The 134,531-nt window shown below is 41.8% G+C and overlaps 5 protein-coding genes and 1 non-coding gene across 9 annotated transcripts; 3 read left to right on the top strand and 3 right to left on the bottom strand.

Moving 5' to 3' along the window:
• The first annotated feature begins 6,669 nt into the window (after positions 1-6,669).
• TRNAT-UGU (transfer RNA threonine (anticodon UGU)) lies at positions 6,670-6,742 on the top strand. Its single transcript has one exon. It is a non-coding gene; the product is annotated as a tRNA-Thr (tRNA).
• Positions 6,743-13,039: 6,297 nt separating this feature from the next.
• HHIPL2 (HHIP like 2) lies at positions 13,040-24,699 on the bottom strand. The gene is given in 6 exon segments (XM_069850892.1): positions 13,040-13,086; positions 13,089-13,225; positions 13,227-13,270; positions 13,272-13,507; positions 13,510-13,660; positions 24,535-24,699. Coding segments are annotated over 6 exon segments (780 nt in total).
• Positions 24,700-25,072: 373 nt separating this feature from the next.
• TAF1A (TATA-box binding protein associated factor, RNA polymerase I subunit A) lies at positions 25,073-38,880 on the bottom strand. Its single transcript, XM_069852749.1, has 10 exons — positions 38,661-38,880; positions 36,250-36,419; positions 34,876-34,989; positions 33,432-33,630; positions 32,489-32,619; positions 30,480-30,638; positions 29,296-29,362; positions 27,905-28,025; positions 26,393-26,553; positions 25,073-25,408 (listed from the first exon to the last, which is right to left on the bottom strand). Exons 1-10 carry the CDS (start codon positions 38,767-38,769, stop codon positions 25,266-25,268), a joined length of 1,374 nt encoding a protein of 457 aa, XP_069708850.1. The 5' UTR covers positions 38,770-38,880; the 3' UTR covers positions 25,073-25,265.
• A 6,455-nt stretch (positions 38,881-45,335) lies between these two features.
• MIA3 (MIA SH3 domain ER export factor 3) lies at positions 45,336-70,655 on the top strand. Of its 2 annotated transcripts, XM_069852672.1 has the most exons (29): positions 45,336-45,488; positions 46,303-46,436; positions 49,319-49,405; positions 50,406-53,346; positions 54,260-54,541; positions 56,224-56,273; positions 58,389-58,520; positions 59,704-59,725; positions 61,814-61,902; positions 62,046-62,123; positions 62,204-62,314; positions 63,150-63,221; positions 63,437-63,541; positions 64,280-64,402; positions 64,515-64,638; positions 65,506-65,561; positions 65,644-65,734; positions 65,842-65,980; positions 66,862-66,963; positions 67,061-67,121; positions 67,242-67,277; positions 67,369-67,436; positions 67,721-67,818; positions 67,925-68,056; positions 68,282-68,350; positions 68,470-68,546; positions 68,687-68,758; positions 69,400-69,550; positions 69,936-70,655. In XM_069852672.1, exons 1-29 carry the CDS (start codon positions 45,347-45,349, stop codon positions 70,268-70,270), a joined length of 5,979 nt encoding a protein of 1,992 aa, XP_069708773.1. In that variant the 5' UTR covers positions 45,336-45,346; the 3' UTR covers positions 70,271-70,655. The 2 variants fall into 2 exon arrangements, with proteins under 2 accessions (XP_069708773.1, XP_069708774.1); XM_069852673.1 differs by lacking the exon at positions 68,687-68,758.
• A 443-nt stretch (positions 70,656-71,098) lies between these two features.
• On the bottom strand, positions 71,099-102,376 carry AIDA (axin interactor, dorsalization associated). Of its 3 annotated transcripts, XM_069852674.1 has the most exons (11): positions 102,170-102,376; positions 98,785-98,854; positions 91,213-91,266; positions 89,007-89,061; positions 83,753-83,816; positions 83,193-83,299; positions 81,565-81,576; positions 78,603-78,725; positions 75,827-75,949; positions 75,217-75,334; positions 71,099-74,177 (listed from the first exon to the last, which is right to left on the bottom strand). In XM_069852674.1, the coding sequence occupies exons 1-11, from the start codon at positions 102,277-102,279 to the stop codon at positions 74,081-74,083; spliced, it is 933 nt and encodes a 310-aa protein (XP_069708775.1). In that variant the 5' UTR covers positions 102,280-102,376; the 3' UTR covers positions 71,099-74,080. The 3 variants fall into 3 exon arrangements, with proteins under 3 accessions (XP_069708775.1, XP_069708776.1, XP_069708777.1); XM_069852675.1 differs by lacking the exon at positions 81,565-81,576 and having other exon boundaries at positions 102,170-102,372; XM_069852676.1 differs by lacking the exons at positions 81,565-81,576; positions 83,193-83,299; positions 83,753-83,816 and having other exon boundaries at positions 102,170-102,373.
• A 2,647-nt stretch (positions 102,377-105,023) lies between these two features.
• Positions 105,024-119,781, top strand: BROX (BRO1 domain and CAAX motif containing). Its single transcript, XM_069852751.1, has 12 exons — positions 105,024-105,156; positions 106,287-106,393; positions 107,913-108,009; positions 109,345-109,440; positions 110,089-110,161; positions 110,514-110,619; positions 111,142-111,231; positions 112,034-112,119; positions 113,526-113,607; positions 114,490-114,640; positions 116,029-116,188; positions 116,684-119,781. Exons 1-12 carry the CDS (start codon positions 105,056-105,058, stop codon positions 116,768-116,770), a joined length of 1,236 nt encoding a protein of 411 aa, XP_069708852.1. The 5' UTR covers positions 105,024-105,055; the 3' UTR covers positions 116,771-119,781.
• The last annotated feature ends 14,750 nt before the right edge of the window (positions 119,782-134,531 follow it).

Below are 134,531 nucleotides of genomic sequence, written 5' to 3' on the forward strand. Positions count from 1 at the left end.
AGTCCATATCAGAGTAACGATGGGGACTCTGGATGCCCTGGTTCTTCTGACTCACACTCATTCCTGAATTGTGCATTTTCCAATTTTAAAAGCTTGCTTGAAAAATGTGATCAGTATAGTTTTAGCTCGGTTTTCCTTGGAAAAAAAGTTCAAGTCACTACATTGGTTGCCAGCTTCACTCCCAAGTAACTTTCAAATCTGCTAACTGGTTTCAGCCAAATTTGGGAGGGTTAAGGGGCTCAAAGGTAGTCCAGCATTCCTGCACTTTTTGGAAAACAACAATTGATCAGAAGCCTTCAGAATTTCTCCCTCTCCAGAGAGGGAGAACATAACTGCTATATGCTCTTCTTGGCAGGACAAACATGCTTACATGTGTGTATACATACATAGACATAAACATACATGTTTAATAACAATCCAACAACATAAGCACAGCCATGGGTCTGCTGTTTCCTGCCTTGTGGACTTCTACAGGGGACATGCAAGGACAAGAAGCTGGGTGACGGCAGCACACAGCTATCAATGTGCTGTCCTGTTTGGGCAGTTGGCATGGCTGACATGTGGATCAGGGCTGAGGGGCTTCGTGCGGCCCTGCTTTGTCTGCAGCGAGCTCTGGGTAGGTTCAACACAGTTCAGGAGGCAAAAAGCACAGACAGCCAGAGAACAGCACTTGCAGCTTCACTGGTCAGATCACAGTGAGACGTGTTAGAGTACTTTCTTCACCCACCTACCGGAGGACATCTTGCTGGTGGCTCCAGGAGAGGAAGCCTTTGTGCTCTCACAGGGAGGTGAAGCACTGGGTGCTTTCTCTCTGTCCCTCCCTGGCTGGGCTCCAGGAGTGCCTCTAAATTCAAGGCAAAGGCCAGGCAAGGTCAAGTCCTCTTCTGCACTTTGAAGAACACTTTGTCCTTTAGTTAAGACACAGGCCTCCTAAATATTTTCAACAAGGAGACGATTTTTTGATAGTAACAGACAGACACAACTATCTTTTAATCCAGGACAGGAAAGGAGAATTATTCTAGATGTTTCCCAGACTACATAATTGTCATAAAACATCTCTCGCTTGCAGCCAGTTCATCTTGGAGCAGGCAATATCTTGATTTTTCACAGATCCTAAGGATCACCAGGTACCTTATTGTCATAATCAGAAATACTTTATTGTTGTAGCTTCAAATCTCACCTGGATCAGAGAAATAACTCTGAAGCAAACAAGATTAAGCTACTCCCTCCTTGTTTCAGGAAGATCAAACAATAAGGTATTCGAAGAAAAGATCCCTTCCGCTTGGATCCCTCACATTAAGAAACATATAGAAGATGCATGTTAGCTTCAAGAAATAAAGAGTAACTGGAGAGCACAAGGCAGAGACTGAATTGTTAACTCCAGACTTGAAAATGGTGATGGCTTCTCTACTGGAAAGTACTGATGCCCAAATATAAGCAATGAGTACCGCAACACCCATTACATGAGCAGGCCTATGAGCAAGTAGAGGTGCATGGAATATGGTTGGCTTTACATATCCCTTGTGTGTTCTGTCACTTTTCTGCAGAAAAAGAGAGAACCGAATTTTCATAAATACCTCAGTCCCTGCCTTCTCTTCAGAGCCACACAAAATGCTGTTAAAAAAGCAAGAAATATTTTTGCATGTGATAATGGATGTTTGTCCAAAACAAGAGCACTGAGACCACCAAAGTAATTTTCAAAGGTCACTGTATCTGTTGCATGTTTGAACTTCTCACCCAAGGAAAGCAGAGTGTTGGAGAAGGGAAGGGTGCTCACCAGTATCTCATGAGAGGATGAAGTAGGGCTGCAAGCAGTGCATAATCCCAAACCTAGAAACAGATTTCACAACACCTTATCCAGCCTCTTAAAAATAGTAAATGCTAGTGGAAAAATCACAGCAGTTTAATTTTTGCTGAGTTTTTACCTAGTTCTAGCTTGTGGCTTGTAGCCAATGTTTCAAGGGCAAATAGATCATTCCCATGTAATTTAAAGAATAATGTTTTTAGAAGGATTGGGTCAAAACTGCTGAACAACAGTACATTTCCTCCATGATCCCCTGATTTTAATAACATCTGTAGTTCAGAAAAGTACCTTGCATTTGTACAAGACAAAGTGATCCCTCAGCACTTACCAATCAAAATTAATACATTGAATTCAGACACTTCTAGGTTACTACAGAGTTCCTTTAAGAAACAAACCCGACAGTATTGAATCTGTCAAACAATTAAAACCCATAGAACATCTCATTCCATAAAAAGACTGGAGATGTGCTTCAAGTCCTTTCCCACAGAGGCTTATAAGGAAAGGCAAGCATGATAGACTTGCTGATCTGTACTTCTGCTGTGATAATTCCAGGTGCTCTAAGCTACCCCAGGACAGAAAATCAGATGTGAAGGGGACAAAGGTAGGCAAGCCACCACACCACCACATTTGCAGAGAAAACTGTCACTGCTACTTATTTCATACTGCTGCAGCCCAAAGCTAGTAGCTGTTTTGTGCAACAAAAGACTGAATCCTGCATAACACCAGTAAAACTGAATTTGGCAGGGAACTGGATGGCAAGCAGGGCAAAGGGGTTCAGAAAAGAGACTACTGTAGTATAAGAGAATTTCTAGGGATAATTCATGAACAGTCATTCCTTTGGTTTGCTTCTCCTGTTAACATTTGAACACAAGACACGGCAATAAGATCATACGGAATATGCATGAGAGTTCACTGCTCTTATCGAGACAAATGTAAATTTACAGCAACATGGTTGGCATCTGCGGACTGATACCATCTTTACATATAGTTAACATATATTTGTTCAGTGGAGCCATTAAGGACAGTCAGGGAGCTACTCAGGAACAACTAAGCCAGTTTTTAATAACAGCCTCGGTCCAGGCTGAGCGCAAGACTACGTCTATTCTTAAACTAGCCACCCTGTTTTTCAGCTTGATGTCTATCCTTGGTGGAGAGAAGATCTAGGATGTGTCTTTGAAATCCTGTTCCTTCTTAACAGCATTCTTTAGGAAGGGGGAAGCCTGTCTGATTGCTGCCACCGTGCTTTTACTAAACAGCTGCTAGTAGCCCTCCACTTTTATCAGCATTAATTCACTGAGCCAGATGACAAAAATAAATTCTTGGGAAAACCCTGATTTGGCAAGGGGAACATGCAACATGTTTAGTCTTACTGTAAATCAGCAGAAATTTTACAGAGCATATATAAACATGGATCTTTACTTGTTTGGCACCTCTTTAAGGGTAAAATGTCCTAAAATCTTTTTTTAAAACTTATGTGGTAAAAATTTACTCAACATTTAAAATATGCTAAACTTTTTCTTTATCTCTTCATGCAGTACTTAGGTTCCATCTAGTGGCTTTCAACAGCAATAAATGGAAGACTACATAGGTATTTTATTGCCTGAATACTTAGTCTTCAGAATCTGAAAGTCTAGTTGCAGAAATAATCATAGGGTCCTCTTTAAACACATAATTTATTTTGCTGTCTCCCTAAAAATTCTCTTGGACCCCTTATGGGAATTTCCGGCTACTGTTATTCTAATTTAAACATTGAAAGCAAAAAGGTATTAAATTAACCTAAAGCTTACTCCTTGTGCAAACAAGACTGAGAGGATGGGCTGGCAAAGAGCATTAGCAGCTTGCAGACAGGAGCTATGTAGTGCTGCTGCGCTTGTTAAATAAAGCAGCTGCTGTTTCCCTCCCCAGATAGGTCTCACCAGCAGCGTATCTGCTCACTGGCCAAACTTATTCAGTACAAGTGTGTTACATCCAGTCACATCTGTCTCACTTAATTTGTGATATTTTCCGCATGGACTCCCTTCACAGTCAACTGAGAAACAAGCACTTCTAGGTCATGATTCAGATGACTTATTTTAGAGGTTTACCCTCAGGTGAGATGAATTGTGTCCTAGAAGTGTCTCATTTCCTCATTTCCATTACAAAGAAAAGCTAGAGGGTTTGCAGATACCATGGTACCTCCACCCCACGATTTGATTCCCACCTAAGGCGCCTGACTAAGACTCTGTCTTCTACACAGCAGTTGAAGTATAGCCCACCTTGCAGTGACCTCTAAGCAGGCAGCAAAAAGAATTTGGAAGCAGGGAAACCACAGCAGTTATAGACCTTGCACCCAGCTTAAAAAAACAATAGTGACAAGTAGCCATACTACCACAGAAATGTTGATTTCAACACTGTTCGTTTCTCAGAATACATCTCACCCTGTTGCTCAGCTCTGTTAGACTGATGAAGGTAGATTTATCTTAGAGCAGGAAAAGTGTAAAAGAGTTCTGCCTCCACCTACATTAAGGTTATAACAAGCTATGCTTATAATTCAGTTCCCTGAGGCATTAGCAGAACACACATCACAGACATTTTAGCCCTCTTCGGAAGAGCTTTATCAACTCTGAAGAGTCACTATCTTCAAAGGGAAGGGGAAAAAAGCAACCTTCAAAGAAATGTGAAATGTTACAAATTTCTCAGCTGCCACATTAGAGGTCAAAAGCAGATATTTAAAAATCATTTTAGTGTATTACATAAACAACAAAACAGGGCTCACCAGAACTGATCTAGTTTATCCACAGAGATCATGTGCATTTAAAGAGAAGATGAAATAAAAGAAAATAAAAAAGAAGTTGACCTAGTTCATGATTTGTGGAGTGTGGGATGGATGAAAGGTCTTTGACACCTTGATGCAGCTTTTTCTGTCTATACTCATTTCAAGGCACTTTACTCTTGGTCCCACACCATTTGAGACTTGCACCCAGCAAATCGTGTCTGCTGGTCTAGACTGTGACTCCAGTGGGCAGCAGAACTACTCTGATTTATTACTCCAGAGAGGTGTCCCTCAGTTTCTTCTCCACAGCTTACCTTTTCACCTTCACCTAAACTTCCATCAAGGAAGGCTACACGTGCAGACTGGACTTTTTTATGAAAAGGAGAGAATCTTCAACAATTTCAAACTTCCTTGCTCTGTGAAAATGACAAGAGAAACTAAAGCTACACAATGCCTGTCTTGCTGTTGGGTTCATAGAATCATAGAATGGTTTGGCTTGGAAGAAACCCTAAAGTTCCAACCTCCCTGCCATGGGCAGGGACACCTCCCACTGGATCAGGTTCCTCAAACTTCATCCAGCCTGGCCTTGAATACCTCCGGGGATGGGGCATCCAGACTTCTCCGGGCAACCTGTGCCAGTGCCTCACCACTCTCACAGGAAAACATTTCTTCCTAATACCTCATTTAAATCTCCCCTTTCAGCTTCAAACCGTTCCTCTTCTACACTTCCTGATAAAGAGCCCCTTCCCAGCTTTCCTGTGAGCCCCCTTCAATTACTGGAAGGCTGCTGTAAGGTTTACCTGGAGCCTTGTGTTCTCTAGGGTGAATAACCCCAACTCTTTCAGCCTGTCCTTATATGGGAGGTGCTCCAGCCCCCTGATCATCTTTGTGGGCCCCTCTGGACTCACTCCAACACATTTATGTCCTTCTTGTGCTGAGGACTCCAGAAATGAATGCAGTACTCCAGATGAGTCTCACAAGAGCAGAGTAGAAGGGCAGAATCACTTCCTCTGTCCTGCTGGTCATGTTTCTGATGCACCCTGGAATAGGGTTGGCTTTCTGGGCTGCAAGCTGCACCCAGCTCATGTCAAGCTTCTCATTCACCAGTACCCCAAGGCCTTCTCTTCAGGTCTACTCTCCATCCATTCTCTGCTCAACCTGTATTTGTGCTTGGGATTGCCTTTACCCCGGAGGATCATATCCTAATCAACCTAGACCTGTGGGTTATTTCCAAGATAATTGAACCCATTATTGTGCAACAGATACTTCACAAAACCTGAGAAGCTTTACACCACCAAGTTGATTATCATCTCTCCATTTAACCTGATGTTCCCACACACACACACTTCGCACAAAACCACATAGTACAGCCTGGCTTGGCAAAACCTTGAACCAGCTCCTTCCGTGGGGAGCAACCACTCCCCTCCCCACAGCACAGAGGCCCCTGCCAGGCAGCCCAGGGCCACGAGAGCTGGGTTGTTCTCAGGGCTGAGACCTGAGGCAGTTGGCAGGTGTCTCTGTCCGCCGCCTCATGCTCCTACAGCAAGAGGGGTGCCAGGCCCCGTGGCCAAGGTAATACAAGAAGTAGTTACTATTACAAAAAAAAAAAAAAGTGGAATATTTTTGATTTAAGCTAAAGTGGAGTTGTCTAAGTAACTGTTTGGGGGTTTTTTGAAAGAATGTCCCTCTGAGATCATGTTTTCTTTCAGTGTTTTTCCAGAGACTATTCACTCTTTGGAGATGATGACTTCTTGTATGCGGTGTGATCTGTGCTGGGCAGCTGTCTCTGCTTCTGCGATCACCTCTGTTTGCAGCCCTTCCCCATCTCAAAGGCAAGGGCAGGCAGAGCTGCAGCCAAAGCTCCGAATCAGCAAAAGCGTTGACTGTTGTGCAATTCATAATAACATTAAAATGAGTCCTTGTGCATGTGAGTGGGAAATCTATCCTGTCCCAGGCTGTCTCGCTGCACACGTTGCCCAGCCCTGATAAAGGACGCTGGCTTTCTGAAACTCCACAAACAGTCTAAACGAGTTCCTCTGCCGACATTTTCAGTACCGGGGAGGCGGCCTGACTAGTAGGTCAGGAGCCCGTAGGAGGAAGGCGAGCTATAGGTGGCTCTATAGCTCAGTGGTTAGAGCACTGGTCTTGTAAACCAGGGGTCGCGAGTTCGATCCTCGCTGGGGCCTAATTTTTTTTTTTTTTTTTTAAGCTTCTTTCTTCATAATCTGTGTCTTGGTTTTTATTTTGATTTGGGTTCTGTTCCTTTTTTTGTATTCCCTTTTCCTTCCCGCTCCCAGCTGGGAGTTCCACTTCCCAGGGTCATTCTCCGCCACTGCCGGAGCAGCACCCAGAGTGTGGCGGTAGGAGATAAGCTCTCCAGAAGGGCAGAACCCAACCTATATTCAGTTAGAACCCAAGTGACAGTTCACTCCAGTTCTCGGCTGTAACTAGCGTTTTTAAGAGGTTGATTGGTTTCTGTTGCTTTGGGGTTGTTTGGTTTAAAGATTTACTAGGTGTCCCCACCCTTACTGAATCCTTTGCAACTTGCAGGTGATCCATATCTTGAAGAAAATATCACTTAAAAAAAAAATTCTTCTAATTTCATTGTCTGAAAGATAACCACTCTAAAAATATACTTTAACTGAAACGCAATGAAAAGGACAAAAACAAAAAAAGAGAAAGTTCAGGTCACTGACATGTCTATTCCTTGTTTATGGATTAAAGATGTAAATCTAGAAAGCCGGAGGCACTTGGACTTATTAGAAACACATTCACAGCCAAGTTTTGCCAGTAAAAGTCCAGAGACCCTGATAACTACTTCTGTCAGAAGAGGCTGTCACAGCAGGATCTGCAAAGCAAGTTAGTATTAGGAGGCTAGTGCTGTTGAGGTTTAGTAGAACACGAACTGCTAACACTGATATCAATGGAGCCGCACCTTGGAGTAGTGGCATAACAAGTCAACCGATCCTCTTTTATTTGGTCTCTATCAAAAACATTTGTTTAACCATCGTCTAAGTGAAGTGCTTTTTCTGAGACATCACTGAGCTTCAAAAGCTGCTTCTTCATCTACTCTTCTTCCCCTCCTCCAGTTTTTCCTTAGCTACTGTTCTTTTTCTTGTAAGAAGCTTCTTGATTCTGATTAGGTGGGAGCTCTTCTTTTTTAGCAAAGGTGATTTTGGAAATGCATGCAATCTTCTCTTTCACCTCTGGCTTGTGATGTTTAGCCTCAGCTTTGATTTTCTGTCTGTTTTTCCCAGATGGAGCTGGTTTCACTGTTTATGTTTTCAGCTTTCTTAGAAGAAAACGTTGGGATGGTTGCAGTGGGAGTAGAAGATCTTTTTGGAGTCTTATCTGTTGAAGGTTCATTAAGAAGCTCCAGGACAGTCTGAGGAAAACTATTAACATGGTCCAGCATCCCTGCTTTAAGGCAAAAGGCTACTTCAGAGACATGACTGATACAAACCCTTGTTAGGGCTACAGTTAAGAAAAATACCTGACATTCTGAAAGAATAAATTCTTGCTATGTAAAAAACAGAGCCTTGGGTTTCTTGGAAATAAAATTTGTTTAATTTTTGACATGATGAATATTTAAGGAAAATAAGTACAGGCAGAATATGATTAAACCTTGCACACTTCTGTGGCAGACTTAGCAGTATGAATTTTTCATGTTACAATATCTCAAAATCCCAGACAAGATAATCTCCACTTGATAAACACTGTTTCTACCCAGTAATAAGATGTAACCCCTGCCCTAGTTGCATGGGACATAGGACAGAAAAAGGGCAGGAGAAAGGAAGATTGATTCCCCTAGATTTACAGAGGGGATTATTTGACTCAAGGAACCTGTCACAGAGGGATTAAGAAATTAATTAAGAAAAGGCATGGCAGAAGCACACATTAAATGTGATAACCTAACTTCAAGATTGCTCCTACTCCATGCTTTAGTTTTTAAGACCTAAAGAGTTCAATCACGTGCCTGAATACTATTTATGTTTTGCTTCTCATTAAAATTAAAGCCTAAGAACTTACTTGCATATGGAACAAATGGTGTCCATTTGCTCTTCACTTTCACTGGAACAGGCCTGTATTTACGCTTCCCTAGCAGAGCTGGCCTTGAAAAACACAAAGCCATATGCAGATATCTGAGTGATTGTTAAGGGTTGGGGTTTTGTTATTCCAGAGGCACACATCAATCGCCCATTGTCATTTGCCTCTGCTGGAGGATGTATGAAATCACTTTAGGCACCAGGAGTGCAACATAGACGCAATTCAAGAGCCTAGCTCAGGGCTGCAAGTCATAAAATTCCTGTCTGAATAGCAATAACAGCTGGAAGGCCGCAGCTTTCCTTCTCCCACCCTTCTAGTCAACTTTCTGCCGTCAGATAGTCAGGACTGTCTCTATGCAACATCAAGAGCTTGTTTGTTTCTGTGTGGGATGCTGTCCTGCCTGCATGAAGTTGTAACCCACCACTGAACTCAAGGGTGTTGATTAACTATGCTCGGCTACTCGTCCTGCTGCTGAAGGCACAGCACAAGGCTGTTTCTAGAATTCTGGTGGATACATTGGTTGAACTTCAGACTACCAGTTACTTTGGGCTGTCCTCACCAATACTGGCTTGTGCAGCCCACCTTGAAGTAAAGTCTCATTCATGCACTTTAGGCTTGTCATGGTACAATATAAGGATCTCTATACACGCAGAAGAACATTCCCACACAACCCCACTCAAGTTAGTATCACTTTCAAAGGGCACCGCTTCAGACACAGCATGATGCTGCAGCAAGAGAGGTGAGAAAGGAAAGGGTCAGGCAAGGAGGCAGGAAACAAGAACTGCAAAGAAAATGTATCCACGTTCCTCTCCTGCCATTCCCTGGCAATTTCCCCTGTACAAAATCACCTAAAAAAAGCACATTATCCCTGAGGCAAAGCTGTCACATGTTAAATGACAGGAAAGGGGGTACAAAGAAGAGCAACACGCCTGTGTTTTCTGCTCCCCACCAAGGGAACTGCTATAGGAGAAATAACAGGTTCTTCCAAATTGGCATGCTTGAGAGCATAGATCAAAGTAAAGCATAGCCTAAGGCATCACATCTTCTCATGATTAGCATTCTCCTTCAGATATGGGCGGCAGCCAAGTTCTTTCTCTATACCATTTCAATTGAAAAAAAGAAAGGTTACTAGAGCAGAGACGCTAGCATTCTTGTGGGTTTGTTGTTGGTGTTTTTTTAGAGGGATTGCTGATTTTTTTCCCCCTCTCTCCAACTTTTAAAGTATTTTCAAACACCTCTTCCCTCTGCTCCTGACTGAGGGGATTTGGTGCCAATCCAGGCAGAGGCACTTCAGCCTCTTTGCTCTCTCCGAGACCACTGGTGGAAAGGCAAGCAGTGTGGGCACTGCTGCCATCCATTCTCCTGGGAGGTTCTGAGGTAACGTTGCCACCCTTAGGCAAATAGCAGTGGTCCTACCAGCATTTTGGATCAGGTGTTTGTGTGGTTTGCTGCCCCTGCCAATGTGCTTGCTGAAGTTTGGGCAGAAAGCAGGGAGTGTCCGGGCTGGACAGACTGGCCTGCACCTATCAGAGGTGTCAGAAGAGCCAGTTATCCCAGCCACCACTCACGGGGGGACAGAAGGAGAAGAATCCTATGAACAGCATTAAATTGCAAAGGAGATTGGAAAAATCTCCTCTCGTTACACCATCAGAAGACTATAACCCAGGGTCTAGAGGTGTTGGGACTCCCTGTCCCAGCACCCAGCAAACTCAGCCTCCAGAGGACTAGTCAGTGCTTTGCACACCCTGGACAAGCTTGCAAAGTGCTTAAGCAAACACACAAGGGCAAAGGTGAGCAGAGCAGCATTCAGGCTAAGGTAAACAAGGAGAACCAAAAACCACAAGAATAAATTCCAATGAACTACGGGAATAAATGTCTGGTCTTGCTCCAGATGAGGTGGATATGAATCTCCAAAAGCACAAGGAAGAGTTGGCTTCTTTCCAGAAAGCCCTTCTCAGCAGTGAAACCACCACACTCCTGGCAGGGACTTGCTGCCCCCTACGGAGTCATCATAAGGTCATTTTTGCACAGCACTTCTCAGACTGGCAGCCTCCTGGAAAGGCTCCCGTAGGCTACCCGTGAAACAGAAAGCTTCATTTCTCCCTTTCCAGCAGGAGAGAAGAGAGGATTTATCATCCTGTTATTCTCATGGCACATTAAGGAGTGACATAGGAACTGTAGGACTATTTTTCATAAAATAGACGATGCTTTAACTCCTGATGTTTGTATTAGCACATTTTTTTTTTTCAGTTCAAAATGTTGCAGGTTGTTCAGACACAGTTAATACTGTTCAAAGGCTTCCTGGCAGACAATAAGCTGTTAAAGGCAGATTTCTCAACTATTTACAGCAAGTAAAAGACTCAAGTTCCTATTCTCATCACCTTGGTACAAAGCTTGAGTTAACCATCTAGCTTTGGATTTAACTTTCCAAGAAAGAATATCTTGGTTTCTTCATTTTCTTGATGTCTGAGATCTCAGCAACAGCACAGATACATTAGTGCTGTATCCACTTTGCAGGGTGATTTGAAACTCTTTTAACACTTTTTAGGAAGATCCAAAAGCTTGGCAGAGGAAAAAATTACATAAACATGCTTATTATTGTAAAAACAGACATGCAGGCATAACTGCTTAATGGGGAAAAAATATTTTGCCTGAGAAAAGTCAGGTTCAGGCTTCAATTATTATTTGAATACTGCATGAAACATCAGGTTTCACTCTTCTTTGTTAAGAAAACTCATCTGTTGACTGCAATTTATTTCTTTATATGCAAGTGCATCACAGCTATTTGACATTATGAATTTAAAGGCTATAGACTGTCATCTTTGAAAAACCACTGTGCTATACTTCAGATAAGCAACCAAGGAGACATTATTTCCATCTTTATTGTCCCAGACCTTTTAGGTATCTGAACTTCGTCTGTTTCTGGGTGCACACATACAATACATGAAGAATAAATTCACTAGAATTTACTAAATTTGCACGAGATGTAAAAACAAGGACTGGATGTAAAGGTCAGTGAGATTGTGTATTAGCAGTACTTAATCTTTTTACTGTGATACCTGAAGAATGTATGGTGATTTTAGAAGAATTTGGCATGGGAAAACACCTTTAATTACTAATCTTGTGGGATCAACAAACTTGCAGAGCGATCCATGTGGTGCATATACACTGGGATAAGTAGCAGGTATGAAATACAAGTCACCTAAGTGAAAGTGAAAAGAGAAAACCTGTCTCAGATTCAAAGGCCCATGCTGAATCTCAGTTCCCCATATCCCTCTTTCCTGGGTCTTTTCTAATTCACATGGTCAGAAAAGAAAACCCCTTCAGCCACTCCCTCAGTTGTGTCTTAATTCAAGAAGTGGGCTTTGGTCTCACCCTGGTCTGTACAGGTGGACTTCCAAGAACACCAAGTGATCTTTTGGTTGCAGCAGCACTCCGTGGAGAACCAGCAGCCCTCAATCAAGCACAATGCCTGAGCAGGTCCTTCATTACCTAATGTCAGTGGCCCTCCAAAAGGTTCCTTTCCTTTGTATAAATATTTTTTTTTCATTTGTTTGTACCAAAGAAACTGTGAGAAGCTGCAAACAGAGGAAAAGACCACATAAGTATTTAGCCATCTTGAGGTTCTACCAAAAAAAAAATCCAACAAAAGCTAAATTGGCTGATCCATGGAAGACAGAACCTTCTTATTCCTGTATAGCTGCTGAAGAGAGCAACTACTAGTCATGCCATCCCCTCAGCACCTACCAGAACGTTAGCCAGGCAAATTATAGTAGCTTGCAAAAGAGGCAAAACTGTTCTTGTCTTTCAAATTACATGATGACATCATCTTGATTTCTTAAAGAACAAGCAGTAGAAGATACATTTCATAATCACTTACTCTGTGTGTTGCTAGAACAGTTAAGAAACTGTACATATTCCACAACAAAGCCTGCATCTCCCCCGCATCTTTGATAGAATATGCTAGCCAGATGGTTTAGGATTATTTCATTACAAGCATAAGTCCACTATTAACAAATTCTTCTCCACAACTCAGAATTAACTTCTTTTTTAGCAGAAGGGTGGGGGAGGGCCACATGTGTCGGATCAAATGAATGAATAGTACTGTAGTGAAGCTTCCCTTTTCTCCTACAGGATAGAACACTTCAAGGCAGATACTAATTCCACAACAGGCATAATGCTGTTACTGCCCTTTAGAATGCATGAGCACAAGACAGAGTGATGACAACCTGGAAGCCCTCTTGGGCCCTCTTTTTTGTTTTGTTTCTAGTTTGCTGTGTGACTTTGAATCAACCTGTCTCTGGTAGCTTCATAGCAGGACAGTCACACACCTGGACCAGGGTGACTGGGAACGTACAGGTTCTGCAAGGGGGAAGGACTGTAACATAGAAAAAAAAATTCTCATTGTGGCATGCAATAGCATTCAACATGAGCTTTTACCTTTCCAGGAGCGGATCAGCTTTGTTGACATCAGATGCTAAAACCTGATCTTTTCTCCTTGGTTCTTATCCATGTGTGAGTAGTAGACATAAAACTCCCCATTGTACTTGTACTTAGGATGTAAAGCCATGCCCACAAAGCCTCTCTTATCTCCTGTCCACAGCGTAGCCAGCACCATACTCAGTATCTAGAAAGGGGTCCTTCACCCGGCTGCCATCAGGTAAATTAGACTCAGACAATGCCCACTGGCTCAGCTAAAACCATGCAATGGGGATGGGCATTCACATGCACCGTGAGCCCCAGGTTCCTCAGGCCATTAGCAATCTCAGTCAGACAAAGCTGGAGGCAGCCTTTGCAGTCCTTCACCGTTGAGCCCAGGCTGTGGCTGAAGGATGCGTTCATCACAATGGGGAAGTTATAGTTCTCATCGTGTAGGTGAAGAAGGTTGCAAAAGCATGTCTTATCTCACAGTGCTCTTGGATGTGCTTATCACTCCTGAGCAGTCTGATGGCAAAGCAGCGGTTGAAGTGAAACTTAAAGCAGTAGTCAAAACAAAGTCCTGCAAGGTTTCTTGGAGGTATCTGAGGGTTTTCTGCATCATAGAGATGACAACATTCCTAGAAAGTAAAAAAAACTAAATATGCAGCTGTGTACACACACCCAGGAGGAGCCAAGACACTTTCATGGAAGCAAACCAGTTAATGAAAATGAAAAATTAGTAAGGCAGAAAACAATGAGTCATCTTTGAAGTGAAGTAGTAGCAAGTCACTCAGATCGTTGTTAAAGGGGATCTAGGGGTCAGTAGTTGTTTCCTTTAGCAAAGCAATCACCTGCACATATATTATTGCCAGTAGAAATGTGTCTATGGAGGCCATGGATTCTCCATTACTAGAGGGTTTTAAGGAAGGGAGAGGCAATTTCTTCTTACTTTTTCTTTTAGAAATCCCCCTTAGCTTCCCTTGTTTAGCTAATTTTTGATTTGGTGCTGTACAACTTCAATCATGTGGTTGCATGCATAATACCACAACCATGAAATCACTAGAGCAGACCGTAGTTGAGATTTAAACCTGTTTCAAATAAGTAAATATAATAAGTATATATATATAGTAATAAGTATATATATAAAATAAGTAAATATATATATATTTATATAGTAAATATAATATATAAGTAAATATAATCTTATGCAACTCATTTAGGTATCATTGACTCAATATGTCATATTCAGGAAAAAATAAATACTGCAGGCAATTATTTGAAGTGTTACACATCTAAAAATTAGGTCCCTTCAAATATTGTTATGTTTTCAGCTGTGCAAAATATAGGTTAAATTCTGAAAATCAGGCATTGCATTTGAATTTGCAAATAAAGTCAAATTCCTCATCTCACAAAAATTCTGGGCCAGAACTTCCATAAAATATTTCCATTAAAATCCCACCTAATCAGCACAAAATTGAAGAAGTTAAAATCTGCAGAAAGAGTTTATTGTTTTTCATGCCAGTAGCCTGAAAAAGTCTATCCAGAGTTTTTATTGGGCACACAGGTAGGAAGATGAATCATAGAATCATAGAATAACCAGGCTGGAAGAGACCCGCCAGATCATTGAGTCCAACCATTCCTATCAAACACTAAACCATGACCCTTAGCACCTCGTCCACCCATGCCTTAAACACCTCCAGGGAAGATGAATCAACCACCTCCCTGGGTAGCCTGCTCCAGTGCCCAATGACCCTTTCTGTGAAGAATTTTTTTCCTAATGTCCGGCCTACATCTCCCCTGGCGGAGCTTGAGGCCATTCCCTCTTGTCCTGTGAGCACACAGACAATCAAAGTTTGAAGAACTACTACATTAGTCTTTTTCTACCTCATTAAACGTCTGCTTCATTAAAAAAATAAACATTATATAAATCTGGGGTAGATATAGCACTGACATGGAGGGGGTGTTGGTGTAAGTGGCAGCCTTTCCAGAATATTTAATGTGAAGGCTACAGACTCTCATTCCAAACTCAGCATGGCAAGCTGTTTCCTTTGCTCACAGAAAAGCCTGGGGGCTTTTGGCCATACTAAGAATGGACATGACTTCCAAGTAGCAAAGCCCTTTCAAATCTGGGATGATGAAGTAAGTTTCTCATTTTTCATTGCTGACATTTGATCATAATGGAAACAAGTTGGCTTCTGTTGCTTTCATATCACATCTGTATGAAACCTCTCCTCTTCCCAGACCAGAAGTCCCCAGACACCTAAGGGTAGCCAAGTGCCCCACACCTGTCCTTGCAGCCTCAGCCCAGGCCCACATGGCAGAACCACACCATTTTCCCTGTGTTTAACATCTTCCCAGAACAAAGAACACCATTAGGCCCTGAGTGCCATCCCCAAAAGCCAAAGCTTCAGACAAGTTCCTTGCTGTTCTCACCTTCTGAAGCTGAAGGAGAGCAGCTTTGGTTCCAGCATTCAGTAGCACCTGGCTGGCATGTTTCTCCCCTGATGCTCACTAAGTCTATTAACCATCACTCACTTCCTCCACTTTCACCAGTGTACATTCGCACACCCCTGAATATGCTGAGTTTCTAGTTATATCACAGTTTTCACAAAATCTTGTGCTGATCTCAAGTGATCAGGAGAAGTGACAGACTAATAGGGAGTCACCAAGGAAAAGGGGAGGAGAGCAGATAGAGCCTAACTTGTGTTGCCTCAATGAAGTTCCTTCATTCCCACTAACATGCAGCTGCCTCAACACTGTGCATTTGACCGAAAGATGTGCCAGGAGAGGTTTAGGTTGGATATTAGGAAAAGGTTTGCGGAGGATTAAGGGACAACACACGACCAATATGATCAAGTGAAGCCATTCTAATCAGAGTTCACAACACATTTATACCTCTCAGCTAAAGCAAGCCATTGTGTTGCAACCTGTTTCATCAATTCTCCTTTAGCAACAAATAATCATCGTTTACATACATTATTATGCTTTCCCATGAGAAAGGGCTATGTGAGCACTCTGGTCTACAAAGTAACAAGTCAAGGACTATGGAGGAAAGCTTCCCATGAGAAATGAGAGGAGTACAAGACAGAGCAACTTTCTAATGATACAGAGAGAAACCTTAAAGACAGTGTGTCCTCTACAGTAACTGATTCTTTTGCAAGGCTAGCTTTATTCAGGTGCAAAAGCTGGGTTGTGCACGTCCAAATATCCGTGCCCATTTTGATCTAAAAACTCCTCAACAAAGGTTCTTCACACAGAGGGTGTGAATCTCCCAGGAGAGTGGAATCTCCCAGGATTAGGTGGCCTTGCAGTTACTGTTGGTTGTCTGCTTTCCTTTCATTCAAGCATGCATGAAACAAAACAATTAATCCCACTGCTTTACAGGGCAGAAGAAAGAGAAGCTGTTAATGCTGTTTCATCATGGGTCCTCTGCAAAAAGTGTGTGAATTTGACAATCGAGTAAGGCCTCAGATTAAAACTGACTTTAAAAGTATGTTGCTTACCCTGCACTAGCTCCTATCCCATTCTAATATCACACCTTTCAATCAGCTTGACCAAGGCTTAGTTGTCCTTTTTGGTTTTTTTAAGCTTCTTCCATAGCAGTTTTCTGAAGAGAGAAACATCTTCTCAGCCAGCAGCCAAATAGTTGTTCTAGAACATTAGCCAGGTTTGCACCCAGGAATTTTTATAGCCATGCAACTTGAACACTTCCTTTAGAACATTACAGTGAGATTTCAAAGTTTCATATCCAGATTTTAAGCTAAATCCTTGAACAGCTCAGCTGAGGGTCAGACTCTAAACCTACAAATGCTTGGGACAAACATAGCTAACAAAATTAGACCCAAATCTTGCCAGATGCAAAATGGAGCAACTCTACCAGCAGAGCCAGATTCTTCAGATGCCTCTTCTAGTTGTTACAATGCATCACTACTACTCTGATCTCCCCCAAAGACATAAAATAATGCTGTTTGCACTAAATTAGAGTGGCTACTAATAATTCAGGTTTATCAACAAGAACCTACACCTCTTTCTCACAATTTATTTTGTTCAAAAGACAAGACAATAACATTTTGGCTACCATTGCTTCTAAGTCTAACCTTTACATTCCAAGTTCCATACAAATAATATCAATAAAAGCATTCGTTGCCAGCAGCAGTTTATCTGGAGTCCTGCTGTACACAGCAGAAATAAGCACTTGGCACAAATACATCCTGATCACACATACACATCTGTCTTTTTGTATCTGATGTGGCACTAAGTACAGGTCAATATTTCACAGGTAGTGACTACAAACTATGAGGATGCTGCGGAGGTGGTAGAATGGAGGTGTCATCATCTTCCATCCCTTCTACATATGACCATCAGTCACAATTTGGTCCGACAAAGTGACATCACTAAAGCAAAACCACTTGGTAGATGCTTACTCCTTCACTAACTATTTCAAAAGCCAAATAATATTTGCCAAAGAACCCTATACTGTTCCCACAGTTGTCACCAACTTGAACAGGAAGAGCAACACAACACAATCACAATCTCCTCCTTGAAGATTTAACAGTAATCTTAATCTAGAAAGATGTGAAAAGAGTTTTAACTTATTACTTTGAAAGTATATAGGGTGGGTTTGATTTTTTTGCTACAACATACACTTAGAACAAATGCAAAATTAAATTATCATAGAATCATAGCATCATAGAATAACCAGGTTGGAAGAGACCCGCCAGATCATTGAGTCCAACCATTCCTATCAAACACTAAACCATGACCCTTAGCACCTCGTCCACCCCTGCCTTAAACACCTCCAGGGAAGGTCACTCAACCACCTCCCTGGGCAGCCACTGCCAGTGCCCAATGACCCTTTCTGTGAAGAATTTTTTCCTAATGTCCAGACTAAACCTCCCCTGGCGGAGCTTGAGGCCATTCCCTCTTGTCCTGTCCTCTGTCACTTGGGAGAAGAGGGCAGCACCCTCCTCTCTACAACCTCCTTTCAGGTAGTTGTAGAGAGCAATGAGGTCTCCCCTCAGCCTCCTCTTCTCCAGGCTAAACAACCCCAGCTCTCTCAGCCGCTTCTCATAAGACCTGCTCTCCAGCCCCTTCACCAGCTTTGTTGCTCTTCTCTGGACTCGTTCTAGAGCCTCAACATCCTTCTTGTGGTGAGGGGCCCAGAAATGAACACAGTACTCGAGGAGTGGTCTCACCAGTGCTGAGTACAGAGGGAGAATAACCTCCCTGGACCTGCTGGTCACGCCGTTTCTGATACAAGCCAAGATGCCATTGGCCTTCTTGGCCACCTGCGCACACTGCTGGCTTATGTTCAGTCGGCTATCAACCAATACCCCCAGGTCCCTCTCCTCCAGGCAGCTTTCTAGACAGACTTCTCCTAGTCTGTAGCACTGCATAGGGTTGTTTTGCCCCAAGTGCAGGACCCGGCATTTGGCCTTGTTAAACCTCATGCCATTGGACTCAGCCCAGCGGTCCAGCCTGTTCAGACCCCTTTGCAGAGCCTCCCGACCCTCCAGCAGATCAACACTTCCACCCAGCTTAGTGTCGTCTGCAAACTTGCTAAGGGTGCACTCAATGCCTTCATCTAGGTCATTGATAAAGACATTGAACAGGGCTGGACCCAGCACTGAGCCCTGGGGAACCCCACTTGTCACTGGCCTCCAGCTGGATTTCACACCATTTCCCACCACTCTCTGGGCCCGGCCATCCAACCAGTTTTCCACCCAGGAGAGTGTGCGCCCGTCCAGGTCAGAGGCTGACAGTTTCTCAAGCAGAATGCTGTGAGAAACTGTGTCAAAGGCTTTACTGAAGTCCAGGAAGACCACATCCACAGCCTTTCCCTCATCCAGCAGCCGAGTCACTTTGTCATAGAAGGCGATCAGGTTAGTAATTTTGCCCTACAGAACTAACAAAGAGGCAGTACGCACATTTTATAGTCTTTTTTTCTACATGACACATGTAAAAAAAAACTTTGTAATGTCAAGGTTACTGGTTCTGCTAGGACCTGTAACATATACAGTTGGTATAACAGTACCAGCCGTAAAATAATAAACAACCCTGATGCCACTGTTTTCAGCCTTGATGCTGAAAGGTTGTACTCACCCCAAGAAGGTACCAGAATCCTGCCACCATCAAAAAAAGGGTGGAAACATTTTGGTACACAGTTAGTATTTTAGGCCTAATGAGATGTTATCTAGAAGAGTTTTATATGTTCATAGGAAGATTAACTGTGTATTTTGGCTGCTTTGTGTTTTGGCATGCAGTAAGTCCTGCTTCGTGTGGCTAACAGGTGTTGAAATAGCAGGTTGGTTCTGCCCTCTAATTACAAGAAGCAGGAAAGCTCAGAAAGAACACCAACTTTGGTCTTTTCTCACCGCACAATGCCTGTTTGTGTGAGCCAGGTGGACTGTGCGCAGACAGCACTGACAAAGGTGCAGTAGTGACTGAAGCCTCAGGACTTCGCAGCAGCTGTGTGAAAACACTGCTTATCACATTTTATTCTCCTTTAACAACTACATCATTTGGAGCATTCTCTGCAGGAACATAATCAAAACACATTCTTCATGGTGTCCAGGGATCCAGACACTTTGCCTATTAATTTCCATACCATTTGATCCTGTAGAATTTGTAATCCAGCACCTACTATCTGCGAACAGAAAAAATGATGATCTGTAAGTCTCACCTTCATTATGAGAAAATTAGCAGAGCAGCAGGATTCCCATCATTACCAGAGTTGTGTAATGCTTTCATAAATCATTATTGCTTGTAAATGTCACTATATATTTCCCGATACCACAAAGTGATGCATCTTACACAAAGCACTTTGCAAAGTGTGTGCTGACAATTAGGAACCATTACGCCACCAGCCAACTTTTCCCTGATCCAATACGTCTTCTCACAGGAACACAGCTAGCTGTAAGAGGCTATCAGAACCACAATTAACTCCCAAGTCAGCCCAAAGCATAGGATACAGATGCTGTTTTTCTGCCCTACCTGGACCAATTGAAAAGTGGGCTGGAAAGATGGCCCATAATCCAGACAGTGAGGATGCCCCAGCAGACTGCCTGTCAGGCACAACAAGGAGAGGCAAAGACAGGCATGTGGGCAAGAAAAGGAAAATCCAGAGCTGGTGCTGCTCTGTCAAGTCAAGGCCAAACATTCTTTTCTTTCAGTGTTGGTTCCTTGAGGTCAGATGTACAGAAATCCTGGACTGCTTCATAGTATGGTTCATTCATCTTCTCTGCTTTATTAATTGCCAAACACAGAGCTCATCATTCACTGAGGTTTGCTTACATTCTCTCTCCCTTTTTCATTCTGAATTTTACTACTTGGCAGGAAAGAAACCCTCCGAGCTGTCTCTTTGGTATTTCACATGTCACGTAGCTGAACCCTTCCCTCTGGACACTTCTTATGCCCCTAGAAGAACTTGTAAGCCTAATTTCCTATATCTGACTCTAAGTTGGCTGAGAAATCCTTCACCAAGAAATACAAAACCCAAAAATATCAAATACAATACCTACGTAGGGGACCTGATAATCCCTCCCCATTTACAAAAACAGAAGACATGGATCTTTTTGAGCGAGATCAGAGGAGGGCAACAAATATGATCCACGGGCTGGAGCACATCCCATACAAGGACAAGCTGAGAGAGTTGCAATGTTCAGCTTTGAGAAGAGGAGGCTCCAGGGAGACCTTATAAGCAGACTTCCAGTACTTCAAGGGGACCTACAGGAAAGCTGGGGAGGGACTCAGGGAGTGCAGTGATAGGACAAGAGGTAATGGTTTTAAGTCAAAAGACGGGAGATTTAGATTACATATTCACAGACCCTAGGAGATTATGGCCAACGCACAGGCACCCTGTGTGCTATTTATAGCTGCTTCCTACTTACCGTTTTCCCTCCATGGGACACAGGAGGACAGTGGGGAAAGGGAATCTCATAGACAGGGACTCCTCCACTCATCCAAAATTCTTTCATCTCTCCCCACACACCACTATTTACTGCTGGGGTCTATCTGCATGTGGCTCAGGAGGAACTCAAAGCTCCCAGTTCTAGATTCTCTATACATTAACGAGTGTAATATGACAGCTGAGAATATACTGTAATCATAAATTGCCTCAGAGTCTTTATTGAGAAATGATCATTTTTAAAAGCTTCTAGGTTTTTAACCATCATCTGTTTCATGGTGACTGACTTGTGGCACCTTGACTGTCCACCAGCTTGCTAATCCTACCATCTCTGCTTAGGCTTCATGAACTAGAAACACACCAACCACAAGATTCAGCACTGACATGAGGCAAAGCATTTTTAAATACAAGCATTTAAATCTGCTGAAGTACCAGCTTACTTCAGTTATTGCTCTCATACATTAGAGACAATCACTGAAACTGAGGCATTACTTTGGCATTCCCTGGCAACTAACATATTTTGAAATCACAATAATCAGAAAGGATGAGTAAGGTTATATGTGTACTCTTGATTTCTAACTACAGCCTATAAATTCCCTATGCTTTTAATTCCTTTAGCATTACTGAGCTCTTTGGGATAACTAACATTATCCACAAGTTCAACCCACTCCTGTTGAGAGAACATAATAAGCGCTTCTCTCCCTTTCCTGGATACATGCCACTTGCAGACCATAACTCAGAATACTTACCTGTGTGGGACCTACGCTTCCCAGTTACTGGATACTTTGGACTGGGAAGCAAGAACATTCCTTGCCACATCTGATGAGGGCAGAAAAGCTTTACTTGCACTTGGCAAGGAGAGAACTCTACTTTCATTACCCAAGGACTCCTTGCAGCAGACAGTGGTTTTTATTTGGCAAACAGACCACCTCCAGCCATTCTTTAAATGCAAGAAGACAACACTGAGTGGAACTCGCCATTTACCATCACAGATAAGAACACCGGTTCCAGAAAGCCCTGCAGAACTGTAATTCAAACCAGTACAAGGCTCATCAATCCTCTGATTCTGCAGGGACTACTCCAATAGTAACACGTGCATCTGTCCACTACTGACAATATGCTCATATCACTCTGAAAGATAAAGCAAGTCCTGCCCACATTTCCAGTAGAAGTCATCTGCCCAGAACACAGACAACATGGTAGGGGAAAAGGGGTCAAAACACATGGATCAACACACTTTTAAAAAGCAGCTGATGCTTCATTATCTGGCTTTTCTTGACCTGAAGTAAAGACATTGTTAGGACAGGAAAGTGCAAGCAGGAGCATTGAAAACATGAATGGAACAACAGGGAAAGCAGAGGCTAGAGATGAAGTAAATTGCTCTTTTCTGTAATCATTATGTTAGGTTTTAATATTAGCAATACCAGAAGAAGAAGCAGAACAACAGAAGGACAACAGGCACTGGGTCTGTGGACCAGAAGATGTGGATTCCTTGAAGTTCCTTGCCTGTGCATAAAGGCAATCAGCTACTTGTTTCACAGAAGAAAGTAAACTCACAGAAGTTTTGCACACAAGATGAAGACAAGAAAATCAAACTTAGACCACAGAATTCAGAGCCAAAGCAGAATACTCCACTCCACTAAGAGTCACCATATTCAAAGTACAACACACAAGCTTGAAAACACAGTACGCTCTGAGTAACTTCCACAGGAAATTCTACTCAGGACTTGTGATGTGCAGGCTTGTCTCAGCTGTAAGAACTATGGTGCCAGAAAACAGCGAGTTTCATGCAGGACATGAAAGAACAGTGTTCAAGGTATATGTGAAAATTGGGACTGTGCTGCTCTCCCACTTGCTCACTGCACCATGGTAGTTCTAGCACCAGAAAACAAGCCCTAGCAGCAACCCTGCTTCCGAAGGTCATAGGAGAAAGCTGTAAAGACAATGGATTAAGAGATTTTTTTTCAAAGATATTGAACTCCGTTTTGTCTTCTCATTCCCCTAACGGCATCCTTCTTGCCTCCACCCTAATCTCTGCTGCTTTTTTCCCCACATTTCTTCCTAATAAAGAGATGGCTTCTCAGCTTCTACAAGCCATACACATCTCCTACAGGCAGATAAGGGAACAGAAGGAAAATACTGTTCTGTGTTAGGTTATATGATAAAAGCACCTCTGCACCCCCCAAAAGAACATAGGCAACAGAAGGGGGAAAGCCCAAATGATACCCATGCTGGGATGCACCCAGACCCATCACAGGAGAGTCACCACCCCACCATAGGCCCATTTTTGCAAGTCCAGAGGAGCAGAAGGGCACAATGGCAAGCAGAAAACCAAACGAAGGGCTCCAGGGAAGGGACACACTGTCCAGTTGCCTCCCAGGGCTGTCCCAGGACAGCCCCACTGTCTAGGTGTGAACCCCCTGAAGAGGAGTCATTGGGAGCAACAATCTGAATCCCCTTTCAGACTAAGGCAGGTTGCCTCCCAGGGTTGTGGGACACGCTACAGGAGGCATGCAGTGGAAGAATGTTGAAGCTTCACAATCTAAATGAAAGCAGTCAAAACCCAGTTGAAGACCTCCAGCAAAAAACCTAGATTATTACAGAATGATGCAGCCACTTTCTTAGCAAGTCAGAACCAAACTAACACACAGGTCTAGAATGACAGATAATTGCCTTTTTTTGATAGAACACATAGTTATGGAAAGTAGCTCACTTTATTTTTAAGATACATTGTATTAAGTCATTTATCACAAGACCTATATTAACCCAGAAAACAACTCAGCTTTTAAAAGCACAGCTGTACTTATCTGCTAAGCTATTAAATACCTCTTTCCTTAATTCCCAGAGGTAGTTCAAGCAGTTCATCCACCAGAGTTCTATAGACCTGTCATTACAACAGAAGTAGTATTTGAAAACCATTTTGTTATTGCTTTCAAGCAAACTCAAATGCTTGCTCGTGACAACACATTAACATTTGCTCTCTGAACACAACGGTGCATATTTCAGCTTATAGGCAAGACTGCAAAAAGATCCTAGACACTGGTCTCCACAAGGCAGAAAGGTTTTCCGTAGTTCTATGCCTCTGGTCTTTCAAAACACTATAAGACTAGCTTTCCCCTGTAGCCTTGCTGCTACAGTAATCTTTCAATCTCTCCTACCAATGATGTGAAAACAACTCCTGAACTGAACAAAAAAAACATTTAGGTATGACATGGGATAATGTCTTTGAATATGCTGATGTGCATCATCCACTTGAACAGGATGCAGTAGAACTTGACAACCTGTAATTCTTCTCAATATACAATGCAAAAAAAAGGTGACACATGAAACGTGCCATAAGATATGGGTACATTCATCTCAGATGTTTGGACACCGAATTAAGACTCAAGCAAGGTCAAGCGCCACTGTTTGGTTATGAGGGAGGGAGGGAGGGGAAAGAAAGAGAAGAAGGTAGGGAGGGAGGGATAAAGATATCCTGCATGGCGCTGCAGCATCCCACCAGTCCAATGTGCAGTCTGGTGAGAGAACATTCTCAAAGTCCTCACCTTTGCTTCACCCCTTTATATCCTCAGGGTCACGCCTTGCTGATAGGCTCATTTCACTAACTCCACCCATTATTTTCCTGTCAAAAACATGCACCTGTTCGGGCACATCCAGCTCCTGGCAGTTGTTTTGTCCAGTAGCTGCACCCCTCATCAGGGTGAACCCTGCAAGCCAGTCCTGTTTAGTGCTGCAGTCCACGTGCAGTTGTCTGGGTGATGAGATCTTCATGTTAGGTGTGATGTTGAGACAGACCAGTTCTTTCTCTGGTAAACTACACCCATGCCTCTTCTTTTTCCATGTATTTCAGGAAACAGTAAGTTATAAGCAGCAAGCTTTGTAACGTTTACAGTCTGAGGATGCATTTTCTCAATACATCTTGGACTGTTCCTAGGTTAAGACACTCCACCTATTATGAATGCCACTGCTAAGTCTTGAATGGATTTTGAACTGCATTCCAGCAGGCATTTAAATTGCCATTTGCATGTCTAAATGTGAAGATGAACCCTAAAATACTATCAATACAGAAATTCCACACCATAATTCTAAACATTTCTCAAGATGTATTTTAAATCAGTCTGTATTGCACACAATATCAAAGAAATTCTTCAACCTGATAGGTTTGTTTATTTTGTTAAAAAGCACATACAAACTAAAGCATTTTTGCAGAAATATATTAAAAATGTGTAATACTGAGTCAATAGTGTCTGCCTAGAAGTTTTAGAATAGTACCAATACAGAAATCAGTTTCATGGAGAGGAAAAAAATGCAGCAAGAACTTAAAGGATGCCTTCTAATCAAGATTGTACAGAGGAATCTGAAAGAGCAGATATTCTCAGGTGGACAGGACTGTGTTTATTCACAAATTTCTTCAGTATCCGAAACCTTTTCACCTTAGCTTTGCAGCCTTCGTGTGATACGTATCTAAAGTACTTGCAATCTAAACAAAAAAAAAAAATAAAAAGCATTGTAAATTGTATCATGATACAAGCAAATACAAAATGCTTTCACTGTTTAGACAACATGCAAACATCTAGAAGTTTTCACTGATGAATATTAATAAAATAATAAAAGACATGCACATTAGAAATAACTGCAGCATCAAATAATCTTTCCTCATTCGACCCAGAGAGCATCCTACATGTATTATAAGTGAATGCTGTGACTTGCAAAATACTTTCTCTTTTTTATTTTTCTTTTACAAATAGATTAAAAAGTAAAATTTCAAGAGTGTAAAGCAGCATTGGTTTAATATATTAACTTATTGTGTTGGATAAGGAAAATAGAGGCTCATATTGATACCAATAAGCACAGAAACTTCATTAAAGAAAATTAGAGCTGGAAGTCCAATCTGATGTATGAGCCACAGACTCCATGCTATACTCTCATTAATTTAGCAGCTGTTTCTTGGCCTGATATTCCACTTGATTTTGGCAGCATTTCAAATAATGCTACTAAACAGTTCATGATATTCCCCTTCTTAGCAAACTGTTGATGGTTTTCACTCAATATTCCCCCATCTCCTCTTTCCTGCATTACAACACCCCACAGTCCTTAAGGATCAGTTGCTCTACAGATTTGCTAAGGCAAGCAAACTCTCCTCAGTCCTTCCAGGACCATGTTGCACACTTTCAGAATTGTGGTTTGAAAGTTAAACAAGATAAATTGTATTGCGACTGCTCAACAAGGCTAGAAGAAAAAGAATTCTACACCAGAATAAGTTATGCAAAATATGCATCACTGTCAAATATCAAACCAATTAAAGCATTTTTCTCATGTTCAGCTTCAAAGATAACAAATCTTTCCTAGAAGAAAAACTGCATTTCTTCCAGGGTGTAGATCAGCTGCATCCCATCTCATTAGAGTTAGAACTAGACATTATTTCAGTTCTACGTAGTGAAAAGGAAAGAATATTTAGTATTACCCTTTCCCAGTATGATTCCAGACACCAGAGCTTTTTCATATGAAAGGTTTTCATTTCCCTGCCAATTCTTTTTTGCCAAGTAAAAGCTAAAATGGAAGGGTGTCCACCAGTCCTTTCTGGAGTTCCACTCTTGCTTGATCCAGTCAAGGTGCTTCTCAGAGCTGGAAAATGTAAAACAAGTTACAGAAAAGCTTAAATTGGGATGAAAAGATCATTAGGTGACACTGGATTTTATAACCAACTTGCTACAAGTCTCACATACAGCTAGCATAGACACACTGACCTTACACTGCAGACTGGAACATTGATCTAAACAGAAATAACCTCTCATTTTTTTCATCCCTGGCAACACCGGTGAGGCAGGAGGCAAACTCCAACAGTGTTATTAGACTTGGCAAGAACAGTTTATAGTGTGAAACAAAGCAAGCCTTTGACTTCTGTGCCAATCTGTCAACAGCAGTAAGAAAGTTTCTTCGTTTGTCAACCAATTAGTAGTACGAAAGGATTTCTTTGGTTTTAGAAAGACTTTTTTACTCTACACATACTCAAAGACTAACTTATCCCAATAACTGTTATGCAATAAAGACCTTAAAGCAAGCATTTCAGAAATATAAACCACCTGCATCAGGGAAGCAATATTCCCATAAAATTACAAAGATGCCCAGTATATTTCAAGATACTCTGAAGTTGTCTCTTAAAACGCAAAAATGCAGGCAAAGTTAGAGTATCATTAACAGTTTTACTAATTCTATACAACAACACTCCTGGCTTTAATCCACTTGCTTCTGGACCTTAACAGCAGATACTGTGTAGGTGGAGGTGGTACTAAAACAGCAAACCAGGTCAAATTAAGTACTGAATTAATTTACTGTTAATATATAGGACTTAAAAAACACAACACTCAAGTAAAATGAAGTCCAGCCATTAGAAGCCTTCTGGGCACACATAGCCTGAGATGGCTCCTTCTGGAACCAAAGACCACGTCTGTCAGTGTTGGCAAGACATGAATCCCCAGGCACATTGGCTCAGCTGTTAAGAATACACCGTCTGCATTCTGCAACAGCTACCACCATCACGCCAGTCACACCCCTAAGACAGACCAGCAATTCTCAAACCAGCTTCAAATCATGTACATGTATTAACAGAGCAGAGGACCCAACAACCTGCTTTTCCTGTCCCCTGCTCCCAAAAAAGGTGGAGATTAGTGATGCATAGAAAATGCTACCTAAACATCTGAATATTTCTTTCCATATAAGCATGTAACCTGATAGAAAAAAAAAAAGAAAATAATGACTTTTTTCAGGGGATGATAGTACTGGAAATTTGGAATTATCCTCAGTGATTATTTCGTCTTTCCTCCCAACAAAAGCACACTGCAGCCAAGCACTGCCACAGAACTCAGGGTGGGCCAGAGGACAGTTCCACTCCCCAGCACATAAGACAAAGGCTAGAGTATCACTTGGTCAAGTGCTCAAAGGTGGAGAATTGACACATTGTATCGGAGATACTTACATTACAATTCGTTTCACTTGTCTTGCCAAACAGCTCCATGCTTTTACGTTTTCCTTCCAGCCAGCATAATCCAAGACTGCAAAAATAACTTCTAGTCCCAGACGACGGTTTTTTCTTTTCTCTGGAAAAAGATCAGGTTTATTAATGAATTACTAATGAGTTCAGCCTGATCTAAGTAAGCAATAAGTGAAATACAGTTCTCCATCCTGTCTCCCCAAGTGCTGCTAATTTCCCTATTACTCAGAGTTCCCCCACTGCCTTCTGCCTCTTCCAAGAGATGAAGTTAAGGAATACTTCCAGGCTTTAGAGAACAACTCATACCAGAGACACTCTGTCCCTACTCCTACCCTGCTCAGATACTGCTGGCTCAAGAGGCACACATAGCACTACTCACTTAGCCCACATTGCCTTGCTTACAATAGTTGCTTTTTTCAAAGCTCACTAATCATTCCTTCCAACACTGTTCAACATGTTCTTCCCATGGGAAGGGAATACAGCGCCTCTCAAACTCTTCAAAATCTGAGGTGCTATTAAAAAAAAAAAAAAAGAAACTCACAAAATAAAATCTGGAACCAATATGAGTAAAACAGACATTTCACATCAGCAGTTCTGTATCAGCAATGTTCTTAAACCACCACTTAACCTATCACAGCTGCTTACATTTATTGCTATAAATTTCTTCAAAAATCAGATTGCCCTCATTAGCTATGAGAAGTTAGCAAATGTGTCATGCATGAATAGAAAAATGGAGGTTTCAGCCAGGAGGTCGTTTTTTCCCCTCCCAAAGAGGAAAAGCAGAAGAGAGAACAATCTTGATTCAAGGACATTTCACCAATCTGCTGACCTGCTGGAACATACCAGGTCACAAGCAGACTGGCAACTGGGAATACAATTGTTCAGCATAGAAAAAATAGTCTCCGAACTGTAAGAGTTTTCTACTAGCTTGAAGATAAAACTCCCTTGAAGAGGAGGAAGATTTTATTCTTTGCTCAATAAGAAGGAACTAAAACATAGACTCATCTCAAATCCTCGAGAAGAATAAACAGATAAATTGGAGGCCCCAAAATGGGAATAGAGACCCTGGAACTCAGTGTAGGGTACCTCTGAAAAAAATCAAGTTTTTTTGAGATCCTGGTTGTGCCTTACAACAGTTTGCTTTGATCAGCCTTTAAAACGAGAAAGGCAACTGTTTAAAAAAGTTTGTAAACGCCTGCTCACACATCCAGCTTAAAGGTTCCTGTGATTGCAAAGTCAAAGTTTGGGTTGTATTTTTTTGTTTTTTTTTTCTTAACAAAACTAATTCCATAAGCAAAAAGAAGGCTGCAGAATAATTTCAGAACATTATTCCAGATTAGCATAAAGGAAAAGAGCAAAAATATTTAAAGACTTACTTGATTTTTGAAGCATGATATTAAAATCTATCATCAGTTCATGAGAAGGAACAAGATCATGCAATATCTGAAAAAAAAAAAAGACCAAAACAAAATGACAAAATCCAGACACCTTTTAAGGTGAAGTCTTCTGAAGACTTCTACCTGATCAAGAGAAGCACACGCTTCAGGGTATGAGGTGTTTTTGTTAAGAAAATTAAGCAGTGTGGTACCTTAGTGGCTTTATATAAAAAACAAATACATAGATCTTTTTTGTACATCTGTAACACTACTCTGATTCAAAGGATTAAGTACCTTGATGGCTGCTGAAAAACACTTTATGAGACAAATACAACATTCTCGAGGAACAGCCCAAATCCATATCCACTGAACCATTTTCAGAAAGCAACAACATTTCCTTCCTAAGCCAGTTCTAGCTCCCCTCTCTAAAGTTCTGTGCATTAAACCACAGATTCTGCACCTATCCAATCAGCTCTTTGATTTGTATCTTGTTAAGAGACTACTGTATAAAATCACTGCTAAAAAACACTGAGAAGGTAGAATTTTTTACATGTATGCTACAGTTTAAAAGTCTAAGCTTTATGAAATGGTTTTAAAACATCTGCCTTAACAAAAGCATATTGCTGCTATCAAGAGGCAAAACATCATTTGCAAAAAGCTACCAAGACCAACAAGCAAAGGCAAGGAAAGCAGGAATTTAAAAGCAAATACACAAAAGCTTAAAACAGCATGGCCAGGTCTGAAAACAGCTACTTTATTTTATATGCATGGCTTGTTGAAAACAAGCAGAAAATCTAATTGCGAGACAGGATCAATATGTGAAAGAGCAAACATTTAAACATTTCTTCAATAAAGATCAAACTGTAACAGAAACCAATGCACGTTATGTACAAGACTGCTGATACAGACTTCTGTAACCAAGTAAACATATTCTCTGAGCTTATTTCCGACTTGAAATTATGACGTATCAGTTAAACGCAAAACAAAGACTCAAATTCAAAGACATTAAAGGATCTTGCTTGCTCCACCCATTAGCATCCTTCTCATTAACTCTCCTCTAACCTTCTGCTTCCCAGCAATAATATAATAGGGTAAATAACATAACAGGAGTTCAACTGAACCAAACTATTACACCACTGTGTGAAACAAATGACTACAGGCTGCATTTACTATATAATACATACCTTGAGTGCAGATATGAGTGATTTTTTTGATTCACTGTGTCTCTTCAGGAACTGATACAGATAAACATGAGCGTTGGGGTTAGCAGGAAACTTTGAGTTGTAGGCATATTCACTTAATACTTGGCGGGCTTCTTCATCATCTCCATAGAACTCCAACAACTAAGAAAAGTTAAATCCATCACTAGATTGTCACAAAGAATCATATAAACATTTAAGAATCAAACACTTAAAACTAATTTTGAGCTGCCACAGAACAATCTAATAGCACAATCTTGTATCTAAGAATGCAGCATATTAGATAAGATCAACACTTGCATATTTTCATTTTTCTGGCTGCTGTTACCACAGATAGACAAAAACTCACATGCAGAAGACACTACAGGAGAATATTCCTTTAACACTTATTTAATTGTCAAAGAACTACCAGCACTTGCTCACTGGGAAGCACTGAAGTAGCTTGCCTCGTCTTTAAAAAGAACTCAATGAGAGAAACTGACAGCTGTCAGTACCAAGTAAAATTCCATAAGATGTACTTAGAGAAGTCAAAGTTCGCTTATCAACTTTTACAAAAAAAGTAAATCATTCCAAAGAGATTAAAACTAATTTTATTTCTTAAGAACAAATTCTAAGCAGCTATTTATAAAAAGAAAAAAAACCAAAACAAATAACAAAAAAAAACAGAATACAGAGGAATTGCACATTTGTTGTCTTTAACATTTAGGGTACCTAAAAAAACCATCGTCCTGCCAAGAAGAGATAGCTTGCTTTCAGGAATTTGAACAAAGCAGCTGTGTACCTATTTCAGTACTAGCACCATAAAAACAAAATATGCAAGTTGTTTGTCTATTTCTTTTTCCTGGTAACATACAGATTAAGTCCTTTTTGTACTCTGTGCAGGCTCTGCAGTTCTACTAGGAGTAAACTGTGCTCTAAATCAAAGCCAGTGAGACACATGTACAGATACGGTTGCTTTAGAAAACTTTCTTGTCACCCACACACACATAACAAAGCTGCAGACAGGCATATTAATGTCTGCTGTTTAATATCTTCATCTTCATCAATGATATAGACAGTGAGATTGAGTGCATCCTCAGCAAGTTTGCAGAGGACACCAAGCTGAGTAGTGCAGTTGCCACACTGGAAGGCCAAGATGTCATCCAGAGGGATGTGGACAAGATGGAGAAGTGGGCATGTGAACCTCATGAGGTTCAACAAGGCCAATTTCAAGGTCCTACACCCAGGTTGGGGCAATCCCCGATTTCAATACAGGATGGGGGATGATGTGATTGAGAGCAGCCCTGCAGAAAAGGACTTGGGGGTGCTAGTTGATGAGAAGCTTGACACGAGCTGGCAATATGCGCTCACAGCCCAGGCGGCCAACTGTATCCTGGGCTGCATCAAAAGAAGTGCAGCCAGCAAGTCGAGGGACGTGATTCTGCCCTTCTATTCCTCTCTTGTGAGATCTCATCTGGAGTATTATGTTCAGTTCTGGAATGCTCAGCTTAAGGATACGGAGCTGTTGGAACAGGTCCAAAGGAGGGTTACAAGGACGATCAGATGGCTGGAACACTTCCCATAGGAGAACAGCCTGGAGAAGAGAAGGCTCTGAGAAGATCTTATAGCAACCTTCCAGTACGTGAGGGGGTGAGAGGAAAGCTGGGGAGGGACTTTTTACAAAGGCATGTAGTGATAGGGATAGAGGCAAGGGGTATAAACTGGAGATTTAGACTAGACACAAGGAGGAATTTCTTCAAGATGAAAGCGATGAGGCACTGGAACAGGCTGTCCAGGGAAGTTGTGGATGCCCCATCCCTGGAGGTGTTCAAGGCCAGATTGGATGAGTCCTTGGGCAGCCGGATCTGGTGGGACGTGTCCCTGCCCATGGCAGGGGGATTGGAACTAGATGATCTTTAAGGTCCCTTTCAAAGCAAACTATTCTATGATTCCATGATTCTATGAAATTAGACAGGGAAACACAAAAGGAAGGTATCTGTAAAACATGCCCTTACATCCACATAGCATTTCACAAAAATATCCCAGACTCCAGGTGTTTTAATGATCTCCTTCAAGTTCACTGCTGCCTTCCGAAAGTAACTGTGCATTTCCTGTTCTACAGACAAGTCTTCAAGTCCATCCTGACCTACCAAAACACACAAAAAAAGCCACAAAGTTAGCTCTGCTAATCAAAAGGGATCTTGAAGAAGTGGTGCACCTAAGAGATCATCACATTGTGCTATGCAAGGACTCCAGTCAGAGAGTTTTTAAGAGAAGAGTCATTGCTTTCCTCAGTATTGAAACAAGTAATCTCCACTGCTCTTCATTCAAATTAGTCATCACCCAATTTCAACTCATGGTGCACAACAGGTAGTGTTCCAAGACAAGACACTACCAGATAAGGTCCATAAACCAAACTCAATACTTAGCTTTCTCATAAACAAGTAGAGATCCAATGTAACTGACAATACACAGCCGGCAGGTACGCGCACTTTTAGATACCATACACAAGCAACAACTTACAGATCTTTAAAGAAACTGTTTAATTTAAAGACAAATTTGGGGGGCTCTTTGTAGCACTCAAAAGTCTAGCAGCAGTCAAGTGCTTCTGGATGCATTAAGCCACTGCAATAAGCAGATACATTCCTTTGACCTGTTTTAGGTGAAACTGGCCGAATACTAGAAATGTGATTCAGTGAGGAGAAAAAAGTTTCAGAATAACATTCCAGGACACTTCAGAAAAATGCAGGTCAGTGTGCTATTTTGGCACCAGCATCACTGCTGATGCAGAATTATGTACTATCCACACCATCAAATGTTTAAGTCTAGCATTTCCCTTTGGTGCCTTGATATGCAAACAAAGGCAGAAGAGCAGATCACACATAAAAGATGTCAAAGCAAAGCACGGTGTCTACACAAACAAGCAAGCTGAAGCATACACAGTCCATTAGGACTCACCACGCTCTAACAGGATGTTCTTCTGCTTAGACCATCTATAATAGTCCAACAGTCCCTTGTAAGCCTGAATCAGTTTAATTTCCTTATCCTGAAGGGCTCTTTGTTCTCCAAACCTCCAGCTTTCTGCCAGGGACAGGTTTTGGTAAGCTTCATGTATTAGTCCATTACAAAGGAGATGAAAGGAATGTTCTAAACAAACCTGCAATTCAAACAGACAAATAGCTGTGATCAGTGTTTCATATCATAGAAGTTAAGAACCTCAGCAGTATAGGAAAGTTCTACACAGACATGCAGGGAAACAAGAGTCATTACCGACATGCATATGAAATATTGCAGACACAATGAGTATTTTAACTAGAAGAGCATCTTACACATTCTTTTATCCATACAGTATCTTTACAGGAAATATTTGAGAAAAATGCAGGAACAGGAGAATACAAGTGTCACTGGGGGCAGGGAGATGAACCGAGAACCTAGGTAATTTTTTCTGTCAGAAGATGCTGGAGATACATTAGTAATCAAAAACATATCTGATATACAAAGGAAGGGGAAGGGCTAAAGCTCCTGCAATCTGTCAAGCAGAAAGTCACCCACCAGGTGGTAGAAACTCAGTGGTACTTATCAAGACAGCACAAAGCAGTTGTCTTAAAAACCTGCTTGTCATTAACAAGTGCTGTATCTATTAAAGAAGGACCAAAAAATGTCTTGAGGAAATCCCACTAGGCTACATTTGCTGATTTTTCATTTGGCTACCTAAATGCTGAACACCTGAAAGAGGAGTGCCCTACCACGCTGATTAGACACCGGATAAAAGTATAAGCCTTCAGTACACTCTAGTAAACTCTTGCATGGAACTTCTGTTGAAAGCCTCGAACAAATACAGCAGAATGAGACAGAAGCATCATCACAAACAACTGAGAAACAGACAAGGAAACAAAAACAATACAGGTTTGAATGCAACACCACAGGATAAAAAAAACTACAGCTGGGTGACAAAGATCCACAGCAGGTGAACTACTGTTTCATAAGTATAGATTAGCTACATGAAAAGTGAGCTGATAACAGCAAAATTTAAGTAGAACTGTTTAGTCACAAGCACAGTGGCCAAACTAAGGACTGGAAACACAACTTCACAGGTTTTAACGTGTAATTAGACACTGCTGGGGTTTGCATGGAAGATGTTAACTGTTTCAAATTAGAAGATGAACTAAAGGATCTAGGCACTCCTAAGAACTGACAACACACATCTACGACAAAATATATAAACCAATACGACATGGTTAGGGGTAGAATAACCCTTATGTTATCACGCAATTGGTAACCTGGATGTACCATCTTTTGTGACACTATTGTCAATAACACACTTCAAGAGAAGGGATTCAGAAACTAACACTGTTCAAGTGAACATGTGGAAAAATATCAAGACTGCACTAAGTACACTCACCTTCAAATACCTTTTCACTCCTAAAGTTTTCATCTGTTCTATGAAAGAGTTGAATTCTTTCATGCTGCTGTGGGAATGATGGCACAGGATTTCAGTTCCTACCCTCCAAATTATCTGTTAATGGAGAGAAAGAAATAAAAAAAATAACTTTAGTACGAGAAATGGAAACAGTCACCATATATGCAGTCTTATCGAACTTGTAGTTACTGTAACATACAAAAAAACCATACATTTGAATTGCAAATAGAAAATGAATACTAAGTCTAATCTACTGCTATAGTCACCTAGACGTTGATCTAATAACAGTTTTACAACCATTCAGTGGGTGCTTCACAATCGCTCATTACAAACACAATACTCCAGTAAAGCTTACAAAAACTGCATTTGCCAGAAAGTTCCCCCTCCTCTTACCAAAAGCAAGATGTTTCAAAGTTACTGAAAACTGATGCTCTCTTTGATATGCTTCCACTGAGGTGCAAGGTATACATAATTCTTTGAACTTTGCAGTAGAAGTTATTTTCAGTTAGATGTAGCTTCCTATCTACACACACTTGTTTTCAACGTCTGCCTAGAGAACATAGTCAACTATTACAGTAGGATAGGAAACATTCAAGTAGTTTACTTCATTTATTGAACAACTCCAATCCCTTTCCTCCTGCTCCTATCTCAGTACCTGCTCAGAGTTTTAGTAGAAGCTGATGAAGACCTCAATAAGACACTAGTTTTCAAACAGACTCTGATGGCATGCCAGTGGCAAACACATCTACTGCTTTTGCGTTTTAAAAGACTACATTAAGAAGGATTTTCATAGATATGCTCCTGATGAAATTAACTTATACCAAGCCAAGCTGTCATCAGTTATCTCTAGGGCCTTTGTAAAAATAACAACAAAAGCCCACAAAACCAGCCTGCAAGCCCAGAGAACTTTTCAGGAGGACTGACAACTTTACCAGGAAAAACAACAGGCAGCACTGCAGATTCTCAGCACCCCTGAAAGTGAGAAATCAGCAGAATTCAAGCTCCAGACAGACTTCCAGTGAGGAACTGGACATCATGCTGCCTTGAGCACTACCAATGATGAGCTCTGGTGTACTTTCTGCAGCCTGCCATCCAAGAGTTCCTACATCAGTACATGAAGAGTTGCTTATTTGCTTTTAAAAGCATCGTTGTTTTGTTTTCTGTTTTTCTTTTTTTTTTTAAAGAAGCTAGTTTGGTTTATGAAAGTTGCCGAACTTTTCAGGTCTTAACCTCTGATACTTCTTTTTAAATTTAAAAAAAAATGAAAACAACAAATGAGCCTATGATTAGTTAATTAAGACAAACGTTGATCCTGATGCATTACAGATGCTTCTTGCAAGTATTTTTTAAACTTACCTCTGATGGACCCATGTATTCTCTAGAAAAGTCTTTCTCTAGTGCTTCAGCATAGAAGGTCAGAAACTCCGCAGCCCTTTTCCATTGCTTTTGTAGCATGGCATCCTGAATGAAATTTAAACACATTTCCTTGCTCTTCCCGAAGTTTAATTTGTGTTCATGGGAAGATACTAAACAAAGAAACAAATCAAAAGAATAAATCAAGCCCACAACTGTTACAGACCTGCTTCAGATAACAGTGTGCCTACCATTTCAGCATCTCTTTTACATAGTCTTTCTCAGACACCGCAGAAAGGGATGTTAGGCTATGTGGTTTTGAAGTTAAACACACCTACTACTCTGCAGGGAAGCAAGATAATGGAAAAATCTGGAAATACAATATGCAATGGCATTTTCCACAAGTACCACACAGCTGGACACACCTGAAACAATGAAGACCCAATAATACGCACTATGTCCCTACTATAATTATAAGACCATGGTGCTTTGATAACTTCACAGTATGTTTTCTTATATTTTGGGAACCACTCTCTTTCCTTACTAATCATCACCTAAGTTTGTGACCCTACTGTACAGATTTGCATGCTCGCGTACAAACATGCTATTCCAAGCGCGTCAAAGGCTGAGCAATTCCTACTAAAAACAATGATCATAGAATGTCCTGAGTTGGAAGAGACCCACAAGGATCCAATGCCTGTTCCTGCACAGGACAACCCCAACTTTCACACTATGCATCTAAGGACATTATCCGAATACTTCTCAAATAATGTCAGGCTTAGTGATGTGACTACTTCTCTGGGGAGCCTTTTCCAGTGCTCCACCATCCTCTGGGTGAGGAGCCTTTTCCTAATGTCCAACCTAAACCTCCCCTGGCACATATTCCTGCCGCTCCTTTGGGTCTTAACATTGGTTGCCAGAGAGAAAAGAAATCAGTGTTGGCTATTCTCTTTGGAGTACAACACTGGAAAGAGGTCACTTACCCTTTTTAAATGCATACTGGTTCAACTCCTGTTACAGCACAAAACCAAAACCTCACTTCCACATCCAATTAAAGTTCATGGTTGTATGACATCATCTATTGCTCCCTTACAACACTGTTCAAGCCACAAGAATCTTCTGTGAAGGACATACACAGAGCTCAGAGAACCACCTCCTACATGGATGCTGTAGGCAAAGGAGTAACTCAAAGCACTGGCTTGAAGCAGTTATATTACAGTACATTAGGCAAAATTACCTTTAACTAACCTACCTACAGGTCCAGTCTGCACACCTATTCCTAACCTCACAGTTCCAAGTACTAAGAAACTAAACCCCACAGGGAACAAACACTACAAGACTAAATACAGCAGTGCTGCCAAGGGTGCTGGGAACCCTGTCCACTCCTTGGCAGGAGGTCAACAGCGAAGCACCCAGGGAGGGGGCACAGCAGGGCAGAGGATGGCACTCCTCCCGATACCAAAAATGCCAGCAAAGAAACTAAGATTCATTTCGGAGTTTTAGAAAGCAAGCACCCTTTATCAGGGCTAGGCAACACAAGGGAGTGATTTCCATCCACTGTGTGCAGTGAGACAAGAACTGGAACAGGATGTATATTGCACCTACATGCATGTGCATAATTTTTCCCAGAAATCTTACACACATTCTATTACTTTCCAAGGGCTCATTTTAATGTTATTATGAACTTCACAACAGTCAAAGCTTTTGCTAATCTGGAGCTTTGAAGCCAACTCTGCCTGACCTTGACTTTGAGATGGGGAAAGGCTGCAAACAGAAGTGATCACAAGAGCAGAGACAGCTGCTCAGCACAGATCACACTGCACACAAGGCATTATCATCTCCAAAGAATGAACAGTATCTGGAAAATCACTGCTTGAAAGAAAACATGCTATCAGAGGGACATTCTGCCTGACCTTAAAAAAAAACAAAACCAAAACACAATTACTTAGATAAAACTTAACTCTACTTTCACTTAAAACAAAAATATTCCACTTTCTGTAGTAGTAACTCCTTCTTGTATCAGAGCACCTCTGCTATGAGGACAGGCTGAGAGTTGGGGCTCCAAGGAGACCTTAGAGCGACCTTCCAGTACCTGAAGGGGCAACAGGAAAGCTAGGGAGGGACTTATCTTACAAGGGCATGGAGCAATAGGACATGGGGGCACGGCTTTAAATTGGAAGGGGGAAGACTTATACTGGACATTAGGAAGAAATCCTTCACGATGAGGGTGGTGAGGCGCTGGCACAGGTTGCCCAGGGAAGTTGTGGCAGCCCCATCCCTAGAGGTGTTCCAGGACAGATTGGATAGGGGTTTGAGCAGCCTGGTCCGGTGGGAGCTGTCCCTGCCCACGGCAGGGGGTTGGAACTGGATGGGCTTTAAGCTCCCCACCCCGCCGCTCTAGGACGCGCCCTTACCCGGCTGGCAGGGCAGACGCAGGGGCAGCAGCGGGGCGCTCCCCGCCGCCTCCACGGGGCTCTTCGTCCCTGCTGCTCCCTCCTCCTTCCCCTCTTCGAGGCCGTCCATGGCCAGACAGCGGTCGACCCGTCCCACCCGCTCTAAGGACGCCACGCCACCACTCCCAACTTCAGCAGCCGAACGACCGCCATGTTAGGGCCGCCGCCGCCATGTTGGGGGGGGCACCCTACTCCGGGCCAGCCAATGGCAGAGCTCCCGCCGCGTGCGCTACGGCCGCACGTGGCGCCCCTGCCGCCATGATGGGAGGGCGCGCTCACGGTCACGTGGGCGGGGATGCTGTAAGGTCTCAAAGGCTAGGTCAGGGAGAGCTGGAGCTAAAGCTCCAAATTAGCGAGAGCTTTGACTGTTGTGGAGTTCATAATAACATTAAAATGAGTCCTTGGAAAGAAATAGAATATGCATAACGTTTTGGGGAAAAAATATAGATCTGCATGTGAACAGGGAATATATTTCTGCTATCAACAGAGTATTATGAAACTTTGCAACAGTCAAAACTGCTAATTACGAGATGACTCCAGCTCTCTGCCTGACCTTGGCTTTAAGACAGGAGACTCCAAACGGAGTTGGTTAGAGAAGAGACATCTGTTCTACCCTAGTGTCCACCAGAAATACAATTTCCTCTTCCCCCAGCTTGGTTTCAACTAGAGTTTCTGCAGAAAATTCCTCTGTTCTCCTTTAATCCTGTTCTACAGAGACCAGGCTGCTCAAGACCCCATCCAACCCGGACTCGAACACTTCCAGGTAGGGGGCATCCACAACTTCCCTGGGCAGCCTGTTCCAGTACCTCACTACCTTCGTTTCATCCTAATGTGTAGTCTAAATCTTCCCCCTTCCAACTTAAAGCCATTCCCCCTCATCACTACATGCCCTTGTAAAAAGTCCCTCCCCAGCTTTCTTATAGGCATAAATCAAAAGAAGAGTACTTTGTGACTAGAAAGCCAGAACTGTTGGCTGGAGATCAACCTTGGAGAGGGGACATGTTGCAGAACATCACCTTAACCAGGCAGAGTTGGACAAAAAAGATACTTTGAAGCAATTCCTGAGGCCCACCAGAGAGGCTCTAGTGAGTATGCCATTATTAAGAATAGTTCTGAGAAATAGTTTGAATACGTAAAGCCTTTCTGATAAATAAGGTGTACATAATGACAAGATAAAAAGCTCTAGTACTAGTGTCTGGGTGTGCGTGTATCAGTCAGAGCTAATTTCCCCGTGCACCCAGTGCTGATTACAGAATGTTTACTTTCTAAAACTCAATAAAAGCATCTTAGATAATTTTGTTTCGACCAACATTTGTGGTTACAGCAGGGTGTAGGGATGGTGTGAGCTCTGGAGTTGTCACAGCACTGGCAGAGGAGCTGTCTCCTGAGCCCATGCGGCTGCCAGAGGCGAGGTTCGCAGGCTCATCTGCCTGCAGCAGTAGTGAAATGAGAAATGCTTGTGCAGGGTGAAGCAGGGGGGATCAGGAGGAGCACTGGACGCCAGTTGGGTTTTGTCAGTATGGCGGCACAGAGCCTCTTAATCTTACAGGTAGCAAAACCAGAGTATTGCTACAACTGTGACTAATGCAATGATTACTCTGAATGTGATAGCCAGATCCTGTTGCCACTTCCCATTAGCTGTATTGCTACTTTTCTGTTAGATTGCAGTTTAGAACATCCTGTTCTACAAGAAAAAAAAGGGTTCCAACTTGAAATCTTGCTCATTGTAGAGCAGTAATATTGCTTGTGCTCCTGCAGAGCACCTAGATTCTCAGAAATCTGTCTCAACCACAAATTTGTGCTTGAACTTGTTTCCTTAATTCATTTTTGGCAACCTACTTTGCCATGGAGTGTTTTGGTACATGTAAAGACCAATTTTCCAAGTAAGAATTTACAGACTTTTTCTGAAGAGCTCTGCCGTGTGAGAGTGAGTAAATAATAAACTGGCTCAGATTAAAGGTTGATGTAATCCAGTATCCTCGTTCAACTGTGATCAATAATAAGCATCAAGGGAACAGCACAAGGCAGAATGCTTGTTTTGTAGCATCTAAACTTTTAACCTCAGTATCATATCTTAATATGATACTTAATAAATCCGTGTAGGCACAACAGAAGTCACTTTTTTTTGTTAGATCTCATGTTCTTCCAGTTGCTGTGACCAGCATTTCAGTTCAGAACTGTTCTATATTGTTAACTGATGTTTAACTGACTTGATAAATTGCTATATAGCGCTTCTTTAACAGTGTCGACTTCTTTGTCCTTTATAACGTGTACCTTGTATGAGTGCCTCAGTCATTGGCTTTCCCCAAGTGTGTTGTCACTTCCAACAATATTTCTGATATTTTATTAGGTCAGGAGTCTAATTTCACTACCCAGTTTACCCCACTTTATTTCTTAAAGTTCACATGTCTGCTTAGAAACACATTTGCATTTGGTTTGTTATTTTGATCTTCCTGTGCCATTCATGAGTTGATTCTTATATAAACTTAGCCACCTGATCTTGTTACTGCGTATTAGTTACTTTTAGTACAGGAGAGGTGGGAGAATGGCTTTGTAGCCGTAGACACATACAAAATGTTAGATTCCTCATGTACAGTGGGACTACTGTCATGGCTGAATACATCTGTTTTTTCCAAAACTGGAATTGAAGACTGATGGAAATTTTGTCTGAAATATCTAAATTCAACTAAGTGGAATATTTCTCTTTTTATTCACGCATTGAGGGAAGCTGGGTATGTTGATAAGTTGATACATTATTACTATGACATACTTGAAACTGTAGAGCGTGCTGGACAGCTGCAGTGGCAAACTTATGTATATGTATCAACTGTGAGTTACTTGTTATTGCATAATAAAGGCAATAACTTACACAAGAAGTACATGATCTTGTTTGTTTTCACATCTCCCTGTCTTGCCCTTATATTTGTGACCAGAGATGCAATTACCTTTTATCTTGGTCTTCATTAAAAGATAAGCTTCATAACCTCATACTGATGAGAAATTACTAGATGTCTCAGTCTTCACAAGCAATTGGACCTAAAGATCTGGCTGGGCATTAAGCCACAAAAAATGTTAATGTCAAGGGAAAAATTACTCATCTTTCATTCATACAGACATCATAAAATGTGACTTGAATATGTTCACTTCCATATTACAAATTGTGATAAAATTCACCACTGAATATTATGAGTTAGGCTTTTTAGAACTTTTTATTAGCCATTATCAGCAATGGCAAACAAGTATCACCTCATTTTATAGGAAGAGAAACATGAAAATGTCGACAGAAGTCTGGGGAGGCTGTCATCAATGCTGCATGCTACAGCCACAAGATTGCACTGGGCCTGGAGAATAAATGTGGGGACTGGATGAATGAATCACTTCATTCCTGTAGTGTGTGGATGTTTCTTTGATTTCAGGATGGACTTGGCTGTAAGAAATGGCAGGATGTCCAAGGTACATTTGGCAAAGCAGGTACCAAAGTCGTCAATGGCAACACTGAGGAAGCTACCTGTTTCTACTTCGATGCTTTTTCATAATGTAATTAAAATATCAGACTTCTCTAGATGACATCTGAAAATTAAATGCTTACATATCTTTTGGACACTACGTAGCTGTAACTAAGCTTGGATATTAGGCCCTGTACGATGGGGCTGTGGCAATGACAATATGTGGAGCAAAGATCAATAATCATGAGGATACAATTTTAACACGAGTTGTGCCTCTAATGTAATTAGCAGTGGTGATGATTGCTTACTGTTGTGATAGGAGCTGGCAATATGTGAAGCACTAGGACCAACTGCTTCTACTATATATGCAGAACAAACCCCAAACAGCTGAAACTAAGAGTGCTTGCAAATATATCGTTTAAAATGGCTCTTAAAAATACCTCAGCTCTACAGAGTTGTCCTTTGACATGCAAAAAAAAGCAGAATCCTTCACTTTGACCATCAATTTTGACAAGTCTCTCTTCATTTTGGGAGCAGCTTCAGAATTTGCCCTTTGGAAAGTGATTTTTTTAATTTAATAAAGCAGCAAAAAGACTCTTTTATATTATCTATCCCTTCTTGGCTGCATCTTTTATTCCCTTTGTCCAGTGATGTGTTGTGCTCTGTGAATCATATGAGTCTGAAAAGAGGAGGAGGCCACAAAGATGGTCAGTGGGCTGGAGCACCTCCCATACAAGGACAGGCTGAGAGAGTTGGAGTTGTTCAGCCTAGAGTAGAGAAGTCTCCAGGGGCCTTATAGCAGCTTCCAGTACTTAAAGGGGTCCTACAGGAAAGATGAGGTGCTCTTTATCAGGGAGTACAGGGATAGGATGGGGTGTAATGGTTTTGAGCTAAAAGAGGGGAGATTTAGATTAGATATTGAGAAGAATTTTTTTCCTGTGGAAGTGGTGAGGCACTGGAACAGATTGCCTAGGGAAGTTGTGGATGCTCTGTCCCTGGAGGTGTTTAAGCCTAGGTTGAAGAAACATGATCTAGTGGGAGGTGTCCCTGCCCATAGCAGGGGGGTGGAACTGGATGATTTTTAAGGTCCCTTTCCACCCAAGCCATTCTGTCATTCAATGTTTTATTCATTTTTCTCCTGTGTGTGACTATTGTGACTTCTGCAGTTGTTCTAGCATTTTCAATCTCTAATGCAATATAAATGTGATAAATGTAAAGAAAAGCTAATGAAAAAGCGCAGGCACACATGTAAGTAGCACATCTTTTGGTTTGCAGACCTTCATAGCTAAAAGTGGAAGCAAGTGGAAGCTGAAGGGCACAAATAGGCCTGTTAGGGACCCTGCACTTTCAGCAGCTGGGTGTGAAACCCTTCATTTGCCTGCACTTTCCTTGGTGGGACTATGGGTGAGCACATTCACCATCCGCCGTCGCCAGAGCTTTAACCTCAGTCTCCCATGAGGTCACCAGAGGTCACATGCTGGCTTCTTCAGGCAGGGATGTGAACTTTGTGGTGGGGCAGGATGGAGAACAGCAGGATGGGCATGTGGATCTGTTGGATACCTGTCCTTGTTGAGTGGGAGAGAGAGGGTGCTGGGGGAGGAATTACACCTTCTCTACACCATGGACAGACCACTGGGTTATTCTTAATGCTTCAGTGATCCTCTGTTAGTGAAAACCACTATTCATAAGCACAAATAATCATATAATAGAATCATTGAATCACTTTGTTGGAAAAGACCTTGAGATCATCAGGCCCAAGCATACCTGTCCATTACTAAGTCAAATGCCTAAGCACCTCATCTACCCATCTTTTAAACACCCCAGGGATGGGGACTTGACCACCTTCCTGGGCAGCCTCTGCCAGTGCTTGAGAATCCTTTGAGTTAAAAAATGTTTCCTAACATCCAATCTGAACCTGCCCTGGCACAACTTGAGGCTATTCTCTCTCACCCTGTCACGTGGGAGAAGAACCCAACACCCATCTTGCCACAACCTTCTTTCAGGCAGTTGTAGACAGTGATATGGTCTCCCCTCAACCTCCTTTTTTTTTCTAGGCTAAACAATCCCAGTTCCCTCACGCACGCCACATAAGACTTTTGCTCCAGCCCCTTCACCAGCTTCATTGCCCTCCTCTGGATTCACTCCAAGGTCTCAATGTCTTGCTAGTAGTGAGGGGCCCAGAACTGACCTGAGTGTGTTGGCTGACAGCTGACTGAACACGAGCCACCAGTGTGCTCAGGTGGCCAAGAAGGCCAATGGCATCTTGGCTTGTATCAGAAAGTGTGGCCAGCAGGACCAGGGAAGAGATTTTGCCCCTGTCCTCAACATTGCTGAGGCCTCACCTCGAATACTGTGTTCAGTTTTGGGCTTATCACTTATCACTGTCTACAACTACCTGAAAGGAAATTGTTGAGAGGTGGGTATTGGTCCCTTCTCCCAAGTGATAGGACAAGGGGGAATGGCCTCAAGCTGCATCAGGGGAAGTTTAGATTGGACAGTAGGAAAAACTTCTTCACAGAAAAGGTTATTAAGCACTGGCAGAAGCTGCCCAGGGAGGTGGTTGAGTCCCCAGTCCTGGAGGTGTTTAGAAGATAGCTGGACTAAGAGCTTAGGGATATGATTTAGTAGTGGACAGGTACAGTTGGGATGATGATCTCAAAGGTCTTTTCCAGCCTAGGGGTTCTATGATTGTATGGTTCCATGATTCTATGATACTATGGTTCTATGACTCTACAGTTCCGCGATTCCATGATTCTGTTGTTCTATGTTTTATGATTCCATGATTTTATGGCTATGATTCCATGATTCTATGATCCCATGACTCTATCACTGCATGATTCTATGGCTCTATGATTCCATGAGTCTATGATTCCATGATTCTAAGGTTCTATTATTCCATGATTCTACGGTTCTATGATTCCATGGTTGCATAGTTCTACAGCTCTATGATTCCATGAGCCCATGGTTCTACGATTCCATGTTTCTATGACTCCCTGGTTCTGCGGCTCTACGACTCCACGGCTCCCCGCCTCCCTGACCCGGCGTCCTCCCCTTCCCGCTCCCGGTCCCGGCTGGGCCGGGCTCGGCCGCGGGGCGGGTCGGGGCTGTCTCGGGCCGTTGAGGGGAGGGTCCTGCCGCGTCCGCCGCCGCCGCTCGTCCTCCCGGCGCTGCTGACGTGTCTGCTCCCTCCCCGCCGCCACCATGGCCGCGGCGCCGCCCGACCTCCGCCTGCTGCTCACCCTGCTGCTGCTGCTGCCGCCCGCCCGCCTCCCCCGCGCCGCCGGAGCTGACCTGGGCCGCCGCTTCGCCGAGCGCAAGCGCTGCGCCGACCCCGAGTGCAGCAGTGAGTGCGGCGGGAGGCGCCTCTCGACCCGTAACCGGCCGCGGGGGGCATGCCAGCACCGCATGCCACGCCGAGGAGGCATTTCCCAAAGGCGCTCTCCCTCTCGCTCTCCTTCCCATCCTTCTTCCCTCCCTCTCCTTCCCTCCCTCCCTCTCCATCCCTCCCTCCCTCTCCTTCCCTCCCTCCAGCGCCCTCCCTTCGTTCTTTCCTCCTTCCCTCCCTCTCCCTCCCTTCTTTCCCTCCTGCCTGCCTCTCTGCTTCCTTCCCTCCTCTCTCCCCACCCCAGCTTTGGCACAGAAATAGAGGAGATTCGGGAAAATGGAAACATGATGCTGACACACATTGTCCTTCTTCTGACCAAGTTTTCAGATCCCTGCAGCTCCTTGTTTGGGTTTTTTTTGTTGTTGTTGCTTTTTTTCCCCCTGCAAAACCCTCTTGTAATAAACCCACTTTCTGGATAGTGTTTATGCATTGGTTATTGTCAGGACTGATGCACTAGGACACAGAAGTAATCTCTCAGCCCATCTAATTTAATATTAATAACTAGCTTCATAGCTCATTTCTGAAATGTAATTCTCAAGTGCTTTGTCAAACCCTTGTCTTGATCAGTAAGCTTGCCTTTTTTTAAGAATAATCTCTTATTTTAGCTATACTTTCAGTTTTAGTTTCTTATTTCTTGACTTAATCTGTAAAATAGGAAACCGGCATGTAGAGGGAGGTCTCTTTTTCTACCAGTTAGCAAAGACACTTTTTATCAATCTGCTTTATTATTATTATTTTTAATGTAATACTCTTTTTGTTTTTCTTTAAACAGTGTTAATGTGCAGAGGGAAGGCCATGCAGGATTTCAAAGGTCCAGATTGTCGCTTTGTAAATTTTAAGAAGGGAGAAGCAGTGTACGTGTATTACAAACTAGTAGGAGAATCAACTGAGCTTTGGGCTGGAAGTGTAAGTACCATCAAACTTTTGTTATTCTTCCTCTTCTCATTACTCTCTGTTCATAATCTTTTTTCCTTCATTTTGCCTTGCAGGAAGACGTTTAGGGTTTTGAGAATAGCTAAATAACATAATGAATGCCATTTCATCTTGAAATCTGTATGAAATGGGATGTGGTTTGATCAAACTAAGGTCATTAAGTGCTATCAAAAATGGGCAGCGCTAATGTGTGTTAGAAAACTGTTGCAAAACTGCCTTTATGTTGAAAACCTGCCCATGTAGCACTTTAAGTTGTGGCCTATGAGCCTGCCTCCAGCTTCCAAGCTGAGTCTCCGTTCCCATCTACAGAGGCTTAAGCCTGCTTTTGTGTTTACCTGTGACGTGGTTTCCTCCTGTGCTCTGTAATCCTGCTAAAGATCATTCCACATTCACGTTTTAATCACATTTCTCTTCCTACTGTTCAGCTTCTGTCTTCTCCTTTTTATCTAAGCTGCATGCAGATTTGGGGGAAAAAAAAAGATAGTAAAACTAAACAGTTAAGGTAAACTTGGTTTTTAAAAAGTCTGTCTCTCAGCTGTAATGACACATTGTAGCAGATTGCAGAGCAGTGGCCTTGACTGAGTCTTAGTCTTTGGGCAATCAAGAGAAAATTAAAGGCAGAGAAGGGTCCCTGTACTTGTAGTTATTTCATAGAATACTCCGCTTGGCTTTCATGATAACAGCTTATTTGCCTGACAGAAGCAGAAGTGAGGTACACTGGAGGAAGAGCTCTTTTTGTGGACTTCCCTTGAAAATGCTGTATTCTGGAGGTTGCTTAGACCTAGTGCCTGTTGCCCACTCCTCGTGCTATCCCTACTTGTGTCCAAATTGTTTACTCCAGCCTCCTTTCTTGCTTTGACAGTTTCCTGTGACAGTGGTCTAGGCTGCCTGAAGCCACAGCTGGGTGTTGACTGTGGAACTTGAGTGAAAAGCAGGATATATCACTTTCTCTAACCTGTTCAGGCTGGGTGTGGACAGCCAAGCTCTCAGCAGGAGCTGAATCCAATTAGAATAATACAGAAGAGAGCAGAAAACTGCAGCACATGGTTAAATAAGAGTTTATAATTGTATCATGCTGGTAATTCCCTTCTGATGTGTACTGTACCATAAATAATCTGGTTAATTAGTCAGTGTAGGTATCCAGGGCTGCCAGTTCTTGAGACATGGAGTAGCAGCATGGGGCCAATTTTGCATCTTCTAACAAGGTGTATGCAGGCTGCAAGAGCAGACAGCAGGTATAAGGTAATTGTGGAGTTAATATTCAGTTTACCTAGTCAGTCATATGAAGCTCATGCAACAGGTAGGTGTGTCTCCAAGTTAAAAGGATATTTGCACTGAGTTTAGCAAGTAAAAGCAGAAGTTGGTAGATCTAAAAGAATTGTAAGCGTCCATTTTATTTGTTGTCATTTTATAATTGTGTTACACTATTTTCTATGTGCCCTTAGGGCAATGGTGACAGATTAATTCCTTTTTGTTGCTGTTTATAATCCTTATTTCATTTTCCCCCAGTTTGATTAACTGATTCTGCGTTAATTGTAATAGTGCAACAATTGCTTTGCAAATGCTGCAGCAGGGTTGGTGTTGCGCTTTGAGTAGGGCATGGGCATGTCTGACCCTGACTTGCAGATAGCGTTGGGGTCTCTCTTGTGCATTGTGACTTCCCATGCCAGATTCAGCTGGGCAACTTGATTTATGCAGACCAGCTGTGCCTGCTGTGTGCAGTCTTGGAGCTGGAGGGAGGCTGTTGCTTGTTAATTAAAAGCAGCCTACCTAGTGAGGCCTGTGATCAAACAAATTCCAGTGGCAGACATGTTACCTTCTGCCCTAGCCCTTTTGGGATGTCATGGCATGTATGTGTGTACTCCCTAATTATTTTAGCGTAACTGTTTTCTTTTTTTAATTTGACTTTTAACCGAGTGCTCTTCCCAAACAAACTCTTCAAGAAAGGGTTTGCTCCTAAAAGCAAACATCAGGGAAACGACCAACACTTTTTTTTTTTTTTTAACCCCCAGATATTTTGGTTGTCTAGGAACTCTGTGCCTTTCTAGGTGTGGCCACCAGGCTCTAATTGCCTGATTACCTAATCTGGACAGTGATAGTATGCTATTAATATTGGCTTCTTCACAGCCTTTGTCAGAACTGTTAACTGAGAGCATTACTGTGTAGATCTTATCTGGTAAATGGTAAGAGATTCTTGTCTTCTACTGTTTGCTTTGGCTTGGCATGTTGACTCAGTTGAAAATAGACGTCTGCAACTGATCTGTGCTTGTATTGGTCACTGAAGATCACTTGCAGAGGAGGAGTATATTTTCCACATGGGTTTTAAAATGGGTTATTACCTCAGGTAGAATTTCGCATTTTCCTAAAATCTGCTTTAAGAATTTTTTTTTCCTTAAGCTACAAAGTGAGCATATTTTGGGCTGTAACATTTTGTGTGGATGTAAATCTTATTAGTCAAAGATTCTCTTCCTCTTACTACTTGAGAAAATACTTGAGGCATATGTGGTACAAGTGAGAGCACACAATAGCGGTTAAAGCAGAGGAGTCAGAATGCCTGGGCTTAACTCCCAACTCTCCTAATAATTTGTCATAAGACAGACTTTAAAATATGAACAATAAAACATAGCAACTTCACAAGGGTATTGTGAAATGCAAGTATAAAACCTCAGTGAATACTCTTGCATAAACAAAGTATCGCTAATCTTTTATTCACTGTTTTAGACTTCATGTAGAAGTATTCGAGAGTGAGTTTGACATGGTTGTTACTGGTGTCTGTAATTAGGATTTTAACATAGTCACGTGACCTTGAAAGCTGTTTTACTGATTTTTCCTTGCTTGTGTTTGTTTTCTGGCAGGTTGGAAGTGATTTTGGATATTTTCCAAAGGATTTACTTGAAATAAATCATAATTATTCCAATGAGGAGCTAGAATTACCAACAGATGTAAGTCTTATTTGTTATTTTTCACTTGGGCTTCTTACTCTTTCTTACCTTGGCATTCAATAAAATCCTTGAGAAAGAGAATGGGAACATCACTCATCCTTAGTTACCTTTTGTTAGTAAGCAGTGAGTGGAGATGCACATACATGTTGGGGGTGTGGAGCATTCATACAGCTGTGTATGTGGCTGAGTGTGTAAATATCAGCCCAAAATGTGGGCATTGATCTTTATTGAACATTCTGGTTTTCTTCTTCAAAATCTCTTTGGATGAAGCTCTAGAAATGCTGCTAGAGGGCTCACACATAGGCTGTTTGGTATGTATTTAGAATTGTTTCTTTTCCCCAATTTTCGAAGTTTTACCTACTATCAGAAACAAACAAAACCTGATATACTCAGCACTTTGATTCTAGAATTGTTCTTTCAATCCTTACACATATAAATAGCTTTCATGCACTAATAGCTAGTAACTCCAGAGTTTTGTAAAGCCTGTTTGGAGTTGCAGCTTCAGACCCTTATGAAATCATGTCCAGTGGCTTGCACTGCTGTTTAATTTTTTTGGGTTTTTTTTCAGAAATTGTGGACAGGCAGCTCCTGCTTGGAGGACTTGGTTGTTTGATGAGAGACCAGCTAAAAGAAATTGTGACAAACAAGCTTAGCAACATTTGCTTTCTTCCCACTGGTGTTCAGCCATAGATTTGTTCTTATTTCAGGATATACGTCATGAGAAAAGCACAATACTGTTTGCCCAGTTGTTGACTTTCAGTTTGTTCCTTATTGAGAAGTCTCTGACAAGGCTAAGCTGTAAACTTTTTATTTAGGTTTTAAGAGTCCTTGGGCAAAACTTTGACTGATTTAGAAGACTTTTGGCTAAGGACTCAAGGGGTTAATTCTGCATGATTAATATGATTTACTTTGCCGCTGCATCTTTAACCAACTAAATAGATTTGGTCATATCAATGTAGTAAAGGAAATATTTGTGACTACATATTGCTTTTCATTTCAGGAAACAGACTTTGTCTGCTTTGATGGCGGAAGGGATGATTTTGATAATTATAATGTGGATGAGCTTTTGAAGTCATTGCAAGTGATGACAGCAAATGAAGGGGAAACTGAATCAAGTGATCCACAGACAAAACCAGCTGAAGAAATTGAACAGGCTGATAAAGTAAAGTCCCTTAATGCTCTGGAGACGGGCAGTCTTGAGTTCGACACAGAAGTAGACAAGGAAGTCCTTGCTATGACAGAAGAAGTAGACAGTTCTCTTACAGAAAGAACTGAAAATACTGGGGGAGACTCCAGTGTCAATAGTCATGAAAAAAACTCTCAGGGAGATAAAATTGCACATGAGCACTTGAAAGGAATGCTACATGGGAAACTAAAAGGGCTAGAAAGTGAAAATACCAAAAACGCTAGTATTCCTCAGGGTGAAACCAGTCAACTTGACAAAGAGGGTGAAGAAGTAAATGCCTATACAGTTTTAAACAGAGAGCTTTCTGTGAACTTGAAAACAAAGTTTGGCTCAACTGCTGATGCTGTTGTATCAGATGATGAGGTGACTCGCCTTGTTACATCGCTGGAAGATGATTTTAATGAAGAGTTGAGCATTGATAGTCATGATGCAGAGGAGGAGCCAGACTTTGCAAATCAGTCTGAAGAAATCCCTTTGCTGTCTTTTATGGCAGAGGAAGAAACTGCATCCCCAGCAGATTTAGGTAATGATGATATTGAGTCACAAAATTATGAACTTCATGAAGATGCAAAGGTTGCTACAGAGCTAAATAACCAAAGAGACAATGAGGAAGAACATGATTCCGATGCGTCAATTCTTATGGATGCCTTCAGTAAAAGCAAGAAGTCGGGGGACAGTGTAAGTGTGGACAGGTACAAATCTCAAGAAACAAAAGAGAAACAGGATGAGGTGATGCTAATTAGTAAGAGAGAAGCACCAGCAACAATTCGGCCTGAGGATCTGTCTGAAGAACTCCTTAGAAAAGAACCTATAGGTAGAGATGATCTGGGTTCAAAAGAAAAAACAAGCAGAACTGAACAATTTGAAGAGCAGCTGATGGTTGATGAATCGCATACTGAAGAGCTGAAGAGTAGCGAGTCACATACTGAAGAGCTGAAGAGTACAGCTGTTCCTGATCCTCATGTTTTGCCTAGTCCAGGGGATGATCTGAAGTCCAAATCATTTGTTAAAAGCAAGCAAGATGCTTTTAAACCACCTGTTGGTGATATCAATAGAAGTCCAGAGAGAGTGCCATTTGCTCAAATAGAGAATGATGAGCAAAAGTTTGAGCATGACACCTTGGAAGAGATCTTAGAAAGTGATTTAAAGCACAAAAAGTTATGGGAGAAAACAAAGGAGAAAGGAGGAGCTGAGGACAAGCCTTCTGTTGGTGTTCCAGCCAAACCAGTGGAAGAGGTAAACACTGTATCTCAAAGTGACTTAGGAGATATTGACCTCTTAAAAGAGAAACTAGAGCACGGAGTGCCCACTGTGGAAAAAGACCTTTTAAGGTATGAAGAAGATTTGAAACGAACAGAGGAAACTGATCACGAGAATCAAAAACCCATCTCTTTTAACAAAGAACCTGAAATAAAAGGTAGAAACATGAAAGAAACCTCTGCAGCACAAGGAGATCCAAAACATAGAAGAGCTGTCGAACAACCTGGGCCATGGGAAAATGAGTATTCAGAGGCGGATAGGAAAGAAGAGCTTTCAAGAAATCTTGGCAAGGTGACAGTGTTTAAAGAAAGCATTGAGAATTCATGTTCCCCTGAAGAAAAATCAAAAAGCACTACACAGAATAATAAGATGGAGAGTCTTACTCAGCAAGGAGCTGCTCGTACTGAGGATGCAAATTCAGACAGAAGTCTTGGCACAAATTTAGCTAAAGAAAGGACACTAAGACCGGAATTGCAGTCTGAAGAACCAGATGCTGAAGATGACCCTGACCTGAAACAAGCAGAGGAAGAGCTACTGGAAGATGAGAATGCCGCAAGTGCAAAGCTGTCACAAGCAAGGCCTTTAAGTGTACAGGATGATACACCAAATATTAGAAGTACAAACCCTGAATTGGAAGCACTAAGTGAAGCTGTTTCAGGAACTGCAAATCACACTTACAAAACAGGAGAAGAAACAAACTCATTTTCTAAGGAGGGTAAAAAAACAGTCATCATGCAAGGTGCAAGTGAAACCTGGAACAAAGAACGTGATGTACCCGTGAGTGAAGATGCAAAATCGGATGAGATGGAAGATATCGTAGAAGCTGAGGATTATTCTGAAACTAAGGAACCACCAGTCGTGGATGAACATAATTTCCAGTCTCCTGACACAGAAGACAACAATGACTTTAACCAAAGGGAAGACCATCTGCCAGAAAGCATTTCACAGAAAGACTCTGAAGAGGTGCAAAATTTGGAGCATACAAGAAATGACCACCAGCAATCTGCACATTTTCCCAGCCCTGCTGACAGCTCAGCAGCCACAAATGACACTATAACAGACTTCAATGAGTCTGTGAAGCGGCTTACAATAATGAGAGATTTTCTTGATGAAAAGCGTGTAACACGTCTACAAAAGTACCTTGGCCTTCAACACATGTTTAGGGTAGAAGCTATGTTTCACGACATGAAGGTAGAGATGGAGCTTGCTCAGAAGGCAAGCCATAATAACGAAGATATAGAAAAAGCTTTGGATCAGATACTTGAGTTTTCAGAATCAAGCATTATGGATGTTGTGGGAAAAGTTCTAGATTACAGAGTGGAAGAAAATAAAGAGGAGGTGGTGAAAGAGATGGATTTGTACGATGAGGAGAGTGCACTGATGGATGACATTCAAGAATTAATATATTCTTTAAGGAGTAGATATTCATCTGCTAGTGAGAGTGTCCCACTTGCATCTGTTCCAGAACAAGATGATGATCAGCTGCATATTCAAGGTAGGAGGTTAAGCCAGTTAATAAATAGATGGAAAGAAAAAAGTAAAACGCTATTCCAGACAGTACTGTGTAACCTAGAGAAGCTTTAAGAAGAAGGTGAGGGAGAGGAATTGAAAGAGATCCTTTAGAATCTGATGGGATTTTGCTGGTTTTTTTAATGCATAGTTTTAGCGTTGTGATGGGAAAAATCCTGAGATAAGATGTTGAGCTCAGCAGATCTGTTCATAAGGCCATGTTCTGTGCATGTAAGTAGGATCTGTGCATGGTTATGGCTAAAAGGAGCTATTCAGGTCATGTCTATCCCTCTTGTCTTTAGAAATGGGGATACACATACACCAATGTGCTCAATTTTATAGAGTATTTAGATCAGTCTGTTTGCTGAATGAACTAGCAACCAATTAGGAGGGATACAATGATTAATGTGAAGTTCAGGCACTAAATCTATGCCCCTAAAATCTCAGTTATCCCACATTTTTGCCCACGTTCATAAAAGGGTGCATAAGTAGAAATACTGAACAAACAGATCTTTTGATGAGGAAAGAACCAGAGGTAGAGTCTGCTGAAGACTTGCTGGTTTTTCTAATTAATGTGCAATATGGTAAGCTATGCTCTTAGCAAAGCTCCTTTCACAGTAGGTACCTATCACGTATGTAATTTCTGATAGAGTCATGAATGATAAAAATATTTCAACTTGCAATGTTTCATTGCAAAGTCAGTGGTTGATACCTTGCGTAAATTCTATATAAACATTTAATTAGATTTTACTGAAAGTTGTTTGAGAATATGTTGGAAGCAGTACACAAGCTGAAGTGTCAAGAAAGCTTTGTTAAATGCAGTATTTCACTGGAGACAGCTGCAGGTACAAAATACACAATAGCTCAGTGCTTAATTCGTCTCTCCCTGTCTGTCACAGATGTTGCAAAAGAGGCTGAATATGATGGAGTTCCTATCAGAAACCCGAATGCCATTGATGAGAGCAATCAGAAATTTCAGCATCTTGAAGATAAGAAGCCAGAACAGCCTATTGAGGAGGAGGAGAGGACTGTTAATACTGCTCCCCAACCTGAAGAGGCCAACTTACTGGATAACAGAGAATCTGATGAGGGGTACAATAGCGAAAGAGGATCTCTGCTGGAAGATACTTCTTTTGGGTCAGTTGATTCAGAACAGAGTGCCAAGGAAGATATTGCTGCAGGTAATCTTTTGGAATTGAATTATTTTGATCTTTTGCATGTAAAGAGGAGCATGGTTGAATGTTTTGGGGGGGGGGGGGGCAAATGCCAAGGTTTTCCACTAATATTTTCATTGCACTTTGCTGTAATCCGAATGGCTTTCACTAATTGTGAGAGTCCCTCTAGTGGCAGCATTATCTTGCTATCACTCGTTTTAGCAGGGAGGTATTTCTACTACTTTTTTTGCATTATAGAAAAAAGTTCTCCTGTGAGTGTCATAGCTGGAGCTTTGTGCTCAGGTTGGTGGACTGTGTCTCAGAATGGTAGTGGATAGCAGAAATGGTAGCTGAAACCACTGGAAGGGTAACATCAGCCTAGGTTTTCTTCAGTTTGCAGGAGAACTGACAGTCTAACCATTGGATTGTAAATCATGCACTCTCCCTTCTTGCTTATTTTAACCTGTGACTCTGGGCTTATATTACTTTCCAGGAAAGATGTAGTGTAGCTTCTCTCAAGCAGTTCAGCAATTTCTGGCTAAGGTGTTTGTTGGGGCAGGAGAAATGCTTGACTGTTTTGCTTCTCCCTCTGGAGCAAGTGTGCTGACTGGTCATTATGCTGTGGAGGGATCCTGTTATCCTCATCTTCCCCAGCTATGTTTTGGCACGAAACTACCTCTGACTCCATTCTCAGTGCTAAGCTCAGCTTTGCTGTTCTGCATTACGCTTAATAAATCTGTCCTTACAGAGCATTTAAAAAAAAAAAAAAGTCAGGCACGTCTTGCTCAACTTTTTTTATGCTGCTGAGGTACTCTACCATCCCCATAGACAAGCATTCTTGAGCACCTTCTAAGTTCTGAGGGAAACTGTAGGTTGAATGCAAAGGCACCTAATGAATTTTTTTTGTGGCTGGTAGATTACTTGTGTGGTTTAGCAGTCAGGTATTGAATTGTACTTTAGACTGTCTTCCATTCCTTCCGTAGCAGTAGTTAAATGCTGTTTGTCAGTAATTATGAGGACTGCTAGAAGGACTGAGAAGAACCAAGGGCAGATGATTGTAGAACTGCTGGTCACAGGAGCCTTTCCACAATATAACAACAAGCTGGGCAGTGGTTATTTGAATCTGTTAACCTGCCTTCCTGGCTGTGAGTGGCATGAGAGGAGGTATCAGCCTTCAGATCATTGTAGAAGTAAAGGTGGTTTAAAGCTTGTGCTATACTAACAGTGCTATAAATTTATTAGAATCATAGAATCAATCGTCAAGAAGACATAGGTTTATTGATTAGGAAGTGAAGAGTACGTGATTTTGTTGTTGTTGACTCGTTGCTGAAGTTGTATGTGCTCTGTCTGAAGCTTGGCAAAAATGGCTTTGTGTACTCGTGCCCCTCTCAGCAGTGCCTTTTCTAAACCAGCCTGTGGAATATTGCTGTCCTTTCTAACCACTTTTGCCCTGGCTCTGATGCCCTCCTGGAGAAGCGGGGGCCGTGATTTGAAATCTCACCTCACATGCCACAGAAACTGTATTGTGTGGGAGGGTGTCTGTGGGGCTCCCGGTGCGGCCCTGCCTGCTGCATCCCTGCCCTTGGCGGCTGCGGGGCTCCCGCTGCATCCCTGCCCTTGGCCGGTGCACGCCTGGCCGGTGCGTGCCTGCCCTTGGCGCCGCGCGGGGCTCCCGGCGCCCCCCTGATCTCGCCCCCCTCTCCCCGCAGGCCCCGCGGAGGGCGTCGCGCGGGCGGCGTGGCGGGAGCTGCTGCTGCGGGTGAGTAGCGAGCGCTCGGTGGGTCGGTCGAGGCGGGGCTGCGCGCGGGCGGTTGGCGCGGGGCGATGACGCAGGCGGCCGGAGGCGGCGGGCGACGCGGGTGTCCCTGCGGGCTGACGTGTGCCTGCCTGGCGGCGGGGCTCGCGCCGCCATGGGCCCCGGCGCGCGCCTCCAGGAGTCCCCGGCGCGGCGGCTGCTGCAGGTGCCGGGGCGGGGGGGAGGGGGGTTGTTCCACGGGGAACGGGAAATGAGAGGGAAAAGGCTTGCGGGCTAGGGAATAAAACAGCTTTAATGAAACGATAACGCCGCTGCTATTAATAGGGGAATAATCGCGCCTCCCCTGTGAGGACAGGCTCTTCAGCCTCCAGAAGAAAAGGCTCTGGGAAGACCTGGGAGCAGCTTCCAGCACCTGAAGGGGCTGCAAGAAAGCTGGGGAGAGACTGTTTACGAGGGCATGGAGTGATGGGACGGAGGGGCATGGCTTTAGGTTGTAGGGGGTAAAGATTTAGATTAGACTTTAGGAAGGAATTCCTACCTGAGTTCAGCTGGCCCAGGTTGCCCAGAGAAGGTGTGGCTGCCCCCTCCCTAGAGGTGTTAAAGGCTGGGTTGGATGGGGAGTTTGGGCAGCCTGGTCTGGTGGGAGGTGTCCCTGCCTGTGGCAGAGGGGTTGGAACTACCTGATCTTTAAGGTCCTTTCCAACCCAAACCTTTCTATGATCCTATGAATAATAACAAAATATATTCAAATATATGATCCCCACCCACCTATGATGCAGGTCAGCCCTGCGGGGGAAGCGCATGTGTGCCCTTGTTTTGGTCTCATGCGTCTGCAGGGCTCACACAGTTTATTTCCAAAGTGCCATGTCACGTCTCTGTCAGCCTTGCGTGTTCTGCCAGGTGTTCCTACCTCTCCCAGGCCATTGTACTCTCTGGCCTCCAGACACGTGTGACGGGACACATGGCACGTGACCCTGTCACCAGGGTGGCAGCCGAGAAAAGATCCCAACTGTTTGTACTGGATTGTTACAAAAATCCACGTGTAAAGCCGTTTTTTTTCTCTATTTTTCCATCCTTATAGCTTTGCTTGCAAACAGACCAAGTAACTACTAGTGCTGGGTAACAGGAGGCGTGTATTGGCTTGTTTCGGTGTAGCTGTTCTTTTCCAGCAGGTTCTTACTGTAAGGTGTTTTCCAGATTGTCACGGTTTAGCCCTGGCCCAGCCAATTTCAGCAACTAAAACCAAGCAGTTGGGCTCCCAATTCCTTTCCCCATTACCCCTAGGAAAAGGGAAATGAGAGGAAAAAGACTTGTGTGTTGGAAACTAAAACTAAAGCAGCTTTAATGAAATAATAATAATAATACTATTAATAAGAGTATAATAATAAAATATCTACAACTATGAAAATGTGTTTCCCCCACCCACCTGATGACTATACGTCACCACAGATGCTGCAGAGCAGACATGGGAAAGGTGAGTGGTAGGATGGAGGGAGCTGGGCTCAGGAACTGGATTCAGGAATGCACTGTTGCAGGATCATGGGCAAACAGACAAGGTCCTTGCTGGACATCAGCCATTAAAGAAGAGAGCGAGACCTTTATGATCCCTCAGTTTTATACTGCATGTGACATATATGGGATGGAATACTCGGGTCACTTTGGGGTCACCTGTCCGGTCCAGCCTTCCCTGCAGGTGTGACTTTTTTTGCCTCTTTGACCTATGACACTCCATCAGCTTGAGCATAGCCTTGGTTACTATAGGAATAAAGATAAGCAATGTCTTCTCTGTATACCATGTTATCACTTCTAGAGAGAAACACTGAAAAACATGCAGTTAACTTTCAGAAAATGAAGTTATCTGGACGAGACTTAGCTGAAGCTAGAAAACTGATTCTACTTCAGCTCAAACCAGAACACGGATACTCAGACTGCAATGCAAGCTTTGAGCTGCTCTGTGGTTTCCTTAATTTTCGGTTTTCAGTTTACTGAAAAACAGTGAGAAAGCTCTAGATGGTTCTCTGCTTTCAGTAAAGGAATAAAAGCATTTGGCAGACTACTTATTTTGTCAGAGTATTTCATGAAAACATGTTCATAGTTGTCAGTGTTGTTGGTTTTCAGCTGGTTGCTGCCTTGCCTGAGGAAATGCATCCTGGGCCTGATTTCCATGGACTTCCATGGGAGCCTGTTATTATCACTGCCCTAGTGGGAATTGCAACGCTTGCTATAATTTTCTGGAGAACCTGCCTTTCAGTGAGTATGCTTCACGCTTGCAAGCCTGCTGATATTTCACTTACTGCGTGGTCTTTTGTATGGTTAAACTGTTTCAGCATTACTAGGGTCAAAGCAATATGTAGCCTTTTGCATTTTTACTTTTTCTATATATAGAGCATTAATGTGAACTAAATGTTGGGCATAATAGTCAAAATAAGTTGTAATTTTTTTAAAGTTAAGAAGTGTTTCTTTTAAGCTATTTAAAGGTTTTCTTTGTAAGGGTCATTTTTAGAGCAGAATAAGGTAGTATGATATAAATGAAGAAGGCTAAGGAAAGAGCCAGTATATCTTTGAAATGAGAAGCCTTCCATATGCTTGAGCCTGTTGCTGGCTATCTTTTAAACAAGCAATTCATTCTCCCTCTGTATTGTCAAACTGCTTGTACTGCTGCATTTGGGACCCTAAACACCTGATATTAATTCTTACTGGAAGAGCCGCTTCCCTACTCTGCTCTTCACTCTTCTCTACATAGATAATTTTCTGTGCAAGAAAATACCATCCCCAGCTTTCCAGTATAGCAGTGCATCTCCTTGGGAATTGATCGATGGCTATCAAATAGGACGGTTTATTTTATAGATGTCCAGTTGGGCTGATTATGTGGTCTGGAAGCCTGTGGAATACTTTGCTTGACAAAAATAAATCAAATATTATCTGATAGTTTTTTTCATTGCTTAGTTTCAATATCGAATATATTCTGCCAGTTTCAAATGCAAAATAATGTTCACATAGCAGCATAAAAAAAGCTGCTGAAATTCTTCTTTGAGGGTGTTAATTTCAAATTGAGCAACTGTCATGTAAACATATTGCTTTAAAAGGAAAAGAACAAGGCTGCAGGTGTGGTTTGAGTTTGCAAGTTCATGACTGTTTTTTGATGCAAAATGGTCTCATTTTCTTTGTTGCAAATAAGATGTGGGCAGTTACTGCTATCCTTTTAGTGACTGAGTAAACAGGCTGTAGGACAGGGCATTAACCTAGAAGCTTTTATTAGAAAACAGCTTAAGCTTGTTTGTAGTGTTATTCAACACTCTCGTTGGCAGTGATAGATGTGTTTTCCATATGCTTCTTTAATCTGCATAGAAGCGGTGACTTTTCTGTAGGGAAAATTAATAAAATCTTTCACTTGCCACTTTTTATGGCTAATTTTTTTCTTATTCTCCTCTAGGTAAAGAGTAGAATATATCAAGGTAAGTTTTTGTCTGCTTTTCAGTCTGTTTCAGAGACCTGAGTATTCAAGTAATCTTCAAAACTTTTACACACCTAAGTATCATCTTCACTCCGTTTCAAGGAGAATGCCAAGTCTAAGGTTACAGTGTAAGCTAGTCCAGTAGGTGATACTTGCTTGAATCTGAGGATTTTGGTTTTGCTTTTCATAACCTTTTGATTAGGAGAAACAATGCACCTCACATCTGCAAATTAGAGGGCAAGGAAAACCTCCGCCTTGTTCAATATAAACATGATGCATTGGTTTACTGGTACAATGCTAGTGGGACGTGGTTTGTGTTGGTTTTTTGACTAGTGGTGGATCTGCTTTTGCTTGTTGCTTTTCACAAAAAGCAGTAGCTACTTCCTCTTGCCTTTTTGGATCGAGGGGAGCCTGAAACACAGTGCTGTGCAGTTACAAAAAGACCTGAATGTAGACCTAAATATGCATATACTCCTGTGGTCAGCACGTCAATTTTTACAAGAACATTTCACCAGCTTCAAGTATATAAAATTAAAGTGTACTGAATAGAAATTCAAATGCTGAAATTTGAAGTTAATACAAAACAAAAATATGGAAGAATTATCTTCATGTGAACTCTCTGCCTCTTTTTTCTTCACAAACCATACTACTTATCAGCCATTCCTCTCTGGTTTTGTTCTAGTTACACTGCAGTTTCCTTCTATAGAATGAGTGCAGGACTGATGAGCTGAAAAAAATCTGTCTTAGGTCTATAAGGTGATAGCTGTACTGCAAAACAATTACTGTTACCAGAGGTGGGAAACACTGGTATTGGTGGTGTAGAAATTACTTAGCTGCCTGCCTTAAAAAAAAGTGGTACATAGGTCTAATATTTTTTTTTTTCCCCCGAAAACTATTCTGTATGATACTGCATAGAAACTACTAAAGTTAAGAACAAATGGTTATTCTTCAAACATGGTAAAGGTCATGTTGTTCTTAGAATCTTTATCCAAAATATGGCAATATTAACAGTGATAAAAGTACTTTAAAAAGTATATTGTGTTTGGAGTCCCAAGGATAAAATCTATTTTCCAGTCTTCATGACAGCAGTAAAATTGGGAGACCAAGCTAATGCAGGGATTCCTGCCCTCCTCAAACTGCTGAGAACTATCTTGTACCTCAGGAGTCACTTGTTGGCTCTTCGTCTCCCAGAGCAGAAAGGGCTAGGCTCCTTCTCCCCAGAAGCCCTCACGTGGGAGGGGAAGGAGGAGCTGCAGTTGCCACTGCATCCTGTGGGATGCAGTTGGAACAACCAGTGCTTCCTGTTTGTGTTGCAGGATTCGCTTAGAGGCATATGAGGCTTGAGGTGTTCACATACAGACGTGGTTTAGGACTTGAAAAAGAACAACAATTGGATGGTCTTTAAATTAATTTGCAATAAAAATTTAAGTATGTTAATGATTTTCACTGAATCGTATGGGGTGGTTGGTTTACATTGAGAAAAGATGCATGCCTAACGAACCGGTGCTTGGTCACAGCCCTTTTGTGGTCTGTTAGAAAGCGGTGCAGTTCCTTGAGGCTCACTGATGCTGTCTGCTAGCTGACAGTCTCTTTTCTGTTCACAGTTGGTCTTTCAGAGCTTTCATCCTATTGTCTTTGCTGACCAAACATTCAGTTTCAATAAAGCAGGAAGAGATGGTTGTTAGGGAAGGTGTTGCATCTCCCAGAGTGCCACAGCAGCACTCTGAGACTGCTCTGACATCCTCACTGCCAACTCTTCCCTTGAACATACCTCATCTGTGTGTAGCCAGCACCTTACTCTGCTCTGCTGTGCGTTCTCTGACCAGCTTCTGTGGAGTGGATGTAAGAGCCATATGTTTTGTGTCAGTGTTCAATGCGTTACTGTGTTGTTTTCAATCCTAACTTTAAATGGAAGCTAGAGATGCATAGGCTCCTGCCAGTAAGGACTGACTGCCAGGGAATTGACACTACCCTGATTTATGCTTCAGTCCTTACTTTATGTTCCCTAAAGTAGTAGTAATGATAGCTCTGATTTTATTTCCTTCCATGATATGAATTACAATTACAGTAATCTTTCTTTTTTTCCTAGTGACTGAAAAGCAACTGGCTGAAAAGATTAAAAACCTTCTGCAAGAAAAAACAGAAATCTTAGAAAAGATGTCAGAATATGATCAAAAGGTATTGTTCTAGGTTCTTGTCCCATCCTTCCTCATTTTTTGTCAGTGGTTTAATGTTGCAGTCAGTGCAACAGCTTATATCTTTTTATTTTCCATTCTTACCGAATTGACAATTTCCTCAGTTCTGTTTGTTTCTATGCTTAGATAAAGGAAGCACAGGAGTCTGTGAAAGTGGCCCAAGAACAAAAAGAGATTCTTTCTGATGAAACTGCAGGGCTGAAGGTAAGAAATAATTAACTGTCTTTTCTGAAATCAAAAACATCAGTAAAATAGCTTGCTTTAGATGGTCTTTTTTTTTATAGGACACTGTCAAAGGACTGGAAGAAGCAAATCGTCAGCTGGATGACAAAGTGAAAAATCTGTGCACAATGCTAGAAACAGAGAGAAAACAGAATGAGAAGAAACAGAACAAGGTAAGAACAATCACATTCATATTGTCTTCAACTTCATGTGCCTTAAAAGCTGGTCACAACCTAATGGGTGAACAAAGAGAGGTAGCGCAGACAACATGGACCATCTCAAAAAAGATGACTGAAACTAAATTTCAAGTTCATCCCAAGCTCAAGGGGAGAATCTATTGATTGTAATGTATTCAGGTTTGGGTTTTGTTTGTTTTGTTTAATAAGATATTGATGAACTTGTGTGGTTATGTGCTTTCACACACAAACTGAGGTATTCAAGTCATGGGCTAGTCTAATGCTTCCTAGCCAGAGACAGGAAGTTCCTTAATACTGAGGGCTAAAAGTTTCATGTTGGCAAGAGGTATTTTCTTGTATGTAGAGGAAGCATCTAGTTCTGTAGTAAATGCGAAAGATATCTAAGCTACTCCTCATTCTTGTTGTCCAGAGGTGTGGTGAGTTTTTTTATTTGTGAGTTGTTTCTCTTCTAAGTTTTCCTTCTTTCTTTCCTTAAGCCTGTAATAATGGCTCCAGCTTTGGCCTTGTTTTGGTCAAAGGTTGTTGCTAATGACAGCAGCATGTGGTACTTTCACTCTAGTCTGTGCGGGTGTACAAGAAACTTCTGCAGGCAGAGTCACAGAGAGTTGATTCTGAAGTATTAAGTGTTTGTATTCTTTGCCTTGCTGATAAGGCAGTGCTGTGTTGCTACTGATCTAATGGCTGCTCTAAATTGAAGTTTGCTGGTGTTTTGACTTCTATGCTTCCAAAACATACAGGTAAAGTAATCACACACTGGAGCTAAGGCATGTACCAGGCCAATACAGTCATTGCTCATCTTTTTCTGATACAGATCTCTGAAACCCAGAAGTCCTTGGAGAAACTTCAAGAGGCTATCAGTGTGCATTCTGTAGAGCTTTCAGAGGTAAAGCGTTGTCTATGCTCTCTTAACAGTGATAGGTACAGGCTTTCGTACCAGGAAAACTTGTGTCTAGGTTGTAATCAAAAATGCTAGCTTGGCGGATTCGAGGTTGGTTATACATGTCTGTGTTTTTCATTTTCATTGCCAGGTAATATGCAGAACTTGCTCCATTACAATTTGGCTTTATATCTTTGTGTTTGTTTTTGTTTCATATGTAGGTGCAGATAGCCCTTAATGAAGCTAAGCTAAGTGAAGAAAAAGTGAAATCTGAACTTCATCATGCGCAGGAAGAGAATGCTAGGCTGAAGCAGAGCAAAGAGCAAGTAAGTTATGCCCAGGCCAGGCAACTTGGCTTCTCTTTTGAATGAAATGCTAGGGCCTTATTCCGAGTTTTCTTGAGTATAACTTCAGCAAGTCCTGTTTTCTTAACCTGTCAGAATTCCACGTTTCATATTATCAAGATAAAATTTAACCCCCTTGTGCCTGCCTGTATAGGGTTTTTGTGCAGTTAAGCCACATGTCTTCAGTATGAAGGCTTTGCTAGTTTCAGTGATTCAGTTTTTGTCAGCAACTTCACAGAAAGTCAGTGCTGATGTGGTGGTCGCTGCATGGTCAGGAACAGGACTGAAGGAAATCATGGTAGAGAATTGCTAAAAAGCAATTCTGGATCTATACTAAAGGGCAAGGGTCTTTAGCCCTGAAATGTTATGGCAGTTCTTTTCTTTCAGTTCTGTTTTCTTCTCCATATATGAAGTAGATGGCCTTTTAAGGAATGCGGTTTGGTTATCTCTACTACAGTTGATTTATCGTGTGTGGAGCAGTTTGGTTCTGATGTTGGGCTGTTAGCTGAGAAAATGTTAAATTTGTAAAATCATCAAATAAATTGCAGAAGGATTCCCAGCACCAGACTATGAGGCCTGTGATGACTGTGAAGTTTGCCCTTTATCTGTGATCTGTGGTGATCAGTTATCACTAGAGCTGGTAGTAAAATAGCCTTTAGTTACATATACTCTGTACTAAAAATAAAGCGCGTAATCATCTTGCCTTGGTGCTTCATACAGCTGCTAAAAGAAGCTGAAGGTTGGAGTGAGAGGCATGCTGAGCTCAGTGAGCAGATCAAACTGTATCAGAAATCTCAGAAGGACATAGAAGAAGCACTTGCCTACAAGGAAAACGAAATTGAAGTAGGTTCTCTATAACAAGCTTGCTTTAAATATTGTGCATCGTAAAATACTTGAAATACTTTACAAAATGCAGAGTGATTCTTCATCAGTGACCCTTTGATTTGACTACTAGGTTTTAACTAACTGCCTTATGCAGCTGAAGCAACTTGACATGGATTCGACATCTGAGGCCAAGAAGGGTGATGAAGGGCGTGAATGGGACACAGGAGATGATCTGGCCAACGGGGAGTTGCCAGGTACAGTAAATCCTGCCTGCCAACTGATACGTCCAGTGGCTAAAGCGTAGATGTTGGTATGCTCGTGTCATGTCCTGTGGGGAACAAGGGGAATCCATGCCTGGAGCTGCCTAGGGGTTGACTGCCAGCTTTAATCCTCAAACACAAAATACCTCCTAGCTGAACAGAGAAACTGTTACAAAGGCCTGTAGTTGCTTTTAGATTATCTTTTAGGTATATTTTCAGTGTAATGACACAGTTTTAAAGATTGTGTATGAAGGTTAGTAATGAAGAGCATTCTGAAAGCTGAGAATCTCAGCTTCGTTGTTATGCTGTGTTTAATATGAATTTTTGATTGGTTTTCTGCTTGCATTTGGTTAGGTAGGTATTTTAGGTAATCACACATTTTAAACCTGAAAGACTGAAATAGATGTTTTCAAAACTACTCAAGCAGTTTGTCATGTTTGTTGTGCGTGTATTTGCTACATTTCTGATTTTGAAGTCCTTTTTTCCCCCCCTTTTTTTTTCTAACCATACGGTGTATGTGGGCTGGAAATTCCCACTTTCTGATTTTCAGTACCTGTGCAGAAACAGGTACTGTATTCACATTAATATTAGTGTGGTGGCTAGAAGAAGTGACAAGAAGGAATCTTCTGAATGCCTTCTGGAATAAATCAGATAGTTCTGTTCTGCTGGTCAGGGAATTGCTATTGTGCATTGTTCCCCACATCCCCCTCTTTTTTTTGGGTTTGTTTTTTTTTTTTTTTTGAGCATGTAAGGAGACTTATCCCAGATTAAAGTGTAGGGAGTATTATTTTTAATAGGTGTACAGTCCAGGGAATTGGGGTTAAGAAACCAGGAAAACAAATAGATTTTTTTCTCTTCTAGATGATGAGAATGAGAAGATGAAGACTCAGATTAAGCAGATGATGGATGTCTCCAGGGTATGACTGCACTAGATATCTAATAAATGCAGTCGTATAACTGCTACGCCTGAGATGATAAACTTTCTCCTCCTCTTTTCAGGTGAAAACTATGTTATCCATAGTTGAAGATGACAGAAATCTTCTCCAGTCCAAACTGAGTGATGAGGTAGCAGCAAGACTTGAGTTGGAAGGTAGGCTTAGCAAAAGAATTCCTTAGAATTAAATGCTGCTTGTGATTTAAAAAGAAACAACATTTAAGTGACTGTGACTTCCTCACTTACTTTTGCTTCTCCAATAGAGCAAATAAAAAAATTAGAACATGACTCCTGTTCGCTCAAGTCAGCCAAAGCTCGACTGGAAAATGAATGCAAAACACTACAGCAAAAAGTGGAGATTCTTGGTGAACTTTACCAGCAGAAAGAGATGGCGCTCCAGAAGTAAGCCTTTAATTAGCCTTCTGCAACGTAGCCTGTTGTATCATAGGCGCTATCCAACAGCTCTTTGCTCAGAAGGATCAAATAAGTTGAAGTTGTATTTGGAATGAAAAGTGACTTCTGTTTCAGTATGGTTGAAGATGCCACCCCTTTTTTTTTTCACTTTTTCTACCATTCCAGAAATTCTAAAAAGACTGTTGCTTTGCACACACAATATTTCCTTCTACTGAAAAAAACCAGCAGACTTTTGGAGAGGGCAGATGGGTGGTTTGGTCTGCAAATTCTGTGGTTGCTCTGACACATTGTTGAGAAATATCAAGGAGAATATAGTGGCGGTTAAGATTTCTTTCAGTTAGTCTGACCTCAGTTCAGTGAGTCTAATACTCATAATATAGAAACTTAGTATTTTAGCCCTGTGAGCTTTTTTATGTTCTCAGGGCTAAATTAAGGCTGAATTAGTGGTGGCAGCTGACTCGAATGAATTGTTAGCAGTGAAGAACTAGTTGTATATCTGTGTTCATTCCTCACTTACATATTTATGTATTTATTTACTGAAATGTCTTGGTAGGTAAAGTACAGGATTTTGAGAGATGAACTGTCTGCAGTTGTTAGATTCTGACAAATCTTTAGATGCTGACAGAACTTAACTCTGTGTCCTTAACGTTCAGGCTTTATACACAAAGGGTTTGTTTGTTTCAAAAGACCATATTCTGTCTCTTAAAAAAAAAAAAAGTATCTCTTTATTCTCTCTTTGTATCCTCACACACTATTATAGATTCTGATATTGTTGCTGTTAGCAGGGCAATACCTTGGTTTTGAGTTGTAGTAGATATAGGATGGTGGAATATACGGTGGTGCTTTTTTTTTCCCCCCCGCCTATACAGAAAACTAACCGAGGAGGAGTATGAGCGTCAGGAGAAGGAGCAGAAATTGCCTGCTGCAGATGAAAAAGCCCTGCTGGCCATGGAGGAAGTTAAAGTTTACAAGTAACTTAAATTTCTGAAGGTGCTTTTTTTTCTTTATTTCAGCTATCAAAGAAAATTCGTTTAAACCTCTCTCCTTCCCCTCTTTTCCTTTGTACAGGCAAAGGATTCAAGATATGGAAGAAGAATTGGAAAAAACAGAGAGATCTTACAAAAACCAGGTAAACTTTTGCTTGCTTGTTTTTGTGTTGCCTTTTACAGCATTGCTCCAGTAGTGAGTTATTTATTTTGTCCAACTGGTAGTTGGACAAAATTAACTAAACTGCTTCTTTTTTCTTTAGATTGCTGCTCATGAGAAAAAGGCACATGACAATTGGGTAAGAATGTTCTTCCATTTCTGATGCAAACAGTTTGTATTTGACTTCGGATCAGTGCAGTTAATGCAGTTGGCAAAATTTTCCCTAACAGATTATTGCCCGCTCTGCTGAGAGAGCTCTGGCTGAAGAAAAAAGAGAAGCAGCCAACCTGAGACAAAAGTAAGTACAGTACAGACTATTTTTATTCTTTGAATGAGCTGCATGTCGTTTGGGAGAGAAGGAGCTCAAACAATGCAGCATGCTCAGTTATCCTGCTTGCTCCAAATGGGCAGTGCATATTCAAGTTACTAGTTTTAAACAATTATTAAACTGTGTTGATGGTTCAAATAAAATTTCTTGGTGAAAGCTGTAACCTTTCACAGCAGTTTGCTTTGTCGCATTATAACAAATATAATTCGCATGTACTACTTTAATAATAAAAATCCTTTATTTTTTAAAATTAGATTAATAGAAGTAAACCAAAAAATCATCATGCTCCAAAGACCATTAATTGTAAAGCCAACTCCAGGCAGACCTGATCACCAGGTCCCACCACGACGAGGTAAATGCTGCTCTTTCTCCCAAAACTTAGGTCTTTGAGTCAGTATATCCAAAAAACATAAGGCTGTGATAAACTGTAAAAAAGTGTGTTTTCTTCTGTGGCTTAGGGCCCTTAAGCAGAGATGGCTCTTTTGGCCCATCACCTGTGAGTGGAGGAAATCCATCACCCACACAGATGATAGAAGTTCCTGCCCGGCCCCTTTCTGCTCCTCGAAGAGAAGGGTCGAGAGGTGAATTTGGTAAGCAGTGAAGATAACAGGCTCTTATGCTACAAACCCAAGAAAGCTTAAGGTCTGATCTTGGTACAAGGGATAGTGTCAAGTACTGATGCTGCTTTATTAATACATAAATGAATGGTGGGGGTGTTGTGTTTTGGTTTTTGGTTGGTTTTTTTTTTCTAAAAAAAAAAAAAAAGCCTCAGGCATGTGTTGACATGGGTCTCAGGGGTTCTTATTTCCTTCAAGGTGCTGTGGTAGATGGCCCCCCTGCTCCACGAAGGCCACCAGAGTTACCTGGAAGGATGTCTGTTCCTGGTAAATTACGTGGCCTGCAACAACTTTTTCAATTATTCTTTCACTTCAGAAACATAATTTAAAACCCATGTTCCTTATTCCAAGCTTGGTAAGATGTGCATTCGTGGCTTTCTTTGCAGATCTTGGGCCCACTATAGCATCCCTGATGAGTAGTGGGCCAAGAACCTCCTCCCCTTCCACAGCAATGGATGGAGTGGTAAGCTGGAAAAAACCCAACCTTCAGGAAGCATTTTTAATACATGATTCACTGTTTCCTGCAGCCTCTTTAACTGCATCGTGTTCTGTCTTGTTTACATCCTGTCACTGTCTTTATTTGCTGTCAAAAAAAAAAAATAGCAACCTTCTCCCAAAGAGTCAGAAGCCCCCTGTGCACCCATTGATTCACCTTCATCTATTGAACCAGCTCCAGTGAGTATTCAGAGGCTGAACGTGGTGTTACTCCGCTTTGTTGGAGAGGAATAACAGGCTTGGTGTTCTGAACTGCAAAATAACAAAATAACTGTGCGGGACTAACCAGAGACTTATACCTCTGTCTCACAAGGTTTCTCTAATGAGCAGTTGCTGTCTGGTTTTTATGGAATTGAGGAAATGAGATCTTTCTCGTTAAGGACTGCAGGCACACACTTTGGAATGACTACTACAATACTCTTAAACTGACTTACCTGTGGTATTTAAGGACAGTTCCAAATGTAACTGAAGGTGCCAGGCCCTTTACTAAAGGGCTGCCCACCAAGGACACTTAAAAAGGAATTGAACGTTTCTATAATACAGCTTTAGGTAAAGAAAACATGTCATCTGAGAAGGTACACTACACACTCGTTCTGAGGTAGTGCAAGCAGTATTCTGCGTGAAGGAAAATGATGGTGCATGAACTTTCCCTCTCTTCTGTGTCGGTTATGTGTGTGTTGGGGTGTGGATTTTTTATTTTCATTTTTTCTCCCCATCTCTTTCCCCTCCTGGCCGTTGGACGGGTGGTTGTGGTGTTCAGCAGTGTCAGTACTTCTCTGATGCAAGGAGTAAGGCACTGAAGTATAACTTCTGTCGCACAGGCTAATGCTAGTCCCAAAGGCCCGCCGTCTTTTCCTGGGACACCTATCATGACCTCCCCAGTGATGGGACCTCCACCGCCTGTTTGCTATGGACCGCCACCAGCTCCTCTTCGCGGGCACTTTGGGCCTCGACCTCTCCCTGTATCCTTAGGTACAGTTGCATTGCCCTGTGCTGAAACTTAGCTTTTCCCACTGTGCTTCCCCGAAGCCTAGTGTGGGACTGAGAGCTGCCAGCCGCTAGCACGCAGCTTCCCGACACCTTGTGGGGTCGAGCTTTCTTGTTTAGCAAGCTGAGGCAGGTGGGTTGTTTCAAGCCTCCTTCCTCGTGCCAAGGTGTTTTCCTTGCTTAGTCTAAAATGGAAACCAGCAGCTAAAAGTCACTAGGATGTAATTCATGGACTGTGAACTATGTGAAGTCCATACGGGACAGATCCTCCTCAGAGAGCTGCTCCAACAAAATGAGGAACAAATCAGAAGCGCCACCCTTTAGGTTAAAGCAAGATGTCATTTAAAGCCTTGTTTTCCTTTCCCTCCAGTTCATGGTGCTCCCTTGCCACCTCCGGCTGCAAGAGATTTCTTACCTGGCCCACCGTTAGGAATGAGAGATCTGCCTCCTGGCCAGCTACCACCACCTCCTGATCCAAGAGGCTATGGACGTGGGCACCCTTCGTTTCGACCCCTGGGGCCTCCTGGCCCAAGAGATTATCCTCCAGGCCCACGGCTCCCCCCACCTGGTTCCAGAGACTATACACCTTCTGCTAACAGAGACTTGCCTCCGCTGGGACCCAGGGACTACCCCCTAGGCCCTCCACCACCACCGCCGCCTGCAGCCTCAAAGGACTACACACAGCCTCCAGCACAGAAACCCTGACTGCAGTGTCTGGGCAGCAGCTCTGTGGAATGGACTGGTGCACTTCCTGCAGTCAGGATATTAGGAAATGGTTCTCTTATTAGAAGCCACTTGTCTCATTTCAGTATATTTTGGCTTTTGCAGGATTAATTTTTATCCAATTGCTACAGACATCTTACGTGCATTTATGATCACCTTAAACTCATCCATCGTCTTGGGCTGCAAGAACCTTTTTGTGATGGACTTGAACCTACTCTAAACGTGCAATAGGAAGGCTGTACCTGTGTGGCTAGTTAATTAAATGTAGCCTCTGTAACCAGTTGGTGAATGAACTAATTTCATGAAAAATGTAAATCAACTCATTTCCTGTGGAAATAATTTTTAAGTAAAAAGCTATCCTACCTGCCTTCTCTCTCCCATCATTGAGCTGCAGTTACTAGAGGCCGGGCCTTTATAAAAGGTGTCTGGTCAGAGACCAGAAGCACAATTGACACTGAATGCAAAGGAAAATTATAACAAACAGCAAAATTCCTTTTGCTGAACCCCAAAGGCTTTATTTCAGTGACATTTCTTTTGTTCAGAAAGGACACGGGTTCAGAAATTTAACCAGAGAATGCTGCAGCCATGACCGAGTTCCAGAATTGAATCGAGGCTGAGTAACTGCTGCTGCAAGATTGCTATTACCTTGCTGTGGAACTAGCCCTGTCTGTTACAGACTTGCTTCATGAGGACAAACAGGGGCTGCAGCCCAGCTCAGCTGAAGGGCAGGACACAGCTGGAAGCCTTGATGAAGCTGTGTGGTAGCTCAGCTATTCAGATAAGGGCTGCAGGTTCTAATAACTTAAGAAATTTCATAATTGCTTTTTACTTTCAAGACTGACTTTCAGTATTAAGCACAGCTTGAGAGCTGAGTTTTCACATTACTCAGGACTTAAGATGAATTCAGCTTCCTTGGCAGTAGAGCTATGTTTTTAAACCCTTGTTCACTCACATTAAAAAGTAAACCATGTTAACCTGTATTGCTTTTAACTCAGTCTGCAGCCCCAGGACACTGCACAGGTTTAAAGAAAATATCCCACGCTGGTAGATGTTCAGAGAAGACCTTGAATGTTAAACATTACTATATACCCATCCTTGTAGTATTTGGTGGAGCCAGCCACATACCCAGACATTGAGGGGTTTCAAAAGTGCTCCACCCAAAAGTAACACTGAGTGAGAAAAAAGGGAAGAGAAAACAACTAGGAATAAAAAAAACCTTACTGAAGGGCCATCACAGCTTTACTGCCAGAGTACAAGCGGCCATTAAACTTGCCATCGCAGTATTACATTCTTATATTACAAATATTAAGCTTTAGGTTTAAGATGAAAGACGGGATAGGACATCACTAAAGCATAAAACCATACCAGAGCTGGTGTTGAGAGGAGTTGTCGTTGTGGTGAAAGACAGTTCACGGAAAAACCACCAAGGAGAGAAGCAATTTTAAAGTGGTATTTCACACTACAGACGTTAATTCATAATCAGTTAAATACAAAGCTCTACTTGTGTATTTAACAGAAATACTTCAAAGTTGACATTTCATGTAACTGGAGTTAACAGACATCTACAAGCTGGGGAAAAGTCAAGGTAAGCAGCTGAAACAATGGGTTTGAATTGCAAATTCTAGTGAAAGCGTTCAGTTCCACACAGTGGGTAATGACACACACACAGATGAACATTCATGTTTTTAAAGTCAGGTTCTCAAAGTTCAGGATCTTTCCTTCCCCGACACTAAGCTTTGTGACACTCCATGTCTCCTCCCTTCCTCCCCCGCCGCCCCCATTAGCTGTAACAACTTCGAGCAGGGTGGACTAGCCCTCTGGGAGCGCACAACTGGCTGACTGCAGTATTTCCACCGCGCCACCTGTGATGCCGGCAGGCACAGGCAACAGCAGAGCTGGGACAGACCCAGCCCTTGCCAGGTGCCTGGCCTGGAGCCTCACTGCTACAGGTTGGGGTCAGAGACTGGAGCCAGCCAGAGAGCAGGGGCATGTCACAGCAACTGCCAGCACTCAGAGTCACTCAGCCACAGACCAACGCTGTGCTCCACCCTGCTGCAGCATTCAAAGGATGATTTTTATTTATTTATTAAGAACTTCTGCATCCTCTTGCCTGGTACCCAGAATGCTGCATTCAGAGATCTTTCCATAACTCATAGGAATATGTTTTCAGGGATTGACATCCACTGTGTCAGCTGTAATACCACTGAGGTATTGTAAAGACCCATAAGCAGGAAAAAATTGCACTTTTACCTCCCCCAACAAGCAGTGGAATTTGAGGAAGTACTGCTGACTTGTTGCAACACCTAAATATTTTCATCACTAGTTGTATCAGAACAGAGGAAAGGCAAGAAGATCAGGACAGTCAACAATAGCCGCTTATCCTAATCAACATGGTAAAGCCAAAAATGATGAACACAGCTGTAGCCAGACAAATATCATGAGGAAAAGTAACCTCTTTCCCATTAAAGAGGAACATAACATGACATAAAAGACAAATCGGTGATACATCTGCACCCAGACTGTTTAAAACAAACTTAATAATTGACACTATTTGGGAAGCTGGGTCTTTTGTTAGCACAGCAGAGTATGCAGGCACTAGTTCGATATGCAGGAAATACATCAAACCTTAAAGTATTGTATTAAATATCCACACAAATATAGGAAAGATTTGACTGGGTTCTACTTCTGTCCCTTTATTAGGTCAAAAGGTGAATGCAAGTGTGACACAATAAGCCCATGTCCTGCAGCTTATCACACACCAAATCAAAAATATAGAAAATAAATGATAAACCTATCTACTTACATAAACAGGTAATTTTTTAGAGTAAGTTTCCAGACTTGCACAACAGATGCAGAAAACTGCATACAATCAGTTTCCGTAAGAACAGCAGTTGCACATAAAACGTGGGTCACCCTGCTGGCCAGATCTACTTTACCAGAAGCTCTGGAAAATTGACATTTAACACTGAGGGGCCTGTCCTGCTGTCACTGAAATGGTGGAACAGCCACCAGCATGAGGATGAAGCCCCAGAGAAGGCCTCTGTATCCCCCACCCACATTTGTAAATCACACCGCGACAAGATACAGAAAAAATAGCTCTATTAGAGAGTAATGGTGATTCAAAGGATTGCAACACACATTGTATCCAAAACTCAGTACAAGTGGATCAGGCGAGGCTGTTAAAATCATAGTACAGAGTTCTCATCTGCAGTTGTCCTCCTGGCCCAAAGCAGAACAGCTGACTGAGGAGCTCTTCTGTGGCCACCCCACTTGACCCAGCACCCTCCTCTCTCACTTTATCATCTGCAGTACTTCAAGCTCCTTCCCACCCACCTCATCATCTTCCCAGTCTTCTGGCACCCAGTCCACTACAGAGAACTCCCAAATGCAGATGAGAGGAACTACAATAGCACAGCAAATGTAAACAGTTAGTAGGCCTGCCACATCTTTATTGCTACAGGTTTGGCAAAGGGGCACTTTCCATCCTCAAGTAGAGTTTGAGGCAAAGGGATAATAACAGTTAAGATAAAAAGTGATGAACAGCAAAACTAGGAAAAGCAGTCAACATATTTCAAGGCTCTCAGAAAAACCTGTATCTGGAAAGTACTGAAAAAATCTTGCACTGGAATGGTAGGCTTGTCTCTGACCCTGAAGCAGTGCTGTGCAGCCCATGATGGTCCCGTCTGACCTACTGGCATGAATACAGTCGTTTTCCAGCCCTGCAAAGGCTAAGGCTACTACACACAGCTACCATGACTTGTGGTTCAGTTCACAGAAGTCTCACAACTAGGGTCATTCCTTGTGCAACGTTTGATAGAGGTGAAGGTAAAGTGGTTTCTTGGTCAACAGTTGCAATTTCTTCCTTTTAAAGTCAGTGGGTTTTTTGTACCTGTAACCACAAGAACGTAAGTTACTCCAAGTCCCAATGGCTATGTAAGAAGATTAAAGCAAACTAGAAAGGCTCTCCTGTACAGATGTTATTATTGTAATTGTTTAAATACATCTGAAGGCATTCAAGGCCAGGTTGGGTGGGGCCTTGAGCAGCCTGATGTAGTAGGACATGTCCCTGCCCATGGCAGGGGGTTGGAACTAGGTGATCTTTAAGGTCCCTTCCAACCCAAACTATTCTATGATCCTATGACAAGACTTACTGGAAGCAAAAATAATGAGTAGATTTACAGGAAGAAACTCAAACCACCGTTTCCTCTGGATTACTATTTTAACAAAAGATTTCCATTTTTAAATGAAGGTAAGGTTTCTGTAAGGAGAATTCCCAACGTACTCCTCTGGACTATAGGAGATGCAGGATCAGTTATGCAGTACTTCAGACATTCTCCAGCTAGCGCAGATTAAGCACTCCTCATAAAGATGCCCAGGCCTGCAAGGTTCACCTTCTTCCTGGAAACAACCCTCAAAAACCTCAATCAGAACTTCAGCCCCACAGTAAGGGTAGGATGCGCATCAAACACCACAACATAACTAGCTAATCTATTTTTCCGTGTACTTACAGTGGGTGGAAAAAAACCACCATCACCCAATAATGCTTTGAAATGTTCATGAAATTCAACTGTAAATCAGTACCCACATCTCAGATCAGATTTTCTTTACAGATGTTCTGTACCAAAGATTGCAAGAGGTGACTTTTTAAATATAGCAGACCTGATGCTCAATCCAAGGTCAAAATTAAAATTTCCCATATGAAATTGGTTAATTTCATACAAAACTGAGTGACAAACACCAGCATTTTATTCTGAAAGAGTTTAGTTTTTAAGAAGGGTCTCTAGCCATTTTATTTGCCCAAAAGAATTTTATCTTCCCTTCTTTATTAAAAATAGAATATTCCTTCCTTAATGCAACAAGTCACACATTGTAACTGAAGTCCAGTCCATTTCCCCTGCCATCAGCATCTATAATTGTGAGTCACTTACAGTTCTATAACAATTGCCCCAGGTTTAATTTCATCCATCTCCATGAAAGCAAAGCATTTGGTGCTAGTAAACCTTTTCTTAGGCTTGTAGTGTTTGAATTCAAAGAAAATAGCTGCACCTAGAGTGGAAAATGGTTTAATAGAAAAGTTAGCAATTACAGCCAATAGTTATCTGAAAACTTCTCTGCCATTAAGATGCTCCACATACACTGGAGAGAATTATCCCCAACACTTCTGTCAGTTACTCAGAAGTTATACCATGTTCTTACAAGGCTCACCACACTCACAAGAGCTTTTACTCTTCACTCACGTTATTCATATCCAGGTAACAGTTTGTCCAATGACTAACGTGGTGATAAAGCAGCTAATCAATACCTGCACAGTCGAGCAGACTGCACCATTTTTATCTCTTTTCATTCCTCCCTTGTCTGCAAGTCTTTGCAATAACTGACTTGAAAGAGACAGGTTGCAAAGGTCTATTTTTATCCTTTTCTGGACCTTGAGCCTCACAGCAGCAGCTCGGGCACAGCCTGTTTATTAGATCAGGAACAGCCTAGTGTCTATGCTTTCAAAGCTCCTGGGCCCCTTTTCAGATCCTGGATACTACGTACCTTTTGTTAGTTTTTCAATGTGTTTCTGAATCTCAATGTCCACATTAAAATGGACATACGTGTCCTCCTTCCTCAAAGCCACTGGAGTATCTTGCACAGGAGTCAGATCTATCCCATTCAAATCTGCAGGAAAGAAAGAGCATGAGAATGGCAGAAGCTTCTGAGACTTTAATGTCCTGCTTTAAGAGATTTATGAATTACTACTAACACTGCTGCAAAAAGTTAACGCACACCTGGATTTTTCCCCTTATATTAAACAAGTGGCAATCATACCCCTTAACAGTCACTGAATTATCTTTTTGACTGCAATGCAAACACAGGTGAAGTTCTGACAATATTTAAGAGGAAAATTTGGAATTATCCCTCTTCATTTTTAAGAGTGCACTTCTTTCTGTTGCCAGCAAAGGATTCCATTCCCTCTGTAAGCAGGACTTCAGCAAGACTTCAGCCCTTCAGCGATATACACCAAAGGCTGCTTTCCATGCAGGGTCTGCAGTACACAGCTGGCATGGCTTACACAAGATGCATATGCCCTGCTTTGTTGCCTAGACTCAACATGCGTTATTCCTCTTGATTCTTCCACAGGCAGAGGCACGGTAGAGCCATGGGTTGGACTCCAGCTCTGCGCTGGCCACTGATTGCCACTGCTCAGACACAGCCACCACAGATGATATGTTTCTTACTAAGTCTCCACTGTTTACACAAGTACATTTACTTCTTTCTCCTCTCATTAGTGATCCCTTTCTATCAGGTGGAGAAAAGTTGCTAAAGCAGTGGCCAAGATTAAAAGGACATAGTGCACATGTCCCAGGGCACCACTGATGCACTGCATCCAAGGAGTGGGCTGGGATCACCAATATTGGCATAAACCTCTGTTGCAACCTGCAGAAGAGCAGCCTGTTACAGAACCAAGTAAAACAGCTACGATGCATCTTCAGACTCCTAACAGGGACAAAATAACTTTTCAAAGTCATTGCTACTCACCAAAAATCTTGAGAAATAAAGTATAAGTTGTCACCACTAGCAGACCATGCAATAGCCTGCCCCCTCCCCACTTTTTGATCCCATTTTCTACATCATTACATGGCACTCGCCATTTATAGGAGCTTGCAAATGGAGACCCACATCTTAACAGAAAGACTTTCCTAGCAGCACATGGTCTCCCTTACCTCCAGAAAGGAAAAGAGAGCTAGGTCTGAAGGCAAGCAACAGTTTTTACAATATGTAATAACTTAAGAAAGACAAACACTTCAGTGGCACGGAACAGCAAATATTTGCTTTACAAGTTCTGATAAGTTCCAGGATCCAATGTTAGAACCCTGTTAGGGCTGGTATTTTTCTGCTGGCCAAGAGAAACTGCATGGAAGAATTAAATTTGATAAAACCTACCCATCCCTCAGCTTTCTGGCATATCAGAGGCAGAGAAAGATCTACAGTTAAATGGAGAAATGGATCCTGAAGAATAGTTACACAATCTAAAAACAGTGCTGCAAACTGAAGGCAACACCGTAAGAAATAACTGCAGGTTTCCAAGACTGAAACCAAAAAGGCAGTTGTATCACCTAGGGAGGGCAAGAGTCATGCTCCAGTTCCCACACCAACCAGGTGAAGCTCCACAAAATTCCAGCAAGAAGTGGAAGGTTTCATTGTTGAAAAAAGTCATCTCAGGAAGAGAGATTAGGTAAAGCTTTCTATCTATATATTTTGGCAGGTAACCCTCGAGAACATCAGTGGGATTCAAGCGACATTCAGTATCTTGACCCTTACTCTACCAAAAAAACTTGTCTGCTGGAAGAAGCCCCGATCACATATCTAACAATATTTTATGCCTATGTTTGGCATCCAATAGCACATCTAAACAGGGCACATACAAGGTCAGTATCACAACTGAAAATAACTAGAGGATGTTGGCTCAGCTACGAATGTTTATATGATAAGAAAAAGAACCATACACCTCAAAAGGTTGTAAAGCCAAGCAAGGCAGGTTAAGGGTAACCAATTCTGAGTATAGGGGCTTCTTGCTAAGAAATGCAAAATGGGAAAGAGGCAAGTGCTCCCACTAGAAAGACAAATACCAAAAATGTCAGCCTCAAAACACAGCAACCATGTCACCTACACAGTGAGAAATCCTCATGTTGTCTATCCTAGACTAACAGAGAGAGAGGTTCTTCTGGATTCCTGGAACCTCTCAAAGCAGCAGGGGCTGTTAGCCCACCAGGCTTTGGCCAAAATATTTCATTACCAAACCTAAAACATTTTATTTTCCTTGCAAGCTTTGCTTCCCAGCTTCATACTCATTCCATAAGCCATTCCCATTCCTCTAAATCTTAAGCCCTGGTAAGACGATCTTTGTTTTACTAAAAAATTAGTTTAATGACAGGGCAAAAAAGGAGTCATGAACTATGGCTCATCATCTCCAGAGACCAATATGTATTGGGGAGTACAAGCAGTTCAAACAGATCTGTACTTAAGAGTCAGCGGAAGAAGCTGGAATAGGGAAGTACAGTTTGCCAAGTTACTGATACTCAGCTGCCAGCATGGGGAAGGCACCCCAGAGTGCACAAATAAGCATGTCTCTTGCAGTGATTCACCTCCCACTGTCTCTCAAATACAGAATTTTTCCATCCTTGATTAAAGCAGAAGCCTTAAGTCCACAACAGAAAATGCAAGCACCAACACATTTTTTCCCAGCAGGCTGAAAAAAATCGATACAGCTTTCACAAAAACTACACTCTCTCCAAACTATAAACAAGGAGCAAGGAACAGAAATCATTACCCTTTACACTGACTGTGATGTAAGGATCAATGCATTGCCCAGCATCTTTCAGACCAATTTTCTCTATGTTGATGGTGAGTAATGTCATCCCAGGTTCAGACGGCAATCTGGGTAATAAAGTACCTGGAAAGAGCAAAGCATATTATTAACCCTTGGTGTCATCTTACAGCAGAGACCTTGCTCATCCCATCATCTCTCATTGAAGATGCTGCTCTCTTTAGGAGGTTCAAAGCCCAAGGATTCATACCTCAACAGAACAGAACTATGGGAAGGTCTGTGTGCACAGACACAAAACATCACTTGACAGATTTCAAAGCCCAGGACTGCCTCATGTCAAGCAAATTCATAAAAATCCAATGTCATAAGAATAGAGAGGAGCTTTGTTTAAAACGTTCTTTCTTGTTCTCAAGCAAAATAACTCACTCGTGGAACCCACTTTATATAATTGTTAAATATTGAATTTGGGAGGCTGGATTCAATCTGCAGTTGCAGCAAGTTCAGACACTTAATCAGGAGTCTCACCCCACTGAGCATGACTTGGCTTCTTGTTGAATGCTTAAGACTGGGAGAATAAGGAGGAAAAACAGCATTGTTGCAAATCCCACTGGACATAAGGAAACCAGAAGAGAGATTCTTAATTATCTAAGTTCTACTGGCCTCTACTTAGTGTTAGAATATAAATAAATAATTGTTTTCATTCCCCAAGTGCCCTTAAGGAAGGAGTTCTGCATCAAGAACATTTAGCACTAAAACTTTGTGGTCAGTGTAAATGAATCATCGAAGTGCTGAGGAAGACAGTGCAGCTAGCAAGAAATCCAATGTGTTCAAACTCACTAAAAGCCATGAGATTGTGACCAACAATGGAGTAGGTTTCTTCATGTCAATTTTAGCAAAAACTAGCAGGCTTAAAGCCCCTCTCCACTATTAGATGAAGTACCAAGACAGAAAATGCTTAGACTCATGAGCAATTTGATTTAAAGTTTTGGTTTTCTAATTAAAAAAAAAAATGTTATCCCAAGGCTTGCTAAACAAAGTAATAGTTTCCTTTGGCAAGTCCCAATATGGGTTTTCCTTGATACTTTATCTTCTTGTCTGCTTGAGGAGCTTGAGAAGCAAAGAGGTTTTGTCCTATTGGAGAGACTGGCTTTGCAAGAGGGGACCATGTATTCTGCTCTTAGAACTACAGTCACAGCTTCAGCAAGATTTCACGAGCCAGTCACTCTTTCAGGATCATCAACAAGACTTGAATTCACATCTATTTTTAAGCTCAAGCAAGAGAGATTTGGATTAGATATTAGGAAGACATTTTCTACTATGAGGCACTGGGGAAGCACTGGAACAGGTTGTCCAAAGAAGTCTGGATGCCCCATCCCTGGAAGTGTTCAAGGCCAGGCTGGATGAGGCTTTCAGCAACCTGATCCAGTGGAAGGCATCCCTGCCTACGGCAGAGGGGCTGGAACTGGATGACCTTCAAGGTCTTTTCCCACCCAAACCATTCTATGATGCAGTACATTTCTGCGTTTCCCATCTTGGCTGCTAGCAGACTCATGGCCTCCAAGGTACCACGTCTGCAGACACTTCACATATCACAGCAAAATTCCACCTACTGTTCAGAATTAATGGGACAAGCTTCTGGCAACAGTACGAGAAATGTTAAAAAACAAACTTAAAGAGCACCTATTTCTACAAAGCAGCATAAATGCTCTAGTTCATCTTGCCATCTCTCTTGAATAGATGTTCAGAGCTCTTATTACAATTTAAATGAAACTAGAAGGAAGCCCATCTTCTCTATGGCACAAAACTTTATTATCTTTCAGTTGTCTCCTAAAAGCAACATGCTTCCCAAGAGCAATTGTAATCTTCAGTTTTCCTGACCATCACTCAAAGGGATATTTGACACAAAAATTACCTGAAAGATGCATCAGACTGGCATTTATTATAAAAATAGTGGCTTCAGAAAAATTATTCCATTCTTGAAAAATGCTTTCCAGAATGTTTTGAAATGGCAGGGTTGCAATGAACAGAGAAGTCAAGCTCACTACCAGGAGGCAAGAGAACAGTAGGACAGATGGTCTCCTTTCTGCCTCAGCAGGAGAACAGCCAAGCCAGCAATGGACTAAAGCAGCTGACTGTAACACGTGTCACACGAGCCACAACCACCCAAGGAGGTATTTTGCTGAAGGCTCTGAAGTAATTTCAGATAGAAGCCATTAGTTGACAGTAACTTCTCCAAGGTATAGCCTCACTAGGGTTGAGCATCACACTGCCAGTCTGCCACCACTGCTTGGGGCCGTCAGTCCTCAGCAGGTGCACACTGAGGCTTTTCATGAGCAAGCTGCCAGCCATTTCTGACACAGCCACAGGGGGAAGGAAGCATCTACAAATGAAATAAGTATCCTCCTACAAGTGCCTTTCAGACACATGAAGGCAAGTCAACCCAACAGCTCGCTGCCAGCAACACACAGGCATCAGCGTCTCTGTTTGCAAACCCTAGTTCAGAGAAAGGGGGAAAAGTGACAAGTCTCCTGCTGGATTCACAAATGGGAACAGTTTACAGAAGAATCCAGTGCCAGCACAGCACTAGAATAAAGAAGTATACAAGCCGGAGAAAGGCAGGAAACCTTCGCTGTTACAGACAGCAAGCCATTGCTCAGTTCTGGTCCATACAGCATATAGTTCTAACTATATAAGTTCTCTTTGCGTAAAGTATCCTATAAAATAAGTATTCGACTAAAGAAAATCTAGCTACACCTACCTTTGTCTACATTGCCAGTTAGAAAGTCTTTATTAGCACAGTAAGACTGGTACCAAAGGAAACGAAGATCAACGCACAGATGCCTAGTACTACAGCTGTTGCCAAAAAGACTGTACTTTGAGGGTTCCAACTAAGAGCTGAATGACAGACATCATAGCTACACGAACACATTCAAAGAATTGACTGTATATGCTAAATGTATCACACTTTCATTGGCTCCTGGGTTAGATGAATGGTACAATGTGATAATGATGAAGCCATGCATGTAGAAGACGACCAGTTAGACAATACAGTTATGCACTACGGATTAAAGGCATACAGAAGCAAAGAGTGTAGCAGAGTTCTATCAATTCAATATTATAAGGCTTACCCCTGAAGGATGCAAACTGCTTTTGTTTAAGCCTCACCACCCAGAGAAAGAGCAACAGACCAACCTCCAATCAGGTAAGAAATACCACACTAATATACATTTAATGGCAAAACAAGATCTGTATTCAAGCAGTACAAAAGCACCACCCCTATGATGTGTATTGTAGCTATGGGGAGGTTTACCTTAATGCAAAAAAAAAAAAAAAAAAATCAAAAAAGTTAGGTACACAGTTTATAAATATCAGTAAATACAGGAATTCTTCTCATCTCTTATTAAAAGCATGGTCTTATGGAGGAATCATTCTGTAAGGAAGCATATGGCCCAAATCTCTTCCCTTTCAGATTTCGCTACCTTCCTACTTTGAAAATTATTTCACTGTAAACTCAATCTGTCTATCATCAATTTAGATTCTCTTAAGCACATACACAGCTCTAATGGGCTGCACAGAGGTAAAAGTTGGCTCTGTGGTAACTGACACAGCCTTACAGATTCACCACCATACCCAACAGCTTCTCAAGGTCTCTCTGCAGTACTTTTGACAGACAGAACCCATCTTCATAAATGGATTTATCACGGTGAATAACAAGGACCAAGACAGTAAACATATTACAGTTTATTTGCTAACTTAGCATAAACAACTGTAGACTGTGTATATTTACATCCGTATAGCCCACAGGGATCATATTCTGTAGCATGCACTGGCTCACATCTAAGGACAGAGATGCGTTTTCTCCAAGCATAAGTAATGCAACACTCCAGCTTTTTTGACATAATTCCAGTACTAGTTTCCCTACTTGCTACCTCCTTCCTGAAATAGGAAGCTTGCCAGCCTTCTCTGTAAGTAGAAACTTACCTGGCAAATTGTGAAAAGCTGAAAAGACAGGAAGACTCTCTCTAGAATCTGTAGGTATAGTCAGTTCTGCTAGCATTTTCAGATGGACAAGGACTTACACTATCAAAACCAAAGCTTTATCCTCTCAGAGCCTGACTTTAGTCTAAGCCATTGTTTCACCAGATGGTAAATCTGATTTCACCAGATACTATTTCACCAGATACAAAAATAACCAGCAACAACTTATCTCTAGCAGCATGTGATGCTCCTTGCAGGAGAAACTTTGCCACAATTTACATTTGAATGCATTTTAAACACTTCACACAGTTAAGAAAGTGCATGGAATGAAAACACTGAGTTTGTACAAGGAATAATAGCTAATTATTTAAGGTAGATGGTACCACGCTCACAGGTTATCCATACAACTGTTTTGCAATAAGATCTTGTTCACTGAGAAAAAAGATAAATCCACTGGACACCACTGTGTTTCTCTGATACAGCATCAGAGTTTTCATCAGCCTGTTGCTCCTCGCTTAAGCCTTTCAAATCACTGGTGTAGAAATGGACTTCTCGGAGACAGAACTTACATATGCTACATAGGCTGGTGTGGCATGGCAAGGCCAGTGCCCCTACCTGGAACTCTAGCAGGAAAAGAGTCTGGAGACCCTGCTCCAGCTCCTCCTTCCTCATCATCCTCCTCAAACTCCAAGTGCTCCTCTTCTCCAGGTGCTAAAATCTTCCTGTAAAACATGTGAAAGAAGAATGAGACCAAAGCTCATTCATCATCTAGCTTTCAACTCACAAGTCAGTATCCAAATTTAGAGGTAACAGGCTTTAATATCATTTCATACTTCTTATTAACTACTACCTATACGTACAGGCTCTGACAGAGATTGCAGGAGCTCAGCCCTAAAGAAAGCACAGAGTCTACAAAAAAGAGACAACAATACTGGCAATTTCAGGGAGAGGATGTACGAAGTCCTGATTTTACCAAAAGCAGGGGCTTGATTTTTAGCGGTACCTGGACAAACAGAATTCAATAGTTTTTATTAACCAGTTTTTATTAACCAGTTTACCCAAAGCAGTAAAGCGAGTAGGTGCCTGAGAAGTCCTAGTGCTTCAGGCACCAGGACCCAGGCTATGCTCCTTTTCAGATACATACCTGCATATGAAGTAACCCAGTTCTTTCTTACCTGAGTGGGACAGGCTGAACATCAAAGGGGAACTCCTTATTGTACGTGAGGATATTCTTTAAAACTGCAGAGAGATGGCAAAACCAAGAATCCATATCCATAAACAGCCACTAACTCTATTACTTTGCTATGTCCATTCTCACAGCATCTTCATGCACACAAATACTATTACTACTACTATTTTTTAAAAAAATAATATATCAGTTCAAACAAAACCCTCTTTCTCTCATATTTTAAACAGCAGTAGAGTCCTGATCAGAGCTATATCACTATAACATTCAGACAGGATAACTGCAACTGCAGTACATAATGACCACTACATTTACACAGACAGGGAAAATAAACATGGCAATAAACATACGCATCATGGGAAAAAGCTATAGGCCCAGAGATAATGGCAGCAATCTTTCTTGGCTACTGACAGGAAGGTGGTACTGTTACTGGCATCGGCTCCAAACACATTGAAGTCTCCAGAACTGACACGCTGAAGCAATCACATCAGCTGCACATTCGGACAGCCACCGTGGGAGTCCAAGCATGCTGGTGACACATAGCTTAGTTGAGATTTTCAGCTTCTTCACACGTGTGTTTTGGCGTTCTTTTGTAGTGGTTTTCGTTTGTTTATTTTTGTCTTTTTTTTTTTCCACCCTCAGATGGCAGGGCAGACTGGCAAAATTCAGAAGCACTCCAGTGCAGCATCTGAGCATCAGGACCCAGAGACATCGACTATACTCTCCAGCATTCAGTGGAGAATGGCTATGCCATTTGCATTGGAAACTTACTCAGTTTTAGTAATCACAACTTTAGCTGTTCTTTCCAGAAGCATTTCTGAGTAAAAACTTCCAATAGCATGACAGTTAAAGGCCCTAAAAATTTATAAGAGAATGCCTACAGGGAGAGGTGCTTTCCTACCAAGACAACTGAGTATCTCAGAGTAGGAAGGGGGAGAGGAGGTAGAAGACTCTATTCCTCTCACTGAGCCTCACTTTGCAATACGCTATCTTCGAGTACGTTTTGGAAATCTTCCCTTAGGACTACTGAATGAGAACAAAATTGTTTTAAAACAGTGTTAACATTACCCAAGTACCCAGAGGCAATTAAACACCAGTTATGTTTAAGGAACCGCTGCCAGGCCCCTTTGCTTCTGCACACTGCGATCCAGCCAGTGTAGGAGAGCTTTCCTGTCTGTCTTCATATTCACATCACTCAGTGTGGGTTCCATCATCAACTTACTAGACACCATCTGAGTGCTACAATGAAGAACCCCTCAGGAAAATGATAAAGAACTTGAAAAGTCTTTCCTGTCTTTGCTGCTTCTGATTTTTTTTTTTTTCTGATTCTTACACAAACACCCAAGAGGTTTGGTACTGCCCGATTCCAGCTGGACGCAACACAAACACATAGTCAGACATGACATACAAAACCGATGCCAAGTCTTTCTCTCTTTCACTCTGAAGACTTCTGCTCCAAAGGATCAGTAATGCAGATCTCAACATGGTGCTGAAGAATCACAGCCACTTCCCAACAGAAAAGAAGCTGATTAATTGCAGTCACCTTCCAGTGCAGCTGAGGTCCAAGAAAAGAACAGGGGTTTTATCATTCTCAGAACTCCCCAGCTCTTGGATAGCTACATCATACCGGAAACAGAAAGTGAAACTGCCCCAGGCAGAAAGATCTCAGTAAAGCCAGATCTCTTACAGATCATTGGCACGTTATATAGAAGCAACAGAAATTACAGTAGCTCTCTTCCCATCTTGCAAAGGTTGGTAAGCACTAAATTCCTCTCTTCCCAGTAATCAGTTTCTCTCACTAGGTGAATGAACATCCCCTAAAAAAAAAATCTCGTAGTTCATTTTGGTCATCACTAGAGGGCACAAACCCGACAGGAGCAGGGCTGGCGTGGAAGGGTTAGCTCAGAAACACTTCTGGACATTCAGAATCTTTTGCCGCAGAAAGCCGTGGATCAAGTTTTCAAATCAACTCTGTCTCATCACCACTAGCAAAAAAATTCACAAGGTTAGAATAGGTAAATTTGGCAAAGCATTGGCACAGGCTGCCAGAGCAGTGGTGTAGTCACAATCCTGTCAAGTGTCCAAAAACCTTGTGGATGTGGCAGTTGGGGACATGGTTTAGTAGGCACAGTGGCGTTGGGCTGACAGTGGGATTTGATGTTCTTAGAGGTCTTTTCCAACCTTAATTATTCTATGATTTACTAGAGTTTTCCTTTGAACATCATCACAGTAAGAAGTAGATCTACAACACTCCACCTAGGGAAATACTTAGTCAAAATAACTAAGAAAAAGCAAAAGAGCGCTGTAACAATCGCCCTTTGAGGAGAAGGAAAATCGTTACACCTACAACTGAGTTTCAGTTGATTTAAATAAAAATAACCAGATCACAGAAAAAAAAAAAGAAACCCAATAGGTTACAATGAACAGGAAACTAACTTGCAATACTGCAATCATCCAAGCTTTAAGTTGTTGGCCTGGTCTTTTCTGGTTTTAGTTTTGTTTTGAAACACACACATCACCTTTGGGAGAAAGAGCACTTCCTCTCTGTTGACAAGAGCGTAATTCACAGAAAGTTCTCCACACGCCTAACTACTGAGCAGAATCCAGCATCATGACCTACATTTATGTTGACTTTTCCAATAGAAATCTTTTTAAAATACTATTTTGCAGGTTCACATGCAGAGGCTGCCTTTTCTTTCATGACACTGGACAAAATCACATTGATTGTATCAGCAGTGGTCGCTCCCTTGAAAGATTTCAAAAGAAATTATCAACGTGAGCAGTGTGACCAGTACACACTAACTTAAAGATTACTGTCCAACTAGATTTTCATTGACAGCCTATGAAACCTGTAATCATTTTTTTTAAATACACAACACAAAATAATTCCCAGTACAACCTGATATCTACTTATATACTCTTATAACACTGTAATACTTGCTCATATTACTCTTATAATACACACACACAGAGTTTCAAACTAGTCACTTAGTGGCTAGAATTCTTTCACACGAACACAGGCACACAGGATGTACCAGCCTATCCATTTGTAATGTGTATTATAACACTGGTATAAGCTTTCACAGAAAAGGATTTGTGAGATGCAGTGGGTTAGCAATGATTTCATACAATGCAGTCTCAAAAGAACTATTTGTATGTATGTACCCTCCTGTAGCACTATTCTAGCGCAAAAGATTCAGTGACAAATCCGATAAACAAGCAAAACTAGCCAACTGCTTTACTTTCAAAGCAGCATGAAACACAAGCTTAAATAAGAAAAGTTAGAATTTGACAACATAAGATAAAAAAACAACCCAAGGTTGTTACAACAACACCCAAACCAAATTTCTCAGCCGTTTTGACAGCTTTGGCCACACAAGTAATTAAACCATGCCAAATGGTGTGAATAGCTGTTTTCGTTCCACCGTAGCAGAATGGCTTGACCTAACAAAGGAATCACTTATTTGCATTGCCAGCTCAGATTTTTTCAGCTTTTTCTGGTGGAACGCAAGAGAAAAATCAACAAACACTTCACGGTGTGTTTTATTAAATGGCTGGCGTTGGCCTGATTCAGATTTACTCTGTTCAAGATATACTTAAAATGCACAAAACGTGTATTCAGAGAGACAGAGGCCAGAACAATCCAAGTCAGACAGCAGCATTAAGAACATCAATGTTCAATTGTTGTTATAGAAAAACCAATTCTCCTCCAAGGAAAATAACTTTTAAAACTGATGGCCACACACTAATCCTTAGTTTAATACAGTTGCTTGTTGTATGAGGCAAAGGCTGAATGCACTTTACACTGTTGAACAGGTTTTTTGACAGCTAAAAATCAATTCTCTGATTGAGGGCAAGATAAGCAACAGGACTGTTGCACCATAACTGAAATTTTAACAAAAGGAAGCATTTCAAGGAAAGCCTAATATCTGCTGGCAGAATGTAAATTCTGACTAAGCACTTCAATAAGCAGTCCTTTGATTTGTACAATAGTCCCATCAATTAAAACATGATTCTTCTCCCTCTTCCATCATTCAGCCACCCACAACACATTTGCATAATAAAGTCTAAAATGCACAGTCATACAATGATTACAACATTCTAAATACTCCGTAAACAGAGAGCAGGACTACACAAAATAATCCCAAATCAAAGGCCAGGCATACAATATGTAGACTGAGAAAGACCTAATACTTGCAAACATACAGTTAAACCCCTTCCTGAGTTATGATCTTCACAGACCTACTGGTCTTCTAACGAACCTTCACTTTCATTTTCAGGGAACAGTTTAAAATCATTCAGATTCTGTATTTTGGTAGAGACGTCAGGATGCTCAATTCAACGCCTTGCTTCTTGACAAGCTTTCCTGTGGGATCCTGTGCCAGTTACTTAGAAAATGGGAGTGCAGAGAAGCTCAGCTTATTTGTGAAGTGAAAACACTTGCCTGACCATCAAGTTTATTCCAAAGTATCCTCTTAACAAAACAACTGTGACAGAAGCAAAATAGAACTAGCTTTTGGCAGAATGAAAGAAGCTCTTCCCCACTTCGTGTTCCCATATGAACACAGAAATGATAGCATTAAAGATATTGCTTAGATGTGGAAGCGCCAATCATTCTTTGAGAATAAAGCAGCCAGTGTTATGGGAAGGGAGATGTAGCATATTAATAGATGAAAAAAAGTTATTTCTGGATTGACACACCAAGAACTGACCACTTGGGAAAAAAAACACCACACAAATCCATTCAAAGACTGACTCACATCCTCACATTGACTCTCAACTTCACTAATCTGGTAGCGTTACAGCAGTAGGTGACAAGTGATTGGCCACCATGAGCACAAGTTAAATGTTTTTAGTAGAAAAAATAAGGAGGGAGACCAAAGTCTTTAAATTCAGTCAAGTAACAAATCTGCAGGTAAATTTTCCAGCTGATTATATACAGTACTACTGATAGCTTAAATTACACTGCTTTGCACAAAAATTAACCACACCCAAAGGAATACTTATTTGAGAATACAGATAAATACATGATCTGAAATGTGAGGACTACTATGCTTTGAAATTATGCATTTTATGTCCTTTAATACGCAACAAGTTTTGTCTACATGGTAATGGATATTTGTAAGAATTATCTAAAATTAGCATCACTGACCACACTGTGGTCAATCGGTGTTCATGCTGCTGTCATATTTTCCTCTGTAATGATAAACATCACTCATTCAAAATATAAAGATACTACTTACTCGGCTCCAGCTTCTTCAGATCCTCAAGTTTAAATTCATCCTGTGACTGGGTGGACTACAACATTACAAAGAAAGAGTTAGATCTTAGCACACACCTCCCCCTCAGACAGAGCTACCCTACCTTAGAATAAGCATGTAAGATGCTTCCTTTGTTCAAGCATACCAAACTACTTCAACGCCACATCCTAAAAAAGCCCAAAATAAACCTCCCTAATAGAAGCTAGATTCACAGCTGAGGTGGAAAGTACATTACTTCTTATTCATTAAGAACAAGCTTCTCTCATGTCCCAAGCTCTAATACAAGATAAATATCTTCAAAGCAACCAGTTGCTGTTTCAAACTTTAATGTACACAGCAACATTAAGACAGAGGAACTTGCTTTAATTCTGCTCTAATCAATCTGTTCTGAAGAAAGCTCAGCTGCAGGACTGCACTGCAAAGCGATTCTCCAACAGGAGCATTCACTGTTCAAGACACACCTCCAACATCGTAACACTGGTAGAAATTACAGCATACAGGATGAGCTTGACAAAACTCAGCTAAGAGCTCACTGCAAATGGAAAAGGGATTCCCATCTCTCCTTTCTCCAACCCTGATGATGCAGTTCCCTCATCTGTCTGTGGCGCATCTGCTTCTCAGTAAGCCTATTTGATTTACCAACTCAATAGAAAAGTTTTTTAATTCCAAGGTACAGTTTGGTAAGCTGAACCAGCCTTCTCTGAGATGACAAGTGGCAGAGCTAGCATAAGAAAAGCAGTGCAAATAAAAGGATAAAGGGATTGAAACTGGACACCGTCTTTCAGGAAGAGCAACAGGTCTCACCTACTGTGCCATTGCACCCTTGGCATCTCTTAAGATTACACATTGTTTCCAACACTTCTTTAAGGCCCAATGGGTTTTTTCTTGATTTTTGAAGGCAACAGGGACCTTCTGCAAAACTACAGAAGGATAGTAAAGCACCTATACCCATACTGCTGAAGAATGGGAAAAGATAACCAGACTCACTAACTGCTTTAATCCCTGCTAAGAAACCATACCAGAAATGCAGCAAGTAAAACACTCACCAAAGTGAAGTGGATGAGAAGTTCTAGTACCCTCACACAGGTTAAAACACCCCTGAGTTACTGCTGAGAAACTACCAGCAAGACATGCTGTTCTTGCAAGACATCATCACTACATTTTGGCAGGTTATGACACCACTACATCTGCTGCTGTCACTCCAAGATGTGACCTGACCCATGAAGCTGTCTCACAAGGAAACACATCTGCCCTTGTCACAAAGTCATAGCGACTCAGAACAAGTGCAACACTGTTCAAACACCACAGGTTAGATCAAAACAGAAAGACAGGCAGAGCTAAACAATTTTTCAAACACTGCACAGCCTTGATACTGGTCAGCCCCCACCTCATTACTCCAGCTCCAGCACACTGTTTAAATTGCCACTGTATCCCAGCCCCTCAGACAACTGAAGGCAGCACAACAAAGCTGCTGCACCTCGTACAGCAACACAAAGTATTCAGGAGCAACTTGGTGCAAAATTTGCCCGTCACTGCACTTCATTGGTGAACAGGTAAACCAGTAACCCAAACTTTGGTTGAGTTGATGCATCCCCTCCCCACACTTTTCTGGAAATTCCTCTTATTTCCCTTTTCTTTTGGGGATAAGTTTCTGCTGAGAGAAAAAGAAATTCACTTCCATGACATCTACTTTCAGTCCAGAAAAAAGCCCAAGGAGTAGCTTTTAAACTGTTATTTTCACACATTTTCCTACTGCCAGTTTTCATGACTGCTACAATGTTGTTTTTATTCTACACACACATTCTTCCTCATGCTGTATTATGATCTGTGAAGCAGCTGGATTAGTGCAAGGGTGAATCCAGGAATCTTTTTACCTTTGCACACAGGTTAAGAAGACAAACTGATCAGTTCTGAAGGAGGAAAACGAGGCAAAGAGACAAAGACAAAAACTGCAGTTAAATTCCTCTACAATCCCCCATATAGGCTCATAGAAGCACTTCTGGGTTTTTAAGGCAGCCATCTAGGGCATCCTGTTCACAAACTGGAAAGTTCAAGTATTCGGTGACCAGGGATGGTTAACTCTGCTTTCAGAAGTTTTGGCTATGTCTGAAGACATTAAACCAGCTTTAAAAATCTCTACAGTTACCTGTTACTAAAGTGTGGAGTCACAACAGGAAAAAAACTATACCTGTAAAGCTGCACTTCTCAGTTCCAAGCATGTTGCAATTTTAGCTATCGTTTTCTGAAAGGAAAATAAAAATCGCTTAATTTAGTACTGAAACAGTATTCTCCCATTTAAAAAAAACCCCACAAACATGAACAATTGCTTTTTCTTACAAAGATTTCAGATCTATTATTCAGTACTAGATCATTCAGCACCAAAAGCTTTTTTATACACAACCAAGATTTTCCGAAAGCACAACAGATGAAACAGACACCTGCCACTAAACTGCCCTCCCACAGCTCATCAACACAGATAGGGGTCATTTCCCCAGGGCTCAGTGCTGGGTCCAGCCCTGTTCAATGTCTTTATCAATGACCTGGATGAAGGCATCGAGTGCACCCTTAGCAAGTTTGCAGATGACACTAAGCTGGGTGGAAGTGTCGATCTGCTGGAGGGTAGGGAGGCTCTGCAAAGGGGTCTGAACAGGCTGGACCGCTGGGCTGAGACCAATGGCATGAGGTTTAACAAGGCCAAGTGCTAGGTCCTGCACTTGGGGCACAACAACCCTATGCAGTGCTACAGACTAGGAGAAGTCTGTCTAGAAAGCTGCCTGGAGGAGAGGGACCTGGGGCTGTTGGTTGACAGCCGACTGAACATAAGCCAGCAGTGTGCGCAGGTGGCCAAGAAGGCCAATGGCATCTTGGCTTGTATCAGAAACAGCATGACCAGCAGGTCCAGGGAGGTTCTTCTCCCTCTGTACTCAGCACTGGTGAGACCGCTCCTCGAGTACTGTGTTCAGTTCTGGGCCCCTCACCACAAGAAGGATGTTGAGGCTCTGGAACGAGTCCAGAGAAGAGCAACAAAGCTGGTGAGGGGGCTGGAGAACAGGTCTTATGAGGAGCAGCTGAGAGAGCTGGGGTTGTTTAGCCTGGAGAAGAGGAGGCTGAGGGGAGACCTCATTGCTCTCTACAACTGCCTGAAAGGAGGTTGTAGAAAGGAGGGTGCTGGCCTCTTCTCCCAAGTGACAGGGGACAGGACAAGAGGGAATGGCCTCAAGCTCCGCCAGGGGAGGTTTACGCTGGACATTAGGAAAAAATTTTTCACAGAAAGGGTCATTGGGCACTGGAACAGGCTGCCCAGGGAGGTGGTCGATTCACCTTCCCTGGAGGTGTTTAAGGCACGGGTGGACGAGGTGCTAAGGGGCATGGTTTAGTGTTTGATAGGAACAGTTGGACTCGATGATCTGGTGGGTCTCTTCCAACCTGGTTATTCTATGATTCACTCAGCAGAAACTGTAATAATGCCTACAACATCACAAATCGTTTATATGTTCAGCTGCTCTGAAGTGATGGGGGAGAAAAAGAAAAAAAAAATCCAAACCAACCACTGCATCACCTTCTGAGAACTTGAGTGGTTTGTTTAATTTGCCCTTTTAGGAGTCATGCCCACAGTTCCTCTATCTCTATCAGGCTTACAATCTCAGGTGACGAAGAGAAATTACAGAAGCCCAGCACCTTGGCACTGAAGCATTGTGTGCTTTGGTGAGCTTTGGTAGAAGTAGAAAAAGAATCTATCTTTGTACTAACTTGTTGGTTTTGAAATGTTAAGACATTTAAACCCCAAGTGAAGCATAAAACAAACTCTTTGATTTGAACTTGTCAGCTGTCTAAAATATCCCTGAGCTCAACTGTGAAGTAGTACCTCACTTTTATTTAAAAATGTAGAAGAGGGGGAAGGGTTTCAAAAGAGCCCATTACTAACAGTCTTCCTTTCAAGACAGTGCTACTTCAGCTTTTAAGTCACACAAAATAAGAAGCCTGAGGAGTAGTTACATTTGTTTCTATTACTACCAGGTGAAAGAAATCAAGAGGAATTCAGATTTCTGTAACTGACATCAAGCTGATAAAACTCTGCAATTTACTTTACCTTGCTTTACCATGACAAGTTTGTTAACTAGGTTTCAGTGAAGAAGAACTAAGTCTATCTGCAGAGATAAAGGCCAAACATAATTCAACATGCTCTATGAACATTTATAGGGCAAAAAAATAGCAACAATGAAGCTATAAAGAACAGCAGGTTATTTTCAAAGTAAGATCTCCCCACAGAAGGAATATAAAAGTTGAAATGCGCACCTGTAACTCATTCTCTACTTTTAAATCAGGCAGCATAATAGCAGCTTCCCCCAAGCTAGATGCATGGTGAGGAAAAGATTTTCTAGAGCATGATTCTAGCATCAAAGAGCTTCAAGAATATGGGCATTTTGCAAGTTATGCAGTATCAGTCAGAAGCCAAAACGTCCCTTTAAAGGAAGGTTACACTTTAGGGCTCCAAAAACTTTGAGGCAACAAATAAAACTGGGCATGCTTTCACAACTACCTTCCGCAGCCATCTGCCTTGACTCTCCTGCAGACAGAACTGCTTCTCAGTCAGCTCCAGGGACACCACTAGTTTCAATAGGCTGGGCTGAAAGCTACATGGCTCCATTTTCAGTTCACCTTACACTGCACTCAAAGCTGAAAGAGCTAAGGAGCTAAATCATAAGCAGAACAGAGATCAATACCTCAAGGTCAGAGACAAAAGCTGGAGTACATAAAAGCCTCAGACACCTGATTCTCATCTGCCACCACAGGCTCATCAAAGCTTTCAAAGTCATTTCTCCCCAACCGATATCTCCTGCTGTCTTAAACATCCTTTTACAACACGGCATTAGCCAAGACTTCACATCCTTATAGTTTATATTACTGTCCATTGTATGGCAGTTATAAAAATTCCAGTTCTTTTGAGCACCTTCCAGGAAAGTAGCGAGTGATGCACATTAGCACAGGTCATACATTATTTTCTCCTCAAGCAGCACAAGCAGTAGTGTGCGGTTTGGAAATTTTAATACAGAGCAATGTGACCACACACTTGCAAGCAACATGGCAGAGTAAAAATATTACAGCTCCATCTCTGGGGAGGCTCATTTTGTAGTCTAGGTTCAATCACCAAACTTCTACCTTCCTGAAATTAATGCTGCTACATAAGAGATCCATAGATTGCACCTCCAACATTGCTTGGAAAAGCACAGTTTTGAAAAAGATAGGAGTACACACAGTCCTGGATTAATCTGGACACTTCCACACAAGTGTTGCGGATTTACACATACCTGCAGGCAGGATGGTAGGACACCAGGTAGCAATACAGAAAAAGATCCTCAGTCCCTAGAGCGAGAACTCACTATATTCATCTAATCAGCTGCAGTGTAACAAAAGGAATTCCTTTTTATGTTTGACAACATCTGGAAAGATACATTTACAAAGGTAGAATCCTAAAGAGGAAGGTGTGAAGTAATGGGTAAAAGAAAGGAATTCAGAGGTTCCCTAGGGAAGGGAGGGGAAATCTCTAAGGTTTGACTACAGCTCTAACATTTGCAAAAACCCAGCTGTTCCAATTATTTGGGTGTTGACTGCTGAGCAAACAGCACGCTCATTCTGTGTTAGATCAGAACCCCTGTGCACAAGAGAAGAGAGCTACGTGTTCACAAGATGCCAGCACACAGTCTCCGTGCTCCATCACCGAATCAGAACATGTAAACAGATCTTCACATGGCTCTTCCTCTCCTTGTCTCACACATACAGCATTAAAACCACATGGTAAATGAGGTCTCAAGAAGCACAGCTCAACCCCCATCTCCTTTGTCAGTTCACAGATAAGCTCAGCAACATCCCCATTTCCAATCCTGCACATTTGTAACTGTGTTCTTAAAACTGCCTGAACTAAGTACCTCCTAACAGGACAAACAGCAATAGAAAGTGTGTGTCCTCGGGCTCCTGGGGGCTGGAGGGCAATAAAGTCTCAACAAACAGATTAACATAGGAGAGTTTGGGATTCTTAAAATAGTAAAGAATAGGTTTTATATGGAATCTATTGAAATATGGCAAGCTCCCAGCAGGCATTATTCACAACTGTTTTTTTAAGGGACCACACCCAACCCAAAAGTTAAAAATGCAGCTAAACACTGCTATCATTTTCAGCTGCAACTATCCCATGCAAAGGCTCTTTTTTGCAGCAGGGAAAACATCCTCATCTCATTAGAAAGACTGAAGCAATAATAAATTTTGCTCTTTTAAAACAGTTAAGATTCAGTTTTATGTAAACTTGTGATTAGAAAAAGTCAGTTGATCTCATAGTCAAGGTTTCTTCAGCGCAGTTGTGTGAGTAATGACTTTGCTAACTGTAATGCAGTCAAAAGATGTTTGCATAAATACAGAGCCAGAGCAGAGTTTGGCTTTCAAGAGAGGTCTGGGCTGTTAGGAGACCAGTAGTTTAACGTATCACGCTAAGACTGTTAACAGTGCTCTTATTTCGGCAAGTTACCATGGCATAAAAAAAGCATGATTTTCTAGTAGTGCAGAAGACTCAGCCTAGCACAAAAGCAGTTACATGAGAAGCAACAACTGCAGTTAGAAGAGGGCTTTAAAGGTCAAATTTATTGCTTAGAGAACTGGGTGAGAGGAACTATAGCTGGAGGCAGACTGACAGCCACGGCCAAACCTAACTGGAACAATTCATGCAGCAAAACACAGTGGCTGATCATGAATGAAGATGGGATTTTTAGAGTATGAAGGTAAAATAACTGTATCTGTTAATATTCCATACAAACAGTTTCTAGGTGATAAAATTGCTGCACAGCCTCCCAGCTGTTCTGTGACTAGATTTAAACACAATGATTTGTTGTTTATAGTATTTATCTGCAAATAAATTGTTCAACAAAATTCATAATCATTAATGAAGATTTCAACACTACCAGTTGTCCAAGTCAAGATTGAGCCTACTCTAATGACTAAAGCTCCAGAATTATGTCCAACAGCAGATAAGAAAACACCCATCACCCCTGGCCCCCAAAGCTGAAAATCCAAGAATGAATGCCAAATTATGGAGAACAGTCTGCTCTACCAAGGGAAGTAGCACACCGTGTTTCTAAACAGACCCTTCAGATCAATAGCAAAAAGGCAAGATATGAATACTTAAAAGTCTGAATTCTTACTATAAACAATATATTTGTCATAATTGATAACTGTCTCACAGCACACCTAGGAAAGAAACTGGTGATAGCTTTCATGTGCTGTTAGATTAACAGATTGAATGATTATATCAGCAACACACCATCACTATGCACTGCAACACCACCTGTGATGCATGAAATAAACCCAAACATGGAAAAAGTTCACACAGACAGATGAGGTTGAGAGTTTGAACCTATCTTTGTCCTTTCCCTGTAGCTGTAAAGCTAGTAGTTTTCCCCTGGTAGAGAGGAATCACTGCTGAAATCCATCCTCTCCACACAGTATGTCAAGTAAGAAACAACGACAGCCTCAGTACTTCTCAGCAGTATGTATGGTTCTTTGGAAAACAGCCAGCTGTAAATAGCCTACACAAAGACTGGAATGAGGGTAGATCAAGCACCTGCAAATCATAATTAGCTTCACAGCCTTGCCTTCTCCAGTCTAGGAAATACTGTGCACAACCTTGGCCAGATAAGAAAACCCTGAAATTTACACTCTTCTACACTCAGAAAAACAAAGAGGTAGCTCTTTATGACGTACAGAACCTCAGAAAGACAAGATATTAGGAAAGAACCGGAAGGAAATAGCATGATGGTGGATGCATTGGCAGAAACTTAGTTGAGTAAAAGTAGCTCATTTGGTAAGAAGAGTTTTTGAAGGATAGTAAGAGAAGATACCCTTCTATTTAACCAAACTGCTTGAAAACCCAGAAGCATGCTGAACTCTACTCCTTATGTGCCACATGAATGATACCAGCAATCATAGTAACTGGTCATGATCCCTAGGTGATATTGGCCAAGCTCCTGCAGAAATAGGGAAGACCAGAACAGCAAGGAGTTTAACATCAGACTAAAAGATTTTGCTGTGAAGAGTTTTAAGTACTTCTTTCAATGCAATAGCAAGACTATTCTTGTTGTGACTAGCATTCCTCATTGCAGAAGAGGGAGAGAGAATGGTGGGGAATTCAGCTGTGTATGTGTCAGCCCCTTACTGATCTAAAAAAATAAAAAAAGGCAAGTGACATAAATATCAACCTCTTTTATAACTTAAATCAGCTTTAGAAACAGATATCACTCTGCAAGGATTCAAACCAGCCACTCCTTACGGTTTGGTTTTTTTTCAGAAGACTGTCACCTTAAGGACCGATCCCAGTTACACATCTAACATCTGAGGTCCGTTATCACTTCTTCCTGAGTCCCACAGGCTGTCCCTCATGGCTGACCTCTCTCACTTCCACAGTCTGGTCCAAGGGCCTTTCCACAAGATTCAGGGAACATCTGGAAGCAAAACCCTGTGTGGAGATGATGCCTCCAGAAGTGAGATTAACAGCTTGGCCTTCATAAAGTAACTATATTTTCAAAAGTATCCACAAAGGGAAAACACACAGTGAAGATGATTGTAGCTGAGAATGATTGAGAATGTTCCCAGCAAGGAAAAGACAGCAGAAGCAATCGGAGAGTAAATAGCTGTCCAACACTAACAAGGTTCCCAAACCTTCAGTTCAGGAAAGGTGAAACAAATCATTCTCCAAGATTATAACTCAGTTTAAGACAATCATGAGCATTATCCTCATCTTTACAGAAGGTGAACAGAACATGCAAAACTATCTGTGCTTTTCTTACTGGTACTCTTCAAGGGAACAGTTACAAACATATGTCAGACTGCACTTAAAAGTGTATTACTTTGTAACGAGTTCCTTTAAATGTGTCAAATTCACCTCCAATCTCTGCAGCCGGGACCTGTTTTCAGAACCAACACTTCCAAATACAGATGACTAACTCTAGCACTCTAATACCACAGGCGAAAATCTGGGCTGCTAGCCTGTTAGTTTTCAGTCAATGGCATTGCTCAAACAAGCAACTTTACAACTTCAAAATCTGGAAGTACAGGGGCTCTCTAATTTGGTATTCCCAAGAAAAACATGCCTTTATACAAGACATGAAAATGTAGCAAGGCCTCATATCTCAAAAGATTTTATTTTGCTGAAAATGCTGGAGCGTATGAGACCTTTGCTAGCATTTTCCTCTTAAATACGGCCACAGAATTGCATTAATACGATGCTGAGAAAGAAACAGCCTTTTCAGCTGAGGGGAGGAGGGGTAAGGAGTAATTTCAATATTTTGAAAGATTATAAACAAATAACATTCTGAGAGACTAACAGAGAGTACTCTGCCAGGACCCTTCCCAGTCAAGTGTTACGCGTTAAGCCAACATCCTCCCCATACACCCTCAATGTCTCCAGTTAAAGATGTTTTGTATTGAGACATCACAACAGAAACTGTCCTAACATTGTATAAGCAAATTATCAAAAAAAGAAACATCCAAGTTATGAAGGACTCTGGTCAGTATGCACAACATTCAACATCACACAGCAAAGCATCTGTCACATCTAACAACGGCACCTGTTTTAGTAACACTGGACTCTGTTTCTGTTTGGTATATCTAGGAAGGAAGAAAGGTCTTATAAGGCTCTGGTCTGCAAGATACAGAAATGACAACACACAAACATCTATGAGTGAAGCTCCTTGACTGAGAAAACAGCAATACTCACCTTTTGATCTTCTGTGAATTCGGAGTTGTTGTGCTGAGATTGTGCCTCTTTTTGTAGATGCCTTGCTAATCTGGATAAAGGGGAAAGAAAATTGTAGAACGGGAACACACCATAGAAACACACACAGCCCCCACAGTCTCTAGACAATGTGCCTGCCGAAAGGTCCACAGATTGCTACTCTAAACAGTTGCGTTTTTTCTTTTTTTAAACAAAGATTTCTTTAACTGTGGCAGGCCACACTTAAAAAAAAAAGCCCAGAAGATGGATGCAATTACACCAGGAACTATGTGTCATAGACTATACAATGCATCATAAAGGAAGAACAGGTAAGAAAGTCCCTCAAGCCAACAACCCCTTTTATAAGCACTGACCTTTTTCCTCCCTGCATCCTCTTATTTTATCACAACAACCCATACGCCCTGCAAAGGGCCCCTATCATATAAGCATTTCATGGGGAATTTTGGGGCAACTCAGACTGCCAAGAGCCACCTGTGTGAGCACCCCAGGCGATGGCCACAGACTCTCCCAGCAATGGAAGACAGGCGCAGGACGGCTTGGCCCAGGCTGAGAGAGCATTTTAGCTCACATTCAGGCCCCTTAGCAGCTCCTGCAGAGCAGAGACCCATCCTGTGACACCATGGAGGCACAAGTATCAAGGGGCTTGGAGAGTCACAGTAAGCAAACGGCTCCAGAAAGCGAAAGGAAGCTAAAGAGGGAAGCTATGGGAAGAGTTCCAGCTTCCGTCCGGGGAGGAAGGAGAACATTAAACAAGCAAAACCTCTGAGCAATTGCCATTCCCGAGGAAGAGAAGAGGGCCGGGGGAGAAAGAGAGGGCCGGGGGAGAAAGAGAGGGCCGGGGGAGAAAGAGAGGGCCGGGGACAGTAGCAGTACTTGGGGCACTGCAATAAGCTTCCATCTAGGACCTCACAAGTTTGCATTGTTAAAGGGATTCAGCTTCTCGCTACCGCTGCAGTGGGCAATAGCCTGGTTTTGGAGGGTGGTGAGTAGTGTTAAAACACATGTGCCAAGATGCAGACAACAAAACAGATTACCATCAAAGCCTGTTTCAGGAACAAAAATCAAAATTCCATTATTTCTTTGCCTTTCCTAAAAATAAGCTTTTTTAAAAAAGACACAAGGATTCAGGCCACTGGATTTTTTATCTAATACCAGTGAAAACACAACTAAAGAGGACAAGGTAACTGCAGACCTTGGTGGCGTTGTCCCCCTTCTTAAGCAGGGGAAAGATGGTGGCTGAGAGAAGAAAAAACACAAAAACAGGCTTTAACTCAAATATACACACACGACACATAGAAAGGGCATTTAAAAGTAACAACTTAAGGAAATATATCACCATAGCAGCAATATGCCACCCACAATATGCAGCATCACAGTATCAACATTCCTGCAAGCAACAGTGGGAGGTCAATAACTGTATTTTACACTAATTGTCATTACATCCATGGAATGGATTAGCTTAGATTCAGGATGACCTTTCTCAGCATCAGCAAGCTCACTTCCTATGCAATATCTCCCTGTAATCCTTTGATCTTCCTTCCCCTTTCTCTCCCTCCTGGAACCACAGAGTTCATCCACTGACAATTACTCTATTCAGTAGACACTCACTGATATGGCTTGCAAGAGCAGCTTACAATACTACTACCCAAAAGCAGCTCTGCAAGAAAGGCAACACACTGCTCCATAGTCAGAATAAAGCAATGGCACAGACATCAACTCAGTTCTTGACAGACAAGTGATGCCAGGAAGAAAGGAACAAAAGTTATCCTTGGACTCTCAAACTGGGCTGTCTACAGACATTTAGTGACCTTACTTCTTAATGAAGCAAGCTCAGCACAAGACGCCTAAAGAATTTTCATTCTGAAGAAACGTCATTACATGAAACTGACTGCTGAGATGGTTTAAAGCACTAGGATCCTACTGGACTTCTTGTAGATGTCTGGACAAGGGCAGTTATTATAAATATCTTCTTTTACTTTTCAATGACTGCTTTTTTATTTCTGAGATATAGATCTGGAAGAGAACTTCTTTTCATCCCTGCACCAAGGTTTGTAGGAACAGCATTCCCTGCTCTAAAGGCCATCAGCAAACTCCAGATAACTGAATTTGCATCATTTTGTCTGGTGAGTGAATGAATTTGTGAGATTATAGCATCTCATGGCTACGCTGTACCCAGCCAGCAGACTAGTTACAACTAAACTGACAGCTGAACTGGTACTCAGTGTGGTTACAGCCTGTAACTTGAATAGTCCTGCATAGCACTAGAAGATCGCTCAGAGCAGACCCCTTCAGCTACCTTGCTTTTGGGGAACAAGTGCAAACCCTCTGAACGTGATACTCATGTTACAAGGAAATAGCTTTCATCTTCACAGCAAACAGAATCCTAGAGGAGAGTACTTGACTAAAACTACCAGGTGTGTTGTTAAAGATACCATCAACAGTGCCAATACCTGTCTGACACCAAGAAATTCACAAATGATGCGGTCCCACTGAGTGCAAGCCCACCTAACTGGGGCTGCCACCAGTCGCTACCCTCCCACCATCGGATTTCCCGCTCTCCCACTCTGCTTTCATCAGGGGTGAAACACAGAAGAGTGTGACGAACTAGTTTTTACCCTGGTGGGTTGTCTGGGATGTTTTTGGGTAAAGCTGATACTTCAGCCGCCCATTTGTCTCTGCAGGTCCCTTCCCGCAAACGTGGTTCCCCGGGGGACAGACCGATGGGACGAGGGTACCCTGGGACACCACTGCTCCTGCCCACGGGGCTCCATCAGCCACACGCCTCGCCAGCCAAAAGGCCTCCCCAAAAGGCCGGGCCGGCTCCCACCTCGACCCCTACCGGCAGTCCCGGCATGGCGGCTCCCGGAGACCCCAGCCCCGGGGGGCATCCCAGCTCACGGCCCCGCGCCTCGGGGAACGGCGAGGGGGAGCTTATAAGGGGCCAGAGTAACGAGCTAGGGGCGAAACAAGGGAGGAGAAGAGGGGAACGCAGGGCTCGAAGGGCAGGGGACGGTGGGGGCTTGAGATGGGGAGAACGGGGCATGGGGGTCGAGGAGAAACAGGACCCGGTGGACTTAGTGATGTGGTACTAGAAGGACTAAAAATCGATTAGGGAAAGCGACGGGATACAAGCGGGGACAGTGAGAATCTTGAGGTATTGGGTACGGGGCATGAGGAGCGGGAGAAGTTGTCTTGAGATAAAGAAAACGGGGCACGAGGGGCGGGGGGAAAAATCTCGAGGTGAGGAGAACGGGACACGAGGGACGAGGACGGGGCACGAGGGACGAGGGCGCCCCGCGGGGATCCCCCTGGCCCGCTCCCCCCAGCTCCTCGTTCGGGGCTTCGAGCCACCCGCCCCCACACTCACATCTGGTACTCGTCCATCGCCTCCACCAGCTGCCCCCAGGAGTCGAAGTCGGTGCCCTTCCTGAAGCTGGCGCCCCAGCGCTGCAGGAGGCTCCGGGCTGCCTCCGACATAGCCCCAGCCCTAGGGCACCATGGTCACCCCGCGCCGGGGCTCCGCGCCGGGTACCCGCGCTCCCGCCAGCCCCGCGCCCAGCGCCGGCCCGGCCCAGCCCAGCCCAGGCGCCGCGACAACCAAACGCGGCCGGCGCCTCCCGCCGGCACCGCCCAGCGAGGGAGGCTGCGCCGGCCGCGCCCGCCCGCGCCATCGCTACCGAGGCCCCAGGACTGCCACTTCCGCCTCGGTAGGTGTCATGGCCACGATCACGTGGCCTCGGTCACGTGGCCGCGCGGGAGCGCCTGCCTCTCTCCCCTCCCCCCGTCTCGGGTTGGGATAGCTCCGCTCCGGCCGTGCCGCCGCGGGAGGCTTCTCCGGTAAGCGGTGGCGGCGGCCCCGCAGGTGGTTCCCGCGTCTGTAAGGGCCTACGTCGTCTTCCCTCCCGCTCCCACCTCTGTGGGGGCGGGGGCGGGCGCAGGACTGCTGGGAGCGGGCTGCCCGGCGCGGGGCTCAGGGGCTGGGACTGTGTCGGAGGCGGCTATGGGGGCTGGCAGTCCCGGGGCTGGGGGCGAGGGGACGGGGAGACACACACGCGCGCACACAACCGGCGGGATCGATGCTATCGGCTCTCGGTCGGCGCTGCCTGGGGGGGCACTCGGGGAGGAGGAGGGGGCACAACAGGCGGCGGGATGGATACGTTCGGCCCATCCGCGCCGCGCGGGGCGATGTTCTCGGCTGGCGGCTGGCGCTGCCTGCGGCGGCGTGTGCGCGGGTCCAGGCGGAAACGGCGGAGGGTCCGGTACCGAGGAGGGGATCGGTGGGGCCTGAGGCGGCCGGCACCGGGCAGGGACCCACCCCGGTGCGATGCCAGAGGTGGCTGCTGTTACAAAGAGTGACGTATCTTTGATTTAAGCTAAAGCAGAGTTGGGGTTTACCTGAGTCATTGTGTTCTTTGAAAGTCGGGCAGAATGTCCCGCTGAGAGCATGTTTTCTTTCAAGTTGTGGTTTTTTTTCCAGACCCTGTTCATTCTTTGGAGATGATAACGCCTTGCATGCAGTATGATCTGTGCTGAGCAGCTGTCCCTGCTTCTGCGATCACCTCTGTTTGTAGCCTTTCCCTATCTCAAAGGCAAGGGCAGGCAGAGCTGCAGCCAAAGCTCCACATTAGCAAGAGTTTCGACTGTTACGGGGGTCGTAATAACATTAAAATGAGTCCTTGGAAAGGAACAGAATACGCGTAAGATTTCTGGAAGAATTTATCTATGTGCACATAAGTGGGAAATACACCCTGTCCCAGGTTGTCTCGCTGCGCACGATGGATGGAGATCGCTTCCTCCCGTTGCCCAGCCCTGATAAAGATCGCTTGTTTTCTAAAAGTCCAAAACGAGTCTTAGAGAGTTTATTCGCCGGCAGTTTCGGTACCGGGGTGACGGCGGCGGCAAGGAGAGGAGCTGCTGCGGAGCGCCCGTCCCGCCGAGGTGGGCGTCAGGGCCTGGCCTGGCGCTGCTCCGCAGAGCTGCTTTGGCCAGCAGACCTGCACCGTCTTTTACAACAGTGAACTTGGAGATGCAGTGGTGGAGGCCTTGGAGGTCCCGGGTCCAGTGTCCTGGTTGGAGCAGGGTCAGGGCTTTGTCCGGTGAAGGCTTGAAAGACTTTGAGGACAGAAACTAGATGAGATCTCTGGGCACCTTGTTCCTCAGTTTGACTACTCTCATGGTGACAAAGTTTCTTCTTTTGATACCGAAAATGCCAGGAAATAAACCATCTAAGACTTGTTTTGGAGTTTTAGAAAGCAAGCATCCTTTATCAGGGCTGGACAAATGCTTGACCTTTCATTTGAGGTGGGGAAAAGCTGCAAACAGAGGTGATTACAGAAGACATATCTGCTCAGGACATATCATACTGCGCACAAGACATTATCGTCTCCAAAGAATGAACAGGTTATAGAAAAACACTGTTTGAAAGAAAACATGCTCTCAGAGGGACATTCTGTCTGACTTCCGAAGAACAAAATGGCTTAGATGAAACTTAACTCTACTTTAGCATAAATAAAAAATAATTTACTTTTTGTAATAGTAACAACTTGTTGCATCACGTTTATCCAGTACAGACCTCTCTTGTTTCAGCTTGTGCACATTACGTTTTCCCCTGTGCGCCACTGTTGAAAGCTTGTAAAAACATCTCACTGGAATGCTTATGCTATACATTATATACAAAAGTAGAAGATGGTCTTTTTTGACTATACTCTACCAAATTTCAAGGTCTGTTGCATGTATGTGAATGTGTTCTCAGCAAGAGTTACTGTATAATTGCAGTTTGTCTCAATCAGTGGTGCCGCAATAAAAGCTACTAATATATTGGCCAGACACAATGTGACAATCGCAGTGAATTGAGATGTGCCTGTGAATGACATAGGAAATATTCAGCCTCATGCACAAGGCAGCAGTTGTGCTTTTTTCGAATAAGAATGTGCAGTAATGTAGAGCAAAGGTTGTAGCTTTTTGCCCAACTTAAAACAGCTGCTTCACAAAACATGTATTTCAACAGAGTGAAATTCTCAGACTAAGGAAATGAATGGTGAAGACAGGGCCTGTGAAAACTTGGTGTTTCAAATGGGAAAATAATTTCTTCTCTGGAATTATATGTAAAAGATTGCAGGTTAATTTATTTCCTAGTTGTTTACATTTGGAATATATTTTTGTGAGCACAGCATACCTTAGCTGTACCTGTTTGTACACTTATTAATTTATCTTCACACCTTAGATTTGGCGTGAACAGCTCTAAAAAAAGAAAATGACACACTGGTTTCATCGCAACCCTTTGAAGGCTACAGCTCCTGTTTCCTTCAATTTTTATGGGGTGGCTACCACTCCAGCTGCAACAAAAGTTTGCAAGTAAGTGTCCTTGTGATTAAATTCACTCTCTCTCACATTTTGGATGACATATCTAAGAGCAATGGTTACTCTCCACTTTTTGTTCTGAAGATGACTAGAAACTTGTAGGCTAGGAGACAATGAGACACTCATAATGCTGGGCATATAGTTACAAAGAATTATAGAATCATCAGGTTGGAAAAGACCCACCAGATCATTGAGTCCAACCATTCCTATCAAACACTAAACCATGTCCCTCAGCGCCTCATCCACCCGTCCCCCAAACACCTCCAGGGAAGGTGACTCAACCACCTCCCTGGGCAGCCTGTTTCAGTGCCCAGTGATCCTTTCTGTGAAAAATTTTTTCCTAATGTCCAGCCCAAATCTCCCCTGGGGGAGCTTGAGGCCATTCCTTCTTGTCCTGTCCCCTGTCACTTGGGAGAAGAGGCTAGCACCCTCCTCTCCACAACTTCCTTTCAGGTAGTTGTAGAGAGCAATGAGGAATTATAGGAAGAATGAATTATATGAATAATGAATTATACAGTTTTCAAGGCACTTGAGTGTATAGCAAGGCCTATTATAATAAGGCAGAGGAGAAAGAGTAAACATTTCATTGTCTTTCTGATGACTGTGCATTCTTCTGCAAATGATTACTTAAAATAATTTCCATGAGTGAATAAGGCATTAATGTTCTATTGTAGCTAGGAATACGATGAAAAGGCAGCTTATTTTGCAGATCTTTTCTTATCTTTTCAAATGTTCATCCCATTCTAATGTTGAAGAATGCTCCTGCTTGTTACTTATCTTCCCCTACACCCAGCCTCTTGGTAAATGAAGGCATAGTTATTTTAGTTTTTGTTAGAACATTAGATTGATAATGACTACTGATTACCCATTGCTGTCTGTCCAAAACTGATTGTACTTTTAAATTGAAGAGTCAATCATATGTACCCAGAGGAGAAAAGAAGGTTTGTCTGTATTTATTGGCATTTTCCTTTTAAAGTACACTTCCTTGCCTTCAGATAGGTAGCTTTCTTAGCCAAAAAAGGTGGTGGTATATATGGGCGGATGCGTAATTAGTAGTACATTTCTGGGTAGAATTTCTTAGGTTTCTTTTTTTCTGTTTGTTTTTTTTTTTCACCTCCACACAGCGATTTGAGGTTATCTCGGACACGGCTATTGGAGCTGTTTACAGACTCAAGTTGCAATCCAGAAATTATGAAGAATGCAACTGACTTGTACTTCTCACTTTTGCAAGGTAGGAACGTGCAATACTGCTCATAATTGAGAGATATGTAATTTGAGTTTTATAAAAATTTCTCAGAATATGTATTATGGTAGTCTACTGTGAAGAAACTCCACAGGTCTCAGGAAGGAGTGTATTGTCTTGTGCTTGATACCAATCACCAGGCCTTTTCTACAAGTTCAGTGGCCTTTGTGACTCCATCAGCACTGGGTACTGGCAGTCCTATCCTCTCGCTTTTAGCCTCATTCTGCTTCCTGATGGAGGAGAAAATGTCTGTTTCTTAAGATTGTGGTGAATTACTCCTTAGGTATAAATTTGGTGTATTAATTAGTTGATGGGAGTCACTCTTTAGTGTAAACTTCTGGTTTGTCTAATGCCAAGTAATAGATTTGTTGCAAGTTTACACTTCTGCTGTTGCTTATCTTAGGTATAAATATGTTCTCATTAGATAGTATCTACATTTTCAGTAAATGGTCGCAAGGGACTGTGCTTTCTTTTGAAACCTTCCTCCTGCCAATATTTTAATAGCTCTCTCTTAGCAGTCAGGTGCTCAGACAGGTTTCCTGGGACAGAGTTTGCAGGAATCAGCTGATGCATGGGAACTATGTGATCTTTCACTCTGTGGGAAGGGAAGCAGCTCAAGTTAGTGTAGCACCCTCAGGCTCTGGAAGGATGTAAGCTAGTGAGACTTTCTAGATGAAGGTAACTTAACAGTCCATGTTTCTGCAGTTACGATTTGGAGAGTTTCCTCAGGAAAGCATCATGCTTGGTCACTGAAGTCTTATGCATGTGAAAGTATTAAGTATTTTCTGTCTTTATAAACACGTGACAGCACTTAAAGCTATAATTCCAGTAGCTGCTGTCGCAAGTCTTGCATTTTTCAGGTCTATAAGACTTGATCAGGCCAAGACCAATATTGCTCCTCCCTGAAAAATTCCTTCTTGTGCCTGCATATGCTAGCATTTGAACATCCTGTAGCACGACCTTCATCCCACTGACTGCTGCATTCTAAGCAGCTGGACATGAAGAACCAATTTCCTGTATTTCTGGAGACAAAAGTGATGATTACTAGGCAAGTCCATGCTTACAAGGCCTTTTCCCTCTCCATGTTGGCTAGGCAGCTTTTCCTGGAATTTCCCAATCACTGCAGTGGTGGTAGGCACGGTCACTCGCATACCTTGAGCAGCCTCAGCCATCCCATACCTGGGTCAGTCCAACTTCCAGCCAGTTGCTGTGTGGAATATAAAGACATCTACAAGGTCTTCCTTGAGCAACCAAGGCTCACAGAGTTGAGTTGGTAACCTGTGGGGCAAGGCTTTTCTTGTAGTAGCCAGGCTGGGGCTTTGTATCTCTTGCTCTCAAGATGTTGAGGAATAAAAGCTTGAGTAACGTGAGTTTTTGAGTTCGTACAGCAAGAAACATTCTCTTACCTTTATCTGTATTTTCTCCCCATGCCTTTATTGCTTGTTCCTGTTTCTTTCTTTGAAATTACCTGTCACTATATATTTTTTTAATTATTATTATTCTGTAGGTTTTATCCTTCCACTGGATGACTCTTCCCAAGAAAGCAAGTTGAGATACATTCAGAATTTCAAGTGGACAGACACATTACAAGGACAAGTTCCAAAGTATGTATGCTTTTATGCTCACAGGATATGCAGCTGTTTTATTCTGGTCTGTTATATAGAAGCAGATGTGCCAGCACAGGTGTGAAGGAAAACTTATGAGAGTAACAAAATACCTAACACAAAGTAGTTTCCAAAAATGTGTTGCTTTGCAGTTTTGATAATTGCAGTGCTGTATTCGATCTTCTAACGAGCGTGTTGCTTTTGTGTAAAGGTGTGATAACGGATGATAATGGTAGATGTAACCATTTTATCTTAGTTATCTACAACCTCTGCCTGCAGTTGGCCAGAGCAGTATAAAGAAGAACCTTAAGAGTGTTAGTGAATTCAATATGATAGCATAGATTACTACAGTTTAAGAGGGTTTCTTATGTGATGCTATTGCCTGACCAGTATCTCCTGAGTTTTTTGAAGTACAAACATTGCTGAAGATCTGATTTCATTCTTGTTCTCTGAGGTTCCTAGTATGTGTACTTTAGGTCCTAACAAATAAAGCTTCTATTTTAAGTAGTAGTGCGGATCTGTAACCTTCTGTAACCTGCATTTGTCTCTCACTGTTGTAGGTATTTGTGTTTTATAACCATGCTTACAAGTTTGTCTAGCTTTATCTAAAAGTGCTTAACTTCCTCAAAGCTTTTATTCCCCTTGGACGACAATCTGTTGATTGGGACTCTTGTGATTTTCTTTTGGTCATACACACTTGTTCTTGTGCCAGCATTATTCCTCTGACTCCCACACCTTTCTTTTTAAAGATTACTAGTTCCTAAGCTATACTGAGCTTGTGATTGCATGTTCATTCTTTTTGAATACCATGTTTTTTAGCTTCTGAAATTTCTTGCTGTTTGCACATGCTGTTTGGCTGCAGTTACATAAATACCTGCAATAACATTCATTCGAGGGAGATGTAATAGACTTCAACTTATTAACTTAGCAGCTACAACTTTAGAGTAGACATTCCAAAGCAAGGCTTTCCACAAAATGTGCAATGTTTTTTTTTTTTTTTAAAAAAAAGAGGGAAAAATGTCAGCCACACCCAAAGCTAAACAAATATCAAGTTACTGTTTTAAAATAAAAGTTCCCCAATGGCAAGGGTAAGCATCTGAATGTGGGAAATTATAATTGTGAGCTCTTAAAGATAATAAGTAAAAATTGAACTCTCTTTTAGGCAGTTCAGCAAGGAAGACGTTCTGAGTTGGAAATTGTTGACTTCTCTCCATAAAATATTTTTTGTTCAAGAAATGTCAACCTATGCAATGTGAGCTATAGCCAGAGAACTTGTCAGAATAAAATGAAAAGCATTAAATTGTTTGGGGTTTTTTTTGTCTTGTCTTTCTTTAGTGCCCAGCAGGATGCAGTGTTTGAACTGGTTTCCATGGGATTTAATGTAGCCCTGTGGTACACAAAATATGCATCAAGACTCGCTGGAAAAGGAGAGTAAGTGATTTTCTCTTCCTAGTAATTCCTTCACAGTGTTATTCCATCAAAAAAATTAGGAATTTCTGAGTTTTGGCTGCTGTAGTGCATGTCCAGCTGAGACAGCAGGGGCTTAAGGAGTCAGTTGGCTTTCATTCATGTGCTAGAATGTCCAAGTGCACTTCAGTGCCTACTTGCATCTGTGAAAAACCGTGTGACTGTGGTAGAGAAGGCATCAGTAATTAATACACCTTTCATCAATCCTGCTCTAAATGTGCAGGTACAAAACTGATATTCTCAAAATCCAACTTTGCTGACTTTTAGCGTAACAGATTTCTAAAGCTTTGGCTTTTAACGCTGAGACTACTTTTACTTGGAAGGCATTACAAGGTCTTGCATTTCTTTTTTTAAGTGAATTCTATTTGATTATTTAATGATGGGACACTGTAATAAACTTCCTTACCATGAGGGCAGCGCAGCTGTAGGACAATTTAGTAAAAGAATTAGTAGAGTCTCTGTTCCCGAAGGATTCGATATTCAGCTGTACAAAGAAATAAGTAACCTGATCTACTGTTTGCAGTATTCCTACTCCAAAGCAGAAGGTGGGACTAAATGACACCTAGAGATTCTTTCTAACTAAAATTTCATTGATTCATTTTATATTCTTAGTATAACAGAAGATGAAGCAAAAGATGTTCACAGAAGCCTGAAGATAGCAGCTGGGATTTTTAAACACTTGAAGGTACAAAACCCGTCTTTGCTGTCCGTTCTTTGTGTTCTCTCCAAGTACTTGACTTTTTGTCCTAGAAAAGCCTTTGGTTTTCTGATAAGGTTACAGAGTAAACAAATGCCTCAAACTACGTAAAGGGTACTGGAAAAAGATGGATATTAGTATGTTGTGCTACCACTCAATCCCTGCTGCAGTTTTTCTGTCAGTGGAAGAGTTATTGGTCTGTCTGCCCAGCAGCACATGCAGCAGTACAGTCTTTGGACCTTCGCTCAGTGTCCCATCCATTGAGGAATAAGGGACTTGCTTTGCATTGGCAGCAATAGTATTAAGCCTAAACTAACTTTGAGACTTGCTTTGTATTTAGGAAAGTCATATTCCAAAATTGATTACACCTGTAGAAAAGGGAAGAGATTTAGAAGCCCGACTTATAGACTCGTGCATCATACAGTGCCAAGCGGAAGCTCAAGAAGGTATCTTCCAATATGTGTGTTTGTCGGGGGTGGGAAATGACAGTCTTTGAGGGTTACTTTATCTCATGAGGTCATCTTGGCAGCAGTGCCACTTCTTTTCTTTTCCTGAAGTGCTGTGGCTTAGTGGGACAGGTTGCTTTTAAAGAAACTTAAGTTACAATTACAGGAGGAGAATGCCAAAAATCAGTCTGGTATTATAAATGTAACCACTGTGGAAGAACTTGTGTGTGACATTCCTCCCCTCTTCTTTTTTCCTGTCATTGTAGTCTCTTCACTACCATTCTTAGTTCCTTTACTTTAAAATACTTGCAGTTTCTGTTTACCAGCTAGTCTTCAGACTAATCTTCCTTCACCTTTTCTGTTAATTTGGAATCATTCTATCCAAGAAACAATGTCTTTATCCCACAGTTTGCTTGACTGCACAATAGTTGTTTTCTGCTCATGGAGGGGTTTTAAAATGCTAAATGCCTCTGCTGACATTTTCACTTAAACTTGAATACTGTGATGTGGGTTTTTTTTTAGTGACAATTGCTCGGGCTATTGAGCTGAAACACAATCCAGGACTAATAGCTGCTCTTGCTTATGAAACGGCTAACTTCTACCAAAAAGCTGGTAAGTGCCTTGGTTTGTATCCTTAGTGACCTGGTTTTTGCATTCTTGCCAGCAAATATACTTCAACGTGTGTCAGTTGTGATATTAACACTGTTTCTCAGTGGATCTGCTTTATATACTTAGCTTCTGTTTAGCATATTTAAGATTTCAGTTATTACTATAACAGATATATTTTGATAAGGCCTTTTGTTTTGGTGGGAAACTTTTTCTGTTGCTAATGGTAGAAAATGTTAGTGAGGAGAGATAGAAGACAGAGTAACATCTTGAGATTATGTAATAACAGCTGACAAACAAATGACTTGATGTAAATGACATGCATTTCAGCTGATTTTGGGCAGCAGAATATGATGCAGACTGTAAAATGTGTAGCAGTTTAATTATGTGCGTCCTTCCACATAAGTAAGCTGATCTGCGGGCTTGCTGAAGCAAGTGGGAAAAGTGCAGAAATACGGGATTCAATGTAAGAGATGGAATATTGTAGCATATGTAGGACTTCGTAAGTTGCTACTTGAAATTAAACTAGTTATAAGCTTTAAAAAGCTGCCTAAAATACTTAAGAAAATTGGTCTTCCAAACTTAGTGGACAGCAGTTTCAGGGATTCTGGTGACAACTGCCTGATAGCTCAATAAGCTGCATGGTTTTGCTTGTTTTCTCATAGTGTGTTTGCAGGAGTGATTTAGGTCATTTGATTCTGGCTACTTTATAGTTAAGACCTATTGCTAAGTTTTAGAATTCTCATCACTGAGTTTGGGGGGATTTTTCTTTTTGGAAATGTCTTAAGGAATAACTTTGTGTTCATAGATCAAACATTATCCAGTTTGGATCCAATTTATGCAGGTAAATGGAGGAAGTACTTAAATTTGAAGAACTGTTTCTATATGGCCTATGTAAGTACTTCTGCTGAGAGCAGATACAGTTTTTAATGTTGTCTAAGGGTGTGGGATAGGGAATGGGGGCTAAGCATTGCCTTGACTTTCCTTCCATGCTGTGAAGAGAGACTATGCAGTGTCAGAGGCATTTGAAGTACTATGGTTGAGCCAAGTGAAATTACTGCAGTGTGGAATTTATTGTCATTACATATCATTAAGTGAAGCAGTTCAGGTTGAGCATAATACTCGTCTTCCGTTATCTGTGTTGCGGTCTGGTTCTAGGTATAATTCAGAGCTGGTCACCTTTTTAAAGGACTTGAATGAAGGTGCATTGAGTAACGTTAGGTACCATTCCAACTGCTGTCCCTTTTTGGCTGACTGATCTTTTAGCAAGTGTAGCGCACCCTTGGGATCATCAGCTTCTCAATTTGCTGTTTATCTCTTGTAGCCTGTAATCTGTCCCTTTCAGGGTGATGCTTCAGGTGTCCATGCCTGTGGCGGGAGGGTTAAAATTAGATGATCTTTAAGGTCTCTTCCAACCCAAACCATTTGTGATTCTATACCGTGAAAAAAGCGCAAATTAAACTGTTAACAGAATTGTTTTTTTCTTAAGTTAAACCTGTAGCTAAAAGCTGATTGCTTTATTAGCAAGTTTGAAAGATGAGAGCGGGTCAGAACTGTGATACTTTTTCTTGTTTGTTTTTTTTTTTTGATTTGTGCAGTATAGGCAAGAGTAGATTTAAGTAATGTTTGTCATACTGTGAGAACTGACACAAAAAGAAGGTATTCAAGGTAGGCATTAGTCCATGGGATTTTTCTTTCACCTATGGTATTTAGTATTTAAACTTGGCAACTCTTGATAATGGAAAAGAAGGCGTTCAGGTTGTCACAGGAATATAGTTCTATCTTCAAGCATAAGTGTGAAGGAATGGGACTTTTTAGGGTGGGAAAGTTATTTGGACTACTGTAAAATATCTGAAGCAGCAGAAATGCGTCATATTTTCTGGATGTTTGTTGCAGATTCAGTTTTTGAGTTTTCAGGTAGTTTTAGTTTCTGGAGTCTTTGCTTTGTAAACTTGACTGGAGTTCGTCCTCTTTCTGTGATGAGTCTTAATGCTGCACATTGATACAGTGACAGAGAGAGGTTTGAACTAGTCTTTATACTAGTGCTTCTGTTAAACAGCCTTAATGAAGCTCAGAGTTACTCTGGACCTGAAACAGGTTGCTTCATACATACTTCATGGCGTTTGTGTTGACCTGCTTTGTCCAGTGAATGCTGCCTTAACTTGCATTCCCAAATTGTCAGCCATCTGCAGGGAATGGCAGCTTCAAAGACATGCAGCTCTGATGTAAGAAAGAGCAGAAGTTAATTGGTGCAGGAATTGCCTGATGATGTTGGTAGTGATTTTGTCCTCTCCCATTAGGCATACTGTTACCATGGTCAGACTTTACTGGCGAGTGATAAATGTGGGGAAGCAATCAGATCTCTGCAGGAAGCAGAAAAATGTAAGTTTGAGTGAGACTGGATTACACAGTCTCATCATGACATGCCTGTTTTATTTTGGTGTATCACGTTTATTTGGTCCCCCATAAACTTAAGATTTTCTGTGTCACCTGATGAAAATCCAGTATGCTTTTGAATAGAGGCAGTATATTCTTTTTTGATCTTGACAAAGACCGCCTTTCATAACAGTGCTGCAGAAACTTTCATCTTTGCTTCTCAGCCTGTTAACCTGTTTAAAATCAAATAGTCTTTACAATAACTTGTTTCTTTTCTATTAATTTCAAATGAAGATTAAGGCAAGTTCAGGGTCTTCTGCCCATCCTCCTCTCTTCAAAGCTATTGTTACCTCAATGCCTGAACCGCATAAGCTTAACCACAATGTATAAAAAAATGTTCAAATCACCAAACCAAAACCATTTAATATTATTTTAAAAAATAAATAAAAATAAGTTACTAAGGAAAATCCAAGTTGGATTGTTTGCAGTGAAACAAATCCTGTGGTTTTTACTGTTCCTGCTGTTCAGAGGAGAGTGCTTCCTTATTTGGGGGCATCAACCATGTGTGGACACTGTTATACCCTCTCCCCTCCCCCCCATCATATGGCACAGTTCTTAGGCTTATTGTTGGATTTTGCACCACAAGTAGGAATGCTTTCCTGCATCTTCTTACCCAAAATGCTGTCTGGGTTTTTTTCCTGTTTCTAGTCACTTTTTGGAAGCGGTAAATCTTGGCTGGAAGTGCTGCCTTTGAGGTAGTTTACTTTTGTTTCTAAGAAGCAAGAAGCCAAGTGGGTTCTAGTATCTGCTAGAACTGAAGCACTGTAGATCAGAATCGTGATTTAACAGTCATTTAAATTATTTTTATTGCATTTCTTTCCTGCAAAGTTTTTGCCAAGGCTGAAGCATTGTGCAAAGAATATGGAGAAACCAAAGGGCCTGGGACTACTGCCAAACCTTCTGGACATCTCTTCTTTAGGAAATTAGGAAGTTTGGTTAAGAACACGCTAGAAAAATGCCAGAGAGAGAATGGATTCATGTAAGTAATTCATGGTTGGTATAGTACTCTATATGAACTGTTATTACCTCATTTGCATTTATTTCAAGCTGGGATGGTAAAGTTTTACTCTCCAGTTCTTTATATTCCTTTAGGGCATGGCAAGTAGCTTAAAGATAGTTTAGCAATTCTGTAGTTTTCTCTTAGTATGATTTGCTATTTGTCTGTGTTATAACCCTCCCTGTGTTCTGTGCCAGTTCAGCAGGGTAGATTGTACAGATGTGCTGCAGAGGTTGAGCAGTTTTCTTCCTTCATTCCTCAGACACTTTGTTTCTTTTCCTTCTGCACAAGAGAAAGTCCTCCAGACCTTGCTGTGTTGCTCTAATGGCCTCCTGACAGCTGCTGGGATACAGTAGATGAAAGAGGACAGAGGGGAAATGTGGAAGACTGGAGTTGATTGTGTTTTGACTTCCCTGCTAGGAATCATGCCTTCAGTGAAGAGTATGCTTGGGGTGCTAGGAGCTTTACTAGTCTAAGTATAATTAATATTGTCAATATATATAAAATCCCTTCCATAAAGAGTTCAGAAGCAGTTTAAAATAGCAAGATTAACTTGGCTTTAAAATTCTTTTGCTCATTTTTTTTCTCCTCTCCCCTCCTCTTATGATTTAGTAGTCCATAACAGGTTTGTTATTTCCGTTTTTAAAGGGCTGCATAATACAGAATTGACTTAAATAGAAAGGATTCAAGCTGAAATAAATAGGAAAAGAAATTCTTTACTCTGCTTTAGTTCCAATAGCCATTGTCATAGCTTTCAGGAGATTTCAGCAAATCCATGCCCCTCTAGAAACAAACTTTGAAAAAAAACCCAAAAACTAAAACAAAACCCTGATAACCAGTGACTGTTATGGGAGATGTGCGCTCTGCTGCAGCATGGGAAGTAAAGGAACACGTGTCAGTATTTGTCAGTTTTCAGCCCTTGTTTGGTTTGCCTAGGAGGGATTTATACCCTCATTCAGGCTTTCTCTTGTAGCAAGTCTTTGTGGGTTTTGTAGTGTCATTGCTGTTAAGCACTGTGGCACATTAAAACTGGTTTAGGAAAAGAACTGACCTCTTCATTTTTCTGGGGAAGTGGTATAAATCCTCATTTGGATTTTGAAGGTCTTTTTGGCCAAAAGGTGTTCTTCTCATTGAAGCACTGGGAATAAAGATTATCAAGTAAGAAAAACCCCACATAAATACTGAGAAGGAATTGCTTTTGGTTTTGTGAATCTTATTATTGGAATGCATGTTGGACAATGCCCTCATGAAATGTAAGAGAGCAGAAGTGGTTGCCTCTGAAAACCCCGATTGTTTTTCTTTAGAATTGCAAACAAGACTTGCAGAGATAGTGCATTGTGTTTTAAATGTATTGCTGTATTCTATTACAGCTATTTTCAGAAGGTGCCAGCAGAAGCTCCCCAGTTGGAATTAAAAGCAAACTATGGTTTAGTAGAGCCTATTCCTTTTGAATTTCCTGCCTTGAATGCACATTGGACTCCTGAAACACTTGGGGCATTTGATCTCACCAAGATGCCAAAGGATGATGCTGTAAGATAACCTTATGTACTGTTTTCTGTCGTTAGCTTTATTCTGTGTGTAATACAGAGTTACTTTTTTGCTCTCTTTGATGCTCCCCAGTTCACTGCAGGGCATAGACACGAGGCTAACACTGAGCTCATGTTTCTGCTGTGCCAGGAGGCAAGTCAGTTAACCTCTCTGTCACACTGTCAGTATCTAGAAATGAGGAATAATTTTTTTTTCCTGAGTCCTGTATTGGAGGAAATTCTTTAATGTGTGTAAGATGCTGAAACGTTACAGTGAATGCTATAAAAAGATCCTTTTCTAGAAAAAGATTCATTTAAGTGTACTGAAATAGAGAATATTTGGCTTTTCTCCCTTGCTTGAGGCTTGCCTAAAGCCTTCAGCCTTGAAAAGAGAGGGTACTGTTAGATTAGAGTATGTAAAGTCAGCTGTGGGTAAATACTGTGCAGACACAGTGGTTTGTTCCTGTGGTATTTAAGTTTTATTTCTTCTTGTTTGCAGGCTAAACCAAAACCAGACGAAGAAGTAAAACCTCTGAAGGAACCAGATATAAAGCCTCAAAAAGACAGTGGATGCCAGATTTCTTAAGTGCCATAAGTGCTCTGAGTTCACTTTGAAACTGTATTCATTAGACTCTGGGGTTTTAGTTCTGGTCTCCCTTTTTCTGATTCTTCTTTTTTTAATTTAGAAGACTAATTTAATTGAGTTTTGTTTGTATATGTCTATCTTGCTTGAGAATGTGGTGGATTTATAAGAGTTTATTTATATCTGACTTATTTGTGGTTTCAGTAGGGTTTCATAGAATGAGTGGGTTTAAAATGTTCCTATTGTGCCTCTAGAGAATTTATTTTTGTGGGTTTAGTTTCTACCCACAAGTAGCAAAGGAAGTATCATGATTGTAATACTTGAGGAGTTTTCCATTAGATTATATGCTATATATCATGCCAAATTCTGCAAACAAAAGTTTATATGAACAGTAATAATTATTCAGGTTTTGTCATTCGCGCTTAACACCCTGGTGTGTTCTGATTCACTTAATTATAGTGAGTGAAGAATATCTGGGTTTGGTTTTTAACACCCTTGTGGTATTTCACAGGATTTGCACAGAACTTGGAAAACCTTAAGTTCTGTGTAACTGAAGCACACTTCACATTCTTCTGGAACAATTAGCTTCTCTTCTTCCCCCTAGAGATTAGGGTTCTTGTATCACAGATTATAGTAAGGTATGTTAGCTTGTCTGTCCTTAAATTAAAATCTTTTAATATTAAAATGTATGTGAAGGTGACGCAGTAAGTTACATCAAAGTGCTTAAAAGTAATGCATTGTGGTGTTATTCATTCAAAGTTTTTGAATGTTGAAAGATTTGGTAAGTTTGCAAGCTGCAGATAGTTAAAATCTCCTGGCACGAGAAAAGCTCCATTTGATGTTGTATTTCCATCTGGGTAATTTCTATAAGAAGCTGTTAGGAGAACAGGGACGAAAGATGAGCTGGAGAGCTGATGGTACAACTGGGAAACCAAGCTCTAGGTTTCCTTTATGCCATATGTAAACAGTGCTTTCTCAGCTTTTGCACTGAAATCAGCTCCTTATGAAGAGAACTTGCCAAAAGCCAAGCCCAGTCAAGACTGAGAAAGTATTTTGTGTAGAACTAGCTTCTTCCATTTCTGCCTCCTGTGGAAAATGTGATAACATCTTAGGAGCTGAGCACTCCAAAACACCCGTGTCAACAAAAACATAGCTTTCTGGTTTGCCATAAATGCAAAAGAATGTGATGCATGTGTTGAAGTGAGGTTTTGTAATCTCTGAATACCTGTTGCTGTGCTTCACTTTACCCAAGAAACTGAACAGCCTGAAAATGTTCCTGTTTCAACAAAACATGATGGCATACGCAGTTATGATGTATACTGTAAACACATTCCTCGCTTTGTTCTGCTTGGATTGGTTCGTCTTCCACTGTGGCGTAATTCAGTGCTTCTGTTTCAAGGCTTTCATGGGACTTTGAGTAACTCAGCTTAGAGGGCAGATGTGTAGCTTCTTGAAGGCCTGTGGAACAAAAGCTTTTGAGGACGTGAATGGGGAATTCAAGACTCTTCCTTAAGATACTGGACCAAACTACAGAATTCATTGCTGTAAAAGGATCTTAATGTTGGCAGTTGTGGGTGAATCAAATGCAGAACTCATTGCTTCCAGTGATGGATTTTTCTTTCAGCCAGTTCTGCACACAAAAATAAGTGTAATATCAGCTGAGTAGCTTTGGAAGAAGTTTTGCTTCTATGAGGGCTTGGATGAGTAGAGGATAATGAGCATTGAGAAGAATTTATATCTAAAATGGGACCATTTCTTCTGATGCTGCACAGGGGCCTAGGTGTGTTTTATGAAGAGTTACTCAGATTTGTTCATAACTTGATCAGCTGAATTCTTAACTTCTTGCATTGTTGAAAGACCAGCTTAGGTTTTGCCAGAATGGAGTGGAGCTATGATGCTTGCGTATGCAGGTTTTATTTCTCCTAAAAACTTAATTACAGCTGTAGTCATCTACATTTGTTTAGCCTGCCCTCTTAGCCTGATCAAGATGCAGTTAATTCAGTGTCATAACCACAACTTTTTAGATACTCATTGTTTTGCAGGTGCTTGTGTGTAAATACATACATATCTCAACCTAATTAATTTTCTTTAGATTCCATTTTTCCTCCTACTCTCATTTTCCCTTCAATCTGGTCCGCATTGTGGTGCAGACTTACCATTGTTTGCTAATGCATGTGTGGGTGCTGCGACTCATTTCTAATGAGGCTTTTGCCCATGGATATATTTTAGTATATGAATATCTTAAAATAAAATTAACAGATAATGACTAAATCATTTCCAAGCAACTCCTTAGGAGAGATTATTTTATGGACTTGCAATTCCTAATTCTTTGGACACTTTCTCAGACCAAGTGGTTTGTTTGAATCAAATTCACTGTAAATTGTTTGAGGCATAACCAAGTGGGTCGTGTCAGATTATGGCATTATTTAAGCCTAGCTTCTTATGCCATAGCCATTTCGGTAAGTATGATGTAGTAGTTTAAAAATAGACTAATGGGACAAACTAATTCACTTAACATGTGTTGCTTTTCAAGACAAACTTTGTTTACTTGTGGTTAAAATGTTATGGCAAACATAGGATAGTTTTGCCAAAAAATAAGAAACTGGAGACTGTTTAGTTTGTGAAGTATAGCAAACTATGAGTCAACAAGCAGTTTTTTCTTTGATTGTGTTGGGTAGTAGCAAAAATTGTTGTAAATAATACGTAGATTAACTGTCTACTATGCATGGGCGAATTGATGGGGAGTTGCAGTTAATCTGGAAACCTAGAAACCTAGCAGCCATGTTCCTTCTATTGTGATTTCCTTTAGTAATTTTTAAGAATAAGGTATTTTGAATGGTGACTTTTTAATACTCTAATGCTGCAAGAGCCTGTTTTTGTGGCTTCTCTCTGGTTTTAGAGGGCCTCATGGCTAAAACTGCAAATCTTGTTGGTGTAAATAGTCTTTAAATTTGTGCTGGTCTGAACCAGGACAGGACTGCAGCTAAATAAAATACAGAGTGCTGGGCCGTCTATTTTGTGCTTTCAGAAATGCAGTGATTGTCTTTAATCTACTATAAAGCAAAGCGGTAAGCTCTTTTGAGATTTCTATTTCAATACCGTCGTTCATGTACTTTAATACACTTCCTCCATGTTTCATATTCTTGGGTTTACAGTAGTTAATCTCCATCCAGTACGCGACACTCCTAGAACTGAGGGACTAAATTTGGCCCTTGGATGCTGATGTCTGCCTCTCGCTGGATTCAGTAGAGGAGTTTTGCTTCTTAGCCTAAGGATGACGTTTGGTCACTTAAATGTTTAGCATGAATATGTGGTGCATCTATAATGATGGTATTGGTTCATAGGATAAGCAAGGAAACAGGTCTCTAGATCTGTGTAGAATATAGCCAACTTTGCACTTTAGGTCTAAATTTCTGATCTTGCCATTTCAGTACAATACAGTATGGTTGTAGATACTCCTTCCTCTCATTTTAGTATTGTTGCACTGATTTCAGGACTGTGTTAGTGATAAGGTTTTTATGGGAGACATTAGTAAAATGTGTTTTTAATTGTGTATAAAATAAACTCATGAAGCATATCTCTGCCTTAGTATTGGGGGAGCGTGAGGGGAGGCAGTAATTCATCTGCTTTCTGTGACAATTCAGAGAAATAAGTTTGTCTGTTGGCTGTGGTGATACTTTTCATCCCACTGCTGCACCTAGTATCTAAAGAGAAGTTTCAGCATTAACATAAATCCTGTTCATGCCTGTTAATTATCCCTAAAAAGCATCTGTCTCTAATGATCATTGCCAAATTACAGCGGTGTAAGCTGCCTTCCCCCCTCACCCCACCAACGGGCCCAGCTGAGTGGGTAGTGAGGTAAAATGTGTATGGCTGGCATGGAAAAGCCCCTGTAGTGGTATCTGTCTTCAGATTTTGAGTGCAGCATGTAATGGTCAGCATAACATCAGCCATTGGATTTACCCAGATCTTTCCCCACTGGTAATGCTCTTATTCAAACAACGTCACATGGTAAATGAGGAAGCTTTTCCTGTAGGAAGGTCTGCCTCCTCTCATGTTGGGGCCTTCATGGGCCTTCTTGAAGCCATCCTGTACTCAAACTTCAGTGGAATCGACTCCAATGAGATTGACCATGCAGCCTTATTTTGTGAAGACAGTCACCATGCAATCTTAAGCTTCATAGTTTGAAAATTTGTATATAACCATGACTTTCAGAATACCATTTAAAATAAACAATATTAATCTATCGGGTTTTGTTTCATCATTTAGAATTTTAAGTACAGTAGCAAGAAAGAGTCTTATATTGAATGTTACTTTCTCCATTTTCATGAAAATGTAATAATTATAGAGAATACTTTCTCCTTGCAGTATGTCTAAAGGAGGACTTAAATGAGCAAGATAGATAGGTGAATTGGGAGTGGAAGTAGTAGCTACAAGGCGGCAGCACTTCAAGTCATGGGGCAGGAAGAGAACAGGTGGAATTTCCAAAATTATGTTTAAAAAAAATTAATTAGGTGTGATTTCATATGCCTATCAAACCCCTAGTGCCTGCCAGGGTCTACAACATTGTAGGATGTTCTGTATGCTGCATGAGAGGATTATTTGGGAAGTGCAGATTCCTGGTCATCAGCAGGTAGCAAGTATATTTGTAGGAAACACATTTTTTCATTTTCAGAGGTATGGTTGGCTCTTTTTTAGTGTAAATGCACATGAATGCCTTTTAGCCTCTTGGGTTTTAGCACAGTTGCATGAAGACAAAAATAGTCTCTATCGGGTTCTGATGTAAATTTCCTCCTGAAATAAATCTTCTTTCCTCAGCAAAGTACTTTGAAAACATCTATGGAAAAAGTGATTTCATTCATGCAGGTTGTGACTTCAGTAAAAGTATCTGCAACTGATTATATAATACTGTTCCTCCTTCACAGTAATTATTTCAATTGCTATGTAGTCCTCGGAGAATAAAAATTGTTTGGCTGTCTAAAACCATCATCTACTTTATTTTGATAATAGCAAATAATGTTATAGGAATGTGAAGACTGGACCGTTTAGAGTGTAGCACTGAGAATTTTGAAATCCTGGATATCGGCTTTAAGGCAAACCTTCCTCCCCACTTTAGAAACTAGAATTTTTCTACTTTACAGGATATTTTTTTTTTCTGACATCAGATCCATCCTTCAACCAGGGAGCCAAACAAACAGGTTGTCACAGTTGGAGAGTGTTCATAATTCTAGCATACGTGGAGCTGGACTGGATTTTTGTTTTCCTTCCCTGAAAGGAAATCTTTTCAGCTTCAGGAAAGCAATCTTTTCAGCAGCACTTACCTATTAACTCTGCAATTGATTTCAAGTCACCAAGTTGCTGGTTTGTGTTGTGGGAACTACTGAAGACCCACGCTTTCCCTCATGTTGGTTTGCAAGCAGCTAGTGAGTTAATCGGAACACTTTTCTTCAGAGTTCAGAAAGCCAAGCAGCTCCTTGGATGTGAAAGACGTATGTACCTTACTGTGTGCTTTTTCTAGTGCCTTGCACACTGCTTTTCATGCCTACTTCTGAGTGACAGAGGCTGAGGGAAACCCTAGGTTTCAATGCTTTATTGTTTTTCTTATTTTCTTCCACACTTAAGTAGGAAGTGAAATCATAGAATCGTAGAACGCTTTGGGCTGGGAGGGACTGTAAAGATCATTCAGTTCCAACCCTCTTGTCATGTGCAGTGACACCTTCCACTGGATCAAGTTGCTCAAAGCCTCATCCAACTTGGCCTTGAACACCTCCAGAGACAGGGCACCCACAACCTCTCTGGGCAACTAGTACCAGTGCTTCACCTCCCTCCCAGAAGTTTCTTCCTGGTGTCTAACCTAAATCTCCCTTCTTTCAGCTTTAAAGAGTTACCCCTCATCCTGTCCCTCCACTCCCTGATAAAGACCCCCTTCCCTTTTTTTTCCTTTAAGTACTGGAAGGCTGCTATAAAGTCTCCCTGGAGCCTTCTCATCTCTAGGCTAAACAAGCCCAGCTCTCACAGCTTGTCCTCATGTGGGAGGTGCTTCAGCAGTCTAATCATCTCTATGGCCCTCTGGACTCACTGTTACAGATCCATGTCCTTCCTGTGCTGCAGACTCCAGAACTTCAGGTGTAATGTCACAAGAGCAGAGTGGAGGCGCAGAATTATTTCCTTCAACCTGCTGGCCACGCAACTTTTGATGCAGCCCAGGATACGGTTGCCTTTCTGGGCTGCAAGCGCACATTGACGGCTGATGTTGAGCTTCACATCCACCAGCTCCCCTGAGTCCTTCTCTTCAGGGCTACTCATCATGTAGCCTGTATTTGTGCTTGGGATTGCAATCCCAAGTATAAAAATATATATATGTATAAATATATACACTATATAATGATGCTTATAGTGAGCATTGGAATAAAGTGGATGACTGGACAGTTCAACCCACAAAACCGCTTTTTCAGATTATATGTAGACATCTACACATTACTTGCTTCTGTTTATATTTGGAAATTTTCATTTGAAGCCATAAGAAATAGAGACTTGGCTTTACAAAAGTGAAAACTGAGATTCTAGTGAGCGTTAGCAGGACAAATTCCATACTCATTTGTTCTCAATAGGTTTGCAAGATGCAAGGCTGAATGTTGTTATCCTGGGCTGGATGGTGTAAGAAAAATCCATGGGATTTTTCTCTAAACCGTGGCTTCAGATCAGATGAAAGGTGATGGGAAGTCTAAATACATAGTTCATCTCATGTATTTGTGGCTAGCTAATTCCTGTTACACAGGCTGGTGATTTTGGTCAGATTTGTAACTTGATTACAAACCTTATGCCACAATACTCTTTCCAGAGATCGATGCAAGTTGACATTCTTGCATTTTCTGCTGTGTACACGATGTGGGAACTCCTCAGACAACACAGACTTTCTTTCTTAAATTACTTGCTTTTTAAAACATAGCAAATGTTACAGTTTTCCCTCAGTTCTCACAGCTGGCATATAATTTTAATGCAAAAAATGATACTTCTCTTTGTAGCTCCGCTTTCCACTACATCATACATGCCTAGTAAGTGTTTTTGTAAAGTCAGATTAAGCGCAGATTAAAGAGGTTACTGTTTTCTTTCAGTGAAGAAACAGCTTAAAGAAGGAAAGGGACATCAAATCCTGCTGGTTGCTTAGTAAGTAGGTAACGTAGAGGCCCTGTTGTGAAGTACACGGCAGCTCTGAAGTTCGGATGAAGTAGTCGATGTAACACATAAGGTCTTAAGGCAACTCATCTTAAGGCTGTCAATCTGACGTGTTTTTCTGTAGCATTTGTTGTGATCTGACTGTGGTCAGTTTGTCTGGGATATCTCGAGCAGAGAAGCTCTTGCACAGAGGCTCATTTTGGGTAGGTAGTGAGTTAGTTTTTACACCCTTTGTTGTCAATACATAAGTGGGTGCTGGGCATCAATTCTCAGAATAGTCACTACTGACTCCTATTTTCCTGGAAGGCCAGTTCATTATCAGAGTTTGTCCTGCACCCATCAAGGCTCCTTCCGTGCAGTCAAGTACGCCCCACCACGGAGGTTTCCACTGGGCTTATCAGGGATATTTTGGGACTCCAGTTAAGGAGGTATCCTTCTTTCTCAGTATGTTTACTGGTCACTTTTGTGGTGGGTCCCACCAGTCTTTAAGTTCCTCTCATAAAATAGAGTTTCAGTTCCACAGATCACCCTGAGTCCTTATTTACATATTCCAGTTCCTGTTTCCCGATCCTTGAAAGTCAGACTTGTGTCTAATATTCTAGATGAAGTCTCACTAGTGCAACATGTCAAGCCTTCTCCATCTAAGCCAGACATGCATTTGCTGATGTCTACAAGAATCACAGAACCATAGAATCACTTGGTTGGAAAAGACCTTTGAGATCTCAAGTCCAACTGTACCTGTCTACTACATCTGTCTGTCAGATCCCCTTGGTGTTCTCCAATCATTTTGCTTTGTGCCTTTAATCTTTCCTTTACTATTTCCCAAAGAATGACTCACCTTCAGTTTTCAGTGTCAATTTTGATAGCCCCCAGACATATGATTGCATTTGCTCTGTTGAATTGATGTAAAATCTTAAGATCATTTCCTTCTCCACTGCAATCTCTGGATCCTCTTTTCTACTGGACAGTACTTCTCCAATTTTTACTCTCAGCAAGTTAGTCAGTACCTTCCCCTCCAAACGTATAACCCAGTGCATAACAGCACTCTTGAATTTATAAAAAAAAAATCCCTCTGTACTGTAGTGGAATTATGGCCACTAAGGGTCAGCACAGCTTATATTTTCTTGCAGTTTTGTGGTTTCTGCTCAACAGCATGAAGTTGGTACAGGCAGCGGGCCCTCTAGGTGGCTGCATAACACAAATGGCATGCACACAGGAGGGGTATTGCAACTTTAAAATAAGGAGAAGTAAACAAGTTGCATCTTTTACATCAGGTTACACTGAAAAGGACGTCTCTGTAATTAGTTAAGTGGTGACGTGAAGGAGCCCATGTATGCTATGCGACCAGATGAGCAACTACCCTTCTGTAAAGGTGACTGCCAAAGCCATGGAGCAGGAGCACTGACAAACTCTGACAATCTCTTCCTTGTGTCCCAGCCTCTTCAAAGTTATCTGGTCGTCTTCAGGAAGAAAGTGGTGTGATGCTGTGTACACGTGTGCAGGGTTTCTGTGAAGTCATGCATGGATTTATGTAGCAAGGATTTGGTAGTGGGGAGGCTGCAGCTCGTGTGAGACACCAGAAGCTGCCCCCCGTGTCAGACAGAGCCTATTCCAGCCAGCCCCAAGATGAACCAAGCACTGGGCAAAGCTGAGCCCATCAGCTGTCCTCATCATGGCTGTAGGAAAAGGCTGGGGTAAAAGGCCATAAGGTGAGCAAATGAGGCGTTCTGCAGTTGAAAAAGTAAACCAAAGCCTTTTCTGCTTCTCATACACCCAAAACAAAAAACTGGGTGGAAGTGTGGATCTGCTGGAGGGTTGGGAGGCTCTGCAAAGGGATCTGGACAGGCTGGACCGCTGGGCTGAGTCCAATGGCATGAGGTTTAACAAGGCCAAATGCCGGGTCCTGCACTTGGGGCACAACAACCCTATGCAGTGCTACAGACTAGGAGAAGTCTGTCTAGAAAGCTGCCTGGAGGAGAGGGACCTGGGGCTGTTGGTTGACAACCAACTGAATATGAGCCAGCAGTGTGCCCAGGTAGCCAAGAAAGCCAATGGCATCTTGGCTTGTATCAGAAACAGCATGACCAGCAGGTCCAGGGAGGTTATCTTCCCTCTGTACTCGGCACTGGTGAGACTGCTCCTCGAATCCTGTGTTCATTTCTGGGCCCCTCACCACAAGAAGGATGTTGAGGCTCTGGAACGAGTCCAGAGAAGAGCAACAAAGCTGGTGAAGGGGCTGGAGAGCAGGCCTTATGAGGAGCAGCTAAGAGAGCTGGGGTTGTTTAGCCTGGAGAAGAGGAGGCTGAGGGGAGACCTCATTGCTCTCTACAACTACCTGAAAGGAGGTTGTAGAGAGGAGGGTGCTGGCCTCTTCTTCCAAGTGACAGGGGACAGGAAAAGAGGGAATGGCCTCAAGCTCCGCCAGGGGAGGTTTACGCTGGACGTTAGGAAAAAATTCTTTACAGAAAGGGTCATTGGGCACTGGAACAGGCTGCCCAGGGAAGTGGTTGATTCACCTTCCCTGGAGGTGTTTAAGGCACGGGTGGACGAGGTGCTGAGGGATATGGTTTAGTGTTTGATGGGAACGGTTGGACTCGATGATCCGGTGGGTCTCTTCCAACCTGGTTATTCTGTGATTCTGTGATTCTGTGATACCACCCTGCTAACAAGTGGGCTGTGGGTACACAAGAAATTTGGAGTGGACATAGCTGGGACAGCTGATGCCACTGACCAAAGGGCTGTCACATTCTGTATGATGTTTTGCTCAGCAATAGAACTGGGAGAGAAGGAGGCTGGCCAGGACTTGCAGACTGGCTGGACATAAGTTGGTTGGGGATGAGCAATTGGGGTTTTTTTGCATCACTTGTTTTACTTGGGTTTGAGTTCTTTATCCTCTTTGTTGTTTTCCTTTTATAGTTTGGGTTTTTTTTTAATTAAAAAGTCTTTATCTCAACCTACAAATTTTGCACTTCTACCCTTCCACTTCTCTTCTTTATTCCACAGGGCTGGGGAGTGAGCGAGTGGCTCCCTATAGGGGTTAAACCACGACAGTCCTCTGTAAATCGTAACAGTAATGCCCCATACACACAATATCTGGATGATGGGGCACACTGAGCATCCCCTGAGCTCCTGCAGATTAGGAGTGCTGCAGCATATGGAAGGATTAGCCTTGGGTATTTAGAGGAGATCATGAGTATGACAAGAAAACTCCACATAGTAGGTATTAAAAACAGAGAAATTCAGAAATATAAAAGATGTGGTACTTACAGAAACATCCAAGTGAGTCTTCCAATAGCCACATTAAATACAAACCAACTAAGGTTAACATGAACCCTCCATCTGGAACATCAGGCACAGAGTTAGGATTCTCATGAAAAAAATGTGCAAGTTTGCCCTTTTTGTCTTGTTTGCTTAGGCAAACTGGCAAAGAGGTGATGTATCTCCAAGGCTTGTATCTTTGCAGATTCAGGTCCCCGTGTAGCTGTTGCATATGCTAACTATTCCGGCAAAATCTGCTGGTCATGGTGGGATTATTTAAAGCAAATAATCCATTAGCTGAATCTGGCCAGTGTGACAAGATTAACTAAAACAGGCTACAGGCTTTCTTCTTTGCAAACCAGAAGAACACTTCATATTGCAAGCTGAATGGCACAGGACTGTGTTTAGTGGGACTTCATGGATGAGCTTGTCTTTATGCTCTGAATCAAAGTTCCTGATCTGTAGTCCACACGCTCCTGTGGAGGCTATATCTCTGGGTTTTGGCACTTTGAATAGTAACCACTTAATTTCTTAGTAACCTAAGGTTTCTTCTTATTTTTTTTATATGATTGATTAACTTACTTTAAGGATAAATTAACTGGAATGCAATCACTGTTGAAGAAATAAAGCAGGTACCGTGCTGTTTGTTTCTCCTTTTAATACTTGCTGGCGTTGTCTTAAGGAATTATTACCAATATTTAAAAACACTTGGTGCTTTTTTAAAATTAGGTATTTTTTTTGGTCAGATGATATAATCTCTATAAACAATGAAATAACTCAGACTAGATTGCTTGATATCAGCACATGTGCCAAAGGGCACATTTTACAATACACAGGAAGTACTCTCTGTTGTTAGATATCTAGTGGCAGACTTAGTGCAAGCAAAAGAGGCATTCAAAAATAATAGAAAACCCTGATTATCATGCAGGTAGGTACAACCAGGGTGCAGTATGTTAGGTACGTTATGGATTTTATATTACCTACACAGACCAACATGGCAGAAAGGATTTGCAGAAGAATAGGGATAGGATTATTCTAATTAAGGATGGACCATTTTATCTGGCTTCTTGCCCTGAGAGAGACTAATCTTAATAGGCTTGTTAAATTTATTCTTAAAAACTTCTAGTAATAGTTACTGCATCAGCTCTCCAGCTAATTGGTGTAGTGGCTTTGAATCCTCTCCCTAACAGTTTTCTTTATTTCACATGGATTATGCTGTCTGCATTTCCCCTCTTGTTCTATTGACAAGCTGTCCTTTTGTATATGACGATCTTTTCCTGTATTTGCCTGTTACCATGCCTCCCCTTAGCTTTTCCATCTGTAGACTAAACACTACTATTCCTTTGCATCTTCCTGCCCTAGTCTCAGCTCCTTAGATACTTAATCGTTCTTATTGCTGTCCTCTGGACTTTCTCTATTTTGTCCACATGCTTTTCAAATGTTGTCATGTCCAAAACAGAATAGAAGCCTCCAGCTGGGGTGCACCAAGACAGAGTAGTGCATACCTGCTACCCAAGCAGATGTTTCCCATCCTGTCTAACTGCAGAACCATGAAATTATTTCCTTACATCCTGTTTCTTTTACTGAATATTTCTTTTATAGACATTCTTTTGAAAAGTATTCTTATTTTCCATGTTACTCTCAGTTGTTTGCAAAAACATATTTGTAACTCTATTGCCCCAGCCCATTCACTAATGAAAATACTAAGCATCAACATTCAAGGCAGAGCCCTGCTCTGTATATCCCTCAGTACTGACATTAAAATATTTGTAACTGACCTCTATACTTGCTCAGAAAAGCAACATTTCTAAGAAAAATCAGGCCCGTGGCTGACGTTTTTAACTGAAGCAACATGAAACCACTTGCTGATCCTCTCACATTAAATATGTTTCTTGATGCCAGTGATTTTTTAAATAAGCATCACATCTCCATATACCACTTCATGGCAGATGCTTAAATGAATCTTTGTGTACTACTGCATGATGTATCAATTGTAAATAAAAAATACTACATTGCAGTTCAACATCAAAAAGTAACTGAAGACAGTGAAACTAGTTATGCAAAAACGTACAAATAGCTATATGTCCTTCATTGCTATACAGTGTGATAGGCTTTAATTACAGAAACAGCACCATTTTTTTCCAGAGGACTTTATGGATAAAATAGTTACTTATCCAAGAGAGCATGGTCTGTTTTCAGTGTATTTCATATATCTGTGTGGTCTGTCCTTTTTGCTGTGCAACATCAACCTGTAGTACAGAACGGGGACTTGTTAATCTTCTCCAGAGTTCTTGAGGAGTGGTACCAGATAATTATCTGAATGCTCTGCAAATATGTTTTTTTACAATACAAAGACAAGAGTTAAGATTGTCAGCAGCTAGCTAACTCAGAAAATCCAGCTAAAATTGTCATGGAACATTTAGCATGTTACATTATGGAGAGTGTTCCTATTGTACGAATCTGTAGCAACAATGAATGGTCAACATTCCTGACAAAGGATGGCAAGTGTTCTGAACCAGAGCCCAGCAAGCAGAGATTATGCATCAATGAGCTGCCAAAATTCACACAGGGGTTGTATGGGAGCTGTAAAGCAGAGGCTGCCATGGTGTCCTACTGTCTGTATCACCTTTCAGCTGCCCTTGTTATAAACCCCTCTTCCTTCTTACTTCTCAGTCTTATGTTTCATTTCCATCTTTCAGGCTCTCCATCACCGAGGGTGGAGTCCTACAGACAATTTTACTTGCCCTGCAATCTCAATCCGCTCTAAAAGGAGTGCTCCAAAATCCTCTCTCTCCAACTGATAAAGAGGCATGAGTCATAGGAGGAAAATTATGTATTGTCACAGTATCTACTCTCCCTTCTCAGTTATTCAATGTAAGTAGGATATTTAATGAAAAAAAATCTAACAAAGGAACCTTCAAAGCATGTGCTTGCACTTTGAACTAATGGCTCTGCCAGTCAGGGCTTTTTTATAACTAAGTTCATTTTAAAGCAGTCTTTTCAAAAAGTCTAAGTATGCTGGGAAAAAAGGTACTTCCATGGTTGCCCTGTGTCCCTTCCACACATGAAACTTCTTTCCAGCTTTGGATCCTGGGTTCAGAGGGATAGCAACAGCTGAGCCAGTGGCTGTCTCTGTCAAATCTCAAGACTCTGAAATGCTCCAATTCCTCTGTGATTTACAGCAGTGAAACAAACAAAGAGGAAAAAGCATTATTTTACTTCTACCCATGTTTTCAAGCATTTGGAAGTCCTTTTCTTCCCCACGTCGGACGAAATACTTCAGTGTTAACAATAGGTTTTCAGCAACTGAAAACAGAGAATCTGATAAGTGTCAGTGACCTTTACTGCTGTATTGCAATCAGTGTGACATCCAGTATGGTATATTCATTCATAGGCAGCAAGTAAGTGGGTTTGAGCTGTACCTATTGCAGCTTTATGAAAAGCGGTTGATCGTCTGCAATTGGACCAGCCTGACTAAAGAGAGAGCACGGTGCAAATGTGGACAGGGTGTAAGGACCAGTGAAGCAGGAGGAGGTGGCCCAGAAAAAGGAACTGAGGTGATAAAGGATCATGGCAGTAACTTCTGCCAAAAGCATTGTCTCAGAAAGCTGACAGCAGGACTGCAATGGCCGAGGTTTACTCCAGGTAAATATCTGCTGGTTTGCTGTAGGTAGGGCAGAGCTGCACCTGAAAAGGTGGGGCCTGAAAGCATTGCAATGAGTTCATTTTCTTCACCAACTGCCTAAAATATAAAAGCTGTCATTTCCAATTCTTAGCCCCTATGCAGAGCATGGCAGACGTATTTAAGGAGGTAGAAGTGGTAATTATTCTAAGGAAGTAATGAAGTCATGTAATGAATGAAACCAAGGTGAATTTGTTTCATTTAAACATAGCCTAGAAGAAGTTTTTTAGACAGGGAATGGAGTAAATGAATTATGGCTATCCCAGAAATGCAGGCTAGATCTTTGGAAAAAGCTGTAAAGGCTGGATTACAAAGGATGTCTCTTAAGCAAGGAGAAGTAAAGTAAATGAATTATGCCCTGTGTCATCTCATCTGCTGATACTTTATGTTCCTGTGTATGAACACTCCATACAATTTTCTGCCATCATGTAAAATGTCTAGTGCAAAAAGCCCTTTAGCAGAAGGAGGATGCTCCCATTATTAGTTGTCTTTTGTGTGTTTTCAGCTTGTGAATCCCTTGGAAAGGAACTTGCCATGCAGTTTGGACTCAATGAACCCAGACACAAATACTCAGTAGAGGAATACTACTGGACACAGAACTAGATAAACAAGATCTGTATCTTGCTTACAAGAATGGAGAGGATGTGCTTCATTAGGCTTTATTTAACTCTGCTATTATGTTTTATGCCACAAGAGTTACTAAAAGCTTGTTTCAGCCCTGAACAAACAATTCTGTCTACTATCAGACCAAATTTGTCTCTTTAATACTTTTGATGTTTCTTTACTCAAAGCTATTTGAAAGCTTTAGTAGAGCTTTGAGTGTGATTGTCAGTTTGTGTTCTATTACATGCACCAGTCCTCCTGTACTGTCCGTTCTGAAGTCACTGCATTTAAGCTAGATTTTAAGTGATACTTGAAAGTGAACAAATGAGAAGTCAAGACAACCTTAGGATTTTTATTCCCGAAACTGACGAGGCGGATGTGCATGGCAAAGGTGATGTGGAAGCATGACCAAGTTGCCCACTGCAGTATCCATTCTGGTAGCAGAATCAGAAATCAGCATTGGTCTAGGCTTTAGGGCAAAATATTGCCCCTAGTTTTTGGGCCAAAGTCAGGGTATTTTGTTAGCAGTATCTCCTGAGGAAAAATCTCAAGAAATAGAGGAGCACCTTAGAAAATTTTGTCTAACCAGGAAGGATTCTTGGGAATGTGGGTAATAAAAAAAACCCTCCCAAAACCCAGATTCTAAGCTGTTTTTCTATCACTAGCTCACTGAGAATCTCTACAGTGCATCGCTCTGTTGCAATACTCTTGTTTGTATTAGTGGTGTTGGCTGTTCAATAATCCAGCCGAAAAATGTCACGTAACTCCAATTATACCCGACTAATTCCTACCAGGAAGAAAATAATCTGCCATGCTTTGTTCTGTTGAGAGATTGGTTAGTCATGGCTGTGACAATGGTTATTGTATTGGACCTTTCAGCTGATCAAAGGCACATCCAGGTGTTTATTGAGGAAACACCACACAGAAGATCAACAAGGCGAATTTTTTTTAACTAAGGGTGGATGAAAGTTTCAGTGAATATGAATTTTTCTAGCAATAAAATTCTGGAGAAAAGATGGAAATTTTTAAAAAGCATGTAGGGATAGAAGATCATGAACTTTGTCATTTTAAGCTCACTTTGCATTGCCAAGAACTGCCTATTAAATTAAGGTGCTCAAAAGTTGTTGAAACTTTCTGTGTCTATATTTCAAGTTCTAGTTTGATAGTTTTAGATAGAATTTTAATTTCAGAGATTAATCAGGCATGACCTCTTGAAATGCAGGTGTGACACAAATTCCTTGAAGACCTTAAGTGCTACCTTGCACCAGTTTGCTCTTTAAAGTGAATGTCTATTTTGAAAAAGAGGATCTGTAAAAGTCATAGCATGGGTTTCCAAATTTCATTTGAGTTATAACTGAATTTTAAAAGGGGACCTCAGCCCCTCAGCATATTTTGAGATTTCCCACTTGATCTTGATTCTCGTTTAGCACATGCTGTTAATCTTTCTCTGTAACTGTCTTAAATTTGAATCTTCAATACACAAACTTATTTAATCACATTTTATTAGGCTTGCAGAAGGGAAGGAGTAATTTGAGAGTAAAAGGGTAGCAAAGGAGGCTTTGCAGTTGGGACTATGCTTGAAACATGAGCCAGAGGTGAATGCAGCTCACCCATCCAGCTTTTTGCCACTAAAGCAAAAGTGGTCCATTTCTAAAACATAAAGGCAGATTTGTGGATGGTGTTTCCATGTTGTTGCTTTTCAAGACTTATTTTAATAATGCTTTGTGGCTTCTGGTATTGCAAATGTCTTGTTATTACTTCATCACATAAATCAGCCGTATGTTATGGAGCCTTGATATTCAAGGTAAACAGAAACACTGAGACAACTACAATTTTTAAGTGCTCCTAGCAGAAGATACCAAAATTGTGATCATGGAATAGAATTAGAGAATCATTAGGGCTGGAAAAGACCTCTAAGATCATCAAGTCCAACCGTCAGCCCAACACCACCATGCCTACTAAGCCATGTCCTGAAGTGTCATGTCTACATGGTTTTCCAGGGTTATCAAGCACTGGAACAGGCTGCCCGGGGAGGTGGTTGAGTCACGTTCCCTGGAAGTGTTTAAAAAGTGGGTAGATGAGGTGTTTGTGGACGTGATTTAGTAGCAGACAGGTATGGTTGGAGTTGATGGAATTGATTACAGCCTTTTCCAGCCTAATGATTCTATGATTCTATGTTTTTGGACACCTCCAGGGATGGTGATTCCACCACTTCCCTGGGCAGCTTGTTCCAATGCTTCACAACTCTTTTGGTAAAGAGATTTTCCTAATATCCAACCTAAACCTCCCCTGTCACAACCTGAGGCCATTTCCTCTCGTCCTATCACTCATTACTTGGAAGAAGAGACCAGCACCCACCTCACTACAGTCTCCTTTCAGGTAGCTGTAGAGAGCAACAAGGCCTCCTCTCAGCCTCTTTTTCTCCAGGCTAAACAACCCCTGTTCCCTCAGCCACTCCTCATAACACCTGTTCTCCAGACCCTTCACCAGCTTCCTTGCCCTCCTCTGGAATTCACCTTTTATCTAATGAACGTTTTACTGTTTTGTCTTCAGGAACATGGAAGTGGTGAAAGTTGTAAGAGAAATGACCTGAATTTTGAGTAAAAAAACCCACTGTGTGTTACAAGGTGTTGAAGACAGCTAAGGATACAGTGAGTTGCACTCTCAAAGTGCATTTTCAAATATTAATGAAGCTTCAGAATGTGACATAAAGTATCTCAGCTACTAAGTACTGAATGTTGCCATGCCAATATACATTTGACTAAAGTAATTTGTTGGCTATGCATGAACTGTTATGAGTTCATGAGTTCAGCATAGCAAGACTGTAATGTTCAATAGAGAAAAAAAAAATGCAACCACTCCAGAGAAAAAGGAGTTTTGTGAGAAAGCACATGGCCTCTGTGTCTTCTACTGCTTTATTTAAGCTAAGGAGATAGTTGAAGCTTCTGTCATCTGGTTTCCATTTAGCTGAAACACTTATTTTCTGATCCATGGGTCTTGGACCTGTTGTTGGCTAATCACTTTTGAATATGGAAAGCAGTACAG

Source organism: Phaenicophaeus curvirostris, chromosome 2 (genome assembly GCF_032191515.1).
Source record: "Phaenicophaeus curvirostris isolate KB17595 chromosome 2, BPBGC_Pcur_1.0, whole genome shotgun sequence".
Lineage (NCBI taxonomy): Eukaryota > Metazoa > Chordata > Aves > Cuculiformes > Cuculidae > Phaenicophaeus > Phaenicophaeus curvirostris.

Excerpts from the sequence above, each read along its gene's own strand:
- MIA3 (XM_069852672.1), top strand. The coding sequence starts at position 45,347 with ATGGCCGCGGCGCCGCCCGACCTCCGCCTGCTGCTCACCCTGCTGCTG. Across the intron at positions 58,521-59,703 it reads TCTGGAGAACCTGCCTTTCA|GTAAAGAGTAGAATATATCA; the intron begins GTGAGTATGCTT and ends ATTCTCCTCTAG. Across the intron at positions 68,057-68,281 it reads AGGGTCGAGAGGTGAATTTG|GTGCTGTGGTAGATGGCCCC; the intron begins GTAAGCAGTGAA and ends ATTTCCTTCAAG.
- AIDA (XM_069852674.1), bottom strand. The coding sequence starts at position 102,279 with ATGTCGGAGGCAGCCCGGAGCCTCCTGCAGCGCTGGGGCGCCAGCTTC. Across the intron at positions 89,062-91,212 it reads TGAGAAGTGCAGCTTTACAG|TCCACCCAGTCACAGGATGA; the intron begins GTATAGTTTTTT and ends GTAATGTTGTAG. Across the intron at positions 75,335-75,826 it reads CATTGAAAAACTAACAAAAG|GTGCAGCTATTTTCTTTGAA; the intron begins GTACGTAGTATC and ends TTTCCACTCTAG.
- BROX (XM_069852751.1), top strand. The coding sequence starts at position 105,056 with ATGACACACTGGTTTCATCGCAACCCTTTGAAGGCTACAGCTCCTGTT. Across the intron at positions 106,394-107,912 it reads GTACTTCTCACTTTTGCAAG|GTTTTATCCTTCCACTGGAT; the intron begins GTAGGAACGTGC and ends ATTATTCTGTAG. Across the intron at positions 111,232-112,033 it reads TAACTTCTACCAAAAAGCTG|ATCAAACATTATCCAGTTTG; the intron begins GTAAGTGCCTTG and ends TTGTGTTCATAG.
- TAF1A (XM_069852749.1), bottom strand. The coding sequence starts at position 38,769 with ATGGACGGCCTCGAAGAGGGGAAGGAGGAGGGAGCAGCAGGGACGAAG. Across the intron at positions 33,631-34,875 it reads GAGTGAAAAGGTATTTGAAG|GTTTGTTTAGAACATTCCTT; the intron begins GTGAGTGTACTT and ends TTTGAATTGCAG. Across the intron at positions 32,620-33,431 it reads GAACATCCTGTTAGAGCGTG|GTCAGGATGGACTTGAAGAC; the intron begins GTGAGTCCTAAT and ends GTGTTTTGGTAG.